Source organism: Xenopus laevis, chromosome 9_10L (genome assembly GCF_017654675.1).
Source record: "Xenopus laevis strain J_2021 chromosome 9_10L, Xenopus_laevis_v10.1, whole genome shotgun sequence".
Classification (NCBI taxonomy): domain Eukaryota; kingdom Metazoa; phylum Chordata; class Amphibia; order Anura; family Pipidae; genus Xenopus; species Xenopus laevis.
In genome coordinates this window covers 9,705,370-9,812,088 of record NC_054387.1, presented here as the reverse complement: position 1 = coordinate 9,812,088, position 106,719 = coordinate 9,705,370, and the positions used below count along the sequence as shown (strand labels likewise).

The 106,719-nt window shown below is 41.3% G+C and overlaps 7 protein-coding genes across 7 annotated transcripts; 6 read left to right on the top strand and 1 right to left on the bottom strand.

Annotated features, from left to right (window-relative positions):
- Positions 1-29,745: 29,745 nt before the first annotated feature.
- Positions 29,746-32,921, bottom strand: LOC121398374. The gene is made up of 5 exons (XM_041577569.1): positions 32,782-32,921; positions 31,856-31,964; positions 31,292-31,678; positions 30,980-31,166; positions 29,746-30,428 (listed from the first exon to the last, which is right to left on the bottom strand). The coding sequence occupies exons 1-5, from the start codon at positions 32,881-32,883 to the stop codon at positions 30,035-30,037; spliced, it is 1,179 nt and encodes a 392-aa protein (XP_041433503.1). The 5' UTR covers positions 32,884-32,921; the 3' UTR covers positions 29,746-30,034.
- Positions 32,922-59,541: 26,620 nt separating this feature from the next.
- LOC121398152 lies at positions 59,542-61,706 on the top strand. Its single transcript, XM_041576852.1, has 4 exons — positions 59,542-59,826; positions 59,952-60,138; positions 60,676-60,768; positions 61,069-61,706. Exons 1-4 carry the CDS (start codon positions 59,544-59,546, stop codon positions 61,427-61,429), a joined length of 924 nt encoding a protein of 307 aa, XP_041432786.1. The 5' UTR covers positions 59,542-59,543; the 3' UTR covers positions 61,430-61,706.
- A 3,409-nt stretch (positions 61,707-65,115) lies between these two features.
- LOC121398154 lies at positions 65,116-67,092 on the top strand. Its single transcript, XM_041576854.1, has 4 exons — positions 65,116-65,400; positions 65,526-65,712; positions 66,250-66,339; positions 66,640-67,092. The coding sequence occupies exons 1-4, from the start codon at positions 65,118-65,120 to the stop codon at positions 66,998-67,000; spliced, it is 921 nt and encodes a 306-aa protein (XP_041432788.1). The 5' UTR covers positions 65,116-65,117; the 3' UTR covers positions 67,001-67,092.
- Positions 67,093-70,671: 3,579 nt separating this feature from the next.
- On the top strand, positions 70,672-72,776 carry LOC121398151. The gene is made up of 4 exons (XM_041576851.1): positions 70,672-70,956; positions 71,082-71,268; positions 71,806-71,901; positions 72,202-72,776. Exons 1-4 carry the CDS (start codon positions 70,674-70,676, stop codon positions 72,560-72,562), a joined length of 927 nt encoding a protein of 308 aa, XP_041432785.1. The 5' UTR covers positions 70,672-70,673; the 3' UTR covers positions 72,563-72,776.
- A 3,458-nt stretch (positions 72,777-76,234) lies between these two features.
- On the top strand, positions 76,235-78,218 carry LOC121398150 (FK506-binding protein 5-like). The gene is made up of 4 exons (XM_041576850.1): positions 76,235-76,519; positions 76,645-76,831; positions 77,368-77,466; positions 77,766-78,218. Exons 1-4 carry the CDS (start codon positions 76,237-76,239, stop codon positions 78,124-78,126), a joined length of 930 nt encoding a protein of 309 aa, XP_041432784.1. The 5' UTR covers positions 76,235-76,236; the 3' UTR covers positions 78,127-78,218.
- Positions 78,219-81,796: 3,578 nt separating this feature from the next.
- Positions 81,797-83,954, top strand: LOC121398153. Its single transcript, XM_041576853.1, has 4 exons — positions 81,797-82,081; positions 82,207-82,393; positions 82,931-83,020; positions 83,323-83,954. Exons 1-4 carry the CDS (start codon positions 81,799-81,801, stop codon positions 83,681-83,683), a joined length of 921 nt encoding a protein of 306 aa, XP_041432787.1. The 5' UTR covers positions 81,797-81,798; the 3' UTR covers positions 83,684-83,954.
- Positions 83,955-85,814: 1,860 nt separating this feature from the next.
- LOC121398373 lies at positions 85,815-89,325 on the top strand. Its single transcript, XM_041577558.1, has 6 exons — positions 85,815-86,232; positions 86,976-87,084; positions 87,262-87,648; positions 87,774-87,960; positions 88,498-88,593; positions 88,894-89,325. Exons 1-6 carry the CDS (start codon positions 86,131-86,133, stop codon positions 89,252-89,254), a joined length of 1,242 nt encoding a protein of 413 aa, XP_041433492.1. The 5' UTR covers positions 85,815-86,130; the 3' UTR covers positions 89,255-89,325.
- The last annotated feature ends 17,394 nt before the right edge of the window (positions 89,326-106,719 follow it).

Here is a 106,719-nt window from a genome sequence, read left to right as displayed (position 1 = left end):
TAAGAGTGCGAAGTAGCGCTAGAGTTTATCTCCTTTGCTAGCGAAGTTACTTTTCGCTACCGTTAGTCCCTTCGCCCTTTAGTAAATTTGTCCCTATGGCAGAAGGCCTTCGAAGCTTTCTGAATAACAGGTTTCCAGATAACAGATCCCATACTTGATTCAAATTCTTGAAATTTGGGGTTTCCTGACCCGCACCCGACACTGCTCCAGCCCGCCCTGTGCTTCCGGGGTCCTTTTATAGACCCGCGCCGACGACGGGGTGAGCAGAACCCGGCATTTGAAGGTGGGGGGCGGGGAGAGCAGGAGAAGAGCTGAACCCGCTACCTGACCCGCGGCTATCGGGTCGCCTGTACATCACTAATAGACAACCCCCAGCCTAGCTCCCCCCCCTAAGCAAATGCCCCTCCATCTTTACTTACCCCTCCGTTTAGATTCTGTCCAGCGGAGTTCACGGGCGCCATCTTCAGCCGCTTCGGTAATCTTCGGAATGAGACAGAAAATTGCACCAACTGCACATACGCCGCTTTGAAGGTCTTATTCCGAAGATTTAAAGATGGCGCCTGTGAATTTCATTGGACAGAATCTGCATGGAGGGGTAAGTAAAGAGTTAGGGGCATTTGCCAGGGGGGGCAGCTAGGCTGGGAGGGGGTCTATGGAGGGTAGGGTTTTTTTTATTAAGGGTTTGTTTCTCCTTTAACGATTATATTTACTGGGAGTGAATCCCAATGAATTGCGATTCCCAGTGCCATCTATTGAAGCGGGTACTGGGGATTTTTGTTGTGCTCTGCACAAATGCTCAAAATCATCTTGAGCAGCTTTAGAAATTTCATTTTTTATCAGTTTTAATCTCACATGCCTACCAGAGTCTACATTTAGCGTTTTGCCAGTGTCGGGTCAGGAAAAAAATAACCAAAGCAATCTAGAAGCATTTGGGTTATTCAGTTGCCCAGACAATGGCTTCATTATGGACGAGTAACTGGATCAGGAAACAGAACGGCTTGGTTTTCTGGGTTTCACTTGTGCAAATTTGGACAATGCCCGGCGTTAATTTAAATTTACAGCACCGATCGGTAGCATTGAGCAAAGGAGAAACAAACAAGCCTTCCACGTTTTTCATTTGTAGCAAAACGACAACAAAGGGAGTGATTTAGTGTTATTGATAGTAAACTCAATGCCGCCAGCTGGGGATTCCAATTCCAGTGATAAAATACATTTTTTTTTTTTTTAATGAAGAGGTGGAACGACCCCCCGTCTTATGCAAATCACCCCCAAATTGCCTTTGTTGCATCTGTCAGGGGGTGGGTATAAATCTTGGTAATAATGAACCAATCCGTTGCGCAGTTTTACATTTGGCAACAAGGATAGAACGGCCCATCTGGAATATATATTCTGTATGTACATAATATTGGCACTAGCCTTATTTATACTGTTAAGGTGGCCATACATGGAGAGATCTGCTCGTCTGGCGATGTCGCCAAACGAACGGATCTCTCCACGATATGCCCACCTTGAGGTGGGCAATATCGGGCTGATCCGATCGTGGGCCCTAGGGCCCAACGATCAGATCCTAACAGTGGCTTTACGTGCGGTCGGATCAACGAACAGATGCGGCCGCGATCCGACGGGATTTTTAGTCCCATCTGATCGAGATCTGGCTGACTTTCTGGATAACGAATCCCATACCTGTATTAACGCTTAGGCTTGGGGTCTCTAAAGCTAGGGAGAATAATGGCATCATTTTCTGGAAGGTTCAATATATTACATTTTACATAATACATAAAAAGGGAACAACAGATTCCAAAAACAACTGAACGTGTGCATAATTCAGGATTGGAGGCACACGCTAGAAAGGTCATTAACTTCAGGATAAAGGTTCCCTCTGTTCCCTCTGAGCTGCTATCCGGTCCATATGTGATAAGAATGTGTATCAGGAGGTTTTGCATTGAAGTTGGCTGCCATAGCCAAAAGGAAAGCAGATGGGGCAAACATTAATATTTATAGTATATAGGCTGAATCCCTCAGCAGCTGAGTTGCAAGGGAATATTTCATTCTCTGTAACCGGAGACTGAATACAATAAATGGAGCGACCAGGATCTCTGCCTTGAGGCTTCTTCTCTTGCTTATACCTCTATGTGGCTTTCAGCGACGATTCTGGGGCTGTTGCCGCCTGAGGCAGCAGCCCAGATGCCGTCCCCCTCCTCTCCCGTTCCGCGCTTAAAAATTAGCGTGGGAGCGGGTTTCAGGGGGCAGTATCGCTATTGCATTGAGCGCAATAGCGCTTTTTGCACTAGCGGAGCCGAATTTCCGGGTTAAAACCCGGAAGTTCGGCTCTTAAAGTTACAAGAGGCGGCTTTTTGCCGCCACTTGTAACTGGCCGCTCGCTGCCGCCTGAGGCAAGGGTTTCACCTTGCCTCATGGCAGAAGCGGCCCTGGTGGCTTTGTATCGGCTACTAAATAAGGGGGAGCTTTCTTTGTTGGCACCCTCAAATACAGATGGAGTACGCATCACAACGGCCTTCAACCTTGATTAAAAGGAACCTGTATAGAGTGTTAGTCGACGGTAATGTTTCAAATAACACAAATTATTTTTGTACAGTATCTGGTCCTTTGCGACTAATACGGAATAACAGCTCGTGTTCTGTTCCTTAACTTTTAGCTAGAAAAACACAGCCGTGCTCCTCTCTCTTTCTGCTGCATTCAGGAGAACTATGAGCAAGGAGACCCATTAGAAGTCAGCTTTCATGCTGCCCATTGTTGCTCCATGCTGCTTTGGTTACTCGGAATAATGAACATAAAAGGCCATTGTACAAAACATTCTGAAGCCTCTCACCCCACCACCTTCCTGAGCTACAGATGTCGCAGCAAACAAATGCCGATTTCTCACTGTATGTGTGGGGTTTTTTTGTTTCTAAATTTCCAAAAACTAAAATAAAGTTCTCATCAGAAGTTCATCAGAATCTCTTCCCCCTTCCTTGCTCAGAACAATAGTGTTTGTGTTTCTTTAATATCCGCTAGACGTTGGCCCCCATTTCAACGCCTGCGCTTGGCCGACGCTCTGCCATGTCCTGCGCTTCCGCAGCTTTAGTGGATCTCAGTCTCTCCCTCTCGTTTTGTTGGTCTGAAAACATTTATCCAAACTGGGCGAGTGAGGACTTGCATAAATGAGGGCCGTCTTTGGGAGTGAATGGCCTGGGCCTGTAGGGTTACATTATGTCGATAAGTAGGAATGTCTTTGGAAATGTACTTTAAGGGATACCGTCATGGGAAAAAACGATTTTTTCAAAACACATCAGTTAATAGTGCTGCTCCAGCAGAATTCTGCCCTGAAATCCATTTCTCAAAAGAACAAACAGATTTTTTTTATATTTAATTTTGAAATCTGACATGGGGGCTAGACATATTGACAGTTTCCCCAGCTGCCCCCAGTCATGTGACTTGTGCTCTGATAAATTCCATTCACTCTTTACTGCTGTACTGCAAGTTGGAGTGATACCCTTTCCCCCCATCAGCCTAACAACAGAACAATGGGATGGTAACCAGATAACAGCTCCCTAACACAAGATAACAGCTGCCTGGTAGATCTAAGAACAACACTCAATAGTAAAATCCAAGTCCCACTGAGACACATTCAGTTACATTGAGTAGGAGAAACAACAGCCTGCCAGAAAGCAGTTCCATCCTAAAGTGCAGGCTCTTTCTGAAATCACATGACCAGGCAAAATGACCTGAGATGCACCTACACACCAATATTACAACTAAATACACTTGCTGGTTCAGGAATGAAATTTATATTGTACAGTGAATTATTTGCAGTATAAGTGTAATTTAAAAAATAAAAATGACACAATAAAAATCATGACAGACATCTGCTGAAGGGTAATAGGCTGATTAGTGCTTAGGCATTTTTTATCTACTGTATACATCTTGTTCTACCATCAGCATGTAACCCTGCTATTCATACTCTCTTCCCCCCCCCCAAAAGCTGGCCATAGATGTAAAGATTTTTAAAAGATCTTTTCGTTGTCGTTATCATGAGACCACGGTTATCTCGAAACCATCGTTTAAATGTACGATTTGTCCATCAACTAAAAAGACCGTTTCAGACGATATTGCCAGGAAAACCGAGGGGAGCTGCCTGCTTGGCCCTGCAAACGTAGATAGATTGCACTGGGACTGATTGAAATTTTTTTAACCTGGCCGATCAATTTATTGACAGATGTTGGACGAAAAATCATAAGATGTACCATTGTTCGATTCCTACTAATTTGACGTATTGGTCGTCTATGGGGACCTTTACTGTGACCATGTTGCCCTAATATCTTACCATACTATCTATTTACTTACGGCATCCTCTAAATAAGTATTCAACAGACTTGACTTAATATAAAAATAAAATATTTGAGAACATATTGCCAGCGGCGTTCCTCTCCATTTTGCCACCTGAGGCAGCCTTCATTCTGCCAACCCCCCACCCCTCGGCACCCACAGCACTCAACTTCCAGCGCTAGAGGGGGTCGCGTGGTCCACGTCACGCCAGAGGGGGTCATGGGTGGTCCAGTCGCTAGTGGAGAGAGCGCAATTGCGCTCTCTGCACTAGAAGAGCAGAATTTCCTGGTTAAAAAACAGAAATTCGGCTCCTAGTTACCATTTCTGCTGCCCCTGGCAACCAGAGGGGGCGCTGCTGACTGAGGCGAGTGTCTCAACTCACCTCATTGGTGGAGCACCCCTGCTTATTGCAGTTCAGTTTGTTCTTGGCCCCTGGGCATAGTACCCTCGTTATGTAGAGGGGTTTGTAATGGGACGAGATGGCGGAATTCAGGCAAGATATACTCCAGGCAGTGCTGTCTAATAAAGCATAAAGGGGCAGGCCCTGAGGGTGCCAGGAGCCTGGACTGAGGGTGCCAGGAGCCTGGACTGAGGGTGCCAGGAGCCTGTACTGAGGGTGCCAGGAGCCTGTACTGAGGGTGCCAGGAGCCTCTACTAAGGGTGCCAGGAGCCTGTACTGAGGGTGCCAGGAGCCTGCACTCTCAACTCTGGGCAGTTTGTACTTTGCTACATCTATACTCATTGTGTTTGTCAAGGATCTAAATGATTTCACAGTTCCTGTGTATTATCTTCAGAGTTGTGGGCACTGGGAGGAATACTGGCAGGTGGGGGGGGAGGGCAGAATGTAATCTAATTCCCATTTCCATTCTTTACAACTTGGATTAAAAGGGTCAACTCTTTTCTAATGTAACGTTATACATAAAGTTACAGCACAGGATAGTAGTAAGTAGTAGTAGTAGTAGGAAGTATTCTCATTTTTTAGCTCTTCAAGCAGAACAGAAGACACATAATTCCACCCATCCCAGCACGTTATGGATTATATTGCTTTCTCGCCGAGATCTTCACACCATACTCTGATTTCTGAACTTGACACCCACCTCAATGCAAGTGCATTAAGCGTTGTCTGTCGTCATTATCTAATCTCTCTTGTGATCTTAATTGTTAGGGGCAAATTCACTAAAGGATGAAGTGACTAACGCGGCAAAAATGTGGTATTTTGCCGATTTACTAACGGACGCTGGCGTAACTTTGCTATCGAAGGAGATAGACTCTAGCAGTACTTTGCTCCTATACGCCTGGCGCAGTCGCGCTCTGGCGAATGGACGTAACTACGCTAATTCACTAACATGCGGAATTTACTGAACGTTCCCTCTTGCGCCAGACTTGCCTTCGCTACCTCAGACCAGGCGAAGTGCAATAGAGTAGATTGGACTTCCTAAAAATAATAGTTGAACATTTTGCCAAAAAACGCGTGTCTTTTCCTTTTACAGGGTGAGAGGCTGAAAAAGAGCGTGATTTTTTGGGGGGGGGTAACCGGCTTCCCCCCTACATTTCCTAACATATGGCACATAACTTATACACTGGGATCATGTGTAGGGCAATATAACAATTTTATTTTATTTTATTAAGGTTTCCCGGGCTTGTGTAAAGGCAAGTGGGGTCCCCCTGTGTCCTGCAGCCATTACCCCAGGCAGAAGTGCTGTCTAAATGAGCATTAACGGGTGCAATTCTGCCCAGGGTAATCGGACATGGCCCCTGAAATGTATTGTTTTAGAACCGTTAGGGGCATATTTATCAAGGGTCGAAATTCAAAATTGAAAAACTTAAAAATTTGAATTCAAAAAGACCAACTGAAATTAAGTTGAAGGTTTTTTGGCTGAAAAGGTCCCTATTTGGCCGATTTCGAAATCTACGTTTTCCCCCAAAAAACTTTGATTTTCCAAAGTCCAGCAATTGACTCCAAATAGGTTCTAGAAGGTCCTCCATAGGCTAAAACAGCAATTCAGCAGGTTTTAGATGGAAAATAGCTGGAAATTCAAATTTTTTGAGTTTGAAAATTCACCTTGACCTTGATAAATCTGCCCCATAGTGTATCTTTTTAAATGTCATGGTATCTCTTCTATTCCCAAGAAATTCACACAAATGCATCGTCGATGCCCCCAAGACTCCACATTAGTCACTAATAATAAAATCCGTCTAACCGGGTTTCATATTTTCGCTTTCATATATTAAGGCTGATTTCTTTGGATTTATCAGACTCCGATTCATCGGAGGTAGATTTCGCTTTCTCCTTTTCGTTCTCACTATCAGTTGTTGTCTCCATATGCAATATTGACACTATCCTTCCTGCAAACAAAATAAGGACAATACATTCTAATACTCTTCAGAATAAATAACCCAATAAATCCATATTATAAAGAATAGAAATAATATAAAGTGATGCATGTAGAGCTCACCTGAGGCTTGCTTTTGGTCTTTAATGGTAATTTTGGTTTTGGAAAAGGCTTCATGCAACCTGCCATCTAGCAGAGCCGGCCAACCCGGCCAGGCGCCCTAGGCAACCTGGCGGGCCACGGCGCCGGCTCTGTGCGCGCTTGACTGCGCCATGCGTGAAATATGTGCGCATGCGCAGAAGAGCATTTAAGCGCAAGCCACCAGCGGCAGACGGGACCGGACACGGGGTAGGCGACAGAGCAGGTACGTGCCTGGCACCCCCTCAGCTTTGCGCCCTAGGCACGTGCCTACTCTGCCTACCCCTAGTTCCGGCCCTGCATATAGTGGCATCCAAACTTCAAAAACCCCGCTGTCTTTGGCATCGGTGGGATTAATAATCAAGGTGCAGTTCCCTTGCTTTACAAGAGGTACAAAGAGCCCAAATTTGTGGCCGCTCTCTGGGTGCCTTCTGATTCCGTCGCTATTCAGTAAAACATTGAAATTTCGGCTTTTCATAGCTGAAAGAGTAAAAAGCAGTGTACAGTTACTGTCGCTAAACATTCTCTATATTCACACTCAAGCGGTTCAGCTTGAACAGCCATGTAGCTTACTAGTGGCCAATAAAGGGGTATATATGTCTTTAAACACATTCGTTATCACTAGAGGGAAATCCGTTAGAATGTGAAACTTACCTGGTGCACAATTAACGACTGTATGAACAATGATTATTAAAATGTAGATGAAATAATTGTATCTGGGAGCCATCACCTCTGCACAGATCTTGCGCTTCTTCTGCTGTACGGAAGAAAAGGGTTTATTATTAATATCATGTAAATAAATGGTAGAACATAATGTAATGCCTGCACAGGCTAGACCCAAGGGTAAACCCAACCTATGAATATCTAACTCCCACTAATCTAAATCACCAACCACATCAGTCACTAATAATAAAAACGACTTTATTCCAAAAATCTTTTTGGTATATGATAAATGTATTTATTCAGAAAATATATTCGCTGAAGGTGAATAAACATTTCAAGTCTTCTTAGTCACTTTCAACTGTCTAACCAGGTTTCTCACTTGATTCCTCTTCTGAACTCGTTTCTCTTTCATATTCTGAGGCGGATTTATCAGATTTATCAAACTCCGAATCATCAGATTTATCAGACAATGATTCGTCGGACGTAGATTTCTCTTCCTCCTTTTCGTTCTCACTATCAGTCGTTGTCTCCATATGCAATATTGACACTATCCTTCCTGCAAACAAAATAAGGACAATACATTCTAATGCTCTTCAGAATAAGAGGGACATTTATCAGACAAACCACAACTGTATATGAAATATTATCACTTCAATATTATAAAGACTAGAAATAATATAAAGTGATGCGTGTAGTTTCTTTTTAAATCTTCTTGCTTTTGAAAAATCTTGATTGAATAAAGAATTAAGATATATTTGAAAATATAGGTTTAAGAACAAAATAAGATGTTGTGGTCTCGTGAATGTCTAACGACAAACTGATAACTCAAAAACAACAAATAATAAAAAATAAACTAATTGCAAATTGTCTCAGAATATCACTCTATACATCATACTAAATGTTAATTTAAAGGTGAACAACTCATTTAAAACTCTAGTCACTTGTCTGACTTACCACATAATCGCTATCAGTGCCATTACGGACAGAAATGATAGTACAGGTATAGGATCCCTTATCCGGAAACCCGATATCCAGAAAGCTCCGAATTACAGAATGGCTGTCTCCTATAGACTCCATTTTATCCAAATAATCCAAATTTTTAAAAATTATTTCCTTTTTTTCTATAGTAATAAAACAGTAGCTTGTACTTGATCCCAACAAAGATATAATTAATCCTTATTGGAGGCAAAACCAGCCTACTGGGTTTATTAAATGTTTAGATTAATTTCTAGTAGACTTGAGGCATGAAGACCCGAATTACGGAAAGATCCGTTATCCAGAAAACCCCAGCGTAACAAAAAAATCGGTTTGGTTTGAGGCCGTCTCATTAGCAGTTGTACGCATAATGGATGTCGCCATTACAGTCGGTTTAATGTTCGCACGGGAGGCACCTATATAAAAAGAAAGACGGGTAAGTGACGGCTGGTATTTATAACACCACAACTATATAAGAAATATTATCACTTCCATATTATAAAGAATAGAAATAGTATAAAGTGATGCATGTAGAGCTCACCTGAGGCTTGCTTTTGGTCTGAAATGGTAATTTTGGTTTTGGAAAAGGCTTTGTGCAACCTGCCATCTAGTGATATCCATACTTCATAAACGCCCGTGTCTTTGGCATAGATGGGATTGTTAATCAAGGTACAGTTGCCTTTCTTTACAAGAGATACAAAGAGCCCAAATCTGTGGCCGATCTCTGGGTTCCTTCTGATTCCCTCGCTATTCAATTGGATGAGAGGGGTGTATCTTCCTTCCTCTAAAGAGAGTTTACCCAATTCCAATTTCATTTTAGTTCAGGATCAGGTGTGTTTGCAAAACATTGAAATTTCGGATTTGTATAGCTGAAAGAGAGTAAAAAGCAGTGTACAGTTACAGTCGCTAAACATTCTCTATAGTCACACGCAAGCGGTTCAGCTTGAACAGCCATGTAGCTTACTAGTGGCCAATAAAGGGGTATATATGGCTTTAAACACATTCATTATCACTAGAGGGAAATCCGTTAGAATGTTACACTTACCTGGTGCACATTTTAACGACTGTATGAACATTCCAATGATTATTAAAATGTAGATGAAATAATTGTATCTGGGAGCCATCACTGCTGCACAGATCTCGCGCTTCTTCTGCTGTACGGAAGAAAAGGGTTTATTATTAATATCATGTAAATAAATGGTAGAACATAATGTAATGCCTGCACAGGCTAGACCCAAGGGTAAACCCAACCTATGAATATCTAACTCCCACAAATCGAAATCACCAACCACATCAGTCACTAATAATAAAAACGACTTTATTCCAAAAATCTTTTTGGTATATGATAAATGTATTTATTCAGAAAATATATTCGCTGAAGGTGAATAAACATTTCAAGTCTTCTTAGTCACTTTCATCCGTCTAACCAGGTTTCTCACTTGATTCCTCTTCTGAACTCGTTTCGCTTTCATATTCTGAGGCGGATTTATCAGATTTATCAAACTCCGAATCATCAGATTTATCAGACAATGATTCATCGGACGTAGATTTCTCTTCCTCCTTTTCCTTCTCACTATCAGTTGTTGTCTCCATCCGCAATATTGACACTATCCTTCCTGCAAACAAAATAAGGACAATACATTCTAATGCTCTTCAGAATAAGAGGGACATTTATCAGACAAACCACAACTATATAAGAAATATTATCATTTCAATATTATAAAGACTAGAAATAATATAAAGTGATGCATGTAGTTTCTTTTTAAATCTTCTTGCTTATTAAAAATCTTGATTGAATAAAGAATTAAGATATATTTGAAAATATAGGTTTAAGAACAAAATAAGATGTTGTGGTCTCGTGAATGTCTAACGACAAACTGATAACTCAAAAACAACAAATAATAAAAAATAAACTAATTGCAAATTGTCTCAGAATATCACTCTATACATCATACTAAATGTTAATTTAAAGGTGAACAACTCATTTAAAACTCTAGTCACTTGTCTGACTTACCACATAATCGCTATCAGTGCCATTACGGACAGAAATGATAGTACAGGTATAGGATCCCTTATCCGGAAACCCGATATCCAGAAAGCTCCAAATTACGGAATGGCTGTCTCCTATAGACTCCATTTTATCCAAATAATCCAAAATTTTAAAAATTATTTCCTTTTTTTCTGTAGTAATAAAACAGTAGCTTGTACTTGATCCCAACAAAGATATAATTAATCCTTATTGGAGGCAAAACCAGCCTACTGAGTTAATTTAATGTTTAGATTAATTTCTAGTAGACTTGAGGCATGAAGACCCAAATTACGGAAAGATCCGTTATCCAGAAAACCCCAGCGTAACAAAAAAATCGGTTTGGTTTGAGGCCGTCTCATTAGCAGTTGTACGCATTATGGATGTCGCCATTACAGTCGGTTTAACGTTCACACGGGAGGCACCTATATAAAAAGAAAGACGGGTAAGTGACGGCTGATATTTACAACACCACAACTATATAAGAAATATTATCACTTCCATATTATAAAGAATAGAAATAATATAAAGTGATGTATGTAGAGCTCACCTGAGGCTTGCTTTTGGTCTGAAATGGTAATTTTGGCTTTGGAAAAGGCTTTGTGCAACCTGCCATCTAGTGCCATCCATACTTCATAAACGCCCGTGTCTTTGGCATAGATGGGATTGTTAATCAAGGTGCAGTTGCCTTTCTTTACAAGAGGTACAAAGAGTCCAAATCTGTGGCCGATCTCTGGGTGCCTTCTGATTCTCCACTACCTCCACTCCATTCAGTGCAGCATTGGGCTGAGGGGCCCACCGGGGCTGCTGCCTCAGACCCCCCACACATGCCGAGGTTCCCTGCCTGAGCCACAACCCCCCTCCTGTTGCCTGTGAACCTTTTTCTTGATGCAGCCATTACAAGGGGCTGGTAGGGAGGTCGGAAGCAGCGGCAAAGGAAGTGCCAACCGGGTTTTTTTTAGTTACCCTGATTCAACCTGTCTTCCATGACTGAAACTTAAAAATTTGAATTCAAAAAGACCAACCGAAATTAAGTTGAATTTTTTTTTGGCCGAATAGGCCGTTTTCGATAGAATAGGTCCCTATTTGGCTGAATTCGAATAATATCAAATGAATCGAATGATAATTTCAATATTCAAATCTTCTCATTTTTTTCAAATTCGAATCGAATTTGGATTATTCCCTAGTCGAAGTACACAAAAATACCCCGAAATAAGAATTTTTTGAGTTTAGAAATTCACCTTGACCTTTGGCAAATCTGCCCCTAAGTGTATCTTTTTAAATGTCATGGTATGTCTTCTATTCCCAAGAAATTCAAACAAATGCATCGTCGATGCCCCCAAGACTCCACATTAGTCACTAATAATAAAATCCGTCTAACCGGGTTTCATATTTTCGCTTTCATATATTAAGGCTGATTTTTTTGGATTTATCAGACTCCCAATCATCGGATTTATCAGACGTAGATTTCGCTTTCTCCTTTTCGTTCTCACTATCAGTTGTTGTCTCCATCCGCAATATTGACACTATCCTTCCTGCAAACAAAATAAGGACAATACATTCTAATACTCTTCAGAATAAATAACCCAATAAATCCATATTATAAAGAATAGAAATAATATAAAGTGATGCATGTAGAGCTCACCTGAGGCTTGCTTTTGGTCTTTAATGGTAATTTTGGTTTTGGAAAAGGCTTCATGCAACCTGCCATCTAGCAGAGCCGGCCAACCCGGCCAGGCGCCCTAGGCAACCTGGCGGGCCACGGCGCCGGCTCTGTGCGCGCTTGACTGCGCCATGCGCGAAATATGTGCGCATGCGCAGAAGAGCATTTAAGCGCAAGCCACCAGTGGCAGACGGGACCGGACACGGGGTAGGCGACAGAGCAGGTACGTGCCTGGCACCCCCTCAGCTTTGCGCCCTAGGCACGTGCCTACTATGCCTACCCCTAGTTCCGGCCCTGCATCTAGTGACATCCAAACTTCAAAAACCCCGCTGTCTTTGGCATCGGTGGGATTAATAATCAAGGTGCAGTTACCTTTCTTTACAAGAGGTACAAAGAGCCCAAATTTGTGGCCGCTCTCTGGGTGCCTTCTGATTCCGTCACTATTCAGTAAAACATTGAAATTTCGGCTTTTCATAGCTGAAAGAGAGTAAAAAGCAGTGTACAGTTACTGTCGCTAAACATTCTCTATAGTCACATGCAAGCGGTTCAGCTTGAACAGCCATGTAGCTTACTTGTGGCCAATAAAGGGGTATATATGGCTTTAAACACATTCATTATCACTAGAGGGAAATCCGTTAGAATGTTACACTTACCTGGTGCACAATTACACGACTGTATGAACATTCCAATGATTATTAAAATGTAGATGAAATAATTGTATCTGGGAGCCATCACCGCTGCACAGATCTTGCGCTTCTTCTGCTGTACGGAAGAAAAGGGTTTATTATTAATATCATGTAAATAAATGGTAGAACATAATGTAATGCCAGGACAGGCTAGACCCAAGGGTAAACCCAACCTATGAATATCTAACTCCCACTAATCTAAATCACCAACCACATCAGTCACTAATAATAAAAACGACTTTATTCCAAAAATCTTTTTGGTATCTGATAAATGTATTTATTCAGAAAATATATTCGCTGAAGGTGAATAAACATTTCAAGTCTTCTTAGTCACTTTCATCCGTCTAACCAGGTTTCTCACTTGATTCCTCTTCTGAACTCATTTCGCTTTCATATTCTGAGGCGGATTTATCAGATTTATCAAACTCCGAATCATCAGATTTATCAGACAATGATTCATCGGACGTAGATTTCTCTTCCTCCTTTTCGTTCTCACTGTCAGTTGTTGTCTCCATATGCAATATTGACACTATCCTTCCTGCAAACAAAATAAGGACAATACATTCTAATACTCTTCAGAATAAGAGGGACATTTATCAGACAAATAACACAATGAGGCTGATTTCTTGGATTTATCAAACTCCAAATCATCAGATTTATTCAGACTCTGATTCATTGGACGTAGATTTCTCTTCCTCCTTTTGTTCTCACTATCAGTCGTTGTCTCCATCTGCAATATTGACACTATCCTTCCTGCAAACAAAATAAGGACAATACATTCTAATGCTCTTCAGAATAAGAGGGACATTTATCAGACAAACCACAACTATATATGAAATATTATCACTTCAATATTATAAAGACTAGAAATAATATAAAGTGATGCATGTAGTTTCTTTTTAAATCTTCTTGCTTATGAAAAATCTTGATTGAATAAAGAATTAAGATATATTTGAAAATATAGGTTTAAGAACAAAATAAGATGTTGTGGTCTCGTGAATGTCTAACGACAAACTGATAACTCAAAAACAACAAATAATAAAAAATAAACTAATTGCAAATTGTCTCAGAATATCACTCTATACATCATACTAAATGTTAATTTAAAGGTGAACAACTCATTTAAAACTCTAGTCACTTGTCTGACTTACCACATAATCGCTATCAGTGCCATTACGGACAGAAATGATAGTACAGGTATAGGATCCCTTATCCGGAAACCCGATATCCAGAAAGCTCCGAATTACAGAATGGCTGTCTCCTATAGACTCCATTTTATCCAAATAATCTAAATTTTTAAAAATGATTTCCTTTTTTTCTATAATAATAAAACAGTAGCTTGTACTTGATCCCAACAAAGATATAATTAATCCTTATTGGAGGCAAAACCAGCCTACTGGGTTTATTAAATGTTTAGATTAATTTCTAGTAGACTTGAGGCATGAAGACCCAAATTACGGAAAGATCCGTTATCCAGAAAACCCCAGCGTAACAAAAAAATCGGTTTGGTTTGAGGCCGTCTCATTAGCAGTTGTACGCATAATGGATGTCGCCATTACAGTCGGTTTAACGTTCACACGGGAGGCACCTATATAAAAAGAAAGACGTGTAAGTGACGGCTGGTATTTACAACACCACAACTATATAAGAAATATTATCACTTCCATATTATAAAGAATAGAAATAGTATAAAGTGATGCATGTAGAGCTCACCTGAGGCTTGCTTTTGGTCTGAAATGGTAATTGTGGTTTTGGAAAAGGCTTTGTGCAACCTGCCATCTAGTGCCATCCATACTTCATAAACGCCCGTGTCTTTGGCGTCGATGGGATTGTTAATCAAGGTGCAGTTGCCTTTCTTTACAAGAGGTACAAAGAGCCCAAATCTGTGGCCGATCTCTGGGTTCCTTCTGATTCCCTCGCTATTCAATTGGATGAGAGGGGTGTATCTTCCTTCCTCTAAAGAGAGTTTACCCAATTCCAGTTTCATTTTAGTTCAGGATCAGGTGTGTTTGCAAAACATTGAAATTTCGGATTTGCATAGCTGAAAGAGAGTAAAAAGCAGTGTACAGTTACAGTCGCTAAACATTCTCTATAGTCACACGCAAGCGGTTCAGCTTGAACAGCCGCGTAGCTTACTAGTGGCCAATAAAGGGGTATATATGTCTTTAAACACATTCGTTATCACTAGAGGGAAATCCGTTAGAATGTTACACTTACCTGGTGCACAATTAACGACTGTATCAACATTCCAATCATTATTAAAATGTAGATGAAATAATTGTATCTGGGAGCCATCACTGCTGCACAGATCTCGCGCTTCTTCTGCTGTACGGAAGAAAAGGGTTTATTATTAATATCATGTAAATAAATGGTAGAACATAATGTAATGCCTGCACAGGCTAGATCCAAGGGTAAACCCAACCTATGAATATCTAACTCCCACTAATCGAAATCACCAACCACATCAGTCACTAATAATAAAAACGACTTTATTCCAAAAATCTTTTTGGTATCTGATAAATGTATTTATTCAGAAAATATATTCGCTGAAGGTGAATAAACATTTCAAGTCTTCTTAGTCACTTTCATCCGTCTAACCAGGTTTCTCACTTGATTCCTCTTCTGAACTCGTTTCGCTTTCATATTCTGAGGCGGATTTATCAGATTTATCAAACTCCGAATCATCAGATTTATCAGACAATGATTCATCGGACGTAGATTTCTCTTCCTCCTTTTCGTTCTCACTATCAGTTGTGGTCTCCATCTGCAATATTGACACTATCCTTCCTGCAAACAAAATAAGGACAATACATTCTAATGCTCTTCAGAATAAGAGGGACATTTATCAGACAAACCACAACTATATATGAAATATTATCCCTTCAATATTATAAAGACTAGAAATAATATAAAGTGATGCGTGTAGTTTCTTTTTAAATCTTCTTGCTTATGAAAAATCTTGATTGAATAAAAAATTAAGATATATTTGAAAATATAGGTTTAAGAACAAAATAAGATGTTGTTGTCTCGTGAATGTCTAACGACAAACTGATAACTCAAAAACAACAAATAATAAAAAATAAACTAATTGCAAATTGTCTCAGAATATCACTCTATACATCATACTAAATGTTAATTTAAAGGTGAACAACTCATTTAAAACTCTAGTCACTTGTCTGACTTACCACATAATCGCTATCAGTGCCATTACGGACAGAAATGATAGTACAGGTATAGGATCCCTTATCCGGAAACCCGATATCCAGAAAGCTCCGAATTACGGAATGGCTGTCTCCTATAGACTCCATTTTATCCAAATAATCCAAATTTTTTAAAATTATTTCCTTTTTCCTAAAAAAAAAATCGGTTTGGTTTGAGGCCGTCTCATTAGCAGTTGTACTCATTATGGATGTCGCCATTACAGTCGGTTTAATGTTCACACGGGAGGCATCTATATAAAAAGAAAGACGGTTAAGTGACGGCTGATATTTACAACACCACAACTATATAAGAAATATTATCACTTCCATATTATAAAGAATATAAATAGTATAAAGTGATGCATGTAGAGCTCACCTGAGGCTTGCTTTTGGTCTGAAATGGTAATTGTGGTTTTGGGATAGGCTTCGTGCAAGCTGCCATCTAGTGCCATCCATACTTCATAAACGCCCGTGTCTTTGGCGTCGACGGGATCGATAATCAAGGTGCAGTTGCCTTTCTTTACAAGAGGTACAAAGAGCCCAAATCTGTGGCCGATCTCTGGGTTCCTTCTGATTCCCTCGCTATTCAGTTGGATGAGAGGGGTGTATCTTCCTTCCTCTAAAGAGAGTTTACCCAATTCCAGTTTCATTTTAGTTCAGGATCAGGTGTGTTTGCAAAACATTGAAATTTCGGATTTTCATAGCTGAAAGAGTAAAAAGCAGTGTACAGTTACAGTCGCTAAACGTTCTCTATAGTCACACGCAAGCGGTTCGGCATTGAACAGCCATGTAGCTTACTAGTGGCCAATAAAGGGGTATATATGGCTTTAAACACATTTGTGTCACTAGAGGGAAATCCGTTAGAATGTGACATTTACCTGGTGCACAATTACACGACTGTATGAACATTCCAATGATTATTAAAATGTAGATGAAATAATTGTATCTGGGAGCCATCACTGCTGCACAGATCTCGCGCTTCTTCTGCTGTACGGAAGAAAAGGGTTTATTATTAATATCATGTAAATAAATGGTAGAACATAATGTAATGCCTGCACATGCTATACCCAACCTATGAATATCTAACTCCCACTAATCGAAATCACCAACTTGTCGCCACTTTCCTAAAGTTGTTGTTCACCTTTGCGATAACTTTTAGTATGATGGAGAGAGGGAAAGGTTTTAATTTTTTATTATTTGTAGCTTTTGAGTTATTGTGCTTTTTATTATATATATGTATTGCAATTTCAGCAATCTGGTTGCTAGGGTTCAAATTACCCTAGCAACCATGCATTAATTGGCATTAGAGACAGAAATGTTAATAGGAGAGATGAATAATAAAAAGTAGAATTAACTATATATTTGTAGCCTTGCAAAGCACTTGTTTTTAGATCGGGTCAGTGACCCATATTTGAAGGTTGGAAAGAGTCAGAAGAAGGTGGCAAATACATCAAAAGGGATGAACAAAATAAATCATGAAATCCAATTGAAAATTTGCTTAGGTTGGGGCCGTTCTATACCTACTACTTTATATGTGGTACATGGCCTTATGTTTGGTTACCAGAGAATAGTTATGGTACCTGTACTATTGCTACTTTAGCTCCTGCCATAGCATTAGGATGATGTAACAGCAACTATTTTTTTTTAATCTCACGCCACAATCTTTTTAAGAGAATTGTTTACCAAAGTAAAGTTGAATAATTTTTGGGGAATTGTAAATAAGATTAAAGAGTTACAATATGAAGCAAGAGCTAGTAGGCATAAGGGGTGGAACCCTTTTAAAGGTTTACAATTTGGTAATATATTTAGTTCTATTGGAAGTTTACATAAGCAAGCGAGTGTTTTGTTGTTCATGATTTTCATTATATTGCTATCATTTTATGCCCTTTATAAACTTACTGTGTTTATAATCTCTCAAAGTACAAAACCTAATGCTAAACATATCTACCGTGTCAAGATTCAAGATCCTGACTCTGAAATTCTTTATAAAAGTAGTTTCTAACATGATTTGTTTACCTCTATAGATAAACAACTGAGCATGTGGAAGATTTTGGCAATCGTTTTTCTTGCATCATGTTTGTATGATTATGATGATTTTAAATGAACTCTATTGATAATTCGAAATCTGTGATAGATGGGAACCATTCCTATTTCACAGTTCCCTTTAATTACGGATTTCTTTTCCATACCTCTTTCCAAAGCACTTTAAAGAAAGTGTTTGCTGATACCGACTATATCATGGAGATGGAGATGCACGTATCCTAAGTTCCTTTCACTAGGATTCATCACTTTTAAGAAATATACTTGGGACAATATCTTTACAGATGCCTTTACTATGAATAAGTTGGAACCATCTTTTCTAAACATCACTAGAACATGGATAAAGAGACTTATGTTTATTGACCGCAATATTTCTAAATACATGGCATGTAATCTTTTGGGTGTAGGTAGAATTAGATATGTAATACTTCATGTTACATCTTTTCAACTGAAGTAGTTTGTGTAGTTAGGCAAATAACAAGATTGGGATGGATTAGGAACTCTCCAGCATGTAGTTGTGTTAATTCTGCCGGTCAAGAATGAGTTCTTGGTTTTGAAGACAGGCCTAGCCCCTCTTCAGAGCATAGTAGTCTCAATACGGTTATTTGCATTTAGGTGATTAAGGTTTTAGTTCAGTATTAGTTTTGGTCATGGGTGTGACCAAAAGGGGGGAATGATAAGGTAGCCTTTATTGTAGTCACATATATACTATATCTAATATATGCCTGTATACTACTTTAAGCTAAGTCTCTTTCTTGAATAATATTCTATAATATTCTAGGTCAGCATGACATGAGTAGAAAGTCCCCAAACTTCCATCAGGCTTATCATCATTAGTAAACATCCCCTAAGTTAATGATATCCAAATTCAGGGACAAACCCATGAGACAGAACTAGGTGAACGGTCATGTCGTATTTGTTGTTTCTAAACCTAAATACTCTTCTCTAATTGGTTATGGTGGGAAACCACCTTAAAGCATTAACTAATTCTGTATGTACTCCACCTATAAATAAACGGTCTGTCCACCAATATGGTAGAACAGAACAAATAAGAGTCCTGGTCTGCGTATGTTCTCTTGCATGCAATCATCCTGCGGCTGAGATCCCTTCTTGTACTTATGGATGACCCTAACACTGTTCAGATCCTATCTGATCCCCATTGTAAGCAGCAGTCCTGTCCTGCTTTATTGGCATTCTGTCCCAGTGGCTGCACAGATCCTATCTGATCCCCATTGTAAGCAGCAGTCCTGTCCTGCTTTATTGGCCGAGATTCTAGCTATCTGTATAACAGAGCATTTTGTCCCAGTGGCTGCACAGATCCTATCTGATCCCCATTGTAAGCAGCAGTCCTGCCCTGCTTTATGGCAGCTGAGATTCTAGCTATCTGTATAACAGAGCATTCTGTCCCAGTGGCTGCACAGATCTTATCCCCATTGTAAGCAGCAGTCCTGACCTGCTTTATGGCTGAGATTCTAGCTATCTGTATAACAGAGCATTCTGTTCCAGTGGCTGCACAGATCCTATCTGATCCCCATTGTAAGCAGCAGTCCTGCCCTGCTTTATGGCAGCTGAGATTCTAGCTATCTGTATAACAGAGCATTCTGTCCCAGTGGCTGCACAGATCCTATCTGATCCCCATTGTAAGCAGCAGTCCTGTCCTGCTTTATGGCTGAGATTCTAGCTATCTGTATAACAGAGCATTCTGTCCCAGTGGCTGCACAGATCCTATCTGATCCCCATTGTAAGCAGCAGTCCTGTCCTGCTTTATGGCAGCTGAGATTCTAGCTATCTGTATAACAGAGCATTCTGTCCCAGTGGCTGCACAGATCTTATCCCCATTGTAAGCAGCAGTCCTGACCTGCTTTATGGCTGAGATTCTAGCTATCTGTATAACAGAGCATTCTGTTCCAGTGGCTGCACAGATCCTATCTGATCCCCATTGTAAGCAGCAGTCCTGTCCTGCTTTATGGCTGAGATTCTAGCTATCTGTATAACAGAGCATTCTGTCCCAGTGACTGCACAGATCCTATCTGATCCCCATTGTAAGCAGCAGTCCTGTCCTGCTTTATGGCAGCTGAGATTCTAGCTATCTGTATAACAGAACATTCTGTCCCAGTGGCTGCACAGATCCTATCTGATCCACATTGTAAGCAACAGTCCTGCCCTGCTTTATGGCTGACATTCTAGTACATTTGGATTATTTGGATAAAATTGAGTCTATTGATTTGAATCAGAGACTGGAATATGAATAGGAGAGGCCCAAATAGAAAGAGGAGTAAGAAAAAGTGTTAATACCAATAAATGTGTAGCCGTACAGAGTATTGTTGTGCGGGCCGGCCCAAAAACAGCGGGACCAGCGGGTTGGGTTCGTTTCAGCTGCCGCATCAAATCTTCGTGGACTGGTTGGGGTTAAGCGGTTTCTATCACTCTCCCGCCCACGACATAACACTTCTGGCTCCTCCATTTATAGATTCACACTTACCCCGCCCCTTTTGTCATGTCACTGAGGGGCGGGCGCAGGTTTTTAAACTGATGAGCTGAGCCAGGTCAGGGCCAGGTGCGGGTCCTAAAAATGTGGACCCACACATCACTATGACAGAGCGTTTGTTATTTGGGGTCAGTTTGAAAGCTGGAAAGAGTGAGAAGAAAAAGGCAAATAATGCAAAACTATTAAAAAAAAACCCAAAAACCAATGAAGACCAATTGAAAAGTTGCTTAGAATTAGCAATTCTATAACATACTATAAGTTAACTTAAAGGTGAAGCATACCTTTAGGGTCAGAGCACATGCTCAGATTCGGGGAGATTAGTCGCCCTGAACTGCCTTCCCCTACCTTCCCGCCGGCTATAATGAAAAATCACCAGCGGGATGGCACTTGCTGCTCTTTGTTTTCCGAAGTTGCCCGAAGTTTCTTCGTGAGGGTCAGGGCACAGAGGCAGATTCGGGGAGATTAGTCGCTCGGTGACAAATCTCCTCGTCTCCCCAAACTGCCTCCCGCTAGAATGTAAATAGCCGGTGGGGTGGCACTCATTTTCCGAAGTTGCAACTTCCGAAAACGAAGTGCACCGATTGCCATCCCGCCAGCGATTTACACTCAAGCTGGTGGGAGGCAGTTTGGGGAGATTAGTCGCCCCGAAGAAGAGGAGATTTGTCACAGGGCGACTTATCTCCCAGAATCTGAGCGTGTGCCCTGACCCTTAAATGGATTTGGTGGAACCGGCTGAAAACGGGAAATGAAAGAGCTGCCATCGCTGTAGGAAATGTTGCATTCATTAGAAATTCTGTGCCGTCAGCTCCAATCTATATTTCACAAGCCGCCTCTGTAACGCGGTAAACATCTAATTCATCGCCTGCGGCTAATGTTGCATTAATTACAAACAAAGCTGCGAGGATGTCCCCCCGTGCAATCCGAAGTTCAGCCAGGCCGCAATTAGAAATGCATTGCCACGTGCAGCTGGTGCATGAGGAGATTTAGCAAGTAGCCCGCAGGATATATCAGATAGGGGCCCGTGCAATGAATGCAGAAATGTTCTCTCACCTTGGGGAGCACAGAATAAATTATCCCTAAGCCCAAGTAGTCGACATGTTCGGCAGTTAAGCAGTCACACTCATGTGCCACTTTTAGAAAAGCTAGAGGACTAGCCGAAACGTTAGCAGTTTTTTGCTCAATAAACACTAATGGACGTATATGTTGCAGCAAATACATTACATTACACAAGTCCAGGGAACCTTAATAAAATAAAATAAAGTTGTTATATTGCCCTACACATGAGCCCAGTGTATAGTTTATGTGCCATATGGTAGTATATGTATGGGGGAGCCCAGGTACCCAAAAAATATTTTATGAACTTTTGCAGCCTATCACCCTGAAAAAACTAAAAGGCACCAGCGTTTTTTGGGACTAAGAAAATGTTTCAACTTAAAATTGAAGTAGCCCTATGCACTCCATTGCACTTCGCCTGGTCTGAGCTGGCGAAGGCAAGTCTGGCGGAACAGGTAACGTTCAGTAAAATGCGCATCTAAGTGAATTTGCAGAGTAACACTCTTTCACCAGAGCGAAACTGTCGTAAGAGTGCGAAGTAGCGCTAGAGTTTATCTCCTTTGCTAGCGAAGTTACTTTTCGCTACCATTAGTCACTTTGTTCTTTAGTAAATTTGTCCCTATGGCAGAAGGCCTTCGAAGCTTTCTGAATAACAGGTTTCCGGATAACAGATCCCATACTTGATTCAAATTCTTGAAATTTGGGGTTTCCTGACCCGCACCCGACACTGCTCCAGCCCGCCCTGTGCTTCGGGGTCCTTTTATAGACCCGTGCCGACGACGTCACAAAAGGGGCGGGGTGAGCAGAACCCGGCATTTGAAGGTGGGGGGCGGGGAGAGCAGGAGAAGAGCTGAACCCGCGACCCGACCCGCGGCTATCGGGTCGCCTGTACATCACTAATAGACAACCCCCAGCAAATGCCCCTCCATCTTTACTTACCCCTCCATGCAGATTCTGTCTAGTGGAGTTCACGGGCGCCATCTTCAGCCGCTTCGGTAATCTTCGGAATGAGACAGAAGATTGCACCAACTGTACATACGCCACTTTGAAGGTCTCATTCCGAAGATTTAAAGATGGCGCCTGTGAATTCCATTGGACAGAATCTGCATGGAGGGGTAAGTAAAGAGTTAGGGGCATTTGCCAGGGGAGGGGGTCTATGTAAGGTAGGGTTTTTTTTATTAAGGGTTTGTTTCTCCTTTAACGATTATATTTACTGGGAGTGAACCCCAATGAATTGCGATTCCCAGTGCCATCTATTGAAGCGGGTACTGGGGATTTTTGTTGTGCTCTGCACAAATGCTCAAAATCATCTTGAGCAGCTTTAGAAATTTCAATTGTTATCAGTTTTAATATCACATGCCTACCAGAGTCTACATTTAGCGTTTTGCCAGTGTCGGGTCAGGAAAAAATAACCAAAGCAATCTAGAAGCATTTGGGTTATTCAGTTGCCCAGACAATGGCTTCATTATGGACGAGTAACTGGATCAGGAAACAAAACGGCTTGGTTTTCTGGGTTTCACTTGTGCAAATTTGGACAATGCCCGGCTTTAATTTAAATTTACAGCACCGATCGGTAGCATTGAGCAAAGGAGAAACAAACAAGCCTTCCACGTTTTTCATTTGTAGCAAAACGACAACAAAGGGAGTGATTTAGTGTTATTGATAGTAAACACAATGCCGCCAGCTGGGGATTCCAATTCCAGTGATAAAATACATACATTTTTTTTTTTTTTAATGAAGAGGTGGAACGACCCCCCGTCTTATGCAAATCACCCCCAAATTGCATCTGTCAGGGGGTGGGTATAAATCTTGGTAATAAGGAACCAATCCGTTGCACAGTTTTCCATTTGGCAACGAGGATAGAACGGCCCATCTGGAATATATATTCTGTATGTACATAATATTGGCACTGGCCTTATTTATACTGTTAAGGTGGCCATACATGGAGAGATCTGCTCGTCTGGCGATGTCGCCAAACGAACGGATCTCTGCCCGATATGCCCACCTTGAGGTGGGCAATATCGGGCTGATCCGATCGTGGGCCCTAGGGCCCAACAATCAGATCCTAACAGTGGCTTTACGTGCGGTCGGATCGCGGGACCGCATCAACGAACAGATGCGGCCGCGATCCGACGGGATTTTTAGTCCCATCTGATCGAGATCTGGCCGACTTTCTGGATAACGAATCCCATACCTGTATTAACGCTTAGGCTTGGGTTTCTAAAGCTAGGGAGAATAATGGCATCATTTTCTGGAAGGTTCAATATATTACATTTTACATAATACATAAAAAGGGAACAACAGATTCCAAAAACAACTGAACGTGTGCATAATTCAGGGTTGGAGGCACTTGTACTCTAGAAAGGTCATTAACTTCAGGATAAAGGTTCCCTCTGTTCCCTCTGAGCTGCTATCCGGTCCATATGTGATAAGAATGTGTATCAGGAGGTTTTGCATTGAAGCTGGCTGCCATAGCCAAAAGGAAAGCAGATGGGGCAAACATTAATATTTATAGTATATAGGCTGAATCCCTCAGCAGCCGAGTTGCAAGGGAATATTTCATTCTCTGTAACCGGAGACTGAATACAATAAATGGAGCGACGAGGATCTCTGCCTTGAGGCTTCTTCTCTTGCTTATACCTCTATGTGGCTTTCAGCGCCGATTCTGGGGCTGTTGCCGGCTGAGGCAGCAGCCCAGATGTCGCCACCCCTTCTCTCCCGCTCCGCGCTTAAAAATTAGCGTGGGAGCGGGTTTCAGGGGGCAGTATCGCTAGTGCATTGAGCGCAATAGCGCTCTTTGCACTAGCGGAGCCGAATTTCCGGGTTAAAACCCGGAAGTTCGGCTCTTAAAGTTACAAGAGGCGGCTTTTTGCCGCCCCTTGTAACTGGCCGCTCACTGCCGCCTGAGGCAAGGGTTTCACCTTGCCTCATGGCAGAAGCGGCCCTGGTGGCTTTGTATCGGCTACTAAATAAGGGGGAGCTTTCTTTGTTGGCACTCTCAAATACAGATGGAGCACGCATCACAACGGCCTTCAACCTTGATTAAAAGGAACCTGTATAGAGTGTTAGTCGACGGTAATGTTTCAAATAACACAAATTATTTTTGTACAGTATCTGGTCCTTTGCGAACTTGAAGAAAGCCGGCGAAAATTACAAAGGCAACTAATACAGAATAAAAGCTCGTGTTCTGTTCCTTAACTTTTAGCTAGAAAAACACAGCCGTGCGCCTCTCTCTTTCTGCTGCATTCAGGAGAACTATGAGCAAGGAGACCCATTAGAAGTCAGCTTTCATGCTGCCCATTGTTGCTCCATGCTGCTTTGGTTACTCAGAATAATGAACATAAAAGGCCATTGTACAAAACATTCTGAAGCCTCTCACCCCACCACCTTCTTGAGCTCTTGACGCTCTGCCATGTCCTGCGCTTCCGCAGCTTCAGTGGATCTCAGTCTCTCCCTCTCGTTTTGTTGGTCTGAAAACATTTATCCAAACTGGGCGAGTGAGGACTTGCATAAATGAGGGCCGTCTTTGGGAGTGAATGGCCTGGGCCTGTAGTGTTGCATTATGTCGTAGGAATGTCTTTGGAAATGTACTTTAAGGGATACCGTCATGGGAAAAACGATTTTTTCAAAACACATCAGTTAATAGTGCTGCTCCAGCAGAATTCTGCCCTGAAATCCATTTCTCAAAAGAGCAAACAGATTTTTTTTTATATTTAATTTTGAAATCTGACATGGGGGCTAGACATATTGACAGTTTCCCCAGCTGCCCCCAGTCATGTGACTTGTGCTCTGATAAATTCCATTCACTCTTTACTGCTGTACTGCAAGTTGGAGTGATACCCTTTCCCCCCCGGCAGCCTAACAACAGAACAATGGGAAGGTAACCAGATAACAGCTCCCTAACACAAGATAACAGCTGCCTGGTAGATCTAAGAACATCACTCAATAGTAAAATCCAGTTCCCACTGAGACACATTCTTAATTTTTCAGGATTCATTGAGATCTGGCATAGTGCCGATAGACTGGCGAATTGCTAATGTGGTGCCTCTATTCAAAAAAGGATCCCGTTCTCAGCCTCAAAACTATAGGCCAGTTAGTCTGACGTCAGTGGTAGGAAAGCTTTTCGAAGGGTTAATAAAGGATAAGATACTGGACTTCATAGCAAATCATAATACTATGAGTTTGTGCCAGCATGGTTTTATGCGTAATAGATCTTGTCAGAGTAACTTAATTTCTTTTTACAAGAATGTAAGTAGAGACCTCGATTCTGGGATGGCAGTGGATGTGATTAACTTAGACTTTGCTAAAGCATTTGATACAGTGCCACACTGATGGTTACTGGTTAAATTAAGGAATGTTGGCCTGGAACATAGTATTTGTACCATGGAGAACTGGCTAAAAGATAGACTACAAAGAGTGGTGGTAAATGGAACATTTTCTAATTGGACCAGTGTTGTTAGTGGAGTACCGCAGGGCTCTGTACTAGGTCCCTTGCTTTTCAACTTGTTTATTAATGACCTGGAGGTGGCCATTGAAAGTACTGTTTCTATTTTTGCAGATGTTACTAAATTGTGCAGAACTATAGGTTCCATGCAGGATGCTGCCACTTTGCACAGTGATTTGTCTAAACTGGAAAACTGGGCAGCAAACTGGAAAATGAGGTTCAATGTTGATAAATGCAGGTTATGCACTTTGGCAAAAATAATATAAATGCAAGTTATACACTAAATGGCAGTGTGTTGGGAGTTTCCTTAAATGAGAAGGATCTGGGGGTCTTTGTAGATAACAAATTCTGGGCAGTGTCATTCTGTGGCTACTAAAGCAAATAAAGTTCTGTCTTGCATAAAAAAGGGCATTAACTCAAGGGATGAAAACATAATTCTGCCTCTTTATAGGTCCCTGGTGAGGCCTCATCTGGAGTATGGGGGCAGTTTTGGACTCCAGTCCTTAAGAGGGATATAAATGAGCTGGAGAGAGTGCAGTGACTAAGTGCAACTAAACTGGTTAGAGGGAGGGAAGAGTTAAATTATGAGGGGAGACTGACAAGGTTGGGGTTGTTTTCTCTGGAAAAAAGGCGCTTGCGAGGGGACATGATTACACTTTACAAGTACATTAGAGGACATTATAGACAAATAGCAGGGGACCTTTTTACCCATAAAGAGGATCACGTACCAGAGGCCTCCCCTTTAGACTAGAAGAAAAGAACTTTCATTTGAAGCAACGTAGGGGGTTCTTCACAGTCAGGACAGTGAGGTTGTGGAATGCACTGCCAGGTGATGTTGTGATGGCTGATTCAGTTAATGCCTTTAAGAATGGCTTGGATGATTTTTTGGACAGACATAATATCAAAGGCTATTGTGATACTAAGCTCTATAGTTAATATAGGTATGGGTATATAGAATTTTAATTAAAAGTAGGGAGGGGTGTGTGTATGGGGCTGGGTTTTCATTTGGAGGGGTTGAACTTGATGGACTTTGTCTTTTTTCAACCCAATTTAAATTTAACTATGTAACATTCAGTTACATTGAGTAGGAGAAACAACAGGCTGCCAGAAAGCAGTTCCATCCTAAAGTGCTGGCTCTTTCTGAAAACACATGACCAGGCAAAATGACCTGAGATGCACCTACACACCAATATTACAACTAAAAAATACACTTGCTGGTTCAGGAATGAAATTTATATTGTACAGTGAATTATTTGCAGTTTAAGTGTAATTTAAAAATAAAAATGACACGATAAAAATCATGACAGACATCTGCTGAAGGGTAATAGGCTGATTAGTGCTTAGGCATTTTTTATCTACTGTATACATCTTGTTCTACTATCAGCATGTAACCCTGCTATTCATACTCTTTCCCCCCCCAAAAGCTGGCCATAGATGTAAAGATTTTTAAAAGATCTTTTCGTTGTCGTTATCATGAGACCACGGTTATCTCGAAACCATCGTTTAAATGTACGATTTGTCCATCAACTAAAAAGACCATTTCAGGCGATATTGCCAGGAAAACCGAGGGGAGCTGCCTGCTTGGCCCTGCAAACGTAGATAGATTGCACTGGGACTGATTGAAAAATTTTTAACCTGGCCGATCAATTTACTGACAGATGTTGGACGAAAAATCATAAGATGTACCATTGTTCGATTTCCACTAATTTGACGTAATGGTCGGATTTCGGTCGTTCACCAAAGAAAAATCTTTGCGTCTATGGGGACCTTTACTGTGACCATGTTGCCCTAATATCTTACCATACTATCTATTTGCTTACGGCATCCTCTAAATAAGTATTCAACAGACTTGACTTAATATAAAAATAAAATATAAGAGAACATATTGCCAGCGGCGTTCCTCTCCATTTTGCCACCTGAGGCAGCCTTGATTCTGCCAACTCCCACCCCTCGGCACCCACAGCACTCAACTTACAGCGCCAGAGGGGGTCGCGTGGTCCACGTCACGCCAGAGGGGGTCGCGTGGTCCACGTCACGCCAGAGGGGGTCGTGGGCGGTCCAGTCGCTAGTGGAGAGAGCGCAATTGCGCTCTCTGCACTAGAAGAGCCAAAATTCGGCTCTTAGTTACAAGGAGCGTTAGTTACCATTTCTGCTGCCCCTGGCAACCAGAGGGGGCGCTGCTGACTGAGGCGAGTGTCTCAACTCACCTCATTGGTGGAGCACCCCTGCTTATTGCAGTTCAGTTTGTTCTTGGCCCCTGGGCATAGTCCCCTCGTTAAATAGAGGGGTGTGTAATGGGACGAGATGGCGGAATTCAGGCAAGATATACTCCAGGCAGTGCTGTCTAATAAAGCATAAAAGGGCAGGCCCTGAGGGTGCCAGGAGCCTGTACTGAGGGTGCCAGGAGCCTGTACTGAGGGTGCCAGGAGCCTGTACTGAGGGTGCCAGGAGCCTGCACTCTCAACTCTGGGCAGTTTGTACTTTGCTACATCTATACTCATTGTGTTTGTCAAGGATCTAAATGATTTCACAGTTCCTGTATATTATCTTCAGAGTTGGGGGCACTGGGAGGAATATTGGCGGGTGGGGGGGTTGGGCAGAATGTAATCTAATTCCCATTTCCATTCTTTACAACTTGGATTAAAGGGGACAACTCTATTCTAATGTAACGTTATACATAAAGTTACTGCACAGGATAGTAGTAAGTAGTAGTAGTAGTAGGAAGTATTCTCATTTTTTAGCTCTTCAAGCAGAACAGAAGACACATAATTCCACCCATCCCAGCACGTTATGGATTATATTGCTTTCACCCACCTCAATGCAAGTGCATTAAGCGTTGTCTGTCGTCATTATCTAATCTCTCTTGTGATCTTAATTGTTAGGAGCAAATTCACTAAAGGGTGAAGTGACTAACGCGGCAAAAATGTGGTATTTCGCCGATTTACTAACGGATGCTGGCGTAACTTTGCTATCGAAGGAGATAGACTCTAGCAGTACTTTGCTCCTATACGCCTGGCGCAGTTGCGCTCTGGCGAATGGACGTAACTATGCTAATTCACTAACATGCGGAATTTACTGAACGTTCCCTCTTGCGCCAGACTTGCTTCGCTACCTCAGACCAGGCGAAGTGCAATAGAGTAGATTGGACTTCCAAAAAATAATAGTTGAACATTTTGCCAAAAAACGCTTGTCTTTTCCTTTTACAGGGTGATAGGCTGAAAAAGAGCGTGATTTTTTGGGGGGTAACCGGCTTCCCCCCTACATTTCCTAACATATGGCACATAACTTATACACTGGGATCATGTGTAGGGCAATATAACAACTTTATTTTATTTTATTAAGGTTTCCCGGGCTTGTGTAAAGGCAAGTGGGGTCCTCCTGTGTCCTGTCTAAATGAGCATTAACGGGTGCAATTCTGCCCAGGGTAATCGGACATGACCCCTGAAATGTATTGTTTTGGAACCGTTAGGGGCATATTTATCAAGGGTCGAAATTCAAAATTGAAAAACTTAAAAATTTGAATTCAAAAAGACCAACTGAAATTAAGTTGAAGGTTTTTTGGCTGAAAAGGTCCCTATTTGGCCGATTTCGAAATCTACGTTTTCCCCCAAAAAACTTTGATTTTCCAAAGTCCAGCAATTGACTCCAAATAGGTTCTAGAAGGTCCTCCATAGGCTAAAACAGCAATTCAGCAGGTTTTAGATGGAAAATAGCTCAAAATTCAAATTTTTTGAGTTTGAAAATTCACCTTGACCTTGATAAATCTGCCCCTTAGTGTATCTTTTTAAATGTCATGGTATCTCTTCTATTCCCAAGAAATTCAAACAAATGTATCGTCGATACCCCCAAGACTCCACATTAGTCACTAATAGTAAACGCTGAAATAAAAACAACTTTATTCCACAAATCTTTTTGTTATATGATAAATTTATTGATTCTGAAAATATATCCGCTGAGGCTGATTAAACATGTCAAGTCTTCTTAGTCACTTTCATCCGTCTAACCGAGTTTCTCACTTGATTCCTCTTCTGAACTCGTTTCTCTTTCATATTCTGAGGCGGCTTTTTCGGATTTATAAGACTCCCAATCATCGGATTTATCAGACTCCGAAACATCGGATTTATCAGACTCCGATTCAGCGGACGTAAATTTCGCTTCCTTCTCTTCCTTCGATCTATCACTGGTTGTCTCATCCTCAATATGGACACTATCCTTCATAGATTTCTCTTCCTCCTCTTCGCTCTCACTGTCAGTCGTTGTCTCATCCTCAATATGGACACTATCCTTCATAGATTTCTCTTCCTCCTTTGGGGCTTCCTCCTTTGGGGCTTCAACATCCGTGCTTTCATCATCATCATCATCATCATCGTCATCATCAAGAAAATAGATACAACTGTAGAAAGAAAAGAAACTGTAAGGTTGCTGAACGCTTCCTTAATAGGACACTATAACTAAATATTTGTAATTCTAAGCTGCTGGAAAAGAAATTTCTTTAAATGGGTAGTTTATCTTTAAGTTAACTTTTACTTATACAATGGTTATTTCTAAGCAATGTTTCAATTGGTCTTCATTATTAATTTTTTATTTTTTTTGCTCTATTTTTATGCTTTTAGGCCTTCAAATAGGGGTCACTGACCCCATCTAATAAGAAATGCTCTGTAAGGCCTCTAAGCTACTTTGTATTACTCATATTTCTATTCAAGTCCTCTCCTATTCACATTCCAGTCTCAATGCATGGTTGCTAGGGTAGTTTGGACCCTAGCAACCAGATTGCTTAAACCGCAAACTGGAGAGTTGCTGAATACAAAGATAACTCAAAAACCACAAATAAAAAAAATGAAAACCGATTGCAAATTGTCTCAGAATATCACTCTGTACATCATGCTAAACGTTAATTTAAAGGTGAACAACTCATTTAAAACTCCAGTCACTTGTCTGACTTACCACATAACGGTTGTTATCAGTGCCGCTACGGACAGGAATGATAGTACTGCTATCACTACAATAATCGTAGTCCTCCCGTGTTTATGATCAAGTAGCATAACAAAAAAATCGGTTTGGTTGGAGGCAGCAGTTGTACTCATTATGGATGTCGCCATTACAGTCGGTTTAACGTTGGCACGGGAGGCACCTATATAAAAAGAAAGACGGGTAAGTGACGGCTGATATTTACAACACCACAACTATATAAGAAATATTATCACTTCCATATTATAAAGAATAGAAATAATATAAAGTGATGCATGTAGAGCTCACCTGAGGCTTGCTTTTGGTCTGAAATGGTAATTGTGGTTTTGGGATAGGCTTCGTGCAAGCTGCCATCTAGTGCCATCCATACTTCATAAACGCCCGTGTCTTTGGCGTCGACGGGATCGATAATCAAGGTGCAGTTGCCTTTCTTTACAAGAGGTACAAAGAGCCCAAATCTGTGGCCGATCTCTGGGTTCCTTCTGATTCCCTCGCTATTCAGTTGGATGATAGGGGTGTATCTTCCTTCCTCTAAAGAGAGTTTACCCCATTCCAGTTTTACTTTAGTCATGTCTAGCGGATGGACTGGTAGAAATTTACAGGGTACCAGGCGCCGGGTACCTGGCTTCAGGGTCAGGTGTGTTTGCAAAACTTTGAAATTTCGGATTTGCATAGCTGAAAGAGAGTAAAAAGCAGTGTACAGTTACAGTCGCTAAACATTCTCTATAGTCACACGCAAGCGGTTCGGCATTGAACAGCCGCGTAGCTTACTAGTGGCCAATAAAGGGGTATATATGGCTTTAAACACATTTGTGTCACTAGAGGGAAATCCGTTAGAATTACGACATTTACCTGGTGCACAATTACACGACTGTATCAACATTCCAATGATTATCAAAATGTAGATGAAATAATTGTATCTGGGAGCCATCACTGCTGCACAGATCTCGCGCTTCTTCTGCTGTACGGAAGAAAAGGGTTTATTATTAATATCATGTAAATAAATGGTAGAACATAATGTAATGCCTGCACAGGCTAGACCCAAGGGTAAACCCAACCTATGAATATCTAACTCCCACTAATTGAAATCACCAACTTGTCGCCACTTTCCTAAAGTCGTTGTTCACCTTTGCGATAACTTTTAGTATGATGGAGAGAGGGAAAGGTTTTTTTATTATTTGTAGCTTTTGAGTTATTTTGCTTTTTATTATATATATATATATATATATATATATATATATATATATATATATGTATTGCAATTTCAGCAATCTGGTTGCTAGGGTTCAAATTACTCTAGCAACCATGCATTAATTGGCATAAGAGACTGAAATATTAATAGGAGAGATGAATAATAAAAAAGTAGAATTAACTATATATTTGTAGCCTTGCACTTGTTTTTAGATGGGGTCAGTGACCCCCATTTGAAAGTTGGAAAGAGTCAGAAGAAGGTGGCAAATAAATCAAAAGGGATGAACAAAATAAATCATGAAATCCAATTGAAAAGTTGCTTAGATTGGGGCCGTTTAATACCGTACTAAAAGTTAACTGAAAAGGCTGAGCCGCACTGGCTATTTAAAAAGGCAGTTTTTTCCTACATTGTGCCCATTGGACCACTAAGATCTTAGGGGGTCTTATCATTTGAAGTTTCTTCCCCTCTGTATTTATTTAGTGTTATTCTATGTATCAGTGAATGTCTATGATAAAGCAGTTGCTCATCTGTCCCAATCTAACTTTGGAATATAGAGTTAAAGTCAATTATTATCTTGTATACTCACAGTTCTCCTCGTTATAGAGCCAGAAAAATGGTCTAATCGATGAATCTTATCAAGTTTACTTCTCTGTAGTCTGTAAATGTTTCTTTTTAAATCTTCTTGCATTTGAAAAATTTTGATTGAATAAAAAACTTAAGGTATATTTGAATATATTGGTTAAAGAATAAAATAAGGTTTGGTCTTGTGAATATCTAAAGACAAACTGAGCTCACAACTGGTAAATACCAGTATTAAGTCAGCTGTTGATGATGTCATAATGTTACTTGCTATCACCTGTTGACGATGTCATAATGGGATAATGGCTTTCACCTGTTGATGTCATAATGTCCAGTTAGTTACCATAGTAACTCTGATGTCATAATGGCTATATTTGTTACCACAGCAACAGCTCTGTTGATGCCAACAGAGCACAACAACAACAACTGCAATATCAGGAGAATAGGAGAGGCCTGAATAGAATGATCAGTAATAAAAAGTAGCAATATCAATACATGTTAAGCCTTACAGAGCATTTGTTTTTTTTAGATGGGGGTCAGTGACCTCCATTTAAATCTGGAAAGAGACAGAAAAAGAAGAAGGCAAGTAATTCAAAAACTATAAAAAAGAAAAAGTGAAGGCCAATTGAAACATTGCTTAGAATTGACCATTCTATCACATACTAAAAGTTAACTTCAATGTTAACCACCTTTTTAACAGTGCAATAAACCCCTGATTAATTAATTTGATCAGCCCCATCTAGCAAGTTGATCACAATAATCACCACTATACACCGCCATATAACTTTGCTCTGCAGAGGCAAATACCACACGGCACTGCAAAAGCCTATAATAAACTTTTAGTATCTTTGTCCCCTACATTCATTTGGCAATTAACAAGTATATCTTTCTGATGTTCAAGTCTTGTAAAAGAGACGGCCCTTGCAGCCGGATCATTGTGAGAAAGGCTATGGGGCAAATTCACTAAGCGCCGAAGCACCGAACGCTAGCGTCAATTACTTTGCAAATTCACTAACGAACGCTGGCGTAGATTCGCTAGTGTAACTTCGCACCCTTATGCCTGGCGAATTTTCGATATGGACGTAACTACACAAATTCACTAATGCGCGCAGTGTACTGAACGCTACCTTTTACGCTAGACTTCCTTCGCCACCTCAGACCAGGCGAAGCGCAATAGAGTAGATAGGGATTGCTTCCAAAAAAGTTCAAATTTTTTCTATGTCCCAAAAAACGCTGGCGTGTTTTCTATATTATGGGTGATAGGCTGAAAAAGATCGAGAATTTTTCTGGGGCTCCCCTCCTTCCCCCCTACATTTCCTAACTCATGGCAACTTAACTATACAGTGGGCACATGTGTAGGGCAAAATAAACATTTTATTTGATGTTTTGAAGGTTTCCCAGGCATTTGTAGTGATTTGTACGTATTCCTCTATTGAAATTTGAATTTGGCGCCGTATGCAAATTAACCTTCGCTAGCGTAACTTCGCTTCACTTATTGAATCAACGCTAGCGCAACTTCGCAACCTTACGCTACCCCTGTGCGCAACTTCGGATTTTAGTGAATTTGCGGAGCGCTGGCAAAACTACGCCTGGCGAAGTGCGGCGAAGCGTGGCGAAGTTGCGCCTGGCGCAACTACGAATCTTAGTGAATTTGCCCCTATATGTTTTATAAATCATTTGTCATCTGCTATCGGCTCCAGAGAGGAGTTCATTCTTTATTAATCACTTTATTTGGTGTCTGGCCAGCAGGGCCGGGCCAAGGTAGTTTGGCACCCTAGGCAAGGGTTCAGGTCCGGACTGAGAATTAAAATAGGTCCTGGCATTTCAGGTACACAGAGGCTCAATCAGCCCCCACCAGCCCACTAAATACTGACTTTCTATTGGACTTTATAGCAGCCCCTTTGGCATTTGCCAGAACCCACAGATTGCCAGTCCGGGCCTGCAAGGATTCCAATCAGCGCCGTCCTGCATTAGTATTTCCTACCTTACCATTATGGTTTTTTATTATTGAATGAAACTTTTCATTTATATAAATATCAATCTGAAAAAGGCACTTACTGACATTCGTTAATTGTCATGTTATGGTATCATGTACCTGTGCCAGCAGCCATCACTTTGCCCCAATGCAACATTGCCAGCAGCCATCACACTGCCCCCATGTACCTGTGCCAGTAGCCATTATGCATCAATATTGCCCAAGGCCCAAGTCCCCCATCTGGACCTGTGCCATGTCAGCAGCCAACAATGAGCCCAGGCCCAGCAATGTCTATTAAAGGGGACCAGTCACCCAAAAAATATAATCATAATCCTATTTTATCACATCAGTCAAGCAAAATGAACTTCAATTACACTATATAAATTATTTGAATCTTGTTTCCTTTGGTCTAGGAATTCATAATTATAGCAAGCAGGCAGGAGCCATTTGTTGACATTGTTATTAAGACAAGTCTTGCCTGAGCTCAGAATTTTGTTTGTGCATCAGAATGGGGGACCTGATGTCCATCCCCATGCCCTGGTTACACAATTAAATGGTGAAGAGAACGGGCCCAGGGCATAGAGGAGGGGCAGACAATATTGGGTTGACAGCTGAGATGTTTGCATGAGCTTGCAACAGATATGAATGCTTTAATAAAAAATAGAAATTGGATTTCATGTTTTATTTGAAAACAGTGCCGGATTTACATAGTGGGCGCCCCTAGGCCCACTGCCATTCGTCGCCCCTTTCCCCTCCCCTTTATTCGTGCAAATTCTCATCAAGACTGGAGCAATGGGGATTGGCGCATAGGAAATTAAAAATATGATTGTATCTTATTTGCATCCCCAGTGTTTTTGAACCAATGTAGGTATGGTTGGGCAACATGCCGCCCCCTAAAATCCTACCGCCCTAGGCCTGGGTGGTCTTTCCACAAATCCGGGCCTGTTTGAAAAGGACTTTTATTATACAGCTCACACCCCCACCTGTATCTGTGCCCAACCCAAGTCCTCATGATCTGTACCTGTGCCACTGCCAAACCAAAAGCCAATAATGAGCCCAGGCCAAGCCATATCCAACATTAATACTGCAGGCTCCAAGCCCATACCACCACCTGTACCTGTGCCCAACCAGGGTTGTCACGTGGCTGGTATTTTACTGGCCTGGCCGGTAAAAATGATAACTGATTCCAATGTTATTAATAGTGAAAAAAGATAAATATATAGGAAGGCTGGTATTTTTTTCCAGAAAAGGTGGCAACCCAATGCCCAACCCAAGTCCCCATGATCTGTACTGTGCCACTGCCAAACCAGCAGCCCAACAATGAGCCCAGGCCCAGCCATATCCAACATTAATACTGCAGTCCCCATGCCCCCACCTGTCAGGATTGCCACCCGGCCGGTGCCGGTATTACAAATTTACCGTCAATGTAGCTGCCAGTAAATTTGTAATACTCTTGGCTGCCCCAATCTGATAAAAACGTACCTTCTTCGCTGCCTTCTGCCCATCGCGTTCCGTGGCTTCACCCCCTTTGATGTCACAGCCCTCCCCTTTTGTTTCCACCCCCACCACTGGCCCATCATGTGCCATAGCTCCAACCCCTTTGAAGTCACAGCCCGCCCCTTTTGTTCCCACCCCCACCACTGGCCGGTGAAAATTTTGTAAAAATGTGGCAACCCTACCACATGTACCTGTGCCCAACCAGGGTTGCCACCTGGCCGGTATTTTACCGGCCTGGTCGGCAGGGCCGGATTGACATAGTGGGCGCCGCTAGGCTCATTGTCGTTCTTTGCCCCTGTCCTCATTAATGGGGATTGACGCATGGGAAATTTAAAAAAATAAATGTATCTCCAGCGCATCGCCAGTGTTTGTGAAACAATGTGGGTGTGGTTGGGCCGCATGCCACCCCCCTAAAATCCTGCAGTACTAGGCCCAGGCCTAGGTGGCCTTTCCACAAATCCAGGCCTACTGGCCAGTAAAAATTATGACTGATTCCAATGTTATTAATAGGGAAAAAAAGGTAAATATATAGGAAGGCCGGTATTTTTCTTCCAGAAAAGGTGGCAACCCTGTGCCCAACCCAAGCCCCCATGATCTGTACCTATGCCAACAAGCCTCAAAGCCAGTAGTAAAAGGCAGGTGCAGCTCCCAAAAGCCCAGCAGGACAGAGCAGACAGGTCTCTTCAGTCTTCAGCGCGACTTCGAGTTACTGCTCCTCTCTAGCGTGCACACTAGGTCCTCTCTGCCCAACCGATCCTTTTGTAATGGCGGACTGACATCTCGCTCTGCAGCCTACTGCGCATGTGTGTCAGCATGGAAGGCGCCAAGTCATGCTCCAGGGTGGGGGAGCACGTTCATATATTTACCAGGCTAAAACAAAGGCTGCAAAATGTCACGGCTTGTTTCATAGTCCCCCGGCTAACAGTTTGCATTTCAGGATTCCGAAAATTCGGTGTAGCTGGAGGTATTTGTTTTAGCTTATAGACTACATAGCTCATGTAGATTTGGCATCAATTATGGGAACAGCTTCATTACAAAAATAAGGTTGTATTTGAGATCCCATCAATAAGCATTTCTGCCTTTCTTCATGGTTGAGATTCTAGCTATCTGTATAACAGAACATTCTGTCCCAGTGGCTGCACAGATCCTATCTGATCCCCATTGTAAGCAGCAGTCCTGTCCTGCTTTATGGCAGCTGAGATTCTAGCTATCTGTATAACAGAGCATTCTGTCCCAGTGGCTGCACAGATCCTATCTGATCCCCATTGTAAGCAGCAGTCCTGTCCTGCTTTATGGCAGCTGAGATTCTAGCTATCTGTATAACAGAGCATTATGTCCCAGTGGCTGCACAGATCCTATCTGATCCCCATTGTAAGCAGCAGTCCTGTCCTGCTTTATGGCAGCTGAAATTCTAGCTATCTGTATAACAGAACATTCTGTCCCAGTGGCTGCACAGATCCTATCTAATCCCCATTGTAAGCAGCAGTCCTGTCCTGCTTTATGGCAGCTGAGATTCTAGCTATCTGTATAACAGAACATTCTGTCCCAGTGGCTGCACAGATCCTATCTGATCCCCATTGTAAGCAGCAGTCCTGTCCTGCTTTATGGCAGCTGAGATTCTAGCTATCTGTATAGCAGAGCATTCTGTCCCAGTGGCTGCACAGATCCTATCTGATCCCCATTGTAAGCAGCAGTCCTGCCCTGCTTTGTGGCTGAGATTCTAGTTATCTGTATAACAGAGCATTCTGTCCCAGTGGCTGCACAGATCCTATCTGATCCCCATTGTAAGCAGCAGTCCTGTCCTGCTTTATGGCTGAGATTCTAGCTATCTGTATAATAGAGGATTCTGTCCCAGTGGCACAAATCCTTTCTATTTATCTCTGAAAGCTGGGGGTCATAAGTAAGAGGCAGGGTGGCTCACGGGTCAAAGTTGTAGGAGGGGACACAAAACTATGGTTATATACTCCAACTTAATCTGCAGTGGCTTAGATATTATTCATCATGCACACATCAGCAGTGTAGAGTTAGACTGGAGGATGGAGAGCCAACCTGGGGTCCTACCCTCAAGGGCCCACCACTGCCACCCTGTCACAAATGTCTCCAATCTCCACCACCACAAACAACCTGCCCCACCTTGTACATCCCGCCCTCCTTAGACTACTCAAAAATCAGCATGTTGGGGGGCCACAAATCCAGGCCTGTGTAGGGCCCCCGGCAGGCAGCAGCCCATGAGATCCTGGGCCCACTATGTTTTCTCACTTTGGCCCACTGGCCCTGTCTTATCATTCCCTTACTAATTACCCCGCCTGTAGGTATTTTGATTGTGGGAGGAAACAAACAACCTATATCTGTATCATTTTTACATGGGATATGGGTTATAGCCAAAATATTAGGCAAAATGACAAAAACCTTACTTTTATAGTACTTTTCATTTATCATTTTACAGCACACTGTATATAAGGGCTCCTGTGTTTTCAGATTACCTCGAATTCTTGCCCTGATTCTAGCCAGGGCCACATTACAAGTTCTCTTACAGTCTTTAATCCTAAAATTTGTTGGGGCACTTTCAAGTGGAATTTCATTTTTCTCCAAACCTTAATTGAACACTGAGCCTGCAAATTCCATCCAAACTGACGACTGAGTCTGAAGGCTGCATTTTTTTTTTTTTTGCTTTTCAAAGAGCGGATTGAATATTTAAAGCCCCGTTTCTGGAAAACACATAATTAAGCTCCCTAAAATGCCGCTTTTTATGTGTCAGTGAGATTGTGCAATAAACAATTACAGAAAATTAAATTGTACAACATTTACCATGCGGCGCAGGGAGCAGAATTTAAGAAGCAACCATTGTCAAAGGAGAAATTCAATTCTTTGCAGGTTTATCAGCTTAAATGGGAAGCTCTCGGGTTAAGGCTTTTTACATTCCAAGTTTTCATTTCGGATCTTCAGAGAAGAATTTACTTACTTGTTCTTTGTGGGTTTAGGATGAAAGCATTTTACTGTTGCAAGATATGGGGTCCAATGGAAGAAAGAAGCCTTTCCTCCAATATTATATCTCTTTTTTTTTTTAAAGATTATACAAGGAAAATTGGTGCATTCAGAAAATAAAGTAAGATTCATGCAGCAACTAGGGAATGTGTTTTGAAATTAAAAGTGGGGTGTTTTATGTATTCAACCCTGTAAATCAGGGGTCCCCAACCTTTTTCAAGCGTGAGAAACATTCAGATCTAAAAAGAGTTGGGGAGCAACACAAGCATGTAAAATGTTCCTGGGAGGTGCCAAATAAGGGCTGTAATTTGGTATTGGTAGCCTCTAAATGGACTGAAAGCCTATAGGAGGCTCCATTTGGCAGTATATCTGTTTTTATGCAACCAAAACTTGCCTCAAACCTGGAATTAAAAAATAAGCACCTGCTTTGAAGCCAATGAGAGCAACATCCAAGGGGTTGGGGAGCAACATGTTGCTCACGAGCTACTGGTTGGGGATCATTGCTGTAAATTATTACCTGTAATGTAAAAAGAGATTGAATTACACCCATGGGGATGCCAAATAAGGGCTATGATTGGCTATTTGTTAGCCCCTATATGAACTGGCAGCCTAAAGGAGGTTCTTCTTGATAGTACACTGGTTTTTATGCAATTAAAACTTGCCTTCAAACCAGGAATTCCTAAATAAGCACCTGATTTGAGGACTCTGGGAGCAACATCGAAGGGGTTGGGGAGCAACATGTAGATGAGCCACTTGTTGGAGAAAATATACCCACCACCTTTCTTTGACATGAGCTCGTTCAGTTGGGCTTATGTAGAAATAGGGTTACCACCACTTTTGACTTCACCTTGCAAGTTGTGATGTCACTGGGGGTGATTGGTGACATCAGTGGCCTAACTAGATATTACTGGGCCCCACAGCAAATTATTTTTAAGGCCCTCAAAATGTCTAGAAGTTGACCTGTTTTGGCAATATTTATTGAAATTGTATATGAATTAGCGCCTCATGGGGCCCCTATACCTCCAGGGCCCCCCTGCAGCCGCAGGGTCTGCTTCCTCTGTAGTTACGCCCCTGGGCAGGGAAGCGGGTGGACAGGTTATGAAAATGGGTAGAGCAGAGATGGGTTTGTGTCTAGAGCAGCAACTGAGCACTTATAATACTGTAGGTAATTGGGCAGTGGAGGAGGTCAGGGAATAGAGGAATTCATAGATTACAGGTATGGGACCGGGTTTCCAGAATGGTCAGGACCAGGGGTATCTTTCCATAATTTGCATCTTCGTACCTTAAGTTTACTAGAAAATCATTTAAACATAAACCCAATAGGCTGGTTTTGCCTCCAATAAGGATTAATTATATCTTAGTTGGGATCAAGTACAAGGTACTGTTTTATTAGTACACAGAAAAAGGAAATCAATTTTTAAAAATTGGGATTATTTGGATAAAATGGAGTCTATGGGAGACCCGTGGCACCTCTTTTTTTTTGGCCATACTGGATGATGACTTAAGGGGCTGGGGTCAGGCCAAGAAGGGGTGGAGCTGCAACTTTTGGGGTGAAGTTGTGAGGGTGGGGGGTCGGCGCAATCTATAAATGAACAAAGTGGGTTTCAGTTAGTAGGCAGAGTTTGGGAGCCTAGAGGGCAGAAAAAGGAGGATCAGGGGCAGGCTGGAGATGGAACAACTAGGCATTACACATTTTCTGTCAAGTACAATGCTGGTAACTTAACAAGCCTAGTAAAGGATTCTGGGACTTGATGTCCCTCTACCATAGTGCCAATCCCATCTGGGACACTGTCTAAAGGAGTGTGTATGTTGCTAAACACATACAGGCAGGTTAATTGCCTTCTGATAAAGTGTGTGTGAATGTGTTAGGGACCTTATCTTGTAAGCGCTGCTGGGGCAGGGACTGATGAGATCGTGATAGGGACCTTAGATTGTAAACTCTGATGGGGCAGGGACTGATGAGAATGTGATAGGGACCTTAGATTATAAACTCCGCTGGGGCAGGGACTCATAGAAATGATGTATAAACTCTGTACAGTGCTGGGCAATATGTTGGCACTATCTAAGTGACTAATCATAATAAAATACAAATGTAATAGTCCAAAGGAGGTGTAGACTGTCTATACTTCAAACAGATATGTATCTATACAGAGCTATCAGCATGATCCGTCGTCCCCTATGGGTGACCCATATGTTGAAGAAGCCGCTGGTTGTTAATTACAGCGCACGTTTGCATTATTCAGGGGAAATGTGGTTTGGCGCAGTTATAAAATTGTAGCTACTCAAACCCTTCCTTTTCTTCAATCCAATTAAGTTTGCATATGTTATGGGGAGGAAAGCGGCGGAACTTCATGTATGCAAATAATTATTCTTCAGTGCAATATGGAAATATTTGCATAAAATCTTTTGAGAGCTCATTATAATAAATTTCTCTCCGATCAAAGTTGCCAGCGCAGTTTATGCAAATCTTGGTTACGACCGTATAATCTGCTGTAAGGAAGATAATTGTTCATTTCGCTTTGTTTTTGGTTATCACAAGGGACAATACTCTGTACCTGATTTAAATTATAATGTGATTTGTAAAATTCCCTTTATTTATGAAAATGTATAGTTATTAGTTATGTTTGCACGGGGGAGTATAATTCCTGGTACTCGTCTTTTTGTCTCTACTTCCTGCTAAGAAAAATCGTCAGTTTAGTGGCAATCGTCTCATAAGAAACAGAGCAGGACTGTATTTTCTGTGATCAGGATATTCTGTTGTGTAACTTTCCTGCTGGAGCACAACCATAGCTCCAGGTCTAGAAACTAGCGATGTGTGGGCCGGCCGGATGCTCGCGGGTCGGGTTCAGGCAGAACCCCTTTCCGGGTTGCGAGCTCTTCTGACTAGTCTCACAAATGCTGGCTTCCGACTTCCGGGTTGAACTGTTATAGACAAGCACCTGCTCCCCCCGCCCATTTTGTAACATCATCGGTGGCGCGGGTCTATAAAAGGAACCCGGAAATCAGGCTCGGGCGGGCGTGGGAAAAACCCCGGCCTGCACACCACTGCTAGAAACCCATAGCAACCAATCAGATATTTGCTTTCAACTTGCAGGTATGTAAATGTCATCTGAGGGTTATTGGCTGCAATCGGAGCACGACCAAATGCCCTAGGCAACCTCGCTGGTCCCGGGGGCCGGCTGGTCATGCGCATGCACAAATTGCCACTCGCATGCATGTGCAGATTGCCGCTTAACGCACATGCACAAATCGACATGCACATCAGCACAAAAAGACTGGGCAGAAAGAATGGAGTCGGGGAGAGAGGGGACTGGACATGGGATAGGCAACAGAGAGGTACATGCCTGGTGCCCCCCAGCTTTACGCCCTAGGCACGTGCCTACTCTGCCTACCCCTAGTTCCGGCCCTAGTAATGGACCAGATTTCCACCAGTTATTACTTTACCCCCCCGAGTGGTCAGATCCATGAAGCAAGACAAATGTAGCAGCACTTGCACTAATACTTGGCTTTATTTTTTTTGTAAAAACTTGATTTCTATTTAAAGGGACCAAACACCCTTTAAGTGGGGTTACATTCCTTTTATTTTCTTTATATCACTGTTGCCGGACTTGAAATCTGGGGTTACACCGGGACGAGTGAGCAAATAGCAAGCCACGCAAAATTGTATAGGCCTAGGGTTGCCACCTTTTCTCAAAAAAAATACCGGCCTTCCTATATATTTATCTTTTTTTCCCTATTATTAACATTGGGATCAACCATCATTTTTACCGGCCAGACCAGTAAAATACCGGCCAGGTGGCAACTCTATATAGGCCACATTCGCTGTTTAAAACTCCTCTTTTAAATCATACCCTTTGTTTCTATTTCCCTAGAGACAGAAAATATAACATACAGACTTATGTTAAAAAAAAATGGGGGGTGTCAGACAGCCCACCAGGGTTGCCATCTCGGGGGGCCCACACCCCCTCAGGCCCACCTCCCCCCCCCCCCGGCAGTACCTGACTACACAACTCTTCCCCCTCCTCCCCACAAGTACCTTTAAGGGCAGAGACACGCTCAGATTCGGGGAGATTTAGTCACCCAGCGATAAATCGCCTCTTCTTTGGTGTGACTAATCTCCCCAAACTGCCTCCCACTGACAATTTAGATTCTATTTTAGCAATCGGTGCGCTTCATTTTCCAAAGTCGCCTCACAAGGAAACTTCGGGTGACTTCGGAAAACGCAGTGTTCCGAGTGCCATCCCCATCAATTTAGATTTAGATTCTAGCCAGTGGGAAGACAGTTCGGGGAGATTAGTCGCCCAAACAAGAGGTGATTTGTTGCCGGGCGACTGAATCTCTACATGTGTCTCTGACCTAAACTTCTCTTCTTAGTAGTCACATTAGAGGGAGCATGGCATGTTCATGGCATCTACTGTGGGGTGGGGGTCTGGGTAGACGGTGCCTACAATGACTGGGACCCACCAGGTTTTTTCCCTGGTGTCATGCCAGCCTACTCCAACCCTGGGTGCGCATTTCTTGGGGACCTTTTTACCATGGGTACCACCATGTACCTGAACTGGGGTCTGTCCCTGAGAAAGAGGGAATAATTAGAGCCTTACTTTAAATATTCAATACATGTTAGTACAGGTGGTTCTCTTTAAAGGGATTGTGTCACAGGAAAACATCAAGATTTCAAAAGAGCAAACAGTTTTTTTATTTTAAATTTTGAAATTTGACATGGGGTTAGACATGATCTCACTTTCCCAGGTGCCCCTAATCATGTGACTGGTGCTCTGATAAACTTTAGCCACTCTTTAATGCTACCCCCTCCCCTTCCAGCAGTCGATCAACAGAACAATAAGCAGGTAACCAGATAACCGTTGCATTGCTCCCACGCCCCAGTGGTAGTGATAGATATGAAAATAGCACTCAGTAGTACACCCAAGCCCACCAAGACTCCTCCAGTTACAATGAGTAGTAGAAACAATAGCTTATCTGAAAGCAGTTCCATTGTAAAATACTGGGTCTTGCTGAACTAAAAAAAAAAATTTGGCAATCACTGATCTAAGGACAACGGCACATGGGGCAATTTGATTGAATTGTTTTGTTGCGGTTTTATACTGTAGCTGGTTGGGTAGGGAACAAAAGCCTAAGACAAGGTTGTGCAAACTTTGATTTCTTGATCTTCGCACTACAGAGCCCTTGGGGTTAAGAAAAAAAGGGTTGGTTTGGTTTAGTTCTCCTTACTGCCGCAGTGTAAGTTTTGTTTATTAACGGAACAAGTCCTTGGAAATGCAATATTCATGTTGGAATCAGATACAAAAGGAATAAATGTTTATGTGCCTGTAAATCTGGCGCCGCAGTAAACTGGCAGAACTTTATAGTAAATAATCCTTCTTTCTGTGTGCTGCATATAATGTATTCCAGGTAATCAAGCTCCTTGTTGCCGTTAGTGATGTTTTATGGCAGATTTGTACTTAAAGCACATTGTCCCTCACTACAGATAGATCTCTGGGGGGGACTCAGTTATTTTCTCAGTTAAACTATAGCCTTAGAGGCTTTATAAAGTGAGAATGTGAAAGGAACATGGCAAATATCAAATTGGTATATTAAAGGCAAATATGCCGTATTTGTGATTCTGTTTTAGGGACAGACCTGAGGTCCAGAGTATTAATTCCAGCCTGGGCACGAGGAGCAAGAAGCTTGTATATTTTCCCCATGTCTATGTGGGTTTCTTCCGGTTGTCTCCTGTGTTCCCAAAACATACAGGTCTCCTGATAAAACTGACCCTCGTGAGTGAATATGATAGAGGCGTTAGATTGTAAGCTCCAATGGGGCTGGGAAGGATTGGAATGATGTATGATCTCTGTTCTATTTAAATACCAGATAATATATATATTAAATATTCATATCACCTGCAAGAAAAAAAGGTACCCTCCCATCCTGTAAATTTGTTGGGGCAGGCAAAACAATGCAAGAATTTAAAACTTGGGTGTCCACCCGATGCCTTCATTCATATGCCATTGCTTATAGCGCTGACAATTTCTATATTCCTAATAATTGGAATGTGTTAGAGTTCGGGTGACTGTCAGGTTTATTAGCAATGCCTCTATTTAAAAAAAAAATCAAATTCATGAGTTCTTGTGCAACTATGGAAAATGTAAGCAATCGCAGTGCACTGAAGGTCACAAATGAATGGTAAAGTAGGGCTGTTATCCCAGCTTGGGTATAATGACTAGGTTATCTTTTTACATGCGACTCCCACTTACAGGGTCAGACTGGGCTAGCAGAACACTGGGAAAAAACCCGGTGGGCCCCCAGCACTTGTGTACCCGGCCGGCCCAGATCCGCATCCAGATCCGCTTCTTAATGATGCGACCTCCATTTTTTGCCCAAAATTTGTGCATACTCTGCACAGCGTGCATTCGCAAAAAGGTGGGGAGGGGGCCCTGGGGCAGCATCGATGGGCCCTGGGTCCCCCAGTCCGACCCTGCCCACCTATTCTTTTTGTACCTAGCAGAGCCCACAATTAAACGCAGGTCAGGGGTAGCTGCCATCATCTGGCAGGGAGGGGTAGGCAGATTTTAAAGGGAAATTCAACTTACTCTTGGTATGATGTAGAGAGTGATATTCTGAGACCATTTGCAATTGGTTTTCATTTTTTATCATTTGTGGTTTTTGAGTTTATTTAGATTTTTATTCAGCAGCTCTCCAGTTTGCAGTTTCAGCCATCTGGTTGCTAGGGTCCTAATTACCCCAGCAACCATGCACTGATTTAAATAAGAGACCGGAATATGAATAGGAGAGGCCTGAATAGAGAGACAAGTTAAAAATAGTAGCAATAATTAATACATTAGGGGGCCGATTCACTAACTTTGAGTGAAGGATTCGAAGGTAAAAAACTTCGAATTTAGAAGTTTTTTTTGGGCTACTTCGACCAACGAATGGGCTACTTCGACCTTCGACTACCACTTCGAATCGAAGGATTCGTAGTAAAAATCGTTCGACTATTCGACCATTCGATAGTCGAAGTACTGTCTCTTTAAAAAAAACTTCGACCCCCTAGTTCGCCATCTAAAAGCTACCGAAGTCAATGTTAGCCTATGGGGAAGGTCCCCATAGGCTTGGCTAACTTTTTTTGATCAAAGGATATTCCTTCGATCGTTGGATTTAAATCGTTCGATTCGAAGGATTTTATCGTTCGATCTAAGGAATTATCCTTCGATCGTTCGATTGAACTATCTCCACTAAATCCTTCGACTTCGATATTCGAAGTTGAAGCATTTTAATTCCCAGTCGAATATCGAGGGTTAATTAACCCTCGATATTCGACCCTTAGTGAATCGGCCCCTTGTAGTCTTACAGAACATTTGTCATTTTAGATGGGGTCAATGACCCCCATTTGAAAGCTGGAAAGAGTCAGAAGAAGAAAGCAAATCATTAAAAAACTAAGCTTAGAATTCGCCAGTCTAAGCATGCCAAAATGAATTTCAATGGGGAACCACCCCTTTAAAGGATCACTTTACACTCAGAATGGCAAAGTAAATGAAGGAAGCAATTCTGTTACAGTAGGAAGGAAAAGGAACCTTTAACAACATTACACAAGCAGTTTCACTAATACAACTTCCTTATCAACATTTGCCATAAACTTCTATTTCCAGTTATTCAGTTTAAAAAAAAAAAAATTATTAACCAGAAAGACGCATTAAAAAAAAATCTAATTAAGCAGGTGAACTGATAAAAAGAAAATCTCATTAGCACAATCAGAGTTTCTTTTTCAACACAAAATCAAATTAAGGGTATATTTATCAAATTGGAGAAAAAGTATCAACGCTCTAAATTACTATGAGATCAATACAACGTCTCGAACAAAACAAATCGCTCCTGGGAGAAGCTTTAGCCATTCTTTTTATTTTCTAATCCGGAGCTAAAGAAGCTGGGTAGTACTAAAGGAAATAAACCGTGTGGAGAACAAACAGCAGGAACCGAAGATTTCTTATGGATTAGAGATGTGTCTGCAGGGTTGTTGTTTTCTAGTGCAAGAACAAAAAGGTGATTTAAAGGAGAAGGAAAGCTACTGAAGCAGATGATTGTCAATAGATTAGCCACAATAGTGCAAGCTATAACACTATATTTATTCTCCAGAATGCTTTACCATACTTGAGTAAACAGCTCTAGAAGCTCTCTGTTTGTTTAGTATAGCAGCTGTCATATTAGCTTGGTGTGACATCACTTCCTGTCTGAGTCTCTCCCTGCTCACTCATAGCTCTGGGCTCAGATTACAGGGAGGGGCGGAGGGAGGGAGAGAGGAGCAAACTGAGCATGCTCAAGCCCTAGCCCTGGAGGTTTAAGCTGAAAACAGGAAGTCTGATAGAGAAGCCCATGAGTACACAATAGAAGGAAAGAAATGTGCTGTTTCTTTTTACAGAGGACTCAGAACAGCATTACTTTGAGGGTTTACTGTATATTTATATAGACCTTTCTGATAAGGCTTACTTAAAGGGTTTGTTCACCTTTTGAGTAAAGTGTTAATATGATGTGAGAGTGATATTCTGAAACCATTTGCAATTGGTTTTCATTTTTTATTTGTGGTTTTTAGGTTATTTCGTTTTTTATTCAGTAGCTCTCCTGTTTGCAATGTCAGCAATCTGATTTCTAGGGTCCAAATTACCTTAGCAACCATGCATTGATTTAAACGAGAATATGAAATATTAATAGGGGAGGGTCGGAAGATAAACATGAGTAATAAAAAGTAGCAATAACAATACATTTGTAGCCTTACAGAGCATTTGTTTTTAGATGGGGTCAGTGACCCCCTTTTGAAAGCTGGAAAGAGTTAGGAGAAGAAGGCAAATAATTCATAAGTGATAAATAAATAATGAAGACCAATTGAAAGGCTGCTTAGAATTGCCCATTCTATAACATACTAAAAGTTAACCTGAAGGTGAACAACCCCTTTAATATTAGCCTTTCCTCCTTCTTTAATTATTCATGTGAGGCAAGAAAGCACTCTCACTACAGTCACTTGGTGGCAATGAGTGATATTTATATCTGGGAGTGAAAGCTTCATATCTGATTTTTTTTGGGGGGGGGGTGTCAGCATATGTTACTATCCCTATGGGTGTTCCTGGCAGGCATGAAGCATTGCAGGTGAGGAAAAATGATTTTTATGGGAAGGGGATTGGCTGCTTGCAAGTGGCTTTGCAAACAACAAATGCAAAAAAAAGCTCTTGGGGTGCAGGGAGACATTTCAGAGGTACATAATCAATAAGTCGTTCTGTTATCCAACAACTTAGCGTAAAGGTTGGATGTCTCTTCCCAACAAGGCAGTGTTGGGTTTCTAGTTAATGCAGGAGTGCCAGCCCCAGGACATCATTTCAAGGGACTGGCACTTAGTTTGATCATTCACTGAATTATAGCCGCTCCAAAATACATACAGATGTGCCTGACTAGTTTGGTTCCTGGACAATCCCATTGGTACTTCAGATAGCTTGGGTGAAGGTTCTGACATACAACAGTACTGATCTCTGCACTTCTGCATGGTTGCCAGGGTCAGACTGGGCCAGCGAGGAAAATACCCAATGGGTCCCACCAACCCAGGACTTTCCTCCCTCCCTGATGGACAGGGTTTGCAGGGTCCCAAACCCCTTCTGTGGGCACAATTGCTGGCCGAGATCTGCGGTCGGGTCTATGGACCCACCCACCTCGCTGGCTTATACCAATGGTCCCAGGTGGAGAGAGTTCGCTGAGAGCCATGGGCCCATGTGGAAAGAGGAGGTACATATCGGAACACGTGGGGGGGGGCCCACAGGGTTTCACAAAGAGGGTTGTAGGATAAATGTGGCATAAATATAGTCAAGTTTCATGTATGATAGCCCAGAAAACCTGGCAGGATAAATACAGTCAAGTTTCATGTATAATACCCCTTGAAATGCATAGTGTCATAAATACAGTGCCTTTCATGTATAAAAATACCCCAGAACACCTGCCAGGATAAATACAGTCAAGTTTTATGTAGAATACCCCAGAACACCTGCCAGGATAAATACAGTCAAGTTTTATGTAGAATACCCCAGAACACCAGGCAGGATAAATACAGTCAAATTTCATGTATAATACCTCTTGGAATGCATAGAGTCATAAATACAGTCAAGTTTCATGTATAATACCCCTTGAAATGCATAGTGTCATAAATACAGTGCCGTTCATGTATAAAAATACCCCAGAACACCCGGCAGGATAAATACAGTCAAGTTTCATGTATAATACCCCAGAACACCTGCCAGGATAAATACAGTCAAGTTTCATGTATAACACTCCTCAAAATGCATAGTATCATAAATAAAGTGCCGTTCATGTATAAAAATACCCCAGAACACCTGGCAGGATAAATACAGTCAAGTTTTATGTAGAATACCCCAGAACACCTGGCAGGATATGACACTATGGGGCAAATTCACTAAGAATCAAAGTTGCGCCAGGCGCAACTTTGCCGCACTTCGCCAGGCGAATTTTCGCCAGCACTCCGCAAATTCACTAAAATGCGAAGTTGCGCACAGGGGTAGCGTAAGTTTGCAAAGTTGCGCTAGCGTTGTTTCGCTATATAAAGCGAAGTTGCGCTAGCGAAGGCTAATTTGCATACGGCGAGAAATTCAAATTTCAATGGAGGAATACGTATCTGCACTACAAATGCCTACAAAACCTTCAAATCTGCCAATAAAAATTTTATTTTGCCCTACACATGTGCCCACTGTCTAGGTAAGTTGCCATGAGTCAGGAAAAGTAGGGGGGAGGAAGGGGAGCCCCAAAAAATTTTCGATCTTTTTCAGCCTATCAGCCATCATGTAGAAAACACGCCAGCGTTTTTTGGGACTTAGAAAAAATTTTGACTTTTTTTGAAACAATCCCTATCTACTCTATTGCGCTTCGCCAGGTCTGAGGTGGCGAAGGAAGTCTAGCGTAAAAGGTAGCGTTTGCTACACGGCGCAAGTTAGTGAATTTGCGTAGTTTCGTCGCTAGCGAAAATTCGCCTGGCGTAAGGTTGCGAAGTAACACTAGCGAAACTACGCCAGCGTTCGTTAGTGAATTTGCGCAGTAGCGAAAATGGCCAACGCTAGCGAAAAAACGCTAGCGTTCGGCGCTTCGCGCTTTAGTGAATTTGCCCCTATGCATTTCTCAGCGAAATGCATAGGGTCATAAATAAAGTGCCGTTCATGTATAAAAATACCCCAGAACACCAGGCAGGATACATACAGTCAAGTTTCATGTATAATACCCCTTGGAATGCATAGTGTCATAAATACAGTTCCGTTGATGTATAATTACCCCAGAACACATGGCGGATACAACTTTATGTTTAGTTTGTTGGGGAATATTTTTTGGTGTTGCATTAAGCTGGCCATAGACGTGCAGATACATCCTTATGTCCGACGAATGTAATCTTCCGACCTACCGTTAACCATTCCGACTAAATAAAGTAGCAAAAAGGCAAATCAGACGATGTTCTGCCCATTCATCGACAGACGGCAAACATATGACCATTTTGTCCGACAAAAGGTAGTGACAATCTCCCACTGATATCGTCATTACACCCAGAGATATTATCATTAGCTGACAGAAATCTTCTAACCTGTCTGATCGACTAAACTACAGATCGCCGTGGGATAAATAATGTCGGGACACTCCACACACGCTCAGAAAATCGTTCAAAATGAAGAATCATACAACTTTATTTTTGCCAGCTTTCGAATATCTCAGCCTCCCCAAGCCTTCATTATCATGCTGCCCATGGGTAGGAAATACTACATTGTAGCAGCCAAATATGCTATTAGTAATCCTGGTTGCATTTCAGCACTTTTTATGTCACAATAATAAATAATAAAACCCCAATGTCCCACGGAAGAGAGGAAATAATTTATGAGCCTCTGTGTTTCATTCAAAGCTTCTCAGAGGACCTTTTTCAGTTGGAAGACTTAGACAATAATAAAAGTGATGCGGAAGCTAGGAATTCTTATATCGAGTTATGGTTCTCCTTTTTATTCCCTTATCTTCCATCTCTCGTTCAACAAATGCCACCGCAGGTCAAACCAGCAGACTCATATGGTAAAAGAAAATTGAATTTTGGTGTTTAATGTAGACGCAGTTTTAATTCACGGATGTTGTTGTCTTTTATATGTTGTAGTCAGTATATGATGTTGTATTTTATTTTCTGTATGTGTACCTCCCAGTTAAAGGGGAACTAAACCTTTTAGCTTCTTCGATGTTTAAATAGAAATATGGAGGCTTTATTAGTTTCCCCAGTACAAACCCCAGTAACTGCATCCAGAGCTACTCCTTGAATATAAACATTGCAGCTGCCAAACCCCCTGTTCCAAATTGTGCACAGGTGCACCTACTGATGCTGGGGAAACCTGGTAGCTTCAGAGTTCCTACAATGACCTGCATGAATAGATGTAGCCAGCGCCGATTCTACTTACAGCGCCGCCTGAGACGGCTCCTTCAATGCCGCCCCTCCCTCGCCAGCAGGAATACTAATGCAATAGTAAAGCCGAAATTCCAGTTTAAAAACCTGAAATTCGGCTCTTAAAGATACCAGGAGCGGCTTTTTGCCGCCCCTGGAAAGCTCTCCTGCGTTGCCGCATGAGGCGAGTTTCTCAACTCGCCTCATTGGCGACGCGCCCATGGATGTAGCTTACTTGCACCTAAGATTCGCTCGTTTGGCTAGCTCACCAAACGAGCATATCTTCCCTCCAACAGACCCTCCCTGGTTGGGGGTAATATTGTGGTAATGCGATCACTTGGCCCTAGGGTCAAGCGATTGCATTACAACGAAGGGGATACGAAAAGTCATACCACATTAATGAGCCGATGCTGTCCTAGATCTGACAGAAAAATCAAGCCTCCCCTGATCAAGATCTGGCCAATTTTTGGCCAGATATTGATTGGGGAGGCCTGTTGAAGGGTCCAATACATGTGCAGATAAGCTGCCAAATCAGTCTAAAGGACCCAAATCGGCGGCTTAAAACTGCCCATGTATGCAGGGCCAGATTTACATAGGTTCTGTGTGTAGATCGAAGGGAGGGTTAATCCCCCCGAAACGTTGATGCACAGGTGGTCACTTTAAATAAAAGGGGTAAGCTACCCACCTGCAACATACATGGTGTTGTGCTATTCTCTTAAATCTTCTACAGATTTACATAGGCCCATTGGCATTCGCCGCTCCCCCTTCCCTTTATTCCGGCAAATTTTTGTCATTGGGACCGGAGCAATAGGTATTGGCGCATGGGAAATTTAAAAAACTATCATATCTCCTGTGCATCCCCAGTGTTTCTGAAAAAAATGTGGGTGTGATTGAGCAGCATGCCGTCCCCCTAAAATCCTGTGCCCTAGGCCTGGGCCTTGGTGGCCTTTCCACAAATCCGGGCCTGCGTGTTTGGCCACTTTAAAGCATCCCACATCATTATTAAAGGTGGCCAAACTAGCAGATCTCTCCTCAATATGGGCAAGGTGCACAATATCGGATCATAATAAATGCATACGGGCAGTCAGATCACAGGACCGCAACAATGAACAGATCAGACAGGATTTTTACCACTGCCTGATCGACATCTGGCCAACTCTTGGCCAGATATAGATTGGGGAAGCCGGTCGAAGGGCCCCCATACACGAGCCAATAAGCTGCCGACTTGATCTGTCGGCAGCTTTTATTGACCCGTGTATGTCCACCTTAAAGGGATACTGTCATGGGAAAACATGTTTTTTTTCAAAATGCATCAGTTAATAGTACTGCTCCAGCACTGAAATCCATTTTTCAAAAGAGCAAACAGATTTTTTTATATTCAATTTTGAAATCTGACATGGGGCTAGACATATTGTCAGTTTCCCAGCTGCCCCCAGTCATGTGACTTGTGCTCTGATAAACTTTAGACACTCTTAACTGCTGTACTGCAAGTTGGAGTGATATCACCCCCCCCAGCAGCCTAACAACAGAACAATAGATAACCAGATAACAGCTCCCTAACACAAGATAATAGCTGCCTGGTAGATCTAAGAACAACACTCAATAGTAAAATACAGGTCCCACTGAGAAACATTCATTTACATTGAGTAGGAGAAACAACAGCCTGCCAAGTGCAGGCACAAGTCATATGACTGGGGCAGCTGGGAAACTGACAATATGTCTAGCCCCATGTCAGATTTCAAAATTGAATATAAAAAAAATCTGTTTGCTCTTTTGAGAATTGGATTTCAGTATCAGTTCAGCACTATTAACTGATGCTTTTTGGAAAAAACATGTTTTCCCATGACAGTATCCCTTTAAGAAATGACACAATCTCAGCTCTACACTGGAATTCTGGGAAAGGGTGCTGCCCTTCGACCGTGCCCCCAGTCCATATTGGTCACACCTTAATCCATAATAGCCACAACCACTTTTATGGTTGCAGTGGGGCACAGCTGGATCCTATGAGATAGTGATGTGCGGGTCAGGATTTCCCTGTGCCGCCCCGCCGATGATGTCACAAAAGGGGCGGGGCGAACAGGCACAGCGTCTATAAAAGTAGAACCCAGAAGTCGGAAGCCTTCATTTGACGCAGAGAAGAGGGCGAGGGGGGCCCGAACCCACCCGACCTGCGTGTATAGGTCCGGCCCGCACATCACTACTATGAGAAGGGCTCTTCATATCCATAGGACGAGTATTCTAATTTCCTAGAAAGAACCCACCACTGTCCAGCTACAAGTAGCGGCTACTAATCTTCCCGTGTGACACAAATCTTCCATGCAATCGTATTAGCCATTTATCTAGTAATGTTTTCTCTTTATTTTGACAGCCGCTGCCGCTAGCAGTATTTCTTTATTACTTTGGCAGCTTTCAGCGGGAGTCGCGTTCCGTGTGCATCTGCCGTTAAGTGCCCATTTACAGTACAGTCCCATTAGAGGGATTGTTGATGGGATATAAATGCCCCCGAAATATTCCCACCATGGGGGGGTTTCGACCTGGTGAGCAATATACTGCAATCACAGGGATGGCCTGGACTATTTAGCCCTGATCTGTCATCTTTAGAACTCACGCATTATTTTGACGGGGGGCTATAAAACGACTCCCAAGGCGGCAGTTGGAAGCCAGGCTGCCACAGAGCTTTCCGCCTGCCTTAACTGTTTTCCCTTTTCAACATTTCTGCATCCTATTGTGCTTTTCTTCTTCGCTGCAGTGCACCTCTGAACATTACTGGTATTAACCTGCTGCGATTAGGGAAAGGATTGTTATTAAACCGACACCGCCAAAAGTAGCTATTTGCTCCTGAAAGCAGTGTGTAATATTGTCTAACGCAGTACAGTGTTGGGTTTTGTTCAACTTTAATTCTGAAGAAGTTGTAGTCCCCAGACAATCATTGATGATGGGAATCTTGAAGAAAATCTATTGCCAGAAATAGACAATTTTATTTCTTCTTTAAAAAAACATCTATGCATGGGAAACTGTATAAACAGTGACTTTATAAATGATTTTCTACGTATAGTCTATGACAGGGATTCCCAACCTTTTGAACCCATGAGCAACATTCAGTAGTAAAAGGAGATGGGGAACATTAGCATAAAAGATACTCTTGGGCTGCTGTGATTGGTCATTTGGTAGCCCCTATGTGGGGTGTCAACCTACATTGAGGCTCTGTTTGGCAGTACACCTGGTTTTTATACAAATAAAACTTGCCTCCAAGCCCGGAATTCAAAAATAAGCTCCTGCTTTGAGGCCACTGGGAGCAACATCCAAGGGGCTGGAGAACAACATGTTACTCACAAGCCACTTGTTGGGATCACTGGTCTATGATATAGTGTCCAGCCAGGCAGCAGAAAGACCTGCACTGGGCTGATCATATAGAAAATATTCAGCACTATAGTCAACTGGACAGCTCCCAAAATAAAGACTGTATAAATCTTTCTCCTTGCTAATTCTTATTTTCCATCAGTGTTTGACTGGCCCACCAGGATACCAAAGTCCCGGTGGTCCCAGGAGAACAAAGAGGCTAAATAGATGTTAAAATAAGAGTATAGTATGTAAAGAAAAGAGACTAGGAGAATAGAGGTAAGTAATGAGATGAAGAAAAATAGTACTAAGAGTGGGCCCCTGGTCTAAGATTAATTGGTGGGCCCCTGGTCAAAGGTTTTTGGGTGGGCCCCTGGCAGGACCGCCATCAGAAATCGCAGGGCCCCGTACGACAAAATTTCCTGGGCCCCCTGGGCTGCGCCCACCATAAGCCCCACCTACAGGTCCGCCCTCCCCACCACACAGGTCCACCCCCCACCACACAGTAAAAAAACAAAAAAAATATTGGTGGCTAGGGTTCCCACATGTTAAAAAAACAATATATTGGTGGTCAGGGCCCCCCATAAAAAAGCATTTGTGGCGAGGGCCCCCCCATTAAAAAATATTGGTGGCTAGGACCCCACATGAGAAAAAAAAATTAGTAGCCAGGGCCCCCCCCCACCCACATTATAATACAATTGGTGGCCAGGACCCCCCCTTACCCTCGGGGCCCCCTACAACTCTCCCCCCTGTCCCACCCCTGATGTCTGCCCTGGCCCCTGGTGTCCCAGGCTGACACTGTTTTCTGTTATTTATATATTACATATTTAGCAGTACTGTACAGAGACTATACATCATTCTCTATCCAGTTTTAGATGCAGCTGTTTAAAGGATAACTAAACCCTAAAAATTAATACGGCTAAAAATGCCATATATTATATAGTGAACTTATTGCACGAGGCTAAAGTTTCAGCTTGTCAATAGCAGCAATGATTCAGGACTTCAAACTTGTCACAGGGGGTCACCATCTTGGAAAGTGTCTGTGACACTCACATGCTCAGTGGGCTCTGATTGGCTGTTGAGAAGCTAAGCTTAGGGCTCGTCACTAATTATCCAGCAGAAAATGAGCTTCCCTGGCTGTAATATAAGCTGATGCTACAGGTTTGCTGATTATTAAATTCTAATGCTAATTGCACTGGTTTCTGTGCTGCCATGTAGTAATTATCTGTATCAATTACTAATCAGCCTTATATTGTGACATTTCTATTCTATCTGTACTGTATATTGTGAGTGGGTCCCTAAGCTCAGTGAGTGACAGCAGCACAGAGCATGTGCAGTGAATCAGCAGAAAAGAAGATGGGGAGCTACTGGGGCATCTTTGGAGACACAGATCATTACTGCTAAAGGGCTGGGCTGGTACAGAAGCACAAAACATAATGTACAACATTTGTAGCTACTTCTTTAGTTAGGTTTTAGTTCTCCTTTAAGTGAAAGGGGTAGTGTTCAACAAATTCTGGGACAACAGCAGTTCTAACAAATATATAAAAAAAACCTTCCCTGTTCCCCTTTACTTGAACCACTGTTCATAACACCAAAGGGCGTCATTAATTATGGCAATTCGTTATGTGGTTTCATAATAAAAAAAACTTTGCAGCTCAGAAACGTTCCATCAGCAGCTTTAAGTTGGACACCTGGATAGTACTTTGTAGGCTACTTTACTGCATATGTGGCCATAACAGGGAGGTAGAATGGATCTCTGGATGTAGCAAAGACATGACAGTCTGTAGAAAAAGTCATCTGGACTCATTTGTTTTTCTAAAGAGGAGGTGTATCTTCCCTGGGTGTAGGTTAAGCAAATTGTAGTCACTGGAGTAGAATATTAAAGCAGTGAGTCATCTTCAGGTTATCTTTTAGTATGTTATAGAATAGCTTATTATAAGCAACTTTTCAATTGGTTTTTGTCTTTATTTTTTTCAACATAGTTATTTTATATAGTACATATATATAATTATTTGCCTTCTTCTGACTCTGTAACATAACTAAGCAGGATCAGGCCTGGCCCCCTCAGGTTGCAGGTTGCATCTGCGCAAGCGTCTGGAGAGCCCGGGTGCTATAGCTCCACCAGTAGTTACCCCCCTGATCTGACTAATTCCATGTTTCAAATTGGGGTAACTGACCCCATCTAAAAAACAAAAGTTCTGTAAGGCTACAAATGTGTTGTTATCGCTTTTTATTACTTATCCTTCTATTCAGGCCTCTCCTATTCATATTCCAGCCTCTTATTACAATCAGTGCATGGTCGCAAGGGTCATTTGGACCCTAGCAACCAAATAGCTGAAATTGCAAACTGGAGAGCTGCTGAATAAAAAGTGAAATAACTAAAAAAAAAATGTCTAAGAATATCACTCTCTACGTCATACTAAAAGTTAATTGAAAGGGAAACAACCCCTTTAATGATTTATAAAACATATAGCCTTTCTCACAATAATCCGGCTGCAAGGGCCGTCTCTTTTACAAGACTTGAACATCAGAAAGATATACTTGTTAATTGCCAAATGAATGTAGGGGACAAAGATACTAAAAGTTTACTATAGGCTTTTGCAGTGCCGTGTGGTATTTGCCTCTGCAGAGCAAAGTTATATGGCGGTGTATAGTGGTGATTATCGTGATCAACTTGCTAGATAGGGCTGATCAAATTAATTAATCAGGGGGTTATTGCACTGTTAAAAAGGTGGTTAACATTGAAGTTAGTATGTGATAGAATGGTCAATTCTAAGCAATGTTTCAATTGGCCTTCACTTTTTCTTTTTTTATAGTTTTTGAATTATTTGCCTTCTTCTTTTTCTGTCTCTTTCCAGATTTAAATGGAGGTCACTGACCCCCATCTAAAAAAAACAAATGCTCTGTAAGGCTAAACATGTATTGTTATTGCTACTTTTTATTACTGATCATTCTATTCAGGCCTCTCCTATTCTCCTGAAATTGCAGTTGTTGTTGTTGTGCTCTGTTGGCATCAACAGAGCTGTTGCTATAGTAACAAATATAGCCATTATGACATCAAAGTTACTATGGTAACTAACTGGACATTATGACATCATCAACAGGTGAAAGCAATTATCCCATTATGACATCGTCAACAGGTGATAGCAAGTAACATTATGACATCATCAACAGCTGGCTTAATACTGGTATTTACCAGTTGTGAGCTCAGTTTGTCTTTAGATATTCACAAGACCAAACCTTATTTTATTCTTTAACCTATATTTTCAAATATACCTTAAGTTTTTTATTCAATCAAATTTTTCAAATGCAAGAAGATTTAAAAAGAAACATTTACAGACTACAGAGAAGTAAACTTGATAAGATTCATCGATTAGACCATTTTTCTGGCTCTATAACGAGGAGAACTGTGAGTATACAAGATAATAATTGACTTTAACTCTATATTCCAAAGTTAGATTGGGACAGATGAGCAACTGCTTTATCATAGACATTCACTGATACATAGAATAACACTAAATAAATACAGAGGGGAAGAAACTTCAAATGATAAGACCCCCTAAGATCTTAGTGGTCCAATGGGCACAATGTAGGAAAAAACTGCCTTTTTAAATAGCCAGTGTGGCTCAGCCTTTTCAGTTAACTTTTAGTACGGTATAGAACGGCCCCAATCTAAGCAACTTTTCAATTGGATTTCATGATTTATTTTGTTCATCCCTTTTGATTTATTTGCCACCTTCTTCTGACTCTTTCTAACTTTCAAATGGGGGTCACTGACCCCATCTAAAAACAAGTGCAAGGCTACAAATATATAGTTAATTCTACTTTTTATTATTCATCTCTCCTATTAATATTTCAGTCTCTTATGCCAATTAATGCATGGTTGCTAGAGTAATTTGAACCCTAGCAACCAGATTGTTATACATATATATATATAATAAAAAGCAAAATAACTCAAAAGCTACAAATAATAAAAAACCTTTCCCTCTTTAGGAAAGTGGCGACAAGTTGGTGATTTCGATTAGTGGGAGTTAGATATTCATAGGTTGGGTTTACCCTTGGGTCTAGCCTGTGCAGGCATTACATTATGTTCTACCATTTATTTACATGATATTAATAATAAACCCTTTTCTTCCGTACAGCAGAAGAAGCGCGAGATCTGTGCAGCAGTGATGGCTCCCAGATACAATTATTTCATCTACATTTTGATAATCATTGGAATGTTCATACAGTCGTGTAATTGTGCACCAGGTAAATGTCGTAATTCTAACGGATTTCCCTCTAGTGACACAAATGTGTTTAAAGCCATATATACCCCTTTATTGGCCACTAGTAAGCTACGTGGCTGTTCAATGCCGAACCGCTTGCGTGTGACTATAGAGACTGTTTAGCGACTGTAACTGTACACTGCTTTTACTCTCTTTCAGCTATGCAAATCCGAAATTTCAAAGTTTTGCAAACACACCTGACCCTGAAGCCAGGTACCCGGCGCCTGGTACCCTGTAAATTTCTACCAGTCCATCCGCTAGACATGACTAAAGTAAAACTGGAATGGGGTAAACTCTCTTTAGAGGAAGGAAGATACACCCCTATCATCCAACTGAACAGCGAGGGAATCAGAAGGAACCCAGAGATCGGCCACAGATTTGGGCTCTTTGTACCTCTTGTAAAGAAAGGCAACTGCACCTTGATTATCGATCCCGTCGACGCCAAAGACACGGGCGTTTATGAAGTATGGATGGCACTAGATGGCAGCTTGCACGAAGCCTATCCCAAAACCACAATTACCATTTCAGACCAAAAGCAAGCCTCAGGTGAGCTCTACATGCATCACTTTATACTATTTCTATTCTTTATAATATGGAAGTGATAATATTTCTTATATAGTTGTGGTGTTGTAAATATCAGCCGTCACTTACCCGTCTTTCTTTTTATATAGGTGCCTCCCGTGCCAACGTTAAACCGACTGTAATGGCGACATCCATAATGAGTACAACTGCTGCCTCCAACCAAACTGATTTTTTTGTTATGCTACTTGATCATAAACACGGGAGGACTACGATTATTGTAGTGATAGCAGTACTATCATTCCTGTCCGTAGCGGCACTGATAACAACCGTTATGTGGTAAGTCAGACAAGTGACTGGAGTTTTAAATGAGTTGTTCACCTTTAAATTAACGTTTACTATGATGTACAGAGTGATATTCTGAGACAATTTGCAATCGGTTTTCTTTTTTTTTATTTGTGGTTTTTGAGTTATCTTTTTAGTCAGCAACTCTCCAGTTTGCGGTTTCAGCAATCTGGTTGCTAGGGTCCAAACTACCCTAGCAACCATGCATTGAGACTGGAATATGAATAGGAGAGGACTTGAATAGAAATATGAGTAATACAAAGTAGCTTTGAGGCCTTACAGAGCATTTGTTATTAGATGGGGTCAGTGACCCCTATTTGAAGGCCTAAAAGCATAAAAATAAAGCAAAAAGATAAAAAATAAATAATGAAGACCAATTGAAACATTGCTTAGAAATAACCATTGTATAAGTAAAAGTTAACTTAAAGATAAACTACCCATTTAAAGAAATTTCTTTTCCAGCAGCTTAGAATTACAAGTGTCCTATTAAGGAAGCGTTCAGTAACCTTACAGTTTCTTTTCTTTCTACAGTTGTATCTATTTTCTTGATGATGATGATGATGATGATGATGAAAGCACGGATGTTGAAGCCCCAAAGGAGGACACCCCCAAAGCAGCTCAATGGTTTGTAATGTGCAGAATATTTGCTTTATTCCCTAAAGCTTTTGATTCTATACATTTGTATGTAACAGAAATAAAAACAGGGGAATGTGTGTGGGGTGGAATAGTCTAGCACAGGCCTTTAAAGAATTCATTTATTACAACTTATTTAGCAACATACAAGTTTGCTCTTATTTCAGTAAAGAAGATGATTGGGAATTTTCTATAGAATTAAAGCGAGTTGCTTTATTGGGTTATTTGTCTGATAAAAGTCCCTCTTATTCTGAAGAGTATTAGAATGTATTGTCCTTATTTTGTTTGCAGGAAGGATAGTGTCCAAATTGAGGATGAGACAACGACTGACAGTCAGAGCGAAACGGAGGAAGAGAAATCTATGAAGGATAGTGTCCATATTGAGGATGAGACAACGACTGACAGTCAGAGCGAAGAGGAGGAAGAGAAATCTATGAAGGATAGTGTCCATATTGAGGATGAGACAACCAGTGATAGATCGAAGGAAGAGGAGGAAGCGAAATTTACGTCCGCTGAATCGGAGTCTGATAAATCCGATGATTTGGAGTCTGATAAATCCGATGATTGGGAGACTTATAAATCCAAAAAATCCGCCTCAGAATATGAAAGCGAAACGAGTTCAGAAGAGGAATCAAGTGAGAAACTCGGTTAGGCGGATGAAAGTGACTAAGAAGACTTGACATGTTTAATCAGCCTCAGCGGATATATTTTCAAAATAAATAAATTTATCCTGTACCAAAAATATTTGTGGAATACAGTCGTTTTTATTTCAGCTTTTATTATTAGTGACTAATGTGGAGTCTTGGGGGTATCGACGATGCATTTGTTTGAATTTCTTGGGAATGGAAGACATACCATGACATTTAAAAAGATACACTAAGGGGCAGATTTATCAAAGGTCAAGGTGAATTTTCAAATTCAAAAAATCAGAATTTCGAGCTATTTCCCATCTAAAACCTGCTGAATTGCTGTTTTAGCCTATGGGGGACCTTCTAGAACCTATTTGGAGTCAATTGCTGGACTTTCAAAAATCAGAGTTTTTTGGGGGAAAACGTAGATTTTGAAATCGGCCAAATAGGGACCTTTTCAGCCAAAAAACCTTCGACTTAATTTCAGTTGGTCTTTTTGAATTCAAATTTTGAAGTTTTTCAATTTTGAAATTTGACCCTTGATAAATATGCCCCTAACAGTTTCAAAACAATACATTTCAGGGGCCATGTCCGATTACTAGGGTTGCCACCTTTTAAAAAAAAAAAATAAATGACCGGCCAGTGGTGTGGGTGGGATCTAAAGGGGCGGGCCGTGATGGAAAAAGAAGCCGAAGAAAATGTACGTTTTCACCGGCGGGCTTTTGTAAATGTTATTACAAATTACCGGCAGCTACATTGCCGGTAAATGGCTGCTGGGCGGCATAGGTACAGGTAGGGCTTTGTCAGTATTGATTGATATGGGCTCAAGCCTCATTGGCTGCTGGCACATGTACAGATGGGGGGACTTGGGGACAATTAATTATTGATACATAATGGCTGCAGGCACAGGTACTGATGGGGGGCTTGAGGCAACATTGATGGCTAATGGCTGCTGGCACAGTCATAGGGGCAATATTGATGGCTATCATATTGGCTCCTGGCACAGGTACAGATGGGGGGAGCTTGGGCCTTGGTGTCAATATTGATGCATAATAGCTGCTGACATGGCACAGGTCCAGATGGGGGACTTGGGCCTTGGGCAATATTGATGCATAATGGCTACTGGCACAGGTACATGGGGGCAGTGTGATGGCTGCTGGCAATGTTGCATTGGGGCAAAGTGATGGCTGCTGGCACAGGTACATGACACCATAACGTGACAATTAACGGGTGTCAGTAAGTGCTTTTTTCAGATTGATATTTATATAAATGAAAAGTTTCATTCAATAATAAAAAACCATAATGGTAAGGTAGGAAATACTAATGCAGGACGGCGCTGATTGGAATCCTTGCAGGCCCGGACTGGCAATCTGTGGGTTCTGGCAAATGCCAAAGGGGCTGCTATAAAGTCCAATAGAAAGTCAGTATTTAGTGGGCTGGTGGGGGCTGATTGAGCCTCTGTGTACCTGAAATGCCAGGACCTATTTTAATTCTCAGTCCGGACCTGAACCCTTGCCTAGGGTGCCAAACTACCTTGGCCCGGCCCTGCTGGCCAGACACCAAATAAAGTGATTAATAAAGAATGAACTCCTCTCTGGAGCCGATAGCAGATGACAAATGATTGATAAAACATATAGCCTTTCTCACAATGATCCGGCTGCAAGGGCCGTCTCTTTTACAAGACTTGAACATCAGAAAGATATACTTGTTAATTGCCAAATGAATGTAGGGGACAAAGATACTAAAAGTTTACTATAGGCTTTTGCAGTGCCGTGTGGTATTTGCCTCTGCAGAGCAAAGTTATATGGCGGTGTATAGTGGTGATTATCGTGATCAACTTGCTAGATGGGGCTGATCAAATTAATTAATCAGGGGTTTATTGCACTGTTAAAAAGGTGGTTAACATTGAAGTTAGTATGTGATAGAATGGTCAATTCTAAGCAATGTTTCAATTGGCCTTCACTTTTTCTTTTTTTATAGTTTTTGAATTATTTGCCTTCTTCTTTTTCTGTCTCTTTCCAGATTTAAATGGAGGTCACTGACCCCCATCTAAAAAAAACAAATGCTCTGTAAGGCTTAACATGTATTGTTATTGCTACTTTTTATTACTGATCATTCTATTCAGGCCTCTCCTATTCTCCTGATATTGCAGTTGTTGTTGTTGTGCTCTGTTGGCATCAACAGAGCTGTTGCTATGGTAACAAATATAGCCATTATGACATCAAAGTTACTATGGTAACTAACTGGACATTATGACATCATCAACAGGTGAAAGCAATTATCCCATTATGACATCGTCAACAGGTGATAGCAAGTAACATTATGACATCATCAACAGCTGGCTTAATACTGGTATTTACCAGTTGTGAGCTCAGTTTGTCTTTAGATATTCACAAGACCAAACCTTATTTTATTCTTTAACCTATATTTTCAAATATACCTTAAGTTTTTTATTCAATCAAATTTTTCAAATGCAAGAAGATTTAAAAAGAAACATTTACAGACTACAGAGAAGTAAACTTGATAAGATTCATCGATTAGACCATTTTTCTGGCTCTATAACGAGGAGAACTGTGAGTATACAAGATAATAATTGACTTTAACTCTATATTCCAAAGTTAGATTGGGACAGATGAGCAACTGCTTTATCATAGACATTCACTGATACATAGAATAACACTAAATAAATACAGAGGGGAAGAAACTTCAAATGATAAGACCCCCTAAGATCTTAGTGGTCCAATGGGCACAATGTAGGAAAAAACTGCCTTTTTAAATAGCCAGTGTGGCTCAGCCTTTTCAGTTAACTTTTAGTACGGTATAGAACGGCCCCAATCTAAGCAACTTTTCAATTGGATTTCATGATTTATTTTGTTCATCCCTTTTGATTTATTTGCCACCTTCTTCTGACTCTTTCCAACTTTCAAATGGGGGTCACTGACCCCATCTAAAAACAAGTGCAAGGCTACAAATATATAGTTAATTCTACTTTTTATTATTCATCTCTCCTATTAATATTTCAGTCTCTTATGCCAATTAATGCATGGTTGCTAGAGTAATTTGAACCCTAGCAACCAGATTGTTATACATATATATATATATATATATATATATATAATAAAAGCAAAATAACTCAAAAGCTACAAATAATAAAAAACCTTTCCCTCTTTAGGAAAGTGGCGACAAGTTGGTGATTTCGATTAGTGGGAGTTAGATATTCATAGGTTGGGTTTACCCTTGGGTCTAGCCTGTGCAGGCATTACATTATGTTCTACCATTTATTTACATGATATTAATAATAAACCCTTTTCTTCCGTACAGCAGAAGAAGCGCGAGATCTGTGCAGCAGTGATGGCTCCCAGATACAATTATTTCATCTACATTTTGATAATCATTGGAATGTTGATACAGTCGTGTAATTGTGCACCAGGTAAATGTCGTAATTCTAACGGATTTCCCTCTAGTGACACAAATGTGTTTAAAGCCATATATACCCCTTTATTGGCCACTAGTAAGCTACGCGGCTGTTCAATGCCGAACCTCTTGCGTGTGACTATAGAGAATGTTTAGCGACTGTAACTGTACACTGCTTTTTACTCTCTTTCAGCTATGCAAATCCGAAATTTCAAAGTTTTGCAAACACACCTGACCCTGAAGCCAGGTACCCGGCGCCTGGTACCCTGTAAATTTCTACCAGTCCATCCGCTAGACATGACTAAAGTAAAACTGGAATGGGGTAAACTCTCTTTAGAGGAAGGAAGATACACCCCTATCATCCAACTGAACAGCGAGGGAATCAGAAGGAACCCAGAGATCGGCCACAGATTTGGGCTCTTTGTACCTCTTGTAAAGAAAGGCAACTGCACCTTGATTATCGATCCCGTCGACGCCAAAGACACGGGCGTTTATGAAGTATGGATGGCACTAGATGGCAGTTTGCACGAAGCCTATCCCAAAACCACAATTACCATTTCAGACCAAAAGCAAGCCTCAGGTGAGCTCTACATGCATCACTTTATACTATTTCTATTCTTTATAATATGGAAGTGATAATATTTCTTATATAGTTGTGGTGTTGTAAATATCAGCCGTCACTTACCCGTCTTTCTTTTTATATAGGTGCCTCCCGTGCCAACGTTAAACCGACTGTAATGGCGACATCCATAATGAGTACAACTGCTGCCTCCAACCAAACTGATTTTTTTGTTATGCTACTTGATCATAAACACGGGAGGACTACGATTATTGTAGTGATAGCAGTACTATCATTCCTGTCCGTAGCGGCACTGATAACAACCGTTATGTGGTAAGTCAGACAAGTGACTGGAGTTTTAAATGAGTTGTTCACCTTTAAATTAACGTTTACTATGATGTACAGAGTGATATTCTGAGACAATTTGCAATCGGTTTTCTTTTTTTTTATTTGTGGTTTTTGAGTTATCTTTTTAGTCAGCAACTCTCCAGTTTGCGGTTTCAGCAATCTGGTTGCTAGGGTCCAAACTACCCTAGCAACCATGCATTGAGACTGGAATATGAATAGGAGAGGACTTGAATAGAAATATGAGTAATACAAAGTAGCTTTGAGGCCTTACAGAGCATTTGTTATTAGATGGGGTCAGTGACCCCTATTTGAAGGCCTAAAAGCATAAAAATAAAGCAAAAAGATAAAAAATAAATAATGAAGACCAATTGAAACATTGCTTAGAAATAACCATTGTATAAGTAAAAGTTAACTTAAAGATAAACTACCCATTTAAAGAAATTTCTTTTCCAGCAGCTTAGAATTACAAGTGTCCTATTAAGGAAGCGTTCAGCAACCTTACAGTTTCTTTTCTTTCTACAGTTGTATCTATTTTCTTGATGATGATGATGATGATGATGAAAGCACGGATGTTGAAGCCCCAAAGGAGGACACCCCCAAAGCAGCTCAATGGTTTGTAATGTGCAGAATATTTGCTTTATTCCCTAAAGCTTTTGATTCTATACATTTGTATCTAACAGAAATAAAAACAGGGGAATGTGTGTGGGGTGGAATAGTCTAGCACAGGCCTTTAAAGAATTCATTTATTACAACTTATTTAGCAACATACAAGTTTGCTCTTATTTCAGTAAAGAAGATGATTGGGAATTTTCTATAGAATTAAAGCGAGTTGCTTTATTGGGTTATTTGTCTGATAAAAGTCCCTCTTATTCTGAAGAGTATTAGAATGTATTGTCCTTATTTTGTTTGCAGGAAGGATAGTGTCCAAATTGAGGATGAGACAACGACTGACAGTCAGAGCGAAACGGAGGAAGAGAAATCTATGAAGGATAGTGTCCATATTGAGGATGAGACAACGACTGACAGTCAGAGCGAAGAGGAGGAAGAGAAATCTATGAAGGATAGTGTCCATATTGAGGATGAGACAACCAGTGATAGATCGAAGGAAGAGGAGGAAGCGAAATTTACGTCCGCTGAATCGGAGTCTGATAAATCCGATGATTTGGAGTCTGATAAATCCGATGATTGGGAGACTTATAAATCCGAAAAATCCGCCTCAGAATATGAAAGCGAAACGAGTTCAGAAGAGGAATCAAGTGAGAAACTCGGTTAGGCGGATGAAAGTGACTAAGAAGACTTGACATGTTTAATCAGCCTCAGCGGATATATTTTCAAAATAAATAAATTTATCATGTACCAAAAATATTTGTGGAATACAGTCGTTTTTATTTCAGCTTTTATTATTAGTGACTAATGTGGAGTCTTGGGGGTATCGACGATGCATTTGTTTGAATTTCTTGGGAATAGAAGACATACCATGACATTTAAAAAGATACACTAAGGGGCAGATTTATCAAAGGTCAAGGTGAATTTTCAAATTCAAAAAATCAGAATTTCGAGCTATTTCCCATCTAAAACCTGCTGAATTGCTGTTTTAGCCTATGGGGGACCTTCTAGAACCTATTTGGAGTCAATTGCTGGACTTTCAAAAATCAGAGTTTTTTGGGGGAAAACGTAGATTTTGAAATCGGCCAAATAGGGACCTTTTCAGCCAAAAAACCTTCGACTTAATTTCAGTTGGTCTTTTTGAATTCAAATTTTGAAGTTTTTCAATTTTGAAATTTGACCCTTGATAAATATGCCCCTAACAGTTTCAAAACAATACATTTCAGGGGCCATGTCCGATTACTAGGGTTGCCACCTTTTAAAAAAAATAAATAAATGACCGGCCAGTGGTGTGGGTGGGATCTAAAGGGGCGGGCCGTGATGGAAAAAGAAGCCGAAGAAAATGTACGTTTTCACCGGCGGGCTTTTGTAAATGGTATTACAAATTACCGGCAGCTACATTGCCGGTAAATGGCTGCTGGGCGGCATAGGTACAGGTAGGGCTTTGTCAGTATTGATTGATATGGGCTCAAGCCTCATTGGCTGCTGGCACATGTACAGATGGGGGGACTTGGGGACAATTAATTATTGATACATAATGGCTGCAGGCACAGGTACTGATGGGGGGCTTGAGGCAACATTGATGGCTAATGGCTGCTGGCACAGTCATAGGGGCAATATTGATGGCTATCATATTGGCTCCTGGCACAGGTACAGATGGGGGGAGCTTGGGCCTTGGTGTCAATATTGATGCATAATAGCTGCTGACATGGCACAGGTACAGATGGGGGACTTGGGCCTTGGGCAATATTGATGCATAATGGCTACTGGCACAGGTACATGGGGGCAGTGTGATGGCTGCTGGCAATGTTGCATTGGGGCAAAGTGATGGCTGCTGGCACAGGTACATGACACCATAACGTGACAATTAACGGGTGTCAGTAAGTGCTTTTTTCAGATTGATATTTATATAAATGAAAAGTTTCATTCAATAATAAAAAACCATAATGGTAAGGTAGGAAATACTAATGCAGGACGGCGCTGATTGGAATCCTTGCAGGCCCGGACTGGCAATCTGTGGGTTCTGGCAAATGCCAAAGGGGCTGCTATAAAGTCCAATAGAAAGTCAGTATTTAGTGGGCTGGTGGGGGCTGATTGAGCCTCTGTGTACCTGAAATGCCAGGACCTATTTTAATTCTCAGTCCGGACCTGAACCCTTGCCTAGGGTGCCAAACTACCTTGGCCCGGCCCTGCTGGCCAGACACCAAATAAAGTGATTAATAAAGAATGAACTCCTCTCTGGAGCCGATAGCAGATGACAAATGATTGATAAAACATATAGCCTTTCTCACAATGATCCGGCTGCAAGGGCCGTCTCTTTTACAAGACTTGAACATCAGAAAGATTTACTTGTTAATTGCCAAATGAATGTAGGGGACAAAGATACTAAAAGTTTACTATAGGCTTTTGCAGTGCCGTGTGGTATTTGCCTCTGCAGAGCAAAGTTATATGGCGGTGTATAGTGGTGATTATTGTGATCAACTTGCTAGATGGGGCTGATCAAATTAATTAATCAGGGGTTTATTGCACTGTTAAAAAGGTGGTTAACATTGAAGTTAGTATGTGATAGAATGGTCAATTCTAAGCAATGTTTCAATTGGCCTTCACTTTTTCTTTTTTTATAGTTTTTGAATTATTTGCCTTCTTCTTTTTCTGTCTCTTTCCAGATTTAAATGGAGGTCACTGACCCCCATCTAAAAAAAACAAATGCTCTGTAAGGCTTAACATGTATTGTTATTGCTACTTTTTATTACTGATCATTCTATTCAGGCCTCTCCTATTCTCCTGAAATTGCAGTTGTTGTTGTTGTGCTCTGTTGGCATCAACAGAGCTGTTGCTATGGTAACAAATATAGCCATTATGACATCAAAGTTACTATGGTAACTAACTGGACATTATGACATCATCAACAGGTGAAAGCAATTATCCCATTATGACATCGTCAACAGGTGATAGCAAGTAACATTATGACATCATCAACAGCTGGCTTAATACTGGTATTTACCAGTTCTGAGCTCAGTTTGTCTTTAGATATTCACAAGACCAAACCTTATTTTATTCTTTAACCTTTATTTTCAAATATACCTTAAGTTTTTTATTCAATCAAATTTTTCAAATGCAAGAAGATTTAAAAAGAAACATTTACAGACTACAGAGAAGTAAACTTGATAAGATTCATCGATTAGACCATTTTTCTGGCTCTATAACGAGGAGAACTGTGAGTATACAAGATAATAATTGACTTTAACTCTATATTCCAAAGTTAGATTGGGACAGATGAGCAACTGCTTTATCATAGACATTCACTGATACATAGAATAACACTAAATAAATACAGAGGGGAAGAAACTTCAAATGATAAGACCCCCTAAGATCTTAGTGGTCCAATGGGCACAATGTAGGAAAAAACTGCCTTTTTAAATAGCCAGTGTGGCTCAGCCTTTTCAGTTAACTTTTAGTACGGTATAGAACGGCCCCAATCTAAGCAACTTTTCAATTGGATTTCATGATTTATTTTGTTCATCCCTTTTGATTTATTTGCCACCTTCTTCTGACTCTTTCTAACTTTCAAATGGGGGTCACTGACCCCATCTAAAAACAAGTGCAAGGCTACAAATATATAGTTAATTCTACTTTTTATTATTCATCTCTCCTATTAATATTTCAGTCTCTTATGCCAATTAATGCATGGTTGCTAGAGTAATTTGAACCCTAGCAACCAGATTGTTATACATATATATATATATAATAAAAAGCAAAATAACTCAAAAGCTACAAATAATAAAAAACCTTTCCCTCTTTAGGAAAGTGGCGACAAGTTGGTGATTTCGATTAGTGGGAGTTAGATATTCATAGGTTGGGTTTACCCTTGGGTCTAGCCTGTGCAGGCATTACATTATGTTCTACCATTTATTTACATGATATTAATAATAAACCCTTTTCTTCCGTACAGCAGAAGAAGCGCGAGATCTGTGCAGCAGTGATGGCTCCCAGATACAATTATTTCATCTACATTTTGATAATCATTGGAATGTTCATACAGTCGTGTAATTGTGCACCAGGTAAGTGTAACATTCTAACGGATTTCCCTCTAGTGACACAAATGTGTTTAAAGCCATATATACCCCTTTATTGGCCACTAGTAAGCTACGCGGCTGTTCAATGCCGAACCGCTTGCGTGTGACTATAGAGACTGTTTAGCGACTGTAACTGTACACTGCTTTTACTCTCTTTCAGCTATGCAAATCCGAAATTTCAAAGTTTTGCAAACACACCTGACCCTGAAGCCAGGTACCCGGCGCCTGGTACCCTGTAAATTTCTACCAGTCCATCCGCTAGACATGACTAAAGTAAAACTGGAATGGGGTAAACTCTCTTTAGAGGAAGGAAGATACACCCCTATCATCCAACTGAACAGCGAGGGAATCAGAAGGAACCCAGAGATCGGCCACAGATTTGGGCTCTTTGTACCTCTTGTAAAGAAAGGCAACTGCACCTTGATTATCGATCCCGTCGACGCCAAAGACACGGGCGTTTATGAAGTATGGATGGCACTAGATGGCAGCTTGCACGAAGCCTATCCCAAAACCACAATTACCATTTCAGACCAAAAGCAAGCCTCAGGTGAGCTCTACATGCATCACTTTATACTATTTCTATTCTTTGTAATATGGAAGTGATAATATTTCTTATATAGTTGTGGTGTTGTAAATATCAGCCGTCACTTACCCGTCTTTCTTTTTATATAGGTGCCTCCCGTGCCAACGTTAAACCGACTGTAATGGCGACATCCATAATGAGTACAACTGCTGCCTCCAACCAAACTGATTTTTTTGTTATGCTACTTGATCATAAACACGGGAGGACTACGATTATTGTAGTGATAGCAGTACTATCATTCCTGTCCGTAGCGGCACTGATAACAACCGTTATGTGGTAAGTCAGACAAGTGACTGGAGTTTTAAATGAGTTGTTCACCTTTAAATTAACGTTTACTATGATGTACAGAGTGATATTCTGAGACAATTTGCAATCGGTTTTCTTTTTTTTTATTTGTGGTTTTTGAGTTATCTTTTTAGTCAGCAACTCTCCAGTTTGCGGTTTCAGCAATCTGGTTGCTAGGGTCCAAACTACCCTAGCAACCATGCATTGAGACTGGAATATGAATAGGAGAGGACTTGAATAGAAATATGAGTAATACAAAGTAGCTTTGAGGCCTTACAGAGCATTTGTTATTAGATGGGGTCAGTGACCCCTATTTGAAGGCCTAAAAGCATAAAAATAAAGCAAAAAGATAAAAAATAAATAATGAAGACCAATTGAAACATTGCTTAGAAATAACCATTGTATAAGTAAAAGTTAACTTAAAGATAAACTACCCATTTAAAGAAATTTCTTTTCCAGCAGCTTAGAATTACAAGTGTCCTATTAAGGAAGCGTTCAGCAACCTTACAGTTTCTTTTCTTTCTACAGTTGTATCTATTTTCTTGATGATGATGATGATGATGATGATGATGAAAGCACGGATGTTGAAGCCCCAAAGGAGGACACCCCCAAAGCAGCTCAATGGTTTGTAATGTGCAGAATATTTGCTTTATTCCCTAAAGCTTTTGATTCTATACATTTGTATGTAACAGAAATAAAAACAGGGGAATGTGTGTGGGGTGGAATAGTCTAGCACAGGCCTTTAAAGAATTCATTTATTACAACTTATTTAGCAACATACAAGTTTGCTCTTATTTCAGTAAAGAAGATGATTGGGAATTTTCTATAGAATTAAAGCGAGTTGCTTTATTGGGTTATTTGTCTGATAAAAGTCCCTCTTATTCTGAAGAGTATTAGAATGTATTGTCCTTATTTTGTTTGCAGGAAGGATAGTGTCCAAATTGAGGATGAGACAACGACTGACAGTCAGAGCGAAACGGAGGAAGAGAAATCTATGAAGGATAGTGTCCATATTGAGGATGAGACAACGACTGACAGTCAGAGCGAAGAGGAGGAAGAGAAATCTATGAAGGATAGTGTCCATATTGAGGATGAGACAACCAGTGATAGATCGAAGGAAGAGGAGGAAGCGAAATTTACGTCCGCTGAATCGGAGTCTGATAAATCCGATGATTTGGAGTCTGATAAATCCGATGATTGGGAGACTTATAAATCCAAAAAATCCGCCTCAGAATATGAAAGCGAAACGAGTTCAGAAGAGGAATCAAGTGAGAAACTCGGTTAGGCGGATGAAAGTGACTAAGAAGACTTGACATGTTTAATCAGCCTCAGCGGATATATTTTCAAAATAAATAAATTTATCCTGTACCAAAAATATTTGTGGAATACAGTCGTTTTTATTTCAGCTTTTATTATTAGTGACTAATGTGGAGTCTTGGGGGTATCGACGATGCATTTGTTTGAATTTCTTGGGAATGGAAGACATACCATGACATTTAAAAAGATACACTAAGCGGCAGATTTATCAAAGGTCAAGGTGAATTTTCAAATTCAAAAAATCAGAATTTCGAGCTATTTCCCATCTAAAACCTGCTGAATTGCTGTTTTAGCCTATGGGGGACCTTCTAGAACCTATTTGGAGTCAATTGCTGGACTTTCAAAAATCAGAGTTTTTTGGGGGAAAACGTAGATTTTGAAATCGGCCAAATAGGGACCTTTTCAGCCAAAAAACCTTCGACTTAATTTCAGTTGGTCTTTTTGAATTCAAATTTTGAAGTTTTTCAATTTTGAAATTTGACCCTTGATAAATATGCCCCTAACAGTTTCAAAACAATACATTTCAGGGGCCATGTCCGATTACTAGGGTTGCCACCTTTTAAAAAAAATAAATAAATGACCGGCCAGTGGTGTGGGTGGGATCTAAAGGGGCGGGCCGTGATGGAAAAAGAAGCCGAAGAAAATGTACGTTTTCACCGGCGGGCTTTTGTAAATGGTATTACAAATTACCGGCAGCTACATTGCCGGTAAATGGCTGCTGGGCGGCATAGGTACAGGTAGGGCTTTGTCAGTATTGATTGATATGGGCTCAAGCCTCATTGGCTGCTGGCACATGTACAGATGGGGGGACTTGGGGACAATTAATTATTGATACATAATGGCTGCAGGCACAGGTACTGATGGGGGGCTTGAGGCAACATTGATGGCTAATGGCTGCTGGCACAGTCATAGGGGCAATATTGATGGCTATCATATTGGCTCCTGGCACAGGTACAGATGGGGGGAGCTTGGGCCTTGGTGTCAATATTGATGCATAATAGCTGCTGACATGGCACAGGTACAGATGGGGGACTTGGGCCTTGGGCAATATTGATGCATAATGGCTACTGGCACAGGTACATGGGGGCAGTGTGATGGCTGCTGGCAATGTTGCATTGGGGCAAAGTGATGGCTGCTGGCACAGGTACATGACACCATAACGTGACAATTAACGGGTGTCAGTAAGTGCTTTTTTCAGATTGATATTTATATAAATGAAAAGTTTCATTCAATAATAAAAAACCATAATGGTAAGGTAGGAAATACTAATGCAGGACGGCGCTGATTGGAATCCTTGCAGGCCCGGACTGGCAATCTGTGGGTTCTGGCAAATGCCAAAGGGGCTGCTATAAAGTCCAATAGAAAGTCAGTATTTAGTGGGCTGGTGGGGGCTGATTGAGCCTCTGTGTACCTGAAATGCCAGGACCTATTTTAATTCTCAGTCCGGACCTGAACCCTTGCCTAGGGTGCCAAACTACCTTGGCCCGGCCCTGCTGGCCAGACACCAAATAAAGTGATTAATAAAGAATGAACTCCTCTCTGGAGCCGATAGCAGATGACAAATGATTGATAAAACATATAGCCTTTCTCACAATGATCCGGCTGCAAGGGCCGTCTCTTTTACAAGACTTGAACATCAGAAAGATATACTTGTTAATTGCCAAATGAATGTAGGGGACAAAGATACTAAAAGTTTACTATAGGCTTTTGCAGTGCCGTGTGGTATTTGCCTCTGCAGAGCAAAGTTATATGGCGGTGTATAGTGGTGATTATTGTGATCAACTTGCTAGATGGGGCTGATCAAATTAATTAATCAGGGGTTTATTGCACTGTTAAAAAGGTGGTTAACATTGAAGTTAGTATGTGATAGAATGGTCAATTCTAAGCAATGTTTCAATTGGCCTTCACTTTTTCTTTTTTTATAGTTTTTGAATTATTTGCCTTCTTCTTTTTCTGTCTCTTTCCAGATTTAAATGGAGGTCACTGACCCCCATCTAAAAAAAACAAATGCTCTGTAAGGCTTAACATGTATTGTTATTGCTACTTTTTATTACTGATCATTCTATTCAGGCCTCTCCTATTCTCCTGAAATTGCAGTTGTTGTTGTTGTGCTCTGTTGGCATCAACAGAGCTGTTGCTATGGTAACAAATATAGCCATTATGACATCAAAGTTACTATGGTAACTAACTGGACATTATGACATCATCAACAGGTGAAAGCAATTATCCCATTATGACATCGTCAACAGGTGATAGCAAGTAACATTATGACATCATCAACAGCTGGCTTAATACTGGTATTTACCAGTTCTGAGCTCAGTTTGTCTTTAGATATTCACAAGACCAAACCTTATTTTATTCTTTAACCTTTATTTTCAAATATACCTTAAGTTTTTTATTCAATCAAATTTTTCAAATGCAAGAAGATTTAAAAAGAAACATTTACAGACTACAGAGAAGTAAACTTGATAAGATTCATCGATTAGACCATTTTTCTGGCTCTATAACGAGGAGAACTGTGAGTATACAAGATAATAATTGACTTTAACTCTATATTCCAAAGTTAGATTGGGACAGATGAGCAACTGCTTTATCATAGACATTCACTGATACATAGAATAACACTAAATAAATACAGAGGGGAAGAAACTTCAAATGATAAGACCCCCTAAGATCTTAGTGGTCCAATGGGCACAATGTAGGAAAAAACTGCCTTTTTAAATAGCCAGTGTGGCTCAGCCTTTTCAGTTAACTTTTAGTACGGTATAGAACGGCCCCAATCTAAGCAACTTTTCAATTGGATTTCATGATTTATTTTGTTCATCCCTTTTGATTTATTTGCCACCTTCTTCTGACTCTTTCTAACTTTCAAATGGGGGTCACTGACCCCATCTAAAAACAAGTGCAAGGCTACAAATATATAGTTAATTCTACTTTTTATTATTCATCTCTCCTATTAATATTTCAGTCTCTTATGCCAATTAATGCATGGTTGCTAGAGTAATTTGAACCCTAGCAACCAGATTGTTATACATATATATATATATAATAAAAAGCAAAATAACTCAAAAGCTACAAATAATAAAAAACCTTTCCCTCTTTAGGAAAGTGGCGACAAGTTGGTGATTTCGATTAGTGGGAGTTAGATATTCATAGGTTGGGTTTACCCTTGGGTCTAGCCTGTGCAGGCATTACATTATGTTCTACCATTTATTTACATGATATTAATAATAAACCCTTTTCTTCCGTACAGCAGAAGAAGCGCGAGATCTGTGCAGCAGTGATGGCTCCCAGATACAATTATTTCATCTACATTTTGATAATCATTGGAATGTTGATACAGTCGTGTAATTGTGCACCAGGTAAATGTCATAATTCTAACGGATTTCCCTCTAGTGACACAAATGTGTTTAAAGCCATATATACCCCTTTATTGGCCACTAGTAAGCTACGCGGCTGTTCAATGCCGAACCGCTTGCGTGTGACTATAGAGACTGTTTAGCGACTGTAACTGTACACTGCTTTTACTCTCTTTCAGCTATGCAAATCCGAAATTTCAAAGTTTTGCAAACACACCTGACCCTGAAGCCAGGTACCCGGCGCCTGGTACCCTGTAAATTTCTACCAGTCCATCCGCTAGACATGACTAAAGTAAAACTGGAATGGGGTAAACTCTCTTTAGAGGAAGGAAGATACACCCCTATCATCCAACTGAACAGCGAGGGAATCAGAAGGAACCCAGAGATCGGCCACAGATTTGGGCTCTTTGTACCTCTTGTAAAGAAAGGCAACTGCACCTTGATTATCGATCCCGTCGACGCCAAAGACACGGGCGTTTATGAAGTATGGATGGCACTAGATGGCAGCTTGCACGAAGCCTATCCCAAAACCACAATTACCATTTCAGACCAAAAGCAAGCCTCAGGTGAGCTCTACATGCATCACTTTATACTATTTCTATTCTTTATAATATGGAAGTGATAATATTTCTTATATAGTTGTGGTGTTGTAAATATCAGCCGTCACTTACCCGTCTTTCTTTTTATATAGGTGCCTCCCGTGCCAACGTTAAACCGACTGTAATGGCGACATCCATAATGAGTACAACTGCTGCCTCCAACCAAACTGATTTTTTTGTTATGCTACTTGATCATAAACACGGGAGGACTACGATTATTGTAGTGATAGCAGTACTATCATTCCTGTCCGTAGCGGCACTGATAACAACCGTTATGTGGTAAGTCAGACAAGTGACTGGAGTTTTAAATGAGTTGTTCACCTTTAAATTAACGTTTACTATGATGTACAGAGTGATATTCTGAGACAATTTGCAATCGGTTTTCTTTTTTTTATTTGTGGTTTTTGAGTTATCTTTTTAGTCAGCAACTCTCCAGTTTGCGGTTTCAGCAATCTGGTTGCTAGGGTCCAAACTACCCTAGCAACCATGCATTGAGACTGGAATATGAATAGGAGAGGACTTGAATAGAAATATGAGTAATACAAAGTAGCTTTGAGGCCTTACAGAGCATTTGTTATTAGATGGGGTCAGTGACCCCTATTTGAAGGCCTAAAAGCATAAAAATAAAGCAAAAAGATAAAAAATAAATAATGAAGACCAATTGAAACATTGCTTAGAAATAACCATTGTATAAGTAAAAGTTAACTTAAAGATAAACTACCCATTTAAAGAAATTTCTTTTCCAGCAGCTTAGAATTACAAGTGTCCTATTAAGGAAGCGTTCAGTAACCTTACAGTTTCTTTTCTTTCTACAGTTGTATCTATTTTCTTGATGATGATGATGATGATGATGATGATGATGAAAGCACGGATGTTGAAGCCCCAAAGGAGGACACCCCCAAAGCAGCTCAATGGTTTGTAATGTGCAGAATATTTGCTTTATTCCCTAAAGCTTTTGATTCTATACATTTGTATCTAACAGAAATAAAACAGGGGAATGTGTGTGGGGTGGAATAGTCTAGCACAGGCCTTTAAAGAATTCATTTATTACAACTTATTTAGCAACATACAAGTTTGCTCTTATTTCAGTAAAGAAGATGATTGGGAATTTTCTATAGAATTAAAGCGAGTTGCTTTATTGGGTTATTTGTCTGATAAAAGTCCCTCTTATTCTGAAGAGTATTAGAATGTATTGTCCTTATTTTGTTTGCAGGAAGGATAGTGTCCAAATTGAGGATGAGACAACGACTGACAGTCAGAGCGAAACGGAGGAAGAGAAATCTATGAAGGATAGTGTCCATATTGAGGATGAGACAACGACTGACAGTGAGAGCGAAGAGGAGGAAGAGAAATCTATGAAGGATAGTGTCCATATTGAGGATGAGACAACCAGTGATAGATCGAAGGAAGAGGAGGAAGCGAAATTTACGTCCGCTGAATCGGAGTCTGATAAATCCGATGATTTGGAGTCTGATAAATCCGATGATTGGGAGACTTATAAATCCGAAAAATCCGCCTCAGAATATGAAAGCGAAACGAGTTCAGAAGAGGAATCAAGTGAGAAACTCGGTTAGGCGGATGAAAGTGACTAAGAAGACTTGACATGTTTAATCAGCCTCAGCGGATATATTTTCAAAATAAATAAATTTATCATGTACCAAAAATATTTGTGGAATACAGTCGTTTTTATTTCAGCTTTTATTATTAGTGACTAATGTGGAGTCTTGGGGGTATCGACGATGCATTTGTTTGAATTTCTTGGGAATAGAAGACATACCATGACATTTAAAAAGATACACTAAGGGGCAGATTTATCAAAGGTCAAGGTGAATTTTCAAATTCAAAAAATCAGAATTTCGAGCTATTTCCCATCTAAAACCTGCTGAATTGCTGTTTTAGCCTATGGGGGACCTTCTAGAACCTATTTGGAGTCAATTGCTGGACTTTCAAAAATCAGAGTTTTTTGGGGGAAAACGTAGATTTTGAAATCGGCCAAATAGGGACCTTTTCAGCCAAAAAACCTTCGACTTAATTTCAGTTGGTCTTTTTGAATTCAAATTTTGAAGTTTTTCAATTTTGAAATTTGACCCTTGATAAATATGCCCCTAACAGTTTCAAAACAATACATTTCAGGGGCCATGTCCGATTACTAGGGTTGCCACCTTTTAAAAAAAATAAATAAATGACCGGCCAGTGGTGTGGGTGGGATCTAAAGGGGCGGGCCGTGATGGAAAAAGAAGCCGAAGAAAATGTACGTTTTCACCGGCGGGCTTTTGTAAATGGTATTACAAATTACCGGCAGCTACATTGCCGGTAAATGGCTGCTGGGCGGCATAGGTACAGGTAGGGCTTTGTCAGTATTGATTGATATGGGCTCAAGCCTCATTGGCTGCTGGCACATGTACAGATGGGGGGACTTGGGGACAATTAATTATTGATACATAATGGCTGCAGGCACAGGTACTGATGGGGGGCTTGAGGCAACATTGATGGCTAATGGCTGCTGGCACAGTCATAGGGGCAATATTGATGGCTATCATATTGGCTCCTGGCACAGGTACAGATGGGGGGAGCTTGGGCCTTGGTGTCAATATTGATGCATAATAGCTGCTGACATGGCACAGGTCCAGATGGGGGACTTGGGCCTTGGGCAATATTGATGCATAATGGCTACTGGCACAGGTACATGGGGGCAGTGTGATGGCTGCTGGCAATGTTGCATTGGGGCAAAGTGATGGCTGCTGGCACAGGTACATGACACCATAACATGACAATTAACGGGTGTCAGTAAGTGCTTTTTTCAGATTGATATTTATATAAATGAAAAGTTTCATTCAATAATAAAAAACCATAATGGTAAGGTAGGAAATACTAATGCAGGACGGCGCTGATTGGAATCCTTGCAGGCCCGGACTGGCAATCTGTGGGTTCTGGCAAATGCCAAAGGGGCTGCTATAAAGTCCAATAGAAAGTCAGTATTTAGTGGGCTGGTGGGGGCTGATTGAGCCTCTGTGTACCTGAAATGCCAGGACCTATTTTAATTCTCAGTCCGGACCTGAACCCTTGCCTAGGGTGCCAAACTACCTTGGCCCGGCCCTGCTGGCCAGACACCAAATAAAGTGATTAATAAAGAATGAACTCCTCTCTGGAGCCGATAGCAGATGACAAATGATTGATAAAACATATAGCCTTTCTCACAATGATCCGGCTGCAAGGGCCGTCTCTTTTACAAGACTTGAACATCAGAAAGATATACTTGTTAATTGCCAAATGAATGTAGGGGACAAAGATACTAAAAGTTTACTATAGGCTTTTGCAGTGCCGTGTGGTATTTGCCTCTGCAGAGCAAAGTTATATGGCGGTGTATAGTGGTGATTATTGTGATCAACTTGCTAGATGGGGCTGATCAAATTAATTAATCAGGGGTTTATTGCACTGTTAAAAAGGTGGTTAACATTGAAGTTAGTATGTGATAGAATGGTCAATTCTAAGCAATGTTTCAATTGGCCTTCACTTTTTCTTTTTTTATAGTTTTTGAATTATTTGCCTTCTTCTTTTTCTGTCTCTTTCCAGATTTAAATGGAGGTCACTGACCCCCATCTAAAAAAAACAAATGCTCTGTAAGGCTTAACATGTATTGTTATTGCTACTTTTTATTACTGATCATTCTATTCAGGCCTCTCCTATTCTCCTGAAATTGCAGTTGTTGTTGTTGTGCTCTGTTGGCATCAACAGAGCTGTTGCTATGGTAACAAATATAGCCATTATGACATCAAAGTTACTATGGTAACTAACTGGACATTATGACATCATCAACAGGTGAAAGCAATTATCCCATTATGACATCGTCAACAGGTGATAGCAAGTAACATTATGACATCATCAACAGCTGGCTTAATACTGGTATTTACCAGTTCTGAGCTCAGTTTGTCTTTAGATATTCACAAGACCAAACCTTATTTTATTCTTTAACCTTTATTTTCAAATATACCTTAAGTTTTTTATTCAATCAAATTTTTCAAATGCAAGAAGATTTAAAAAGAAACATTTACAGACTACAGAGAAGTAAACTTGATAAGATTCATCGATTAGACCATTTTTCTGGCTCTATAACGAGGAGAACTGTGAGTATACAAGATAATAATTGACTTTAACTCTATATTCCAAAGTTAGATTGGGACAGATGAGCAACTGCTTTATCATAGACATTCACTGATACATAGAATAACACTAAATAAATACAGAGGGGAAGAAACTTCAAATGATAAGACCCCCTAAGATCTTAGTGGTCCAATGGGCACAATGTAGGAAAAAACTGCCTTTTTAAATAGCCAGTGTGGCTCAGCCTTTTCAGTTAACTTTTAGTACGGTATAGAACGGCCCCAATCTAAGCAACTTTTCAATTGGATTTCATGATTTATTTTGTTCATCCCTTTTGATTTATTTGCCACCTTCTTCTGACTCTTTCTAACTTTCAAATGGGGGTCACTGACCCCATCTAAAAACAAGTGCAAGGCTACAAATATATAGTTAATTCTACTTTTTATTATTCATCTCTCCTATTAATATTTCAGTCTCTTATGCCAATTAATGCATGGTTGCTAGAGTAATTTGAACCCTAGCAACCAGATTGTTATACATATATATATATAATAAAAAGCAAAATAACTCAAAAGCTACAAATAATAAAAAACCTTTCCCTCTTTAGGAAAGTGGCGACAAGTTGGTGATTTCGATTAGTGGGAGTTAGATATTCATAGGTTGGGTTTACCCTTGGGTCTAGCCTGTGCAGGCATTACATTATGTTCTACCATTTATTTACATGATATTAATAATAAACCCTTTTCTTCCGTACAGCAGAAGAAGCGCGAGATCTGTGCAGCAGTGATGGCTCCCAGATACAATTATTTCATCTACATTTTGATAATCATTGGAATGTTGATACAGTCGTGTAATTGTGCACCAGGTAAATGTCATAATTCTAACGGATTTCCCTCTAGTGACACAAATGTGTTTAAAGCCATATATACCCCTTTACTGGCCACTAGTAAGCTACGTGGCTGTTCAATGCCGAACCGCTTGCGTGTGACTATAGAGACTGTTTAGCGACTGTAACTGTACACTGCTTTTACTCTCTTTCAGCTATGCAAATCCGAAATTTCAAAGTTTTGCAAACACACCTGACCCTGAAGCCAGGTACCCGGCGCCTGGTACCCTGTAAATTTCTACCAGTCCATCCGCTAGACATGACTAAAGTAAAACTGGAATGGGGTAAACTCTCTTTAGAGGAAGGAAGATACACCCCTATCATCCAACTGAACAGCGAGGGAATCAGAAGGAACCCAGAGATCGGCCACAGATTTGGGCTCTTTGTACCTCTTGTAAAGAAAGGCAACTGCACCTTGATTATCGATCCCGTCGACGCCAAAGACACGGGCGTTTATGAAGTATGGATGGCACTAGATGGCAGCTTGCACGAAGCCTATCCCAAAACCACAATTACCATTTCAGACCAAAAGCAAGCCTCAGGTGAGCTCTACATGCATCACTTTATACTATTTCTATTCTTTATAATATGGAAGTGATAATATTTCTTATATAGTTGTGGTGTTGTAAATATCAGCCGTCACTTACCCGTCTTTCTTTTTATATAGGTGCCTCCCGTGCCAACGTTAAACCGACTGTAATGGCGACATCCATAATGAGTACAACTGCTGCCTCCAACCAAACTGATTTTTTTGTTATGCTACTTGATCATAAACACGGGAGGACTACGATTATTGTAGTGATAGCAGTACTATCATTCCTGTCCGTAGCGGCACTGATAACAACCGTTATGTGGTAAGTCAGACAAGTGACTGGAGTTTTAAATGAGTTGTTCACCTTTAAATTAACGTTTACTATGATGTACAGAGTGATATTCTGAGACAATTTGCAATCGGTTTTCTTTTTTTTTATTTGTGGTTTTTGAGTTATCTTTTTAGTCAGCAACTCTCCAGTTTGCGGTTTCAGCAGTCTGGTTGCTAGGGTCCAAACTACCCTAGCAACCATGCATTGAGACTGGAATATGAATAGGAGAGGACTTGAATAGAAATATGAGTAATACAAAGTAGCTTTGAGGCCTTACAGAGCATTTGTTATTAGATGGGGTCAGTGACCCCTATTTGAAGGCCTAAAAGCATAAAAATAAAGCAAAAAGATAAAAAATAAATAATGAAGACCAATTGAAACATTGCTTAGAAATAACCATTGTATAAGTAAAAGTTAACTTAAAGATAAACTACCCATTTAAAGAAATTTCTTTTCCAGCAGCTTAGAATTACAAGTGTCCTATTAAGGAAGCGTTCAGCAACCTTACAGTTTCTTTTCTTTCTACAGTTGTATCTATTTTCTTGATGATGATGATGATGATGATGAAAGCACGGATGTTGAAGCCCCAAAGGAGGACACCCCCAAAGCAGCTCAATGGTTTGTAATGTGCAGAATATTTGCTTTATTCCCTAAAGCTTTTGATTCTATACATTTGTATGTAACAGAAATAAAAACAGGGGAATGTGTGTGTGGGGTGGAATAGTCTAGCACAGGCCTTTAAAGAATTCATTTATTACAACTTATTTAGCAACATACAAGTTTGCTCTTATTTCAGTAAAGAAGATGATTGGGAATTTTCTATAGAATTAAAGCGAGTTGCTTTATTGGGTTATTTGTCTGATAAAAGTCCCTCTTATTCTGAAGAGTATTAGAATGTATTGTCCTTATTTTGTTTGCAGGAAGGATAGTGTCCAAATTGAGGATGAGACAACGACTGACAGTCAGAGCGAAACGGAGGAAGAGAAATCTATGAAGGATAGTGTCCATATTGAGGATGAGACAACGACTGACAGTGAGAGCGAAGAGGAGGAAGAGAAATCTATGAAGGATAGTGTCCATATTGAGGATGAGACAACCAGTGATAGATCGAAGGAAGAGGAGGAAGCGAAATTTACGTCCGCTGAATCGGAGTCTGATAAATCCGATGATTTGGAGTCTGATAAATCCGATGATTGGGAGACTTATAAATCCAAAAAATCCGCCTCAGAATATGAAAGCGAAACGAGTTCAGAAGAGGAATCAAGTGAGAAACTCGGTTAGGCGGATGAAAGTGACTAAGAAGACTTGACATGTTTAATCAGCCTCAGCGGATATATTTTCAAAATAAATAAATTTATCCTGTACCAAAAATATTTGTGGAATACAGTCGTTTTTATTTCAGCTTTTATTATTAGTGACTAATGTGGAGTCTTGGGGGTATCGACGATGCATTTGTTTGAATTTCTTGGGAATGGAAGACATACCATGACATTTAAAAAGATACACTAAGGGGCAGATTTATCAAAGGTCAAGGTGAATTTTCAAATTCAAAAAATCTGAATTTCGAGCTATTTCCCATCTAAAACCTGCTGAATTGCTGTTTTAGCCTATGGGGGACCTTCTAGAACCTATTTGGAGTCAATTGCTGGACTTTCAAAAATCAGAGTTTTTTGGGGGAAAACGTAGATTTTGAAATCGGCCAAATAGGGACCTTTTCAGCCAAAAAACCTTCGACTTAATTTCAGTTGGTCTTTTTGAATTCAAATTTTGAAGTTTTTCAATTTTGAAATTTGACCCTTGATAAATATGCCCCTAACAGTTTCAAAACAATACATTTCAGGGGCCATGTCCGATTACTAGGGTTGCCACCTTTTAAAAAAAAAAATAAATGACCGGCCAGTGGTGTGGGTGGGATCTAAAGGGGCGGGCCGTGATGGAAAAAGAAGCCGAAGAAAATGTACGTTTTCACCGGCGGGCTTTTGTAAATGGTATTACAAATTACCGGCAGCTACATTGCCGGTAAATGGCTGCTGGGCGGCATAGGTACAGGTAGGGCTTTGTCAGTATTGATTGATATGGGCTCAAGCCTCATTGGCTGCTGGCACATGTACAGATGGGGGGACTTGGGGACAATTAATTATTGATACATAATGGCTGCAGGCACAGGTACTGATGGGGGGCTTGAGGCAACATTGATGGCTAATGGCTGCTGGCACAGTCATAGGGGCAATATTGATGGCTATCATATTGGCTCCTGGCACAGGTACAGATGGGGGGAGCTTGGGCCTTGGTGTCAATATTGATGCATAATAGCTGCTGACATGGCACAGGTCCAGATGGGGGACTTGGGCCTTGGGCAATATTGATGCATAATGGCTACTGGCACAGGTACATGGGGGCAGTGTGATGGCTGCTGGCAATGTTGCATTGGGGCAAAGTGATGGCTGCTGGCACAGGTACATGACACCATAACGTGACAATTAACGGGTGTCAGTAAGTGCTTTTTTCAGATTGATATTTATATAAATGAAAAGTTTCATTCAATAATAAAAAACCATAATGGTAAGGTAGGAAATACTAATGCAGGACGGCGCTGATTGGAATCCTTGCAGGCCCGGACTGGCAATCTGTGGGTTCTGGCAAATGCCAAAGGGGCTGCTATAAAGTCCAATAGAAAGTCAGTATTTAGTGGGCTGGTGGGGGCTGATTGAGCCTCTGTGTACCTGAAATGCCAGGACCTATTTTAATTCTCAGTCCGGACCTGAACCCTTGCCTAGGGTGCCAAACTACCTTGGCCCGGCCCTGCTGGCCAGACACCAAATAAAGTGATTAATAAAGAATGAACTCCTCTCTGGAGCCGATAGCAGATGACAAATGATTGATAAAACATATAGCCTTTCTCACAATGATCCGGCTGCAAGGGCCGTCTCTTTTACAAGACTTGAACATCAGAAAGATATACTTGTTAATTGCCAAATGAATGTAGGGGACAAAGATACTAAAAGTTTACTATAGGCTTTTGCAGTGCCGTGTGGTATTTGCCTCTGCAGAGCAAAGTTATATGGCGGTGTATAGTGGTGATTATCGTGATCAACTTGCTAGATGGGGCTGATCAAATTAATTAATCAGGGGTTTATTGCACTGTTAAAAAGGTGGTTAACATTGAAGTTAGTATGTGATAGAATGGTCAATTCTAAGCAATGTTTCAATTGGCCTTCACTTTTTCTTTTTTTATAGTTTTTGAATTATTTGCCTTCTTCTTTTTCTGTCTCTTTCCAGATTTAAATGGAGGTCACTGACCCCCATCTAAAAAAAACAAATGCTCTGTAAGGCTTAACATGTATTGTTATTGCTACTTTTTATTACTGATCATTCTATTCAGGCCTCTCCTATTCTCCTGATATTGCAGTTGTTGTTGTTGTGCTCTGTTGGCATCAACAGAGCTGTTGCTATGGTAACAAATATAGCCATTATGACATCAAAGTTACTATGGTAACTAACTGGACATTATGACATCATCAACAGGTGAAAGCAATTATCCCATTATGACATCGTCAACAGGTGATAGCAAGTAACATTATGACATCATCAACAGCTGGCTTAATACTGGTATTTACCAGTTGTGAGCTCAGTTTGTCTTTAGATATTCACAAGACCAAACCTTATTTTATTCTTTAACCTATATTTTCAAATATACCTTAAGTTTTTTATTCAATCAAATTTTTCAAATGCAAGAAGATTTAAAAAGAAACATTTACAGACTACAGAGAAGTAAACTTGATAAGATTCATCGATTAGACCATTTTTCTGGCTCTATAACGAGGAGAACTGTGAGTATACAAGATAATAATTGACTTTAACTCTATATTCCAAAGTTAGATTGGGACAGATGAGCAACTGCTTTATCATAGACATTCACTGATACATAGAATAACACTAAATAAATACAGAGGGGAAGAAACTTCAAATGATAAGACCCCCTAAGATCTTAGTGGTCCAATGGGCACAATGTAGGAAAAAACTGCCTTTTTAAATAGCCAGTGTGGCTCAGCCTTTTCAGTTAACTTTTAGTACGGTATAGAACGGCCCCAATCTAAGCAACTTTTCAATTGGATTTCATGATTTATTTTGTTCATCCCTTTTGATTTATTTGCCACCTTCTTCTGACTCTTTCCAACTTTCAAATGGGGGTCACTGACCCCATCTAAAAACAAGTGCAAGGCTACAAATATATAGTTAATTCTACTTTTTATTATTCATCTCTCCTATTAATATTTCAGTCTCTTATGCCAATTAATGCATGGTTGCTAGAGTAATTTGAACCCTAGCAACCAGATTGTTATACATATATATATATATATATATATATAATAAAGCAAAATAACTCAAAAGCTACAAATAATAAAAAACCTTTCCCTCTTTAGGAAAGTGGCGACAAGTTGGTGATTTCGATTAGTGGGAGTTAGATATTCATAGGTTGGGTTTACCCTTGGGTCTAGCCTGTGCAGGCATTACATTATGTTCTACCATTTATTTACATGATATTAATAATAAACCCTTTTCTTCCGTACAGCAGAAGAAGCGCGAGATCTGTGCAGCAGTGATGGCTCCCAGATACAATTATTTCATCTACATTTTGATAATCATTGGAATGTTGATACAGTCGTGTAATTGTGCACCAGGTAAATGTCGTAATTCTAACGGATTTCCCTCTAGTGACACAAATGTGTTTAAAGCCATATATACCCCTTTATTGGCCACTAGTAAGCTACGCGGCTGTTCAATGCCGAACCTCTTGCGTGTGACTATAGAGAATGTTTAGCGACTGTAACTGTACACTGCTTTTTACTCTCTTTCAGCTATGCAAATCCGAAATTTCAAAGTTTTGCAAACACACCTGACCCTGAAGCCAGGTACCCGGCGCCTGGTACCCTGTAAATTTCTACCAGTCCATCCGCTAGACATGACTAAAGTAAAACTGGAATGGGGTAAACTCTCTTTAGAGGAAGGAAGATACACCCCTATCATCCAACTGAATAGCGAGGGAATCAGAAGGAACCCAGAGATCGGCCACAGATTTGGGCTCTTTGTACCTCTTGTAAAGAAAGGCAACTGCACCTTGATTATCGATCCCGTCGACGCCAAAGACACGGGCGTTTATGAAGTATGGATGGCACTAGATGGCAGTTTGCACGAAGCCTATCCCAAAACCACAATTACCATTTCAGACCAAAAGCAAGCCTCAGGTGAGCTCTACATGCATCACTTTATACTATTTCTATTCTTTATAATATGGAAGTGATAATATTTCTTATATAGTTGTGGTGTTGTAAATATCAGCCGTCACTTACCCGTCTTTCTTTTTATATAGGTGCCTCCCGTGCCAACGTTAAACCGACTGTAATGGCGACATCCATAATGAGTACAACTGCTGCCTCCAACCAAACTGATTTTTTTGTTATGCTACTTGATCATAAACACGGGAGGACTACGATTATTGTAGTGATAGCAGTACTATCATTCCTGTCCGTAGCGGCACTGATAACAACCGTTATGTGGTAAGTCAGACAAGTGACTGGAGTTTTAAATGAGTTGTTCACCTTTAAATTAACGTTTACTATGATGTACAGAGTGATATTCTGAGACAATTTGCAATCGGTTTTCTTTTTTTTTATTTGTGGTTTTTGAGTTATCTTTTTAGTCAGCAACTCTCCAGTTTGCGGTTTCAGCAATCTGGTTGCTAGGGTCCAAACTACCCTAGCAACCATGCATTGAGACTGGAATATGAATAGGAGAGGACTTGAATAGAAATATGAGTAATACAAAGTAGCTTTGAGGCCTTACAGAGCATTTGTTATTAGATGGGGTCAGTGACCCCTATTTGAAGGCCTAAAAGCATAAAAATAAAGCAAAAAGATAAAAAATAAATAATGAAGACCAATTGAAACATTGCTTAGAAATAACCATTGTATAAGTAAAAGTTAACTTAAAGATAAACTACCCATTTAAAGAAATTTCTTTTCCAGCAGCTTAGAATTACAAGTGTCCTATTAAGGAAGCGTTCAGCAACCTTACAGTTTCTTTTCTTTCTACAGTTGTATCTATTTTCTTGATGATGATGATGATGATGATGATGATGAAAGCACGGATGTTGAAGCCCCAAAGGAGGACACCCCCAAAGCAGCTCAATGGTTTGTAATGTGCAGAATATTTGCTTTATTCCCTAAAGCTTTTGATTCTATACATTTGTATCTAACAGAAATAAAAACAGGGGAATGTGTGTGGGGTGGAATAGTCTAGCACAGGCCTTTAAAGAATTCATTTATTACAACTTATTTAGCAACATACAAGTTTGCTCTTATTTCAGTAAAGAAGATGATTGGGAATTTTCTATAGAATTAAAGCGAGTTGCTTTATTGGGTTATTTGTCTGATAAAAGTCCCTCTTATTCTGAAGAGTATTAGAATGTATTGTCCTTATTTTGTTTGCAGGAAGGATAGTGTCCAAATTGAGGATGAGACAACGACTGACAGTCAGAGCGAAACGGAGGAAGAGAAATCTATGAAGGATAGTGTCCATATTGAGGATGAGACAACGACTGACAGTCAGAGCGAAACGGAGGAAGAGAAATCTATGAAGGATAGTGTCCATATTGAGGATGAGACAACCAGTGATAGATCGAAGGAAGAGGAGGAAGCAAAATTTACATCTGCTGAATCGGAGTCTGATAAATCCGATGATTTGGAGTCTGATAAATCCGATGATTGGGAGACTTATAAATCCGAAAAATCCGCCTCAGAATATGAAAGAGAAACGAGTTCAGAAGAGGAATCAAGTGAGAAACTCGGTTAGGCGGATGAAAGTGACTAAGAAGACTTGACATGTTTAATCAGCCTCAGCGGATATATCTTCAGAATAAATAAATTTATCATATAACAAAAATATTTGTGGAATACAGTCGTTTTTATTTCAGCGTTTACTATTAGTGACTAATGTGGGTCTTGGGGGTATCGACGATGCATTTGTTTGAATTTCTTGGGAATAGAAGAGATACCATGACATTTAAAAAGATACACTAAGGGGCAGATTTATCAAAGGTCAAGGTGAATTTTCAAACTCAAAAAATTTGAATTTCGAGCTATTTTCCATCTAAAACCTGCTGAATTGCTGTTTTAGCCTATGGAGGACCTTCTAGAGCCTATTTGGAGTCAATTGCTGGACTTTGGAAAATCAAATTTTTTTCGGGGAAAACGTAGATTTCGAAATCGGCCAAATAGGGACCTTTTCAGCCAAAAAACCTTCAACTTAATTTCAGTTGGTCTTTTTGAATTCAAATTTTTAAGTTTTTCAATTTTGAATTTCGACCCTTGATAAATATGCCCCTAACGGTTCCAAAACAATACATTTCAGGGGCCATGTCTCATTACCCTGGGCAGAATTGCACCCGTTAATGCTCATTTAGACAGGACACAGGAGGACCCCACTTGCCTTTACACAAGCCCGGGAAACCTTAATAAAATAAAATAAAGTTGTTATATTGCCCTACACATGATCCCAGTGTATAAGTTATGTGCCATATGTTAGGAAATGTAGGGGGGAAGCCGGTTACCTCCCAAAAAATCACGCTCTTTTTCAGCCTCTCACCCTGTAACAGGAAAAGACACGCGTTTTTTGGCAAAATGTTCAACTATTATTTTTTGGAAGTCCAATCTACTCTATTGCACTTCGCCTGGTCTGAGGTAGCGAAGGCAAGTCTGGTGCAAGAGGGAACGTTCAGTAAATTCCGCATGTTAGTGAATTAGCGTAGTTACGTCCATTCGCCAGAGCGCGACTGCGCCAGGCGTATAGGAGCAAAGTACTGCTAGAGTCTATCTCCTTCGATAGAAAAGTTACGCCAGCGTCCGTTAGTAAATCGGCGAAATACCACATTTTTGCCGCGTTAGTCACTTCACCCTTTAGTGAATTTGCCCCTAACAATTAAGATCACAAGAGAGATTATGATAATGACGACAGACAACGCTTAATGCATTTGCATTGAGGTGGGTGTCAAGTTCAGAAATCAGAGTATGGTGTGAAGATCTCGGCGAGAAAGCAATATAATCCATAACGTGCTGGGATGGGTGGAATTATGTGTCTTCTGTTCTGCTTGAAGAGCTAAAAAACGAGAATACTTCCTACTACTACTACTACTTACTACTATCCTGTGCAGTAACTTTATGTAGAACGTTACATTAGAATAGAGTTGTCCCCTTTAATCCAAGTTGTAAAGAATGGAAATGGGAATTAGATTACATTCTGCCCTCCCCCCCCACCTGCCAGTATTCCTCCCAGTGCCCACAACTCTGAAGATAATATACAGGAACTGTGAAATCATTTAGATCCTTGACAAACACAATGAGTATAGATGTAGCAAAGTACTGCCCAGAGTTGAGAGTGCAGGCTCCTGGCACCCTCAGTACAGGCTCCTGGCACCCTCAGTACAGGCTCCTGGCACCCTCTGTACAGGCTCCTGGCACCCTTAGTAGAGGCTCCTGGCACCCTTAGTAGAGGCTCCTGGCACCCTTAGGGCCTGCCACTTTGTGCTTTATTAGACAGCACTGCCTGGAGTATATCTTGCCTGAATTCCGCCATCTCGTCCCATTACACACCCCTCTATTTAACGAGGGGACTATGCCCAGGGGCCAAGAACAAACTGAACTGCAATAAGCAGGGGCGCTCCACCAATGAGGTGAGTTGAGACACACGCCTCAGTCAGCAGCGCCCCCTCTGGTTGCCAGGGGCAGCAGAAATGGTAACTATCGCTCCTGGTAACTAAGAGCTGAATTTCTGTTTTTTAACCAGGAAATTCAGCTCTTCTAGGGCAGAGAGCGCAATTGCGCTCTCTCCACTAGCGACTGGACCGCCCACGACCCCCTCTGGCGTGACGTGGACCACGCGACCCCCTCTAGCGCTGGAAGTTTGAGTGCTGTGGGTGCCGAGGGGTGGGAGTTGGCAGAATGAAGGCTGCCTCAGGTGGCAAAATGGAAAGGAACGCCGCTGGCAATATGATCTCATATATTTTATTTTTATATTAAGTCAAGTCTGTTGAATACTTATTTAGAGGATTCCGTAAGCAAATAGATGGTATGGTAAGATATTAGGGCAACATGGTCACAGTAAAGGTCCCCATAGACGACTGATTTTAGAGAAATCCGACCAATACGTCAGATTAGTGGGAATCGAACAATGGTACATCTGATGATTTTTCGTCCAACATCTGTCAGTAAAAATTTTTCAATCAGTCCCAGTGCAATCTATCTACGTTTGCAGGGCCAAGCAGGCAGCTCCCCTCGGTTTTCCTGGCAATATCGCCTGAAATGGTCTTTTTAGTTGATGGATAAATCGTACATTTAAACGATGGTTTTGAGATAACCGTGGTCTCATGATAACGACAACGAAAAGATCTTTTAAAAATCTTTACATCTATGGCCAGCTTTTGGGGGGGGGAAGAGAGTATGAATAGCAGGGTTACATGCTGATGGTAGAACAAGATGTATACAGTAGATAAAAAATGCCTAAGCACTAATCAGCCTGTTACCCTTCAGCAGATGTCTGTCATGATTTTCATTGTGTCATTTTTATTTTTAAATTACACTTACACTGCAAATAATTCACTGTACAATATAAATGTCATTCCTGAACCAGCAAGTGTATTTTTTAGCTGTAATATTGGTGTGTAGGTGCATCTCAGGTCATTTTGCCTGGTCATGTGCTTTCAGAAAGAGCCAGCACTTTAGGATGGAACTGCTTTCTGGCAGGCTGTTGTTTCTCCTACTCAATGTAACTGAATGTGTCTCAGTGGGACCTGGATTTTACTATTGAGTGTTGTTCTTAGATCTACCAGGCAGCTGTTATCTTGTGTTAGGGAGCTGTTATCTGGTTACCTTCCCATTGTTCTTTTGTTTGGCTGCTGGGGGGGAAAGGGTATCACTCCAACTTGCAGTACAGCAGTAAAGAGTGAATGGAATTTATCAGAGCACAAGTCACATGACTGGGGTCAGCTGGGGAAACTGTCAATATGTCTAGCCCCATGTCAGATTTCAAAATTAAATATAAAAAAAATCTGTTTCAGGGCAGAATTCTGCTGGAGCAGCACTATTAACTGATGTGTTTTGAAAAAATCGTTTTTTCCCATGACGGTATCCCTTAAAGTACATTTCCAAAGACATTCCTACTTATCGACATAATGTAACCCCTACAGGCCCAGGCCATTCACTCCCAAAGACGGCCCTCATTTATGCAAGTCCTCACTCGCCCAGTTTGGATAAATGTTTTTAGACCAACAAAACGACAGGGAGAGACTGAGATCCACTAAAGCTGCGGAAGCGCAGGACATGGCAGAGCGTCAAGAGCTCAAGAAGGTGGTGGGGTGAGAGGCTTCAGAATGTTTTGTACAATGGCCTTTTATGTTCATTATTCTGAGTAACCAAAGCAGCATGGAGCAACAATGGGCAGCATGAAAGCTGACTTCTAATGGGTCTCCTTGCTCATAGTTCTCCTGAATGCAGCAGAAAGAGAGAGGAGCACGGCTGTGTTTTTCTAGCTAAAAGTTAAGGAACAGAACACGAGCTGTTATTCCGTATTAGTCGCAAAGGACCAGATACTGTACAAAAATAATTTGTGTTATTTGAAACATTACCGTCGACTAACACTCTATACAGGTTCCTTTTAATCAAGGTTAAAGGCCGTTGTGATGCGTGCTCCATCTGTATTTGAGGGTGCCAACAAAGAAAGCTCCCCCTTATTTAGTAGCCGATACAAAGCCACCAGGGCCGCTTCTGCCATGAGGCAAGGTGAAACCCTTGCCTCGGGCGGCAGCGAGCGGCCAGTTACAAGGGGGGTCAAAAAGCCGCCTCTTGTAACTTTAAGAGCCGAACTTCCGGGTTTAAACCGGAAATTCGGCTCCACTAGTGCAAAGAGCGCTATTGCGCTCAATGCACTAGCGATACTGCCCCCTGAAACCCACTCCCACGCTAATTTTTAAGCGCGGAGCGGGAAAGGAGGGGGCGGCATCTGGGCTGCTGCCTCAGGCGGCAACAGCCCCAGAATCGGCGCTGAAAGCCACATAGAGGTATAAGCAAGAGAAGAAGCCTCAAGGCAGAGATCCTGGTCGCTCCATTTATTGTATTCAGTCTCCGGTTACAGAGAATGAAATATTCCCTTGCAACTCGGCTGCTGAGGGATTCAGCCTATATACTATAATACTATAACTTTAATGTTTGCCCCATCTGCTTTCCTTTTGGCTATGGCAGCCAGCTTCAATGCAAAACCTCCTGATACACATTCTTATCACATATGGACCGGATAGCAGCTCAGAGGGAACAGAGGGAGCCTTTATCCTGAAGTTAATGACCTTTCTAGAGTACAAGTGCCTCCAACCCTGAATTATGCACACGTTCAGTTGTTTTTGGAATCTGTTGTTCCCTTTTTATGTATTATGTAAAATGTAATATATTGAACCTTCCAGAAAATGATGCCATTATTCTCCCTAGCTTTAGAGACCCAAGCCTAAGCGTTAATACAGGTATGGGATTCGTTATCCAGAAAGTCGGCCAGATCTCGATCAGATGGGACTAAAAATCCCGTCGGATCGCGGCCGCATCTGTTCGTTGATCCGACCGCACGTAAAGCCACTGTTAGGATCTGATTGTTGGGCCCTAGGGCCCACGATCGGATCAGCCCGATATTGCCCACCTCAAGGTGGGCATATCGGGGAGAGATCCGTTCGTTTGGCGACATCGCCAGACGAGCAGATCTCTCCATGTATGGCCACCTTAACAGTATAAATAAGGCCAGTGCCAATATTATGTACATACAGAATATATATTCCAGATGGGCCGTTTTATCCTCGTTGCCAAATGGAAAACTGCGCAACGGATTGGTTCCTTATTACCAAGATTTATACCCACCCCCTGACAGATGCAATTTGGGGGTGATTTGCATAAGACGGGGGGTCGTTCCACCTCTTCATTAAAAAAAAAAAAAAATTGTATTTTATCACTGGAATTGGAATCCCCAGCTGGCGGCATTGAGTTTACTATCAATAACACTTAATCACTCCCTTTGTTGTCGTCTTGCTACAAATGAAAAACGTGGAAGGCTTGTTTGTTTCTTCTTCGCTCAATGCTACCGATCGGTGCTGTAAATTTAAATTAAAGCCGGGCATTGTCCAAATTTGCACAAGTGAAACCCAGAAAACCAAGCCGTTCTGTTTCCTGATCCAGTTACTCGTCCATAATGAAGCCATTGTCTGGGCAACTGAATAACCCAAATGCTTCTAGATTGCTTTGGGTTTTTTTTCCTGACCCGACACTGGCAAAACGCTAAATGTAGACTCTGGTAGGCATGTGAGATTAAAACTGATAAAAAATGAAATTTCTAAAGCTGCTCAAGATGATTTTGAGCATTTGTGCAGAGCACAACAAAAATCCCCAGTACCTCCTTCAATAGCTGGGACTGGTAATCGCAATTCATTGGGATTCACTGAAAGTGAATATAATCGTTAAAGGAGAAACAAACCCTTAATTAAAAAAAACTTACCCTACATAGACCCCCTCCCAGCCTAGCTGCCCCCCCTGGCAAATGCCCCTAACTCTTAACTTACCCCTCCATGCAGATTCTTTCCAATGGAGTTCACAGGCGGAATGAGACCTTCAAAGCAGCGTATGTGCAGTTGGTGCAATTTTCTGTCTCATTCCGAAGATTACCGAAGCGGCTGAAGATGGCGCCCGTGAACTCCGCTGGACAGAATCTGCACGGAGGGGTAAGTAAAGATGGAGGGGCATTTGCTTAGGGGGGGAGCTAGGCTGGGGGTTGTCTATTAGTGATGTACAGGCGACCCGATAGCCGCGGGTCGGGTCGCGGGTTCAGCTCTTCTCCTGCTCTCCCCGCCCCCCACCTTCAAATGCCGGGTTCTGCTCACCCCGTCCCTTTTGTGACGTCGTCGGCGCGGGTCTATAAAAGGACCCCGGAAGCACAGGGCGGGCTGGAGCAGTGTCGGGTGCGGGTCAGGAAACCCCAAATTTCAAGAATTTGAATCAAGTATGGGATCTGTTATCCGGAAACCTGTTATTCAGAAAGCTTTGAAGGCCTTCTGCCATAGGGACAAATTTACTAAAGGGCGAAGGGACTAACGGTAGCGAAAAGTAACTTCGCTAGCAAAGGAGATAAACTCTAGCGCTACTTCGCACTCTTACGACAGTTTCGCTCTGGTGAAAGAGTGTTACTCCGCAAATTCACTTAGATGCGCATTTTACTGAACGTTACCTGTTCCGCCAGACTTGCCTTCGCCAGCTCAGACCAGGCGAAGTGCAATGGAATGTATAGGGCTACTTCAATTTTAAGTTGAAATATTTTCTAAGTCCCAAAAAACGCTGGCGCCTTTTAGTTTTTTCAGGGTGATAGGCTGCAAAAGTTCATAAAATATTTTTTGGGTACCGGGCTCCCCCATACATATACTACCATATGGCACATAAACTATACACTGGGCTCATGTGTAGGGCAATATAATAACTCTAGTTTATTTTATTAAGGTTCCCTGGACTTGTGTAATGTAATGTATTTGCTGCAACATATACGTCCATTCAACTTTAACTTCCCGCTGTATGCAAATTACGAGCGCTAGCGCAACTTAGCCAGAGTTCGGCACCCCGGATGAGACTTCGGATTTTAATGAATTAGCGTTGTCCTGGCGAAACTACGCCTGGCGAAGCCATTGATGGCAAATTTACAAAGGTTATTGAATTTGCCCCATAGACTCCATTTTATCCAAATAATCCAAATGTTTAAAAATGATTTCCTTTTTCTGTGTAAGACGTTGAAGCCAAGGCAAGGGCCACCCGCGGCACATTCGGAAAATGAAAATTTATGCAAAATGACTGCAGGGGAAATATTAGTAAATGTTAAGGACGTTTCCAGCACTGTACTATATAGGCAATGCAGTTGAGTGTGCCCAATTATTTTCGATTTAAGGGTGCAGCTATCTCCGTACACAAAATATTCCTTTGTCATTATACAGGTATGGGATCCGTTATCCAGAAACCAGTTATCCAGAAAGTTCCGAATTACGGAAAGGCTGTCTCCCATAGACTCCATTATAATCAAATAATCCAAATTCTAAAAAATGATTTCCTTTTTCTGTGTAATAATAAAACAGTCGCTTGTACTTGATCCCAACTAAGATATAATTAATCCTTATTGGAAGCAAAACCAGCCTATTGGGTTTATTTCATGTTTATATGATTTTCTAGTAGACTTACGGTATGAAGATCCAAATTACGGAAAGATCCTTCATCTGGAAAATAACGGGTCCCATACCTGTACCAGGGAATGGACAGTACAAGCCCCACACTGTATATGGTCTGATTGGAATTCTACCAGGAACCCTAGGGTGAAAGTGATACATGTGCTGTTGTGTGGGGCCCCGTTGGAACACATAAATGTGGCACCCAGGAAATTTGTTCCGGAGCTGTTCAGACACATTTAGAGTGTAAATGAGAGACAGATAACAGGGACGCAGTGCTTGACACGCCATCATCTCCTGAGCTGCTACAAATGACTTTCTCTTGGCCTGTATCAAAGCTACACATTTCTCTTTTTGCTTTCTGAGCCATACAACATTTTAGGCCACAAATGTTATTTTACAGTTCCCATTTTCCTGTCATATTAACCTCTTCAACAGCAAACGTGAATGGCAACTATTTCCACTGCCATAAAATGAGGCCGCACGCAAGCAACGCCTTTGGGGCAGATTTAATCGAGGGTGAAAATTCGCCAGTGACCGCTTTGCAGCCATCGCTAAATTCGCTCAGACAACGCTGATTCACTAGAATGCGGAGTTTCGCATCTAAATTGCCGGCAGGATGGCACTCGGAGCACTTAGTTGTCCTAAGTCGCCCGAAGTTTCCTCGTGAGGCAACTTCGGAAAACTAAGCGATCAGAGTGTCATCCCGCCGGCGATTTATATTCTACCTGGCGGGGATTCAGTTCGGGGAGATTCGTCTCCCCGAAGTCGCGCCGGGCGACTAATCTCCCCAAATCTGACCGTGTGTCTCTGCCCTTAAAGTATGAAGATCCAAATTATGGAAAGATCCGTTATCCAGAAAACCACAGAATTCTGGATAACAGGTCCCATACCTGTATTTCCTTTTATTCTCTGTAATAATAAAAACAATAGCTTGTACTTGATCCTAATTAAGATATAATTAATCCTTATTGGAGATAAAACCAGCCTATTGGGTTTTATGAATGTTTTTTTTTTTTTGTAGACAGAAGATATGGAGATCCAAATTATGGAAGGACCCCTCACCTGGAAGCCTCATTTTGGATAACCGGTACCGCATCACTTGAAAAAGGGATATATTCCCGAAACATGTAGCACCAATAAAGGGTGATTGCACTGGACTACCATAGAGAATGCCCAATTTTGTTTGAACCCCTGCAGGTAAGTTCCCTGAATTCAACCTTACAATTTTAAAAGAAATTGTTACTATTCTTTATTGCTAATTCTACACCACGTCTTCTATTCTCATCTGTTAGGACTCAGATCCCTGCATAACTGGCACATCTTGTGCAACAACTTGGCCTTGAAATAGAAAAAAGCACAGACAATGTTTCCCACTAGCCCTACTGTTGGCATTGTAATGATAAAATATTCATACAAGTTATTTTTGTATCCGCTTCTGCACAAAAACACAGCCCCAGCCAAGATCATTTGCATACCCAGAGTAAAATGAGTTTGCTCCAAGCAATATAAGCAGAGCTCACTATAGTGGGACAGACAGCCCTGGGCTCTTAACTGTCGTCCTGCTAAGGAGTGGGGATAGAAAGTGTTCATGTAAAAGGTTTGTTCACCTTTAAATTAACTTTTAGTATGATGTAGAGAGAGAGATTTTGAGACAACTTGCAATTGGTTTTCATTTTTTATTATTTGTGGTTTTTGAGTTATTTAGCTTTTTTTGATATATATTAATTGCAAATTCAGCAATCTGGTTGCTAGGGTCCAAATTACACTAGCAACCATGTACTGATTTGAATGAGAGACTGGAAAAGGAATAGAAAGAGGAGTAATAAAAAGTAACAATAACAATACATTTGTAGCCTTACAGAGCTTTTGTTTTTTAGATGGGGTCTGTGACCCCCACCCCCCCCATTTGATAGCTGGAAAGAAGTCAGAAGAAAAGGGCAAATGAAAAATAAATAATGAAATTCTTAGAAGTGGCGGCGATTCTATAACCTACTAACAGTGAACCTAAAGGTAAGCCACCCCTTTAAATAGAAGCTTATGGCATCCCCTAAACAGGCATTCAAGAAACTTTAAATATAAATGATCTAAAAATAAAATATATGAGCACATTGTTCTCTGCCCCTGGGCAAAGTCCCCTAGTTATGCAATGTGTAATTAGACGAGAATTCAGGCAAAATGGCAACAGTTATACAGGATCCGATATACAGAAACTCGTTATCCAGAAAGCTCCGAATTACAGACAGGCGGTCTCCCATAGAGTGCATTTTATCCAAATAATCCATATTTTTAAAACTGATTTCCTTTTTCTCAGTAATAATAAAACAGTCGCTTGTACTTGATCCCAACTAAGATATAATTAATCCTTATTGGAAGCAAAACCAGCCTATTGGGTTTATTTCATGTTTACATGATTTTCTAGTAGAATTAAGGTAGGAAGATCCAAATTATGGAAAGATCTATTATCCAGAAAACCCCAGGTCCCGAGAATTCTGGATAACAGGTCCCATACCTTGTGATTATTTTCTATTTTTTATTCTTTCCATCTGATATTTTGTACAGTGTTTGGTTAAGCAGACTTTGTTTTTGGAGGAAAAAATACTTTCATTTTGAAAATATTTATCAGTCGATGCCAGTTTTTCGCAGTGACTCTGTGACAGAACATAGAATCGACTTATGCTAAGCTGGAACAGGTATAGGATCCTTTATCCGCAAACACGTTATCCAGAAAGTTACGGAAAGGAGGTCTCCCATAGACACCAATTTATCCAAATAATCCATATTTTTGGAAAAGATCCACTATGCGGAAAGCCCCAGATCCCGAGCATTCTGGATAACAGGTCCCATACCAATATGTATGGTACCTGCTATCCAGAATGCTTGTGACCTGGGGTTATATATATATATATATATCTGTCCCAAATAAGGCATGCACTCACAAGTCTTATTAAAGGTTAAAAAATGGTGTTTATTGAGCAAAAAACTGCTAACGTTTCGGCTAGCCCACTAGCTTTTCTTAAAGTGGCACATGAGTGTGACTGCTGAACTGCCGAACATGTCGACTACTTGGGCTCAGGGATAATTTATTCTGTGCTCCCCAAGGTGAGAGAACATTTCTGCATTCATTGCACGGGCCCCTATCTGATATATCCTGCGGGCTACTTGCTAAATCTCCTCATGCACCAGCTGCACGTGGCAATGCATTTCTAATTGCGGCCTGGCTGAACTTCGGATTGCACGGGGGGAGATCCTCGCAGCTTTGTTTGTAATTAATGCAACATTAGCCGCAGGCGATGAATTAGATGTTTACCGCGTTACAGAGGCGGCTTGTGAAATATAGATTGGAGCTGACGGCACAGAATTTCCAATGAATGCAACATTTCCTACAGCGATGGCAGCTCTTTCATTTCCCGTTTTCAGCCGGTTCCACCAAATCCATTTAAGGGTCAGGGCACACGCTCAGATTCTGGGAGATTAGTCGCCCCGTGACAAATCTCCTCTTCTTTGGGGCGACTAATCTCCCCAAACTGCCTCCCACCAGCTAGAGTGGAAATCGCCGACGGGGTGGCAATCGGTGCACTTCGTTTTCCGAAGTTGCAACTGGTGGGAGGCAGTTTGGGGAGATTAGTCGCCCTGAAGAAGAGGAGATTTGTCGCCGGGCGACTAATCTCCCCGAATCTGCCTGTGTGCCCTGACCCTCACAAAGAAACTTCGGGCAACTTCGGAAAACGAAGAGCCGCAAATGCCATCCCACTGGTGATTTTTCATTATAGCCAGCGGTAGGGGAAGGCAGTTCAGGGCGACTAATCTCCCCGAATCTGAGCGTGTGCTCTGACCCTAAAGGTATGCTTCACCTTTAAGTTAATTTATAGTATGTTATACTATATCCACGAAGATTTGATGCGGCAGCTGTTTATGGGCCGGCCCGCACAACAATACTCTGCAAGAAAACACATTTATTGGTATTAACACTTTTTCTTACTCCTCTTTCTATTTGGGCCTCTCCTATTCATATTCCAGTCTCTGATTCAAATCAATGCATGGTTGCTAGGGTAAAGCGGGCCCTAGCAACCAGATGGCTGAAATTGTAGACTGCATAAAAAGTGAAATAACTCAAAAACCATGGTGGTAGAATAGGGGGTATGATTTGGTTAATACAGGGCGTTGAAAAAGGAAATCATAAATATAATATATAAATATAATTATTTGCTTAAAATGGAAGTCTAAAGTATATGTCCTTCAGAGCTTTCTGGATAATGGGTTTCTCAATGAGGGACCACATACCTGTATAAGGATCCCAACTAGGGCCCCACTAGTAGTATAGGGGCCACATGAGCTAGGTGCAAAAGAAAGAGTATAACACTGACAGTCTGGGGTAGAGTCCTGCGCAAGTCCATTTTTTGGAACCCGTACCTGCAACCTGGACCCACAACCCACATTTTTACCCGCTACCCGACCTGCAAGTACCTTATCCACAACCCGGACCCAAGACCCACTGACCATCAATGATCAGGAAGTGCTGTCATTGTAAACCAGTGAAATTAGGCGTGATGAGAAAAAAAGGAGTAAAACAGGAAGTGCTGTCATTGTAAACCGGAAGTGACATCATCGGACGTAGGCGTTATCAGAAAAAAGGTGTAAAAATCGCTATTGCGAAGACCCACAGCCCGACCTTTGACACGCAAGCCCGCAGAACCGGCGACCTGTCTCTATAGCCGCACCCGGAATTTTTACCCTCAGGGTACTGCAGGTTTTTGTGGGTACCCGACTCGCTGCAGGACTCTAGTCTGGGGTTGCTGCCGCAGTTCGGTGCCTGGAGAAGCGGCTGAATGTCTATAATAGTGTATTTTGCCTTGTGCCCATCAAACAGCCCTGATTGTATTATGAATTGTTTCACTAATGAAAAACAAGTTGAATCAGCTTTTCCCGTATGCGAATACTGCCAGGGGGGCACTTCATTTCCAACCTGACTGCTGCTTATAATAAGCAACATAAAGTGTATTATATTAATAGCCGAGCCGTATAAATATTTCATACACCGTAGCTCTGATTACACGGGAATGGTAAGTAACTGCTTGATTAGAGAGACCCTATGTGGCAAGGTTTATGGAGACTAAATTCTGCCGTTTTTGTAATAAAACAGAAAGCACATTAAAAGCATATTATTTAATGTAGAGGGATATTTATATGCTGCACGGTTATTTCCCATGAGAGAGCCCAGTCTGGTAACATTGCCTGGGATATTGCAAGTGATTCCTGTTTTTTAGCTAGTTTGGCCAATTTAAGCAACTTTACAATTGGTCTTAATTTTTTTTTAATAAGTTATTTTTCTTTTGACTTTTTCCAGCTTTCAGATGGGGGGGTCACTGACCCCATCTAAAAAAACAAATGCTCTCTAAGGCTACAAATGTATTGTTATTGCTGCTTTTTATTACTCACCTTTGTGTTCAGGATTCTCCAGTCCCTTATTCAAATCAAGGCATGGTTCCAAGGTAATATGGACCTTAGAAACCAGATTGCCGAATTTGGAAACTGGATAAAAAGCGAACTTACTCAAAAAGCATGAATAACAGAAAATTAAAACCAACTGCAAACTGTCTCAGAATATCTACATTATACTAAAAGTTAATTTAACTGAACATTTTTACTAGGGATGCACCGAACCCGGGATGGCCAAACCAAATCCAAATCTGCATATGTCAATTGGGTGTGGGAAGGGAAATCACATGACTTTTTGGTCACAAAACAAGGAAGTAAAAAACATTTTTCCCACCTCTTCCTTTCCCTCCCCTAATTTGCATATGAAAATAAGGATTTGGTTCGGTATTCGGCCGAATCTTTCATGAAGGATTCAGGGACACTGCCTAATCCCAAAAAGTGGATTCAGTGCATCCCTAATTTTTACATTGTTTCTCAATGCAACTATACCTTTATATTTTGTTGGTACGATCCCGTTTACAGCAGTCCAAAAATTTTTTCCCTGTTACCCTGCAACTATGATAGTATTATATGTATTACCCGTGTCTAAAGTCTATGTAACCAACTATCCAGGCTTCATTACTGTCAGTGCGTGAAATAATTAGGGGACTTGTGAAGTTAGTAGGAGAAAGCAATGTGTTCTCGTCAATAGTCAGAACAGCGACCCCTTTGCCTAGTCCCTGAACTGCTGCTATGGCAATTGAAGGTGATGAAATAAAGAATAAATCTGCAACATTTAACGGGTCCCTGAATAGCATGATGTACAGAGCAGAGAGAATAGCACCTTTCACAGTTTAGATGATTTGTCTAATAAACCTGTGATTGCAACTACAAATGAGCTTTTAATATCCAACATTCACCCTTGTACATCTAAGTGGTTCTTTTGTTTTATTCCACTGAAGTGTATAATACTTGTTAAAAATTACATTTTCATTACCTTGCGTAATACATCAGTCATTTCTATTTGTCATTAACTATTACACCTGCAGCTGCAGTAGGGATAATAGTCTCTGGGAAGGGAGTGTGACTGTGGGATAGCAGGTATAGTAGGGAGAGATGGTGCCTATAGTAACAGTGGGATAATAGTCTCTGGGAAGGGAGTGTGACTGTGGGATAGCAGGTATAGTAGGGAGAGATGGTGCCTATAGTAACAGTGGATAATAGTCTCTGGGAAGGGAGTGTGACTGTGGGATAGCAGGTATAGTAGGGAGAGATGGTGCCTATAGTAACAGTGGATAATAGTCTCTGGGAAGGGAGTGTGACTGTGGGATAGCAGGTATAGTAGGGAGAGATGGTGCCTATAGTAACAGTGGATAATAGTCTCTGGGAAGGGAGTGTGACTGTGGGATAGCAGGTATAGCAGGGAGAGATGGTGCCTATAGTAACAGTGGGATAATAGTCTCTGGGAAGGGAGTGTGACTGTGGGATAGCAGGTATAGTAGGGAGAGATGGTGTCTATAGTAACAGTGGATAATAGTCTCTGGGAAGGGAGTGTGACTGTGGGATAGCAGGTATAGTAGGGAGAGATGGTGTCTATAGTAACAGTGGATAATAGTCTCTGGGAAGGGAGTGTGACTGTGGGATAGCAGGTATAGTAGGGAGAGATGGTGCCTATAGTAACAGTGGGATAATAGTCTCTGGGAAGGGAGTGTGGCTGTGGGATAGCAGGTATAGTAGGGAGAGATGGTGCCTATAGTAACAGTGGATAATAGTCTCTGGGAAGGGAGTGTGACTGTGGGATAGCAGGTATAGCAGGGAGAGATTGTGCCTATAGTAACAGTGGATAATAGTCTCTGGGAAGGGAGTGTGACTGTGGGATAGCAGGTATAGTAGGGAGAGATGGTGTCTATAGTAACAGTGGATAATAGTCTCTGGGAAGGGAGTATGACTGTGGGATAGCAGGTGTAGTAGGGAGAGATGGTGTCTATAGTAACAGTGGATAATAGTCTCTGGGAAGGGAGTGTGACTGTGGGATAGCAGGTATAGTAGGGAGAGATGGTGTCTATAGTAACAGTGGGATAATAGTCTCTGGGAAGGGAGTGTGACTGTGGGATAGCAGGTATAGTAGGGAGAGATGGTGCCTATAGTAACAGTGGATAATAGTCTCTGGGAAGGGAGTGTGGCTGTGGGATAGCAGGTATAGTAGGGAGAGATGGTGCCTATAGTAACAGTGGGATAATAGTCTCTGGGAAGGGAGTGTGACTGTGGGATAGCAGGTATAGTAGGGAGAGATGGTGTCTATAGTAACAGTGTGATAATAGTCTCTGGGAAGGGAGTGTGACTGTGGGATAGCAGGTATAGCAGGGAGAGATTGTGCCTATAGTAACAGTGGATAATAGTCTCTGGGAAGGGAGTGTGACTGTGGGATAGCAGGTATAGTAGGGAGAGATGGTGCCTATAGTAACAGTGGGATAATAGTCTCTGGGAAGGGAGTGTGACTGTGGGATAGCAGGTATAGTAGGGAGAGATGGTGCCTATAGTAACAGTGGATAATAGTCTCTGGGAAGGGAGTGTGACTGTTGGATAGCAGGTATAGTAGGGAGAGATGGTGTCTATAGTAACAGTGGGATAATAGTCTCTGGAAAGGGAGTGTGACTGTGGGATAGCAGGTATAGTAGGGAGAGATGGTGTCTATAGTAACAGTGTGATAATAGTCTCTGGGAAGGGAGTGTGACTGTGGGATAGCAGGTATAGTAGGGAGAGATGGTGCCTATAGTAACAGTGGATAATAGTCTCTGGGAAGGGAGTGTGACTGTGGGATAGCAGGTATAGTAGGGAGAGATGGTGCCTATAGTAACAGTGGGATAATAGTCTCTGGGAAGGGAGTGTGACTGTGGGATAGCAGGTATAGTAGGGAGAGATGGTGTCTATAGTAACAGTGGATAATAGTATCTGGGAAGGGAGTGTGACTGTGGGATAGCAGGTATAGTAGGGAGAGATGGTGCCTATAGTAACAGTGGATAATAGTCTCTGGGAAGGGAGTGTGACTGTGTAAGATGGCAACAGTAACAGTTCGGGGCTAGATTTATCAAAATATGAGTTTAGATTTGAATAAATAACCCACATGCTATTCATTCCTATGGGATTTTTAGAAGCATTTTTAGCAATGGGTGAAAGTCACCATTTTAGGAATGAATAGAATGTGGGTGAGTTTTTCTCATATTTTGGTAAATCTGCCCTTTAATGTCAGTGCTGCCCAGTCCATGGCAGTATTTGCTGGTGGCTGTACATTAGCTGGAGAATTACAGACTAGGCACTTAGTTAAAATGGCATAATTAAGTAATAAATGTGTCAATGTTCTCCTCTGAGGGTTATGCCTGAGGCCTACAGCACAATGGGGGAGTATATATGACAGCTACAGAAATATCAGCCTGACATTGGCTTTTTCTAGATTTCTGCGTAACGGGGGGGGGGGGGGGTTTAGCAACTCAACAGCCGGAATTTCATTTGACACCCAGGGATTGTATGTCCTACATTTCACTGCAAAAAACATACAGACCCTGGGAGTTGGAAAACTTACCCCATAGTGAGTGCAGAACAGAACACATTTCAGGCAGTGTAAGATATGGGGGTGTTCCAACCTTTTCCATTTTACAGCAATACTCTCAATTTACCAGGACTGTTTTATAGTACCGGCACTCTTGATAAATGCAATTACTTGTGCCTGGGTGTAAATGGAAAGAAGTCATTGGAAGAAGCGCATTCGAAGCAGTGCCGGGCCAAGTCAGCCGGGCGCCCTAGGCAAACCGGCTGACTACGTAGCCCTCTTCTCAAGCGTGTGTGTGTGCGCGCGCATGACGTTGATACCAGACTCAAGCGCGTGTGCGCACGCGCGCACAATCGCTCGCTTGACGTTAATGCCAGAGCTGCTGCCGGCGATGGGGGACACGAGTCTGAGGTGTGCATGCATTTATGCGGAAGAGCGCAGGCACACGCTGCCGAGATGTGAGACACAAGGGTCTGAGCTAGGGGAAGGCAGCAGAAGAGGTACCTACCTGGTGCCCCTCCACCTTTGCGCCCTAGGCACGTGCCTCTTCTGCCTACCCCTAGTTCCGGCCCTGATTCGAAGGACTTATAGTGAAATAAAGTTCATTTAATGTGGGCACTATAGTGATGTGCAGGTCAGGGTTTTCCTGACCCGCACCCAACCCTAACCCGCCTTGCTGCCGCCCTCCCGCACCCGCGCTTCCGGGGTCCTTTTATAGACCCGCACCGCCCGCAGATGACATCACAATGACGTCACAAAAGGGGCGGGGCGAGCAGACGCGAGACTGTAAAACAGGAACCCGGAAGTCGGATGCCGGCATTTGAAGGCCGCAAGGTCGCGAGGAGCAGTGCGAGGTCGACCAGCGGGAATCAGGTCGGCCGCACATCACTAGGGCACAGCTAACGTTTCGGCTAAAACACCAGCCCTTTTCACTTTGAAACATCAGCCTGAAACACCAGCCATTTTCATTTTGAAACACCAGGCTAATACATTAGCCTTTTTCACTTTGAAACACTTTGAAACACCAGCCATTTTCACATTTCACCTGCAGCGTGATCCACTTATTGTCCC

Excerpts from the sequence above, each read along its gene's own strand:
- LOC121398154 (XM_041576854.1), top strand. The coding sequence starts at position 65,118 with ATGACTAAAGTAAAACTGGAATGGGGTAAACTCTCTTTAGAGGAAGGA. Across the intron at positions 65,713-66,249 it reads CTGATAACAACCGTTATGTG|TTGTATCTATTTTCTTGATG; the intron begins GTAAGTCAGACA and ends TTCTTTCTACAG. Across the intron at positions 66,340-66,639 it reads ACCCCCAAAGCAGCTCAATG|GAAGGATAGTGTCCAAATTG; the intron begins GTTTGTAATGTG and ends TTTTGTTTGCAG.
- LOC121398153 (XM_041576853.1), top strand. The coding sequence starts at position 81,799 with ATGACTAAAGTAAAACTGGAATGGGGTAAACTCTCTTTAGAGGAAGGA. Across the intron at positions 82,082-82,206 it reads AGACCAAAAGCAAGCCTCAG|GTGCCTCCCGTGCCAACGTT; the intron begins GTGAGCTCTACA and ends CTTTTTATATAG. Across the intron at positions 83,021-83,322 it reads ACCCCCAAAGCAGCTCAATG|GAAGGATAGTGTCCAAATTG; the intron begins GTTTGTAATGTG and ends TTTTGTTTGCAG.
- LOC121398152 (XM_041576852.1), top strand. The coding sequence starts at position 59,544 with ATGACTAAAGTAAAACTGGAATGGGGTAAACTCTCTTTAGAGGAAGGA. Across the intron at positions 59,827-59,951 it reads AGACCAAAAGCAAGCCTCAG|GTGCCTCCCGTGCCAACGTT; the intron begins GTGAGCTCTACA and ends CTTTTTATATAG. Across the intron at positions 60,139-60,675 it reads CTGATAACAACCGTTATGTG|TTGTATCTATTTTCTTGATG; the intron begins GTAAGTCAGACA and ends TTCTTTCTACAG.
- LOC121398374 (XM_041577569.1), bottom strand. The coding sequence starts at position 32,883 with ATGCAAGAAGATTTAAAAAGAAACATTTACAGACTACAGAGAAGTAAA. Across the intron at positions 31,965-32,781 it reads GCTCTATAACGAGGAGAACT|CAGAAGAAGCGCGAGATCTG; the intron begins GTGAGTATACAA and ends TCTTCCGTACAG. Across the intron at positions 31,167-31,291 it reads AGACCAAAAGCAAGCCTCAG|GTGCCTCCCGTGCCAACGTT; the intron begins GTGAGCTCTACA and ends CTTTTTATATAG.
- LOC121398150 (XM_041576850.1), top strand. The coding sequence starts at position 76,237 with ATGACTAAAGTAAAACTGGAATGGGGTAAACTCTCTTTAGAGGAAGGA. Across the intron at positions 76,832-77,367 it reads CTGATAACAACCGTTATGTG|TTGTATCTATTTTCTTGATG; the intron begins GTAAGTCAGACA and ends TTCTTTCTACAG. Across the intron at positions 77,467-77,765 it reads ACCCCCAAAGCAGCTCAATG|GAAGGATAGTGTCCAAATTG; the intron begins GTTTGTAATGTG and ends TTTTGTTTGCAG.
- LOC121398373 (XM_041577558.1), top strand. The coding sequence starts at position 86,131 with ATGCAAGAAGATTTAAAAAGAAACATTTACAGACTACAGAGAAGTAAA. Across the intron at positions 87,085-87,261 it reads GTCGTGTAATTGTGCACCAG|CTATGCAAATCCGAAATTTC; the intron begins GTAAATGTCGTA and ends ACTCTCTTTCAG. Across the intron at positions 87,649-87,773 it reads AGACCAAAAGCAAGCCTCAG|GTGCCTCCCGTGCCAACGTT; the intron begins GTGAGCTCTACA and ends CTTTTTATATAG.
- LOC121398151 (XM_041576851.1), top strand. The coding sequence starts at position 70,674 with ATGACTAAAGTAAAACTGGAATGGGGTAAACTCTCTTTAGAGGAAGGA. Across the intron at positions 70,957-71,081 it reads AGACCAAAAGCAAGCCTCAG|GTGCCTCCCGTGCCAACGTT; the intron begins GTGAGCTCTACA and ends CTTTTTATATAG. Across the intron at positions 71,902-72,201 it reads ACCCCCAAAGCAGCTCAATG|GAAGGATAGTGTCCAAATTG; the intron begins GTTTGTAATGTG and ends TTTTGTTTGCAG.